Raw genomic sequence first — 144,179 nt, 5'->3', positions numbered from 1 at the left:
CTCCAAGAACTGTGTCAATGCACAGATCTGGAAAAGGGTATAATATACTTGCAATGCATTCAAAGTTCCCCAGGTGCATAGTGGCCTCCATCATTATCAAATGGAAGAAGTTTGTCACTATCAAGACTCTTCGCAGAGCTGGACTTCAGACCAAACTGAATATTTGAGCAGCACTGACATTGGTCAGTGAGCTGACAAAGTACCAAAATAGCCACTATCAGGACAGAGTTCCTGTGTACAGGTAGGAGAACAACCCTCTTTGCAGCACTATCCACCAGCTCTAGTCAGGAGCAGCTAGGCCATGCCAGATGCCACGTACAGGATGCTCAGAGCATTAGAATAGATTATCTGGTCTGATCAGACAAAACTGGCCTCAGTTGCCATGTCTGACAAAAACCAGGTACTTGTTAATACCATCAGTATGGTCAAGCATGGTGGTAGCATTGCTCTAATAGATTCTTCAGTAGCAGGGACTAGAAGACTGTTCTGGATTGAGGAAAAGATTAACAGAGTGAAACACACAGGGATCTGCAGAAAACCTGCTCCAGAGTGCATGTGTACACACACACACACACACACACACACACACACACACACACACACAGGACTTGGGTGAAGAGTCACCGTTCAGGATGAAAATCTAAAGCTAATATCCAAGGCACTGCTGGAGTTGTTTCAGAACAAGTCTCTGAACGTCTTGTAGTGGCCAAGCCAAAAGCCTAGACGGGAATCTCAGAAAATCTGGAGAGACCAGAAGTTTGCAGTGACACTCCCAATCCAATCTGACAACACTTGAGAGGATGAGCAAGAAAGTGTGTAGGGAAAAAACTACTTAAATCCAAGTGTGCAAAGCTGGCAGAAGCTTATCCAGAATAAGCTTACATCTGAAAGTTGCTGTTAAAGGTGGTCCTGAATAAAATGTTTGAATTCTTATGGAAATGGAAGATTTGCATTTTATTTATAATGTTTGCAAGAGTACGGGGTGCGGTGGTGCAGTGGGTTGGACCGCAGTCCTGCTCTCCGGTGGGTCTGGGGTTCGAGTCCCACTTGGGGTACCTTGTGGTGGACTGGCGTCCTGTCCTGGGTGTGTCCCCTTCCCCCTCCGGCCTTACGCCCTGTGTTGCTGGGTAGGCTCTGGTTCCCCGTGACCCCGTAAGGGACAGGCGGTTCTGGAAATGTGTGTGTGTGTTTGCAAGAGTCGTTAAGGATACATGGATAGAACTGTAAGGAGCAAGACTCATCTCCTTCCTGAAAGTGAAGGGTAATGGTGGAAAAAAAGGAGATCAGGAGAGAAGTGGATCTAGAGATGTGTTCTGAGACTTTTCTTAAAGGTTGAGGTTTAGCAGTTCTGAGAGAAGGAGCACATTCCACCACACTGAACGGAACTTTAATCTGGATGAAAAATTACATGAATGTTTAAAAAGGATGAAATGCTGAAAATGTAACCAAAAAGTGTATGCTCTGCTCTTCCGGGGTTCGACAAACTAAGAACTGTTTTCTCTCAGTTTCTTCCACCCAGGTTCTGTCTCGTTTTTGCAACACAATCAAAGGTTACCTGAAGGCTTCAACAAAACTTCATTTCACAACATTAATAGAAAACATCCATAATGCCATTATTTGCAGCTGTGCTCAGATGACAAGTTGACATGAACATTCAATAATGTCTTTTTGAAATGTTAACAGAAAAGGCTCACGTAACCATACTAACTACATCTTTGGTCTCTTGTTCTTCCTGCATTCTAACAATTAAAGTTTCTTAATTTGTCTTTGAAAAGATTAAGGAGTTACAAGTGCATAGAAATTATTCATGTTACATAATTAACGTCACATCTTTTATGCTTTGCAGACAGTTTTCGTATAAAAAAAACAGGCTCATTTTAGTTAGAGGATGTTAAATAACATTTCTCAACACTCATATATGCACTGAAAGCTAAATATGCATTAATGCAAGTTATTAAATATATATTGCATATATCAAAGTGCGGTGAATTTCAAAATATTTACAATTTAGTGCATTTCATCATGGAGCCTTGGGTACTGCTAATGCTATTTGATACATGTCTGCCATCTAGGGTACAAAAAATATGGTGAACAAAATGGACTTTTTCTCTCCGCCACAAAATGACACTACTATCCTGCACATGCATCCGTCATGTAATGAGCAATTCAAACTCCAATATCCAAATTATCTCTTCATACTTCTAATTTGTTACCAATTAAGCACGCAATGAATAGCCAGCATTATTGGGATCTCTTAGAATATTTGTAGCCCCTCTCTGCTCCTCTATTCATAAACTTGTTTGCAACAAATGAATATCAAATGACACAAATTTAATAATTATATCAAGTCTTACATAATATTTACTTAGCTTTTTTTTTTTACTGTTAACACTTTCCTAACCTTTTGGTTTTTACTATACCATTTATCATTGTTATAGGAATTGCCAGGACAACTGAGATAGAGGAGATGTTGCCCCCAATTACACATACTCATTTACCTTGTGCTTTTCTCCAAAGTGACTTACAATGTCAAGCTTACAATTATTTATCCATTTGTGCAGCTGGATAATTTTACTAGAGCTACTTGAGGTAAGTACCTTGCTCAACAGTGCTAGAACCAGAGAAGGGGATCAAAACTGGAAGCTTTGGATCTAAAGGCAGCAATACTAACCTCTACGCTACCAGCTGTCCCCTCCACCACCTTGTACACTAAGTCGCTAGTGTTCATTTTATATTGATATGTCCATTATCATAATATATACTTGACACCTCCTCATATGAATTTTCAAGTAGAAATTCCATCTGTTTGTAGCTCATTGAAGGGTGGCCTGGAAGGGGGCAGAAGCCAGGGACAGCAGGCTTCACCAACAAAAGCACTTTGTTAATAAGTCTCAGCCAAGTCAGAGAGACTGTCCTTTAATGCAAAACAACTAACAAAACAGGCAGTATTGTACAAACCAGTATGCTTACCTCAGGAGGCCCACTGCCACCACACCAATAATATAATAATAATTAAAAAAAAATTAAAATAATAATAAAACAAACCTGTCTCCACACTACAAGGGGGAGGGGGGGGGGGTGCAGTGGGTTTTGCCTGGTCCCACTCCCTGGTGGGTCTGGGGTTCAAGTCTTGCTTGGGGTGCCTTGCAATGGACTGGCACCCCCTCCCAGCCATGTGTGTGTACCACACAGCAAACCCTTCAAACATATTTGGTGATTATCCTCAAGTGGTGGCAGCTGGTCATCAAGGCAGGGCCAGGGAGCTGTTTCTCAGTTCAACTCCACCCTCTGCCATGGTTGCACCCCCATGATCTCACAGAAGCCTTCCCGAGACTGAAACCTATATTTGTGTGAACAGAAAATTCAGAAAGAACAGTAACATTGTGATGCAGTGTCCACTAGTCATTTCAATCCTATTTACACATTATAACATATTTTAAAGAAATAAACAAGAGACAGACTATGTCTATTTATTGTTCAAAAGGTAAATGAAGGAATACACAAGAACATGGTATTCTTTCTATGTAATTAAAGTGGACAGTTGCTTTGAACCTGGGTCCAACAGCTCTCTTCTTGCATGTGTGTTCCAGGCTGTAGCTGCTGCATACAGGAGCCATGCAGTTGTTAAATAAATGTTTAGGGTTCTCCAGTGTCTTCCTAATGAAGCCTCCATGGCTTCTTCATCCGCCCCTTGATAGTCAGCCTCTCTCTCTTTCCACTCTCTGAACAGTTTTTTTTTCTTATATGAGGGCAACCTGCGTTTGGTTGTATGATGGTTCATTTGCATGTGACAGAATCTCAGCATCAGCCCAGGTTACCTTAAGTTCACCGTTAACACCTGTGGTTGAATACTGCACTATTGAGAAAAATAACCTACCAACCAACCAATTTCAATAACCGCTTATCCCAAGCAGGGTTGTGGTGAGCTGGAGCCTATCCCGGAGACACTGGGTGCAAGGCTATGCCCCCCCGCACACCCTGGATGGGATACCAGTCCAGCGCAGGGCTGTTGAGAAAAATAATTAGATTGAAAGTTTGTGCAATATGAATTCATGTAAAGATGAACAGGACCTTGAGAAACTCAGGAAAAAAAAAAACTTTAACAAGATAAGCCTTTATAATTTTCTGTATAAATAAGGCCCATATATTTTTTGACATCCTGCTGTAAGAGAAAGCTGGGGAAAGGAGGCTTTTGACACAAACAACAGAAGCCATCAGTCAAGCATGTAATTTCAATTTCAAGTTCAATTTTCAACTAATTTCGAAACCATTAGGAAAATTTTTAGCAGTTGTTGCAATTGCAGCTCACCTTTACTTCCATCATCCAAGGTGAAAAAAGGGTACATAGTAATATCTGAAATTTGCATTCCTACCAGATACAGTAGAAAAAGTTGTCTCTTCAACATTTGGATAGGCTTGTGTTAAAAAAGGGGCTAAACAGAAATGGAAGTTCAGTTATTTGCTAGGAAGAATACACACACACACACACACATTTTCAGAACCGCTTGTCCCATATGGGGTCACGGGGAACCGGAGCCTCCCCGGCAACACAGGGCGTAAGGCCGGAGGGGAAGGGGACGCACCCAGGACAGGACGCCAGTCCATCACAAGGCACCCCAAGCAGGACTTGAACCCCAGACCCACCGGAGAGCAGGACTATGGTTCAACCCACTGCGCCACCACATCCCCACTAGGAAGAATAATAATAACAAATCCTTATCTGCGGTAATGTTGACAATTTTATTTGAAATCCTCCCTCCTAGAAGTAGCCACTTTGTACCTCTTGATGGCAGTATAATACTACATTTTATAAGTATACATTCTAAACTTTTTTTTTTAAATGTTTTTGCTTACAGTTTACGTTTTTGAGTGGGTCTACACATGGGCTGAGAACTCTGCCTCTTTAACACCATGGAGCCCTGTAATAAAATGTAGTGAAACAATTGCCATGATGCCAAGTCACTGTCCTTCCCTTGGGTGTTTGTTTGAAGGATGGGCATGCACTCCGTTTGCAGGCAGTCAATTCCAGCAGCAGGCCTTACGTAACTGTTTAAGAACAAGAATAAATAGAAGAAACATATATAAGCACAGATAAAGCACCAAAGAATGGGGCAGTGGGTTACAATACAGTAATCTAAAGGATCTTGGTTTCAGTTTCGTTCTTGCTGCAGTACCCTTGATGAAAGTGCTTACTCTTAAATGATATATTAAGAATAAAACACTATATAAAATAAGTAAATTATAGGTAAATGTTGTGGCACGGGGGTGTGTGGTGGCGCAGCAGGCTTGGCTGGGTCCTGTTCTCTGGTGGGTCTGGGGTTTCAGGCCTGCTTGGGGTGCCTTGTGATGGACTAGCGTCCCGTCCTGGGTGTGTCCCCTTTCCCTCCAGTCTTGCGCCCTGTGTTGCTGGCTTAGGCTTGCCGCAACCCTCCTTGGGACAAGCGGCGTGCGTGCGTGCGTGATAGCACAGCGAGTAGTGCTACCATCTCACAGTCCCTGGTTGGTGTGAGTGGATATGGATTTGATCCCTGCACAGTCTGTGTGGAGTTTGCGTCTTCTCCCTCTGTCTGTGTGGGTTTCATGCTACAGTCCAAAGACATGCTGTTCAGGTTCCCCCATAGTGTGTGAGTGTCACAGAGAGAGTGTGTGTTTCACCGATGTATGGATGAGTGACCCATTGTAAGTAGTGTATCTAGCAGTGTAAGTCACCTTGGTGAATAAAGGTGTGTGGGGCTGACAACACTAAGTAAGTCGCTTCAGAGAAAAGTGCCGGCTAAAAATAAATGTAATAATAATGAACTGTATAATGAAATGTAATGCATGGAAAGCCAGTCAGTATCATTATATCACTCAAAATGACAATTTTTTCACCTAAATTACCTGCATTCTATATTTGTGTCGCTCTGTTTGCAGCTCTGAAGGATTACAGTCATCTGAGAAATGATTGCTTTCACAGGAGACAAAGGCAGAGGATCTGCAGTTTGTGAGTGCACATTAGTTTTAACCTGTATTTGTCAAAAATAGTTCAGAAACATGGAGAAGCTTTATTTATTTGGGACAGGGATTTATTATATTTGCTTTAGCTACTTTATGTGGGCCACGCTTGCAAGACGAATGAATTGTTTGATGAACAGTCCTCTTTCCTCTTGGGGTCCATTGGCCCATGGATTTGGGGAGGGGGGATGCCTCGCTGTATTAGACAATTCACCTCTACTATTCACCCAAGGTGACTTACGCTGCTACATACATTACTTACAATAAGTCATTCATCTACACACCAGCGAAGCACACTTTTTGTCTGTCACTTACACACTATGGGTGATTATAGAGTTACCAATCTACCTAAACAGCATTAATAGAGTGTTTTCATCCAAGTAATTTCAGAGGTAACTATTGAAATTTTGAACTTAATTTTGATCAGTCCTTGTTATTTCGAGAATGCTACCCTGTGTGACACTCGATTTCTGGACCACAGTACTTTATCACACACCACAAATAGCAGCTGGCATGGAAATGTTCCTCCAGAGCATGTCTAACTATGAGGAGTGCAGGAGAGATGGAGGTCAAAGGGGAGGATAGTTGGAGCCAATATGGAGTGGTGTCGACAAGGCAAAGCCACCTGAAAGGTAAGTGGGCGGAGCTTGTGATGCCAAAAGATGAAAAATCATGAGTGACTTTAACTTCTCCTTCCCTATTGAGCATATTGGTTATGTTTTATGCATCATGTTTTGTCCCTGCTGAAATCTGTCACAGAGGTTTCTGGAGATGACATCCGCAGTCAAACCAGAGTCGGCAGTTAAGTAGAAAAAAACAGACCAAGTTCATATAAAACTTACAAAAAATGTGAATAATTTATGAGGACGTGGTGAATTTTTAAGAGCCTGCAAAATGCTGCAATTTTTGCACTTTTTTTGTTTGTTTGGTTCATATTCATTAATAATTTAAACATCAGCAGCAGGTAGAAGTAATTTTTACACCTGAGGAATACATAAGGTTTCTTGAAATATGTGCATTAGTTCTAGAATAAGAACGAAAACTAATTACAGTCTCGCTGAAACAAACACATTAGGTTGAGGCAAAGAGAGGATCTGATATAAAATTCTGAGTAAATCAATATGGAATTCTGAAGCAAGGATATCAAACACCTTGTATTAATGTGTTCATGTTCATAATTTTTGAAAGAACAGTTCAGTATAACAAATTAATTTGTGTTCATTTTCCGAATGTAATGTTCAATGGCAAAGGACCTTGCAAAGCTCTGAGAGCTATCTCAGGAAGTTTTGTTCATCCACTCCATTTCTTTTCATTGCCTGATGTCTCTAAGGCTGTGGTGGCATGGAACAGTCCAAAACACTGACCACTTCAAGGCTAATCTTGGCAAAAGAGCTTTAATGTCTAGCAGACTGTCTATGACATGTGTGTTATCCTATTCTTTCACGTAACTTTATTTTGCTTAGTTCCAAAATGGATTAGGTTGCACGTTTGTCTTCATTTTTGCGAGGTCCACACTGGAAGGCACAAACATTACACCAGCAAAACAAATTATATGCGCAAAAGTTATTGCTGATTAATTATTTTAAGCCACCAAGCAAACACAGCACGCCAGCATTTACAACTTTTGACAAAGAACAAATCAGTTTAATTGATGTGGCAACTTGCTCCTGTTGCATTCTAGGAAACCTGATTATCCCCTGCAAAATGAATTCCTGCATTAGGAACATTTTATATAGCAGTATATGAAAATAAGTGGTGTTTTGCTCAGGCAAAGGTAAAATGTATTATCCATATTCATATCCATATTATTCATGTTATCCATATTTTAAAACTCAAATAAGTGGATGCTGTGCTACATATTTCTATGAGCATTTTATTGCTTGATGTGTCTTTATTTTGGTGATTATTAAGCTCAGATTTCATGAATTTGTTAATGGAATTTTTTCCTTCCTACAAGAAATAATACTAGTGACCCTTGTATAACAGTCCCCCGCCTAATGGCCTGATCTCCCACAATGAACTGTGCATGTTAAGCATAGGAACCTTTTTCTTCCAAAACTAAAAAAGTTTTTATAAAGTAACGTAGTATAGCATTATTTTCTTTAACTTTACTATCCAGATTCATGCAAATCATGACCCCGCTTTTGTGATGTTTATCTAAAGAATAAATGGGCAGCACTGTGTGTATTTACAGAAATGAGGAAATAATTACAGCCATTCTGTGCTCTAGCCCAGTATAGTCTGGAGTTCTGCATTGTTTCTTTTATGAGCCAATATCAGCATAATAAGACCTCAGAATAGGAGTCTGCGAAACTGATCTGCCAGGCCAGCCTTCTTCTTTAGGACTCCCTGTAATTTGGAAGACCACAATGCTGCTAACTGTTCTGGGAAAAACTGAGTCTGAACATCAGACCATCTGAACAGAACAAACTGTAAAAACGGAGCTCAAGGCAAAGCTGTGGTTCTTCAGCAGGGCTGTAATTTGCGGACACTTTTTCAACACACCTCATATTGCCAGCTTGTACCACTGTAAAATTGCTTCAGTACCCAGCAAAGTCATGTTCATTTTTTTATAATACACACATAAAATATTGTTTTTTGCACCAAAGAGTGCTGGACGAATCCGTAATTTTCTCTCATTTCTTATTAAAAGCTAGTGTTGCTCATGCCACTGGTCGCATTAGATCTATCCCACCGCTCAGAACATAGGCAAAAAAACCCATCTGCATCTGTGTCACATCACACACACCTGAGATCCAGATCAGCGTCTTCCTGTCTCATGGTTCCCCTGCAGTACATCTATTGCGGACGAGTTGCTCCCGTCCTTCTCTAGGCCCATCTACCTGGACGAATGTGACAGGAGAGTATGAAAGCACACCGAGGATTTCAGACAAATCCTGCTGCTGGGAGATGAGGTTACAGCAGGCCACTGAAGGAATATGAGTAGATGTGGGGAACAAAAAAATGACATATGGGATATGGGCTCTACAGCCCATGCAATAAATAAGATAACAGGGATTCTTTTGCCATAAATCAATATGAGATATGTATTGTGAGATACGTTCATTCTCATATGTTTATCCACTTTTGGTGCTAATGTGTCTATAAATACTCTATTGTAATATGAAACTCCCTTTGTTTATTATATTACATAATACAAATGTAATGATCATAAATGCTACATTAATTCATAATCACAAAATGTTTGAAGATGGGTGGCTGCACTTGGATGGCACTCTTCACCACACAGCTGCACTCAGAAAGCAGAAGCTCCGGGACTCTCCACCGCTGCAGTACAGGGCTACGACCTCCTCCTGGCAGGTTCACCTCTCGCACTGAGCATTTACTAATAAATGCTTTGTCGCTTCAGTTGCGAGGGCGTCTCGGGTTTCTGGCGCCAGGGTCTCACTGCTGCTGCACGTGGTCAACCTTCTGTGTCTATCTGACTGGAATGTGGACAACGCTGACTGCAGAGGTTACCTATGTGATATCCACTGGTGTCTCCTTTTACTGTTTTATTGTTTAAACAATAAGGGTCAGAAAATCATGGTAAATGGAGTATTTGTACATTTTTTATATAGACAATTTCAAGCTAAGTGATAATACCAAAAGAGAAAGTTGATCGCTGGGTGATGACTCACTAGCTGATGCCAACCAATTTTGCAGGAGCACAACAAGTCAATACTGGAAGGATGAGCTTTGGTACACAATGGGGAGTGGGCAGTATGGGCCTCAATCTGTCCATTGATAAAAGGCGGTGCTGAGTCATTCGAGCACAGGGGAGAAACAGCACCCCGGATATTCATGTCAAAGCGAGCAGCCACTGTGGAAGATCATCAAAAGTGTTGATTTTCTCACTTTGCCCCAGACAGACACAATACTTGAGTGCAAACAAGAGCCTGAAAAAACTGCTGAAGTCATCAGCATCTGCCAAGGATAGATGTCTCAGTCAGCAGGAGAAAAGGAACCAGACCAGTTCGAGGAGTGAGGAAGAGGAAGAGGCATGCTGCGCTACAGCTTCATTTGAAACTTGATTCATTTACAGGCCTGAGTAGTGACTAATACATTTTCTGTGTTATTAATAAGACTGTCAACATTTCAATTAAATTGTTCCCCAAAGTAATTTTCATAGATGCCACTGTGCTATTGAAGCGTGTGCAGTGTGTGGTCTGGCCAGCTGCTGCACCGTGAATGATGCTCATGTGGACGGCGCTATCGCGTCGAACAGCTGAATCAACTTGGATAACATCAGCTGGAAAAATACTGATAAAGAACAAAAAAACGAAAAACAGGAAGTTCCTTCAGGAGCAGGCTATATCTGACTAGATAAGGAAAGTGCTTATTTGTTAATGTAGGCAGCATCATAGCTGACACTGTGGCTTTTTTTGGGAGCATGGCCACAAAACATACAATATTTCCTCTGTCCAGTATAAATCACAAAAAAAGTAACACTGTGTATGTTGCACATTTTATTTCAGTGATTGTTGCTTAAGTTATTATTCATAACCTTCCTGAAAAGTGCAAGAATGTTTACAGCTGTTTTAGTGTTCATAGCATTAGAAAGCTTAACTAGAGTTTTTCAGAATAGCTGAAAAGTTTAAATTTGAAAGTGAAGTGAACGCAAACATTTTTCTCACTTAATATGAATTTGGTTTGACCTTCAGCCTAATTTTACACCAACCTAACATGGTCTGTGCAGAAATGCTCATTTTAAAAATGGTCAGCAAATTCACTCTGTAATCAACCTATCAACTGACAAAATGTCAATCTATTACCATATAAATATTTAACTAAAGGACCAGACATCCTTTCAGGATACCTATGTCTTTTTTGCATTCTAGTAACAGCAACTTATTTATCCCATTATGAATACACATTTAGATATGTATATGCAAACCAGATCATAAAAGTACATGTGCTTGCAAAAAATGTCCTAATTTTCTTCATTTGAGCAAGTAGCCAGATATTCTTGTTGCATAAAAAAAATGCAGATATGTTGATAATTAGGGATTTAAACCCTTTGAAAGTACTGATCATGGTGATTCATAATAAATTAGCAGTGGAATTTTCCAAAGTTTTGCTTGAATCACTGGCAATTACAATTGTAATGGTGGGGGTTAGTACAATAATGAAAGGATCTGTGTTTTTATTTTTTTTACATATCATTTGCATGGACTGTAATATGGTCAGAACGAAAGTGATGCACAGACAAAAGTGACATACCCCCTGAGGATGCCCAGGAGAACACTTCTTAAAAGTAGACTGACTAACACTTTCCCTCAGCTGAGCCAGCCTGTGTCCTTAATTAGGAGAAGTAGAGGACTTTATTGTGGTGTTATTTCAATAGCTTATCCTGGTTGTACCATGAGGGCTAAAAGATCTAGAAGTGTGCCATGTTGCATGATGTCATGTAGAGCAGTCCACTGGGAAACGCAGGTCACTTACAGGGAATCCTGTAAGCACAGCATACTCCTAACATTCTTCTGGTAGTTGTGGTGGCACAGCAGCATAGCCTTCCATTTCTTCATGTGAGTCCACAGTTCCTGTGCTTATTGTTCACAGGCACAGCACTTTGGAACACAATCAAATGCAATTACACAGCATGTCCTCCTCCGTAGATGCCTTCTATATTTCAAATCAGAATGCATCACTATCACTGCTGCCTGATCTAATAACACCAAGAAAAAGCCTATGACGTTTTTTAAAAAAATGTGTTACAGGAATTCTTTGCACTGGTTGTTCGAAGAGTCGGCAGTTTTTACTCATACTTGAAACGGCAACGTCTTGCACCAGACGGGGGCATTGCCAATAGAGGAATGGCCTGTGACTGATGCACCCGGCTATTTCTAAAGCATTTTTTAGAAAGAGCGTACCAACTTCAATGCACTAAATCCAACAAGCCAATTCCAAGACCTATTTGTAGAGTCAGAGTGTGTGTAATAAGGTCTTGATACAATCAGTGACACTATGTGGTGCGGACATGTCGACAGGAATGGTGGCTATTTCCCAGTTCTCGAGAGTTGTTCAAGTTAATTTCCTGTTGAAAAATTTGAAATAGGTTTGTAACAGATGTTCTGTTCAAGTATACAATAAACACTTCATCCAGTTCAATTTGGTCTGTACATAATTTTGTAAGTAGATCATTTGAAACCAAATCTGATTAAATGTATCATAAACGTGTATATACGCAGGTAAAGACATTTCTAAAATAAAACACATACAAATGTTTGTTTTTGAACTTCTTAGCAAAAATGACCTAAATTTATGAAAATGCACAAAACCATTTTTGGAACTTGTGTGACACAAATCACTGTCAAAGCAAAATAAATTTAATCATCATGGACTGCTTTTTAAATACTAAGAAATATATAAATAAAGATACAGGCACCCCTTGACTTATGTAAATAGAACGTTCTTCATCCCTTACATAAGTCAAAAGTCATGTATGTCAGATTCCCCCTCCTCCCTCATCATTCAACATCATCGCATGCGATCATCACATGCTACGTTATACATGCAGCATCCTTCACTTTCGTATTCACAGTCAATAGGGCTAAACCCTGTTCCAGTGCTATGGACGATAACCATTGCTTCCTTATTATTTTCAATTTCATATCCAAATTGATTGCTGTATGCTTGCAAGATGGTTCTTGTTTTCCTTCAAGCGCAGGTTTACCAGCAGGCATTGTAAATAATGAAATGGGTTAAAAAATGCGAAAGAAGCAGTACACTCACGAGAGGAGATGCATTCACAGCTCAAAACATGCAGGAACTGGGAAGATGCAGCTTCCTGCGTTGTCTGGCTACGCCAACTTAATATATTTAGATATTTTGCCTAAAATAAAAGTAGTATCAGTAAATAACGTGTATGCCAGGAATTTTTAAGTTAATCTGGATTTACGTAAGTCGAATTTATGTAAGAAGAGGGGTGTCTAATGTATTTATATTTACAGTGGTAGTGTTACTCTAAACAACCTTTTGTGTTGTATTGACTTGTCCATTTCTACTCATCTCAGCAACAAGAACGTTGATAGCTTCTTAAAAACAATTCACTCATTAAATGCAAAAATGGGTGGTGCTACAATTTTTTTAGATAATACTATCGAAAAATTAGACCGAGATGGCTGTTGTCACATGTTGTTCAAGCAACACTGAAGGTTAAGACTTTTTTTAAAATAAAATAACATATTGAGTAGATATATTATTTATGGGTCACTTTATTAAAACATTTGATCCACAAGATCAGTGGTGCTGTACAATAAAGTTAATGGCATACCATGATGGACACCAAGACAAAAACAATGATCAATCTTCTTTCACGGCATGTTCAAAGGGATGGACAAAGGCAAAATCTGTAATGGAATATGTGCAAGAAAAACCAAATTACATCTTACATTTTAGTACATTGTACATTTTAGTACGTGACCAGTGGAACAGCAGCCGAGAATGGTAAAACAGTCACTGACCTTTTCATCCTGCCATAATGTATTTTACAAAAGCTGTGGAAGGAAAGAAGTACAGGGGAGGATTAGTGGAGGAAATCAGTAAGGTTTGGAAATGCTGAATCTGCCTTCTTTCAGCATTAGCATTTTTTACAAACTAAAGAGGGAGCCAGCTGAACTATTCCTCTAAAGTTTGCCTTTCCTAGTTTGCAGGCAGTGGAGTGGTCACAGACACAGAGTAGTAACCTGAAGGCTCTTTGATTGATCATATGAGACCCAACTGTAATACCTTAGCATAAATTGCTGAAGTTGACTTGCTCCAGTAAAATATTTTTACCTTCGTAGTTAATGCAACCGTTGGCGTCCTCCTGCCCAGCCATAAGCTGCTCAACCTCATCCTCCTTCATCTTTTCACCTGTTAAGATTAAGAATGCCAGTTACGTCAGTAGTGTTCTCCACATTTAACTGAGGTCACTGTGAAAGAGTTCATTTTGAGTTCATATTCCCTGTGACAATTAAGAGCTACAGGTCGCTCCCCAGCTACAGTTTTAGCCTTATCTCAAGGGACCCGTCAGCATGGTATCCTAAGTTCAGCATGAAAGCTATCACTCTTTCTGTACCAGATACATGTGATAAAGAAAGAACTTACAGACTCATTTAAGTACAGTAAACAACAAAAAAAAAATAAATAAAATAATAATTTGCATCTTGCTGTTAGGATAAAACAGCAAGATTAACAAGTACAGCATCCTTCAGAGGGCATCAGTAAACCTGAGCGAGAGTCTGAACTTTACTCTGCCGCTTTGCTGATTATTTTTTTGTGAAAATCTCCTGAGACCCAACAATTCTTTTTGTGGACTCCAGAAGAAGCACATTTTTAAATGTGTCTCTCAGCCTGTACAGAATACAATGATGAGACCTAATGCTTGTTATAAAGGAAATCCTACCATTTTAAATGATGCCACACATTTTGGGTTAGGGTTTAAACAACTTCCTAGAAATCCTAGAAAAAAAAATGTTACCCTTTTTTTAAGATCTCATTTTCCTGGGTCTTAGAAACCCTGTGTGCTGGGTCTCAGGAGGATATAGAAAATATAGCAGGTGGGACATAATTAATACTAATCCTGTAAAATACAGAACGTTCTCTTTGATTCATAGTTCTCAGAGATGCTGCTCACCCAGTGTGGCCAGGACGTGTCGAAGCTCAGCACCCATCACTGTGCCGTTCCCTTCCTTGTCAAAGACCCTCAGGCCCTCCACAAAGTCTTCAAAGGTGCCCCGGTCCTTGGCCTTGCAAATGTGTTGGTGCATGGGCAAGAAGGTGTCAAAGTCCATCATCTTTGATTGCATCTCTGTCAAAGGAAGTGGTAATCAAATTCACGATGAATTTAGCTGTTGTATCATTTCATTGGGCTTCCTTGTTCTTTGTGTACCTTTTCCCGCCATTGACCACCAGGAATTCTCAGAATTGCACCTCCTGCCCTAGTCTGCATCACCTGCAGTTGTCCAGCCAAAGAAGCACTTGGCTCTGCATGAAAGCTACCCACTGTTTTCGCCAGCCAGTTGGCCTAGATGGTATTTTTATTATTTATTCATCCCCCGTCCTGCAGGGCTGTTGATTCTTTTTTTGTCTTGTTAACCACCTGATTCGACTTAGCATAATCTTCACTGAACCAGCCTAATTTATCTTTGCATTTGTTGGTATAATAGGTATTTGGAGTGACCACAGCTGTGTGGATCACTGTGGTCAGTGACCAGGGCTTGCCAAGTCCAGACAGCCTTCACTTTAAGTCCATAATGCTGGAATGATGGCAGGAGGATCAACACAGCATCAGTTAGCTGCTGTATCAGGTTCTCGAGTCATTGCGCGAGCAGGTCAGACTGAAATGCCTCATTATCCCTATGTTTTCAAATTTAAGCCAAATGAGTTTAAAGTTGGGAAAATGATGAGCCTTGCAAGGCAAGATCCGTCATGTTTACATTAATAAATTTTGCTACACATGAAAGGCACGGATTCGCATCTAGTCTGGTTTGCTATCAAATACTCCGCCCTTGATGAGGGTTTGGAAACAATAGTGTAGCATTCATCATCAGGAAAGATCATAGATATAATGTTTAGTTAAATGTTCATGAAAGCAGTACAAAAAAATATTATACTTAATAAAATTCAGCAGCTGAATGTTTGCAATCCAGCATTTTGTTTTAGATGACAAAAGTACTTCTGAGTCTGGACGTGTCTCTTAGAGTGATTATACACTGATTTCTCGCTACATGGCATCATGGGAATGACAAAAAGCCCTAGAGGAAGTTAAATGTAACCCTCACTCACCCTCTGCCTTTGGTTTGCCCAGAACATACATAACCTCGGCATTGGTTGGGTTCTGGCCCAGAGCTCGGATAAGGTCACCACACTGGGCATAGGTGATCTTCATCTCGTTTTTGGGAGTCCTATCGAACAGCTGGAAAGCATCCTTGAAGTCTGTCATGAGGAAAAAGCGAAAATTGTAATTTTTTTCTGCTGTGGTCTATGCAATTTTATTCAGAAGTACTGTATGCCTAAAGAGCAAGACCATCGGTACCACACAAGCTAAAGTACCTTCCAAATTGGGTGAACATCTGCAGGAAAAACCAGCCTGTGACCATAAGAGATCTTTCTGTGATATTTTGTAATCGGGTTGACCAACAAAATGATGGGCAATTACAATCCTGATTCACTTCTTTGATGATTATCTTGCCATCTATCAAAGCTATGTGACCTATATGCTAATGCAAAAAAATTACTTGTTTTATCAGGAAATTGATTTGGCAGGCATCTAATTTGCACAAGTATTCATTTCAGCAGGTATGTAGTCTGCAAAATCATAGATATTTGCTGAAATCTATAGACTGTAGAAGGGGGTGTGGTGGTGCAGTGGGTTTGGTTGCTGCCTTGCTGTGTGGCAGGTCTGGGGTTCGAGTCCTGCTTGCAGTGCAGTGGCTCTGTGTTTGTTTTGCCTGCCATGCAGAGGAAGGACCTGGCAACCCACCTCTGTTTCCTCCCTTCACTTGCCATGAAAACCATGCAAATGGTCACTATGGGTCAGCTTCAACTCAACACTTACCATACCATAGACTGTAGAACACCAAAAATGGATTTCTTTGTGGAATCAAATTTAATTACAACATAATCCATTAGACCTGGCGCTACTTCATCTCTGTAAACTAATTTACATACAGATTTTAATGATTTTATGTTTGATTAGATTTGACCCTTTCGTTTTTTCTTTTGCAGCCGTGATTGGTTTCATGCCAAATGGCACTAGATGGAAACCATATACAGTGTGTGTGTGTGTGTGTGTGTGTGTGTGTGTGTGCATGCCTCTGTGGGTGTGAGGATGTCCATTAGTTTTGTTACTTGCCTGAAGGCAGTGGCAACACCCTTTACAACAGTCATCAAATAAACCACTGACACTGACACGTTTAGATGGCATGAATTATGCATGCTACAGGACTCTGCATAAAGATAGCTAAAATGCATACAAGCTCACACATTTGCACAGTGCAGCCCATCCTGCTGCAAACCCCTTGGCTCCTTTCTTAGGCTGTTCCCCTCTGTTGCAGAGATTTAAATTCCCACAGGACCAGAACCACCCAAAAGGGTTCACTAGTGCCCACAAAGACCAGCTATTTTAAAGATTTTTCTTGGCAATTTTACTTATAATTAAAGCCAGGGTTACTACATGGGGGGTCTGTTTTCCACGTGGATGGACACATGTGGGCCTACTGGGACACAGCAGGACACATGCAGATGGGTTTTTGCTGTAGGTGAGCTGCAGATGTTGTGTTACACTCACCAGAGGTCACACATATTGATGCTGAAGCAACGCAACATCAAGACTTCTGGGTGTGCTCTGGGGACCCTAAACTACTGCCAATTTGTGCAGCTTTTTAACCAGGTTTGTTGTGTAGAATTCCCATCTTAACCTTAGACTGATAAACGAGTGTGAACTGAAAAGCCAGTGAAACTAACACAATTATCCGCAATACAGTTTTTTTACAGGGCTATAAACATACCTTCAATTTGTTCGGCTGAAAATTCCACCTGAAAGAGAGACAACAATGGTTAAGTGAACATATGGACATGTCTGAGAGTAATGTTCACATTATGGCCGTAGCCAGTTTTGAAGCCACAGTCTGTTCACATTGATATAAATGAAGATCACACAATGAAACAGCGAGAAGTTTAAAGTCTGGACACAGAACTGAATCACAGCAAGAGAGCCTCTTTTTAAGGTGGAAAATTATTGCCAATCATTATTCTTCATAATATGAATGCAAAAGGTTTTTTTAGATGTTTAATTAATCTTTTGCAATAAAGTAGATATTGACTGAAACTGTCTCAGTTCACACACACACACACGCACACGCACACTGTCTGAAACCGCTTGTCCCAAGCAGGGTCGTGGCAAACCGGAGCCTAACCTGGCAACACAGGGCGCAAGGCTGGAGGAGGAGGGGACACATCCAGGATGGGACGCCAGTCCCTCACAAGGCACCCCGAGCGGGACTCAAACACAGACCCGCTAGAGAGCAGGACCCAGCTGAACCCACTGTGCCACCGTACCCCCCTTAGTCTCAGTTTAATACATTTTAACAAAAATCACTTTAGGCAAATTGCTGAATTTGTTTGTTTAGAGCTTTGTTCTGGTAATACTGCAGTTGGGAAACAAGTCTTCAGTGTTTCGTGTTTTTCTATTCCCCAGTGTTTCATTTTGTATTTTCAAAATTTTTTTGTTGAAATCTAATTCTACTCTTGTCTGTCTTATCTTCAGAGAAGCCCAGATGCCATTGAAACAAGTAGCCCAGGGATATAATTATGTACAGAAATGTTTGGGCGAAGTTTATCCTCTAATTCTGAGATTTTCTTTTGAACTAAAAGGATAAAAGGACAGTATTTGTGGGTAAGATTTTGTGTTCTGTGTTTGTTTTTAAATTACATTCCAGGAAAAAAGATTTTATTTTTTTTTTTAAAATTACCTTTTACAATACAGTAAGGAACATAGTTTTGTAGTTTTTGACTATTTCCTAAATTCAAAAACTTACTTTATTTTTTTGGAAAAAGCAGACTAAGTGGGTTTCCTATAATCACTCATTACAAAGTATAAAAAAATGACAGGTAAGTAATGATTCATCATAAACATTTTATCGGGAATGAGAGTTTTATACTCTCATGGTTAGAGAAGACGAACTGCACATCAAACAGTAAAAAGTCATCTTTTTCTCTGCCATGTTGTTGAACCCTTTAGAAACGGATCCCTGAACTGCTTCACTAAATGTCCAGCTTTATAAAATGTGTGGAATTATATACATTTATTTTATTTGCTCAGAAACTCCAGTAGGAGAAATAATGAGCAGCCATGTGTAAAGCATATAGATTAAAACTGGCTGTCATGCTTCTGACCTTTCAACCTCCACCCCATTGGACACGGTGCAAACGTGTGTGAACGCCTGTCAGCTTGCGCCAGCTTGGGTTACACACAGTTAAAAGACCAAACACGTGCAATCAGTCTCTGTGCAGGGCCACGGCACTCGAGGGCCAAGGTCACAGGGCAGTAATGGATGACCCCAGCAAGGCCTGGCATGCAGCCACCTTGGCTTTTTGCACTTTCTGTGTTTCATAACACACTACTTTGTTTCTTTAACCTGTTTTTATTCTTTGCGGTTATCAGACCTGTTAATAGCTGAATGTTGACCAATAATCTTTACAAGATAGCATATTCCTTCATAACCGTACTACTGTTATGTAGTATTGCATATAGTACTGCGTAAGATTTCAGACAAATATATTAAAAGGAAAACCGAAGAAGACAAAAGGGGAAAGAACCTGAAAAACATATGCAATAAAGTCATAGAAAAACATTCCGAAGAAGAGAAATATTTATAATTTGAAACCTAATTCAAATACTGGTCAGGTCTGTTCTTATTCCCAAAAGTAAAAGGGAAGTCAATACATATGTTCTATTAGAAATGTAAGTATAATTATCCTACAACTGAAACAGAAACTGTCTAAGGCATGTGGTTAAAGGAAGTTCAAACTGTGTGTGGTCTAAAATCAACCAAGATAATGACAATCATATTATATGGTCATACCCTTCAGTATTGTACTGTAAATGAATTTTTCTTCCAACAGTGATGGTTACACATGTGGTGGGAGGGGCTTCCAGATGTCTCACCAGTGTTCTGTCAGATGTGGACTCCTTTAAACATCAACAGTTACGTATTTTCTCAGCTTTACCATAAAAACAGCTCTTCCCTGTATAAACAGTCTTTACACCAAAATAAACCAACATCAGTTGCTATACTGCTGAGTTGTAAAGTTGGCCAAAAAGAATCTGACCAAACTCTTTGGTCTCTTGGTTATTCTGATCATGCTTCTTACATTAAGCATGTGTAAATAAATGGTTCTACGTGAAACTATATATATATATATATATATATATATATATATATATATGACATTTTTGTGGTATTATGTTAAAAAGTTTAGTTAATCAGCAATAAGTAAGCATTCGGTTCCAAGGTGAGTAAACAAAGATTAAAACACAATTTTTTATTCTTTCTTTTGTGTTTTAATGCAACAGCATGTCTTCAGTTGCACAGTATGTTTCTTTAGGAATCTGCTGCATGCAGGTTTCATACAGCGCTTCTAAGAGCTGTACCAAGCAAAGGCTCAGCCAACATCCGCAGTGATGGGGCAAAGGCCAAGAGGACATTAATAGAATAAACGGCATTATAATAGGTCAGCTTTGCCTTCAGGCATTTTCACAAAAAGAGCTGATAATTGAGAATAAATAATAAGAACATTTTCTTCCAACATCAAGCAAACTACCCTTCTCAGCCCAAAAGAGGTTTTAAAATCACCTTGTCACTCTTTTCTCTGGTTGCCCAAAAAAATGTGACCCAGTGTGATGCGATCACCAACAAAGTGGGGACAGAGTTGTAAGTTGCCTGTCTCTTGTTTTATATCCTCATATTATCTCTTTGGAGGCCCTTGTACAGGGGTCCTGGAAATATAGAGATATTTTGGCCAAAGTTTGATGAATGCCTATGGTACAAAAGATCAGTGGACATGGAAGTGGTAGCGTACCTGCACCGTTTTGGGGTCAAACTCAGGCTCCTTAGGGGGCTCGGGCTCTGGGGGCTTGGGGGGAGCTGCTGGCTTGGGCTCCTCCTTCTTCTTGGGTGCCATGGTGGTCCGCGGGTGTGATGGTGGCCGAAGAGGAGATGCAACTCAGCTGAGGGATCGAGAGCTCTGAGGGTAGGGGTGTCCGACAGCTGCAGGGCCTTTATCCGTTGTCCCCCCCACCCTACACACCCAGTGCCATTGATACCCCCCACAATAGGGGCACATCTATAAAAGGATATGGCTTTGTGCTGCTATTTAAGACAACCAAAATTGTTCACAGGCAACACTCAAACATGGCTGGAAATGTTGAACTTTGGCTTGAACTCCAGCCACCCCAACACCTTCATGTTTCACCAGGGTATTTAAACCCCATTGTTTCTTCTGTACTTGTTATTTCACAAAGTACTGCAATAAATCACAATGCAGGAAATGAATAAATCTCCAGTTCTCTGTTGGTAGTCAATCAGCTGATTGTGAGTAATTCCTTCTTTGCACCACACTGCATTGAAAGATGTGGAATAAACAAACATCTAAATACAGGAAAGAATTTCATAAGTTGAAAATCAAGGTTCTGGCCAGTGGTGGGACATGTGAAGCTCGGGGTCAATATTTAGCTCCTCTTTGTCTTCTCATGAAGTTCACTGAAGTTCTGATGTGAACAGTTTGCTTCTGCAAGTTTTAGGACAGCAGAATGAGGAAGTTGGAATAAAATCAAACAGTCTTGTTCCTGAAGTTATTATCTTCAGGCTTGATTTCAAATGGTTTGTTGGGAATATTTTTTATGATGATTTTCAGTGGGATAAGTGATATTTCGCTTTCATCGGTAGTATGAGAGACTAGTTACTGATAGCTTTAGCATTCATTCTAACAATTTGAAGTTTACATCATAAAACCAGAATATGATGTCAAAGCATCAGCTGTCTATCTGAGAAGCTTTATTTCAAATATAAATTTACATTTTACATTTATTTATTTAGCAGGTGCTTTTCTCCAAAGCGACTTCCAATGAAGTCTATGTAGTGTTATCAGCCCACACACCTTATTCACCAAGGTGACTTACACTGCTAGATACACTGCGTCACTCATCCATACATCAGTGAAACACACACTCTCTCTGTGACACTCACACACTATAGAGGAACCTGAACAACATATTTTTGGACTGTAGGAGGAAACCCACACAGACAGAGGGAGAAGATGCAAAGACCACACAGACTGTGCAGGGATCGAACCCACATCCTCTCGCACCACTCAGGTGCTGAGACAACTATACAAGCTCATGATCTATGCACTAAAAGAAAGATGAATGCTCAACCTTGTCATATGAAGGCATACAGAAGAAATCAAATAATCTTCAGCAGTAAATTCACCTTTCAACTTCCCCAATACTCAATGCAATGCTACCACAATGGCTAATATTTTGCAGATAATACCAAATCATCTGAATTATGAATCCTTCTTATTAATAATGGGTTATGATTATGGTTATTGCTGAGTATGGGTTGTACTTTTTTTTATTTCTCTGTAAAGAGCGCAAAAGACAGATCTTCTAGGAAGGTCCCATTGCACAATAGAAAAGGATACTGTAAGAATTGAATGAACAAGTTTATCATCTTTAAATACATCTTATGAAACACAAGACACGTTTGATAGATTTTTCAGATGGTTTAGTTACGGTCTGCACATGTGCTCCTGCACACACTTGTTTTGTACCGTGGCCAGATGAAGCGCCTTTGAGGACAATGATACTTCATTCCCGCCCCTAGATGGACAGCTGGCATGGTTTATTTAAAGAGCTGCCACAGAGGAACCACATAGTCCTCAGAGTCAGCCAAGGCCCCTTTCTAGAACCTTCCACTATTTCTTGAACAGTTTGACAACCTGAAGTGGAGGGACAATAAAACGAGTGCATAAATTTGAGATGCGATAAAGAAGCAGTGCAGAGAAAAAAACAAACAAAAATGCTACAGCAGTTGTAATCCAGAATTTGCCCTTGCCCAGTTGTTATTAATCTATCCATTTATCCCATACATCTTACAGTATTTCACCCATTTATATTTATAGTTGGATATTTTTACTGTGGTAATCAAGGGTATCTTGATCAAGGGTACTACAGCAGGGGGGGGCTTGATCCTATGTAAGGCCCGCTAAATGTGAGTGCCACTTCTTTTACCAGGGACAACAGCATAGTGTATAAAGCTTCATTTTCTGGCTTTCGGTGTTTATTGTTACTTACATATAGGAAAGTATGAATGACCTTCATTGAAAAACTTTCACACAACATGCCCATGGGTAAAAATGCATACAGGATGATGTAAATTGAGCACCACTAGAAATTATGCACAGATATTCAATGTATATATTTATGCAGAAATGTCACACTTTTACTCAAGAAAAAAATCTTGAAAGTACAGAGCATTCAATTAAAACCAAGGCAAGTATAAGGTACTAAGAGTAAGATTAAGGGGAGAGGTTGTTCCCAGGTTGTATCCTGAAGGGTATTGGTTTGAGTCCCCCTCCTGCTGCTATGCCCTTGATCCAGGTTTTTTCTTTGAATGCAGGTGGACAAAGAAAGCCCTGCTTTGTAAATCGGTAAATGGTTGTAAGATACTTTGGATAAACTTGACAGCTCAGTAACAAGAAAATTGCAGAAGAGTTGTGCGGTGTGATGTTTTACGATAAGTGCCCTCGTTTCGCCTGTCAGGTCTATTGAATCCAGAACTGAGGCATATGGAACCTGCAGCACTAGGAGAATAATAAGGACAAATGTGGGACATAAGCAGTCATGACTGCTGGCTGCAATTTGTACATCAGGATCAACAACCATTCCCTTTGAAAGGCTTTATGTGTCGTTAGAACACAAATGCACAAAATGAAACAGGCCACTTAGCGTTCCATAGCAATCGATCGCAGAAACCGGACTGACCTTCTCAGCGATCCTATCTTTCACAATAATGAACACGTGATAAATGTCCTTGAGGTGTGTGATTATCTGGGTGAATTTGTATATCACAATTGAAAAAAAAAAAAAAAAAAGTCCATACTATGGAGGAAAGAAAATACAGCCAGGTATGTAAATACATCGCTTTGTCTGCTAAATGAATAAACGTAAATGTATACCCAAATAGTCTACGTTTTTCTATCTAAAAATCCTCCGTTCACTTTAATGCCACCTGAGTGATTGAAATGGTAAATACTTGCAACATGTTTCTCAATGACAGTGGTTAAGTAAGAAAATGAAGAAGCTTTCATTGATTTTTCATAGTGGTATCCTCAAGGCATGCATGGAAAAAGTCATTGACATGTGCTGATTGTTATATAAATGGCTTCAGCATTTTGCAGACCAGCTTTCATAACACAGCTCTCCAGCCTCACCCATGTCAGGAGCACCAGCGAGGACTTTGCTGCCAAAAACAGGAGGCTCGAGAGGCATGCTGGACCTGTCCAGTTAACTATTTTGGTTTCTGCTTGCTGTTGATGTGGTATGCGTCGCGGGGCAGCTGATTTACCACACCAGTCGCTGTTCCAGCGTCGGCTGCGACCTTCACAGAGACACTCTAATTTTGCACTCATTGTCCACCAAATGCCCAGTGACATACACTGAGACTCCACTTTAAACCCAAATGACTTGCCTGTTGCTATAATACCCATGACAGCAGTTCTACTTGTGTCACGTCAAGGAGGCTCATTCACCACATGTACACAAAAATAAATCTGGGATGCGAGTCAGCAGTGATTTTTGTGTGATGCAGCTATTAAGAAATAATATGTTTAGAACACATTTAGTAAGTCTCCTTGGAGAAAGGCATCTGTAAAAGAAGGGTTAAAAATATAACTTAAGCATATTCTGAAAAAGTTGTATATTGTGATGCAGATGAAATTTTTCAGCCTTTTTTTGTGCTGACTCTTTTTGGGTTGACTAAGAACCTAGCCAACCCTTTCCAGCAGACAGTAAAAGGTGGTATAAAAGATGGCGGCGACTGCATGCAGCACAGATGCACAATGACAATTTCCCATAACGTACATATGATGCTCTTCTGGACTTCTTTGGGGATGATATATCGTGGAAACTTTTACATCACCTCACCACAACACCACCCAGAGCTTTACTACAGTGCATCAGGTAGCAAGGCAGTATCAAGACACCTTATTTCCTCTTTATTGTCACATAAAAATATTTAGTGTGCTAAAAATATTTATAAAATGTGATTGACAGTGTGAGGTTTAGATACTGGCAGTGATTACCATTTATATAGCAGGGTAATTTTTTTGTATCAGTTCATGCTAGTACCTTGACCAAGGGTGCTATAGCAAGAGGTGGGATTCCTCCTGTTGATAAGGCCATGGTCTATCCACCACACCACTTACTGCTCTGTATTAGCCTTCCTTTTTCCAGAGCTTTAGGCCTGCATTTTTAATCAAGAAATAAGGGCATTTGTCAATTAAAAGTGGCTGTAACAAAGAATATGAAAATGTGGCTCCCTGGAAATAATTCCCAGTAGCCTGTGAAACAAAGGTTAAGGAGCTGAAAGTGTGAGCAGCACCATACTCGATAAGGGCCACGGGGGGCACACCTGTTATACAGTTACACAAGATAGTTGTCACATAATTAAATTTAATTTATTTACGTGTAAATTTGTAAGCTACTCTAAATAAATATGAGCCTCTGCAAAGGAGGCTAACCTGCTGAAGATAGACAGACACACACACACACACACACACACACACACACACACACACACACACACACACACACACACACACACCACTACCCCATCTGGAAGCTCAAGGGGATTACGTGAATTTTCAGAGTTCCGTCCGATCTAAAAGGCCGAGCTTCGGAAATCATACGCACAACAATGCCACATGCCAGAGAAAAAGTGCTGTGAAATCAATGGTGTTTCGACAGAAATATTGAGAATTGCCACAGCGTGCAGCAAGGTGATAGACACACAATTAAACATTTTACCTTTAAAAGTCACCTTCTCAGTGTATTACATTTAGCTGATGCTTTTCTCCAAAGCTACTTACACTTACTTATTCAGCTAGGTAATTCTACAAGAGCAATTCAGGGTAAGGACCCTGCTGAAGACAAGAGATGAACCCTTGACCTTTGGGTATAAGTGCAGCACCTCTAACCACTCATCTACCAGCAGTCCTAGTCAATTCTCATATTTTTTTCACACAAACAAGGTATGAAATGAAATTAACTCAAAGACTTTGAAATACAGTTGTCAAAGTGAAAGCTGCCATTAACAGTTTAAATTTACGACTGAATGAAAACTTTATTAATAAATTAAAGGAACCATACAATACACACACACACATTTTCAGAACCACTTATCCCATAAGGGGTCACGGGGGAACCGGAGCCTACCCGGCAACACAGGGCATAGGGCCAGAGAGGGAGGGGACACACCCAGGATGGGACACACCCAGGATGGGATGCCAGTCCGTCACAAGGCACCCCAAGCGGGACTTGAACCCCAGACCCACCAGAGAGCAGGACTGTGGTCCAACCCACTGCGCCCCCGCGCCCCCGCGCCCTCCCCCATACAATACATATGTGCTAAATTCTGCTCAAAGGTAACAAGTCTGTGCAAAAGTTATTTTCTTCATCCCAGTGTATGTGGCTTCGGGTCATTCTTAATACTCTTAATTGAATTTGAAAACTTAAAACCAAAAACCAAAACTGAGGTTTTTTTCCATCCATCCAACTATTTACCAAACTTGGACTGTAGTGATCCAGAGCCTATACTAGGAAAGTATTAATATTAACATTGTTATTATTCTCCAAAATAATGAACACAAGGTTCTACTCCGGAGAAATGCAACATAATGAAATTTTTCATGATAAAAATGCTGATGTATTCATGTGCACAGCCATAACATTGGCTCGAATGTAAAAGACTTATGAAAAACTGTTGGGTTCCATTTAATGGCAAATCCACAAGACATGACAGGAACACGTTCTGGGACACATTTTCCCACGACCTTTGTCTTCATAAAATTTGCACATTTGGAATAATTAGTAGGTGCACTCATCAGATATGGCAGTCAGGTGTCTAATCACTACTGATTACACAGGGGCACTGAAAATTAAGAGCATGGCAAGGAGTAAAAGGACAACAATATGACATTTAGTTGGTCCGCACCTGTGGTGGGACTGCATCGATTCGCCTCTCTGGGTCTGAATCATCTCAGTCATGGCAACTGACATTAACAGACCTTCATGTTTTATAGATTCAAGATTCAAGAGTTTATTATCATATGTACAGTACACAGTCTGTTACACCATACAGCGAAATTCTTACTCTGAGAATTCTACCAGCAGCCTAAATGTTCTGATGATCAGCAGAGCCGGACAATCCCTCATGCTCTGTAGGATGGACAGACGGACAGATGGAAGGATGGAGGGTTTTGAGATGCAACTTTTTCACAAAAGTTCATTAGCTCATGTTTTCAATATCGTGTCATGTTTCACCATCAGATGCTTCACCTGTGCTTGAAAGTGATGACAGATGCAGAAATATGTCTGATCACTGCATTAATGTACATTTATTGAGATTGCTGGAGAGTTCTATCAAGGCAGGATTGGTACTCAATAGTACACTTGAGTTCAATGAAAATTTTAATGGGAGTTTCACACTGGGCAACTCTACAGGGAAAGGTTTAGACAACTTCCACATGACTGATATTTAAAGACTTGTTTAATAGAACTCTTGATGCACTAATAACATGACTGCTGCACTAAGGATGGGACTCAGTCTGACGAGACATGACATACTCCTAAAATCTTTAATAAAAAACCGATGTGAGTGCAAAGAAACAATAACCATGACAACACATTTGCCAGGAATCCGAAGGCTGCCACCGTGGTACGCAACATCAGACTGACCCTACTTTATTATATCATCTATCCTTCTTTTAACAGTTAACAATACCTGCTTGTCCAGTGCAGGGCTGCACTGTTCTGGAGCCTACCCAGGATGCACAAAACATGCAAAATCCACACAGATGGGGCTGGATCCGAACAAACAGCACACCTCAGCTGAGAGGCACCAACTCTACACACTATACCCCAGATAAACCTTCTATTGTTGACAATATCGATGAACTCTCCTACTCTGTGCTGCAGTAGTATTTTTGGCTTTTTAGCTTTTTGGGACACTTATTTTGCAAATAAAATCACTTTAAATTAGCAGGTGTTGCAACATCTGCGATAATATAGTAAATTAGCAGATGATGACAGTAAGAGGATAGACTTTTCCTTCTTGTTTCATATGGACATTCATGCAAATATCACTGGTTAATGGTGCTAAATAAAAATAATAATAATAATCATCCTGACACCCTGCAGTGTCTAATGAAGATAAAACTACCAAGCTATGTAAATGGGTAAATCATTTCATGACCTTAGTGGAGGTGTGACATAAACCGTTTCTTGTAAGTCACTTTGGAGGAAATCATGAGTTGCATTAACAAATTCTACTGCTACTACTACTACTACCACCACTACCACCACTACTACTACTGATACTAGTACTAATACTACTACAAATAATAAAAATAATAATACTAAATAAAGTTTCTACACATGCTTTAAGATACTGTGGCAGGAATTGGAAAATGTAATTGACATCTGGCCACCAAAAAAGGCTGGAATAGAGGAAACAAGCATCAATTTTATAACCGAGTTAAATATTGCTGGGGTGTGTTAATTTCTACATCAGACTTGCTTGGAACACAGATGGCAAACTTGGGAAACTGAGTTGAAAACCAAAATAAAATGAAGCAAAAAAAAAAAAAAAAAACACAACAGAAAACCTTGAAAAGGTAATCATTTGTGTATCACTGTACAAATGTAGAGTTATAACAGTGCTAACAGTAGAAGTATATATATGTCTACTGTATATATGTATATATATATATATATATATATATATATAACATCCAGTTTTGTTCCAATTTTTTGTGTAATGAAAAATATTTTTCTGCAAAAATGTATATGATCATGACAGTGGAATACATTCTATTCTTGTGATGAATATGGAAATAAAAAGCAATGACTCTAAACACTCCATAGATCTAAGTATATAAGAATTTAAACTCTTAAGGGAACTCAGAGTTTATTTTTGGCTGAATGGGTATCTTTTTGGATCAATGAATGAACTCACAGGCACACAGAAAGACAGATTAACAAACAGACAGACATGCAGACAAACGAACTGAGTGTTTAGTGCCAATGTGGAAAGAGAACCATGCTGGCCGATAGTATCTCTTTTTGTCCTTTTTTTTCCATTTGTTTGACAGAGAGCTCAGTACACAGAATTTACTAGAAAAATTTATAAGAATGAAACAAGAGTAAATTGTTCAGAGGTTTAAAAAAAAAAAAAAAAAAGTATATATGGTATACTTATGTATACATATACATAAGTGGCTGGATAGTGTAGTGGTAAGATTGCTGCCTTTCACCTGGGAAACTGGGGTTTGAATCCTGGTCATGGCCTACCTCAAGTAGGGGGGTCCTTAGGCAAGACCTCCTTATGCTTAGCTCTGCCTACCTTGGATAAGAGTGTGAAACAAACAAAGAGTCATGCTGGCTCAGATGTTGCCTGGATTAATAAAGTCTGTGCCAGGTGTTGGTGAACCAAGACATACTAATGATAAGTGGGCTACTAGAACTAGAACAAGGCATGCATGGACAAGAGATGAGAATAGGGAACTGCTGGAATGCTACTACACAAGTAACCGCAGTGAAAGGGGTTACATGAAGAGGATGTGGGACCTATGGATACTTTGAAACCCAACATCAAGACTAATGCCTAAACAACTAGTAGCTCAGTGTTACAACATCTGCAAGAAACAACTAGAGATTGATGAGGTACAACACAAATGTTATGGCAAGGGGGAGCCAAGACAAGAGGTTGGTTGGGGGGGGGATATCATCCCCACACTCTGAGACTGGGTACCAAGCCCCAAGAACAATGAGCCCTTGTAAGCTGAATGCAAGAGCAGCTGAGATAAGATCATGGCTAAGAAGGACACCTGGAACCCCTGTGGCTGATGACCAAGTGAAGTGTCTACTAGAAGATGTGAATGCAGCACTATGCACAATCCCTACTGAGACCAACCAGCTGATATACAACACAGCAACAGTGATGCTTGGATACAAGATGAGTAAGAAGCAGTATCCTCCATAGAAAAAAAGGCTAGAGGCCAAGATCAAGGCAGCACGAAGGGAAGTTAGCCAGCTATCGGAACTGAGGAAAGGTGTGATGAAAACCCTGCCTAAGAAGTACAGCAAGCTGTCTATACCTGAGGCCTTAGAAACTGCAAAGCAAAGACTCACAGCCTTGGCTAACTGCCTGAAGAGGTACACAAGAGAGATAGAGGGCAGAAGGATAAACCAGATGTTCTCCACAGAACCATCCAAAGTGTACTCTCAGTGGCAGGGTAACAAAATGAGAGTGGACCCACCAGGGTTGGAGAATGAGCAATACTGGAAAAACATATGGGAGAAGGAGGCATCACATAACAACAAAGCCCAGTGGCTAGTGGATCTAAGAGCAGACCACAGCAACCTCCCTGAACAGGATCCAGTAACCATCACAATGGCAGACATCCAAGAAAGAGTCTCAAACATGAAGAACTGGGCAGCACCAGGCCCTGACATGATCCATGCCTTCTGGCTAGAGAAGCTAACTGCACTCCATGAGTGCCTGGCAACACAAATGAACCAGCTGCTAATGGATGGGACCCACCCTGAATGGTTGACAGAAGGCTGGACAGTCCTGATCCTGAAGGACCCCCAGAAAGGAGCAGTCCCATCCAGCTATGGTCTGATAACCTGCCTCTGCACAACATGGAAGCTGCTCTGAGGTATCATAGCAGCTAAGATGAATAGGCATATGGCTCAATACATGAGCGGGGCACAGAAAGGAATTGGTAGAAACACCAGAGGAGCAAAACACCAGCTACTGGTAGACAGAACAGTCACTTGAGACTGCAAGACCAGACAGACCAACCTGTGCACCACCTGGATTGACTACAAGAAAGCCTATGACTCAATGCCTCACTCATGGATCCTGGAATGCTTGGAACTATACAAGATCAACAGGACACTAAGAGCCTTCATCAGGAACTCAATGGGGCAGTAGAAAACAACCCTAGAGACCAACTCCAAGCAGATTGCGCAAGTCACCATCAAGTGCGGCATCTACCAAGGAGATGCTTTGTCCCCACTGCTGTTCTGCATAGGCCTGAACCCCCTCAGCCAGATCATTACCAAGACTGGCTACGGATACCGACTACGGAATGGCGTAAACATCAGTCACCTCCTCTACATGGATGACATCAAGGTGTATGCCAAGAGTGAACAAGACATCAATTCCCTGATCCACACCACCAGGATCTACAGCAATGACATCAGAATGTCATTTGGATTGGATAAGTGTAGTCGGATGGTAACAAAGAGAGGGAAGGTAGTCAGAACTGAGGGGATTGTACTACCAGAAGGCAACATAGCAGATGTTGAGGACAGCTACAAATACCTTGGAATCCCACAGGTGCATGGGAATCATGAAGAGGCCGCAAGGAAAGCAGCAACCGCCAAATACCTGCAGAGAGTAAGGCAAGTCCTGAGAAGTCAGCTGAATGGGAAGAACACTATCAACACCTATGCCCTGCCGGTCATCAGATACCCCGCTAGCATAATAAGCTGGCCAAAAGAGGAGATAGAAGCCACTGACATCAATACAAGGAAGCTCCTGACAATGCATGGAGGGTTTTACCCCAAATCCAGCACCCCGAGGCTGTATGCTAAGCGGAAAGAAGGAGGCCGAGGACTAGTGAGAGTCAGAGCCACTATCCAGGATGAAACAACAAAGATCCTTGACTACATCAGGAAGATGGCCCCAACTGATGAGATGCTTAGTGAATACCTCAGGCAGCAGAAACCTGAGAAGGAGGACGAGGAAGAACAGGAACCATCATGGAAGGACAAACCCCTACACGGTATGTACCACTGGCAGATTGAAGAAGTGGCTGATATCGAAAAATCATACCAGTGGCTGGACAAAGCTGGACTGAGAGACAGCACAGAGGCACTAATCATAGCAGCACAGGAACAAGCTCTAAGTACAAGATCAATAGAGGCTGGGGTCTACCACATCAGGCAGGACCCCAGGTGCAGGCTGTGCAAAGATGCCCCTGAGACAGTCCAGCACATAACAGCAGGGTGTAAGATGCTAGCAGGCAAGGCATACATGGAACGCCATAATGTACAGGAAGATCTGTGCCGAGTATAGGCTGGAAGTCGCAGGATCAGGTGGGATACATCCCCAAGGGTGGTAGAGAATGACCAAGCCAAGATCCTGTGGGACTTCCAGATCCAGACTGACAAACTGGTAATGGCTAACCAACCGGACATAGTAGTGGTGGACAAACAGAGGAAGAAAGCCGTAGTGATAGATGTCGCCATCCCAAACGATGGCAACATCAGAAAGAAAGAACATGAGAAACTTGAGAAATACCAAGGATTGAGAGAGGAGCTATAAAAGATGTGGAAGGTGAAGGCAACAGTGGTCCCCGTGGTAATCGGAACACTTGGGGCTGTGACCCCTAAGCTGGGAGAGTGGCTCCAGCAGATCCCGGGAGCAACATCCGAGATCTCTGTCCAGAAGAGCGCGGTCCTAGGAACAGCTAAGATACTGTGCAGAACCCTCAAGCTCCCAGGCCTCTGGTAGAGGACCTGAGCTTGAAGGAGTAAGACTGCCTGCAAAAAGGGGGGGTGAGTGGGGAATATATTTTTTTTTTTATTTTTATACATATATTGCTCCCCTAGGCTCAGATTCTGTCTGTCTCACATTTCTAAGCTGCACATATCATAAGAAAGACAAGTAGCAAGTCCAGCATTCAGATACCCAACACATTCTGGGAAACCTGTCTGCCTATGGTTTGCAGCCTGCAGCCAGATTATTTAAGGGAGTTTCATGATTCTGCATGCTGAACAGACAGATATGTAACTCACTACAGTTCCCCCTGTAGATGAGTGCGGTAATAGATGCATGCAGCAAACAGGCTCAATAATACAGCACAGTACAGTATCTATAGTCATAATGCTTGTAGTCATAGCTTGGTAGCATTAAAGATGCTAGGGTAGTGCATATTATCATCATTATTATTCATCTGTCTCATGTTTTTCAAGGCAACCTAAAATGTTGGATAACTTTGCAATGATTTATCCACTTATATTGCAAAGCAATTTTTACTGTGTCAGCAGAGGGTACTGCAGGAGAAGGATTTGAACCAGGCACCTTCAGGTATAACCATTACAGCACTTGTGGTTATTTACAGTTAAACACAATGGAAAGGTCTTCTCCAGGATGTAGTGTATATCGGTTGTTCTATTTTGTAAGAATATACATGTATGATGTACATTTGTCTGAAGGCTTGGAGTAAAAAACTACATTACACAAGTCCGTTATGTAAAGCAGTTGGGCTTTATTGAATTCTTAAGGCTTTCTGCCTTTTTTCATCTTAAAGCAGATGTGATTGTAGGCAGTCATATTATTGCTTCCTGAATAAATGTTACCAGGGGGATTCTTTTTTTAACATATCAAAACAGCATCTTGTTGAGTTCTGAACCATGAAACGAGCAATATTGTAATTCCAGTCAGATAAGTGTAGTGCAGATTAAGGGGACTTTCACATTTAAAAGTGCTGGAAAGCAGAAAGCACTTGTTAGTAATACCTGATGCTGGAAGAATGAAAAAGAGAGAGGAGTAATCAGTAATCAAGACCCAAAGGACACAACAGTGAACACATTTCATAAAGCTATATGTTATATCCTGTTCTGTTATATGGTTTTTTTCCCCCACAAAATAAGAAGTGCACTTTTTCTATCTACAGAGAACCCCTGTCATGTAGTTTTCATCATTGCTGGGCGAGTGTGTCTGCAGGCGAACAACTGTGTTTAATTGATCTGCACAAGGATCCAAGAGTCTCGCTCAGACTAGGACTTCAGAAAACAGACGACACCATGCATATGTGGTTCTTGTACTGCGACAAAATGTTCTTAGATTGCTGTGGCACACTTTGCTTCACAAACGTCAGTAGCGATTAAAAATGTGAGACACAGACCAGATAAGAGAAGCTATCTACGTACAATTTTGCTGCTTTCTGGCTCTGACTGATGCTACGAAATTTGCTGTCTGCACTGAGCACCACAATGAATGAGTAAATGAATGAATGAATGAATGAATGAAGTGGTGGTTTTCATTTTTGCTCAGTTCCTTCTTCATTTAATTTTTGCGTTCCTAACCCACTTTGATAACAGCTTTGCAGTGAAAGCCTAACTTTCAGTGTTTCCCACATACTAATGTGGAAAACTGAAAAGCGTTGCTCTTTAGTCGCTATGATTTCCAGCAGCTGCAGGATCCAGAGAACCTTGTTTGTCTTTTGAACCTCCTGTAGCTGCGCTTTTATTTATTTATAATCTTTATCCTTTTTCCGACAACTTCAGTCCATGCAGACTTACAATGCTAGATAAGCTAGTTGATTGTCATTTTAAAATGTTTAATGCCTTTATTACAGCTAACTTACCATGTGAGGATTGTACACTGAGCTACTTACAGTGATATACCCATTTATATAGGAAGGTAATTTTTATTGCATCAGTTCAGGGTAATTAACTTGACCATGGTCAAGATTATAAAGTGACAAATACAACCAGGACCCTCCCTGTAGCCTCTTTCCAGAACTGAGGTACTACAGCCCATACAAAAGAGCGCCCCCTACTGACTTACCATTGCCAAGAACAAAGTCCTTTTCTACTGTGAAGAAGGGACCAAAAAAAAAAAAAAAAAAAAAACTATATTCCACTCACTTTCTGCTGATTTTAACACTTACGGCTGAGACCTTAGTTTTAAAAACCTCTGGAGCCTTTCAGTTCTTATGTCAAAGTAATTTTTCCGGTTCATGACAGAAAGGATTTCAGTCCACTAGGAAAGATTGCAATGTAATTTATTTCTATTTGGTAAATGGAAGAATGGCAATGCTCAGTAAAGTATTATCACATAATATTATGGGAACTATAATAAGAGAATAGTAATTAAGAAACATGGGGTGTATGCTCATGAACTCTGTTGTACACACACACATTTTCAGAACCGCTTGTCCCATACGGGGTCGCAGGGAACCACAGCCTACCCGGCAACACAGGGCGTAAGGCCGGAGGGGGAGGGGACACACCCAGGACGGGACACCAGTCCATCGCAAGGCACCCCAAGTGGGACTCAAACCCCAGACCCACCGGAGAGCAGGACTGTGGTCCAACCCACTGCACCACAGCACTCCTTTGCTGTTGTACATCTATTTGCAAATAGACCTGAGGTTACAAAAAAAAAAACTGTTTAATCCGATAAAGACAAATAAGTGCCTCCAAATGTTCCATTCTCCAACAGTTGTACCTTTATGCAGTTATAGTCTTTAACAGATAAAGGAAAGATCTTGTCATAAAACTGTCACTTTGTGCTAAATCTAGGGTTAAATAAGGTGACATTTTTATTTCTTCTAAAAGTGGAACAGAAATATTCTGCACTTTTGAGTTATTCAGCCGTATGGTAAAAGGGTCAATGCAAACGGAAGTGGCCTTCGGCTGGTAGGCACGTCACTAAGCTTTGATGTGTCAACATCCTTTGGACCAATTCAAACAGATTACCATGGTGAGCTGCAATATTCTAAAGCTAAAATCAGTTCTCCACACTTGGGGAGAAATGTTTTCCATTTAATCATGACCTGATGCCACGTTGGACAGAAATAATAGTTATAATAAGAATTATTATTACTCTGAGAACTTGTAGCCAGCCTTGCTTGATTATTCTGGCCTGTTCATTGGATCAATGTGGTAGAAAAGTGAATGCTCAGTGATAAGAAATAATTCCAATTAAAGACACTTTAGGCCAGCTTTTGGGCAGAATACATGAGTTTTACAACTAACAGGCACATACTCTAGTCTTCCTGAACTAGACAGGCACATAGACACATGTTTATGCAACTCTTCATCTCCTTGCTTTACATATTAAAAAATGATTACTCTGTACAGTGCAGTAATGTCAGTCTGAGGCTTCAACATATTAAGTACAAAGAAATGCACATGGCTAATTGACCCAATGTGTTATTTTTATTGTTATTTTTTGCACATGATGAACTCCTTGGCCTTCTTGTAACATATTGATTGTGACCCCACTGTTTTCGCAGAAAGCTAATGCAAGTTAAGTTGTCAAGAAAATCAGTGCTGCCTCCATGTTAAATTGGGGTGAAGCAGGTTGGCTAAAAATAATGTGGTTGCCAGAGTGACGCATTGGCCACCCCTGTGCTCTGGCTCACAGGGACTCTTCATATCGTGCACGCAAACGTGATATAAAGAAAAGCAAGACCTCTATCCATGATGTTGGCATGAAGCTTTCAAAACATACAGCATCATGGCAGTTTAAGTGTGGCCATTTAAGATCAGGCACATAAATGGCTAATGAGATATTAAATCATGAATGTCAGCTAATTTGGAATTGTTTCAAAACATGGTAAAAGACCTTTTCATGAAGAGGGTTTGTTAAAGTTCTAGAAGGGGAAAAGCCCTTGAGAAAAAAGATGCAATTTAAATTGTTCCAGTAAAAAATCAGTGTAAACTCTGAGCCGCTCTGGACAAAAAACAAATATGACAGAGGGAGAAATGTTGTCACATTTCTTTCTTGTTTACCCTTGGCTACTACAATTCTGCGTTTTCTGCCACTTTATTACCTTCCAGGGCCTCTCGTAAAAAGCATGGGAAAGCAGTGCGGGCCAACAGTCAGGCTGAGTGGGAAAGAGCAAAGCCGCTGTGAGGTTCCACACTCATGAAGTATGAGCTTCTTGGCTGGTTAGACCTACTGCTTTCCTTTAAATTCACCTTTAGTATTTTACCACTTTATACAATAGGGTAATTTTCACTGTGTCACTTCAGGGTAAGTACTTTGACCAAGAGTGCTAGAGCAGGAGCAATATTTCAGTCCAGATCTTTCAACAGCATTGTGACACTCGAAGCACTATGGCCCCTGCAGAGTCACTTCCATAGTGTCCTGCCATGGCAAAAAGAACCACTGGGTCTGGTGAGGGGTCCACTAAAGCTGTGGAAGGCCTGTCTTTCAGCAGTCCAGGTAAAATTGTGGAAAAATAGAGAAAATGAAGTGTAAAGGGCTGGTGGTGGGGGGTTGAGAGAATAATCAGGATTTTTCTGGGTTCTTAATGGAGATCTGTCATGAAGACATTCTACATATAAGAACCTGCTATGACAGCTTTCCATACGTGTGTCACTTGTCAAAAGTTAAGGCTGAAGCAGAACAGCGGCTCATGTAAGACAGCACCAGCACTGCATGTGGACTTTGGTTAGGTGCCAACCTCAGTGATCCTGGCCCTTACAGCACCAAGGAGAGTGAGGGAAGGAGCTCCCAGCCATAATTGGCAAGACCTTGTTAAACACCTCCAGGAAATGTATCCAAGCCCCTTAAGTGTAATTAGCTGTTAGCTGAGAAGTTAAAAATGTACCTACTTGAACTACGAAACTATGAGATCTCTCTCATGCTATCCATTTGTGTCAAAAGAGGTGTCACCAGATAACTGCACTCACCCCTTGAGGCGAATATGAACTAAACTTGAGGCATCGCTCGGGTTCAAGTGAACCTGTAGCACTGAAACACATCTAACAGTTTCCCTCCTAATGGGACACATTGGACTGATATATTTAGATTTACACCTTGTCAGTCCAGGCGGCCAGACATCCTCTCGCTTTATTTGCCCTCACAATCGGTCAATATCAATTTGCAAAGGCAAATAATGGCTCCTTCAATTACTTGGTCAAACGAAGAGGGCACCCTGGCTCTTCCTCTTCGACATGCTGTCCCTCGGGGAATGAAAGACAAATGTTGTGTTAGCAGCGGTGTGCTAATGATGATGGCTGCACACATAAGGGCCAGATCCTGCAGGATCACAGTCAGCTGGAGTGAGAAGTGTCATAATACAGAGGAAAAAAAAAAGGCATCACAAAATGCATTTTACCTGAAGTCACAAACAATTTGACAGGTCCCACTCTCTGGCGACTCTGGGGTTTGAGTTCTGCTTGGGGTGCCTTGCGATGGAGTGGTGTCCTGTCCTGGGTGTGTTCCTTGTGCCCTGTCTCTCTAGGTTAGGCTCCGATTCACTGCATCCCTGCTCAGGACAGGCGGTTTCAGACAGTGTGTGTGAAAGATAAATTAGTTGTGTGTCACAAACTCTCATTTTAAAGGACACCATGTCCATGAGCCTCATTGTCTGACAAAAAGAAATCAGACTGATCTTCTAGTCTCCAGCATATGGCTGAAGAGTAGCCTTTCCAGAAGGAACACTAACAGGAGAACTGACCCTCAGTCTGTCTTCACCCAGACAAACAGCATCATATTTTTAAAGTGACATTAATATGAGACCAGTTTCCTGTGCCACATTTGGGGTTTGTTTTTGCCTTTTTTTATTGATGGATAATAAAATCAGATGTACTTTTTTTAAGTTCATACATCTTTCATATATCTGCAGGGACACCTCATCCACATACAAAGTTGATAATACGTCCTGACAACAGAAATTATTTAAAACACAGTTTACCAAATGCCTGCAAATCTATGGCCCAGGGCAATCAAAACTGCATAAAAACTTTAAGCCCACACCTTAAAATGCAGTACAAATATATTAAAACATTAGTACAGAAGATCAAACCTACTACTGAAGTAATCTTGAACAAGGTACTTGTCCTAAATTGCTCCCATAAAAGTTGTCCAGCTGTATTGTAGCATCCCCCCCCCCCCCATAGAGCTACTGCAGACAGGTTCAGGGGAAACACTCTTTACTGAACACCTACATGTCTGTTCAATAGCAGCCTAGACAAGGGTGCCACAGACAGTACAAGACAGTCTACCAAACACTTACGAGTTCCCCCAGGTCACTCTCAGCTCCCCTACTACACACAGTGGTTGGGGGGGGTCACCCCTTGAACCCCCCAGACTTCCCCTGTGGCAGAATGTGCATCAGTAATGTGACAGCCAATCAGAAAGGCAAACAGAGCTATGTACAGGAAAAGACTTTCATACCAACTATTTACATTAATCCCCCTCAGCACCGTTACAGTATAAATGATTAAACAATTGTAGTTTTACTCTGTAAGTTGATTTGGAGAAAAGCTTCAGCTATATGAATGCATGTAAATGTACGCAGCAAGCGGGAGAAGACTAAGGACATCAGAAAGCAGATAAACACACTTGATTGAATTTTGTATGTTTGTAACTGCAGTCTGCATATCACAGGCTTAAAGAAGGCTCCAAAATATGTGGTAAAACCAGTGTGCCATACTCCTTATTCATTGTCATTTACCACCGTGCCACATGACAGCTGTTTAAACCCAAAGCGGAACAAATGTCTTCAGTGTGACAGAACAGAGGTGAGCTGTTCCCAAAGTAGAAGAGCATCCCCATCGGTGAGCACACTGACCTGCCAATTAGCTCCTGATTCACACCTGACACGGCACCTTCAGACAGAAACTTCAGCAAAGCAGCTCATCCTGGAAGTCACACAAGCCTCCTGTATAAACCTGGCTGGAGTTAAAATAGACCACGTGAAATCAGGAAGTGTCTGAGCCTTTCCTGTCTAATGGTTTCACCTGAGGCAGGTCTCACCTGCACAATCGCTCTCAGATGTGTGATTCTTCTGCAGGTCAGTGGGAAGTCTGTGTTATTACATTGCAGCATTGATCATATATCATCATTACTCCAACACTGAACGCCGTACAGCTCAACATTGGGTACGTATTTATAAGTTTAAAAGGAAGCGTTTATTGAAAGACAGAGTCACTGGAGTTTTAAAATACGCACACAGTTTGAGCTCCATGCTAAAACACCAGGGCTGTGTGATACAAGTGCGTATTGTTGTTGTTAGGTGCCGTCGAGTCGGTGTCGGAATGTTCAAAGAGATGATCATGTTTCTGTTTGTTTATTTTCAATGCATTTTCATCGCTTTACCAAGTTAATAAGTATGAGACCACTGTTAACCCTGTGACATCAGTTACTGACACATAAGTGGAAAAATCCTTCATCTTTTCTTAATTGGGTCGATTGAGGGTCATTGACCAACACCATTTACAGACGTCACAGATAATCAAGGAAGTGCACACAGAGCTGGTGTGTCTCAGCTGATGCACCCCTCTGTTTAGCTGACACCTTCAAATGGGCATTAGTTCCATTACAAGGTCCTGGCTCTTACTTTTACTCTCCTCTGAGGCCCAGACAGTACAAATGAAGCCCCCTGTAGCAACATCAGACAGATAGGTAACATTAAATCAGCATTTTGGAAGTGTGACTCTTACAACTAGAAGACCCGTTCTGAAGCCAGATGTCCAGAATCCACAATGTATCCCATAATGCATCAGGGCATGTGATAAAACTGACATTTGGAATGAAAATGGTTTGAGGTCACTTTGTGGTGCAGAAAATAATAAAAAAAGTTCATCTGAGGTCAGACTGAGGCCCAATGCCCAGACGCCAGTGTCAGTGAGTGGGAACTTCACAGCTGAGAAATATAATCGATGTGATTGGAGGTATTAGGGCTGGCTGTGCTATTAGCGCCCCCTAGAGGCACCTTGAGCTCTGGCCTATCTCCTCTCCAGCTGGTGCTAATAGGAAGGCACAGAGCCATGTGGCTCGCAGCGTGAAAATACTGCTTATTTCTGGGGGTCTGCAGACCCAACACCATAAGGGCTTCTTTTTAAATCTGTGATCAAAGTGGTCAGCAAAGTGTTAGCGAAGGAAACTCCCAGAAGGTAAGAAGCCATGTGAACATGATTTACATGTGATCTGAGTGAGAACCAAACGTGGCGATGTTTGCCACCATCCAGGTCAGGGCCTCCAGGTGGGCCAATGGGCCAGCAGACAGCTTGTCATTGCTTTCATACGGACACCAGACAACCCGTTTTCTGGAAGGCGCCTTCCTTTCCAATGTAAACTGCTCCTGGAGGAGGGAATCAGTCAGGCTGCCTGTTCTTTCTGCCCATCTACACACGTGTTTTCAGGAATGTGACAACCCACGTGCTGCGCGCTCATTGCTGTGGTGAAGGACAGGGGGTCTTTTTGCACACCTGAGGGTTCAGGGATGGTTTTAAAAAATCTCAGCACACCATGCCTCTTTCCCATTTGATCCCTCTAATGCAGCACCCCAGCAGCAGGCCAATGATCTGATGTTCCATTTTCTGAGTGAAGCACATTAATCCAAGTCCACTGAGTCCTTCGTAGAGATGACGCCAACAGTCTGCCCCTCTGTGACAGGTCCTTCTGACCCACAGTACGTCTGACAGGTCAGTGTGCCGGGGTCCAGTGCGTCTGAATGCATCAAAGTTTGACAGGCATCACAGTGACAGAAAGCTCCCAAAATCTCCTTAAGGCAGAGATGGATGAACTGCAGCGTATTGTAGTCTGTGCTGCAGCTGAGCTCTTCATTGTGGGGCCTTTAATGTGTTTCTGACTGAATTTGTAGCTTGAAGCCAATCATGTTAAACCAAATTCCTGGTGTGACGATATGCCGCATTTCAAGCAGCAGTCGACGCAACGTCTGTTAGCAGAGACACTACAGTGAGAACATTTTCATTCATGCAAAGTGCCCATTTAATTATTGTGGAATAAACATTTTTTCTGTCACTCAAAGCCTGTCAGCTAAATTCCTGCAGTGTCAGAAATATCGTGTACTGAACGACTGCAGGTGTGAGTAGCCCTGGATGTTTATGTAACCATCATCGCTCTCATTCCATGCTTCACTCATGTTTTGAATTAAACTCAACATCTGTGCGTATGCATCCGCATGATGCTCTTTGGTCTGGTCAAGATGCGAGAGGAAGCAAAAACACAGTAGTATTGTCATTTCTTTGCTTAGTCATTTTTTGGAGCAATGATGGGAGAAAACACTTCAAGTTTACATATGACGCTGAAGAAGGCTTCCTGCAGAAATGCATCCATCCCAACAAATGAAACGTCTTTCGGTAATCTTGAAGTGTGCTCTCCAATCTCCAGAATTCTGCATACAACAGAGGGTTTTGGGGACCCAAGGGCATTATTGCTTTTATTAATACAAGTGATCTCATCCATTGTTTTTTCTGACATGAGCCATTCTTTTTTACTGTTTTTACAGTGGAGGCACTCACTCAAGTTAAACTATTTCTCTGAATGGTCCTACAACAGGTGGGTCCTTTAAGGACTCAAACTTGCAACCTTCAGGGTCCACATTCATGTCCTTTAGCACCGCACTATCTGCTGCCCTTGGCCAAGGAGATAAAGACGTTCATTAAGAGTACAGAAATAGAGAAGAAAGTGACGAAATTAAAACTAAAATATCTGAATGTTATGTTCCTCCTACCTGTGATTACAGTGGAGTAAACTACAGATTTACATGGTGCTAAGTGCTCCACATAAAGTCAATACTTACAGAACATCTCCCGTGGTTGGCAACTCAGGACATCTTCTTCCACTTTAGCGGATGCTAAATGCGTTGCCCTACAGCTATAACATTCCACTCTTCACCTTTGTAATTTTCTCTCTCAAAGAAACTTTTCAAAGTTGGAAAAAGGCTTAACTAGCAGGGCAGGCGACCTACTGCACATCAGCAAGAAATCAGGAGCGGTGTGACTGGTGTCTGGAGCCAGGCACTTACTCAGCCAGCCTTGGAGAGAAAACTCAACAGCGGCCATATTTCCCTAGCGGGCTTTCTCACCCTTCCCCAAGTTCTGAGACGAAGAAAGAAAGAAAGAAAGAAAGAAAGAAAGAACCAGTCAACAACTTGAGTGTCTGGTTCCAGATCAGCAGTGATTCTGTGGAATCCGAGGCAACTCAGCCGAGAGACCACTGAGGGCACACATTTCGCTCTTTTTTGATGAGTATTTAACCCCAAAGATTTCATTACAGGCAAGCACTTGAGAGAAATCAAGAGCTTCAGGTTAAGTCATGTCAACAAAGAAATTCAATGCACCTATGGAGATGTTTTGTGCCTTCAAGACCACAGCTACTAACAGTGTTTGTTTCTTAGATTTTTTTCTGTTTTGAAGTAAGTAAATCTGGGACAATTCATTAGAATGAATTTGTTTTCTTAGAGCTGATTTGACAGCACTGGCGTTGCTGTGATTTTAACTGAATAAACAATCTTTTTACAGCAGTGTTCTAATTCAGGTCACCAGAAGACCAAATTCAGCTCTGAAATTATTATTGTTTTCATTGATATGTTTTCAATGAATGTCTGGAAGGGGACTTTCTCCGTAATCCTAATGCAATTTACAGAAGCACAAAAAGCTTGGAAGCCAAGCAGAGTGGAAGCCGAGCGGAGCTCTTGCAGTCCTCAAGTCAATCAGAACAGCAGGTGCTTAGTGTTATAACCACTGTGCCACCCTGAACTCCTATAGACTGGCAGTTGGCAAAATAATTTCACACTCTTGGGTCCACTCATAGTTAGACAATACTCAGTGAAAATAACTAGTTCTTGAGAACAATTTAGACCTGAGCACTGGACACGAGGCCTCCCCCTCCAGCCTTGCGCCCTGTGTTGCCGGGTTAGGCTCCAATTCACCACGACCCCACTTGCGACGAGTAGTTTCAGACAGTGTGTGTGTGTGTGTGTGTGTGTGTACTTTCGTTCTTTAATGACATACAAAACCCTTTTTGTAATATTGCAACTTTTTGCAAAAGGAATGCTTGGAAATCTAAAATATGCTCTTTCCCATTGACACTACTGCAGAAGACATTAAATAACAGTCTAAAACAAATATTTTACACATCTAAGTGCCTAAGACTTTTGCACAGTACTGTATTTCTCAAAATACTACATCTAAAGTACATAAAAGACTCAGTGACAATGAAGCCCTGCTTCAAAACTCATTTCCTTCATGCTATCATGTTAGGGATGCTCCCTCAGTGTGCAGTCCATTCATAGCATATGCCAGTTAGTGTGCAACACTCGCACAGTGAAGCATGTAAAGACTTCAGAACCATTTTGGATTCCAGTTCAGTGATGTTCTCTGCAGCAGAAACGTGTTTCTCAACCAGGAAAACACAGTTTGCTTTCTCAGAGTCCCACAGCTGCCACCTGTATGAGTGTGAGCATCTGCTCTCAGAACTTGAGAACAATTCAGACCTGAGCACTGGGACACGAGGCTGCGAGAGAGACAGAACCAGTCGTGTCTGATGGTGATATAGAGGGTCTCGCTGTATGATTGCCCTAGTACTCACTGTTTCTCAGATGCATCCCTCCTTACCTTTGACCAGTGTGGCATAATATAACAGGATAGGACAGCATGGGGTAATGATTTATTAATTGCAGCAGGAAAATTCCTGCCTGCAAATATGTTGCTGGACCTGCAAGAGTTACAAGGACAAAAATGCATGCATTTCTATTTAACAGTCATTGTCTTTTATAGTTGTACGAAAATATTTTGTAGCGGTTTTCAAAGTAGCAGCATGAGATTTCTGCCCACTAAGTGAGAGAGAGAGTCTGTCACACACCTTAAAGTACTAGGACACCCTTAAAACTAAAAATATGGAATGAATGAATGAATGAATTTATCCTGCATTTTATGTACCTACTCAAGCGATGAACATCGGTGCCTCAAGTAGAAAGTAACAAACTTGGTTTACTTAAGAATCATGTCTGCAGCCCCATGTCTCTTTCTCCTAACTTAATCATGTAATGTACAAATTGTATTTTTGCTGAGATGCACGTCGCTTTTGGAGAAAAGCGTCTGCTAAATGAATAGATGTAAATTTAAATGTAAATGAATGAATGCCCGGTGCTGACTTTCCAAATATCTGAAAATATGGTTTATTTGACGGTGACCATAAAAACAACTGTGTAAGCTACTTCCACGGACTATTTTGTCAGTTTATTCATCCACAGATCATAAAAATAAGTCCCGCACAACGGGATATTTCATTTTCTAAATATATATTTACATATTTTTATACAGTCCTGCAGCATGGTGAAGTCACCCTTAAGCATATTTATTTATGCAAATAAAGTGGTGTCTCTGCTATAATTTGAGACCATCATGCCTTAAACAAGTTGCATAGTTACAAGTGGTCCACAGTGAAAGACCAGTATTTGTAGTTAAATTCCTAAAAGCACAATTATTAACGATTATTTTCTTCCATAAGATTCTACTGATATAATTTATCATTCGCCTGAAGGATCCTTTTGAACTTCTCAAACGCGAAACGAGTAATTATATTTATTTTTCTCCGCTGCAGTAGGGTGATAGCGAGGAGTTTCCTAATCTGTAGCCGTATAACGGAACGTCTCCGATCGTTCCTGCCGGGATCGGAGAGCGCGCGCCGGCGCGGTGACGCGCAGCCCGGGGGCTCCGCTGGCCGCGGGTGAGGGGATCTGCATGGGCTCTGGACCAATGGGGACCTCCTCCTCCTCCTCCTCCTCCACGAGTCTTCACACACACACACACACACACACGGGCACGCGGGCGCACACACACACGCGCACACGCACATTAGGGAAGTGCGCGGACCTCCAGCCTCTTCAGTCTCTCCAACTCAGTCAGTGATGCGTCTCCAGTTCCTCCAGTATTAACACGTTGTCTCGAACTGTAGGAGCGATGTTTTCTCCTCGATTTCTCTCATTTCTTCTGGGAGGACCGTAGTTCGCTTCGGGAGCGCGCCGCACCTCTCGCTCGCTCTGTCCGCGTCCCCGTGCGCTCGCCGAGGTTTGTGATCCTTATGGCTTTCTGTTCGTATCTTAGGGACTGTACGTAGCATGGTTACATCGGCACCTCATGTGTATGGCAGCTGATCCAAAGTTAAAAGTTGGCTTCGGCCGCCGCTCAGTGATGGACCTTGGTGGACGGAGATGTTTCTCCATCGTGCGTGGAACATGTTGATCCTTTAAAACCCGCCCGGCGCATCTCTGGCGAAAGCGGCCGCTCGCAGTTTGCCGACTAGACTAAATGTAACGGTTTGGGAGACGTTTACCGCCATTTACCTGTAGAAGGGTGAGGAAAATTTGTACGTATGTGAACATAGACACGTGCCTGGGCTCTTTCATAGTGCGCTTTTTCCGGGGATCCACACTCAGAATAAAGGCTACTGCACCGTAACGTACAAAGTGTGTGCGTGTGTGTGTGTGTAATTAACAGCCTACGTCTCCCGACCTAAGCCTTAGCCTGTACTTCTCTATAGCATGTTTCCAATTACTCTGTTTGATATTACTACCTTTTTAAAAGAGAAGCCTACTTTATTACTGCAATTTCAGCTTGCTTTAAAAGAAGAAACTTTGTAAAAAAAGTTGAAGGGGAAAAAAAGGAGAAAACTTTAAATAGTAAGGCTGGGGGAAAATTTAAAAAAAGATCTGAAAAAGAAAAGTGCTGGTTTCTTCTCCACAAAGAATCATTTGAACTTCCCACCGCAGAGAGAGAAGGACATAAATAGTTTTGACATGTGGATGTAATTTCAGAAAAAAAGACAGATGCAGAGAAATGAAAAAGAGAGTGAGCTCAGTTTGAATGGGTTACAGATTTGAGAGAGAGGAGGGAAATCAACAGATTATTATTATTTTTATCGTTTTTACAAGTCCAGATCTGCCGCGTTATGGAGAAACGGATGGATTATGGTGACTTTCCTGCAGTGTTTATCTAAGGGGAGGAAATAAGGCAAAGAAAACGCTCTAAGTAGCCGTCAGAGTGGCCATCTGAAGTGACTGTGTTATAGTGGACCTGAGCTCTCTTGGACCGTGTCGTCATGGGGTCCAGGGTGCTGGTCCACGGCGTTGGCATCATCCTGTGCTGCTCCATCCTGAGCTGCGTCTATGGCCTGGTAAGTGTTCCTTTATGTTACCTTCTAATTATATAAATGTGCTACTTTATGTAGCAGGACAAGTCGGACTGTGGCTCACTTGCCCAGCTCAGGTCCTGGGGATGAGGGCACTTCTCTGAATCACAGTTTCAAAGGATTTCATTTGGTTTGGAAGTCTTCTAATTGATTCTGTAGCTCCACGTAAGCATGCCTTAGCCGTTATTTGCACATACGACTGTTGTACTGCTTACAAATATGTGTCCCTATTGAAACTCATGCAGCAACATACAAATGTTGCAGCACTTATGTGTAACTCTGTTGAAACACTTACACACACATACAAGGACTCTAACACCTGCCTGTGTGTAAGACTTGTAACTTCAGTATGTTTGTAATCGTGTTGTAACACTTGCATAGCAAGAACTCAGCTTTTACGAATTATTGTGTTCAAAGAATTCCTAAGCATAAATGCATATTTTTTTCCTCTTGGGTGGCATCCTTAATTCGTCCCGCTCTTAGTTTAGCTGAAAGTTTTAGCGGCGTTCGATCTCGAATTTAAACAAGTCCTGCTTTTAAAAATCTGTTCTTTTGCGCAACACCCACTTTCTGAGCCATAGAATTTATTCATCTTGCTCTACATATGAACTAAGCTCAGTTCATTTTATGGGTAGCCTATGACACATGGATTTCTTTGTTTAGATGGATCGATTTAGTGGAAATGGTTAACTATGTTTGGATCAGAGTGTTTTTTAAAACACAGTGGCCGACCTCTGCATTTCACAGCCCCATCGCCCTTGAAGCCAGAGGTATAAGAGTCTGTTAGGTCCTGCCATGGAGCCAGACAGTTTCCACAGATAAAGTGTGCAATCGCCAAGCTCTCAATAAAGCTTTTTTTCCATTAACAAAATATTCCAGCACTAAAATATTTTGCATCGATTATGTGGAGGGCAGTCGCTAAATTCTCAACCCACTAGTGAACCTTGCCAAGTTGCACAGAGCTTGTGTTTGTTTGTTTGTGAAATAGTTGAGGTTTCCATACGCGGTCAGTAGGCCAGGCCTGATCGCTGTGCCGATCCGATTACAGCAGCAACACGCACAGCGCCTCCACATTTCCTGGAGAGAGCTCTCATACCTACAGTTACCAGAGAGCTCTTGTCCTGGATGATATCTGTGTCCCTGCACATGTCTGCAAAGGGCTTGGAGCAAAGCTGCAGTATGACCTGTGACTATATCTAAGAGAACAGCGAGAAAAATGTGGAGACCACAGCAGTGGGTCACAGATCACACAGGTCGCATTTCAGTGTCAAGTGTGGTGTCGCACACTTCATGGCACCAGAAGACATAGTGGTTCAGTTCGCTGTATGTTTCAGCAGATTTTCTGAGAGCGTAACTGTGCATTTGATGAGAAGCGCTTAAACCAGGCTGTACGCATTTCTCTTGGCAATCACTTTCTCTTGAAATAGGTCCGGCGAAGACTCACGCGCTGCTCTCCGGGGTCCCAGCACCTTGTGTGCGTCTGAGCAGGGCTACTGTGTGACTGTGTGGTCTCTCCCTGTAATGCAGCTGACTCTCTGTGCAGGTCCAACAGCCCCATCACCGGGGACGAGGACGCAGTTCTGAAGTGTAGCCCCAGCTTAAGCGGCCCTGTCCTCGTATGGAGGGGAGCTACTTGTCTTGAGTCGGAGTCCCGCTCCCCATTTATCTCTGTCGCGATTCGCTGGCCAGTCAGAAGTATTTGTGTTCCAAGTCCTGCGCTGAGAGACTGAGTACACTATTGCACGCAGAACTGTAGCTGGCCACGTACTACTGTCTTCTTTATTTAACTTTATTTTGTATTGAGAGAATATTTTGCATTGCTGTGTGACAGCGCTGCATCGTGGGCTCCATCACTCCATAGGACCCCCCGTTCTCCTGCTTACGGTGATTCTACACCTGTGATGAGATGCATGTTGGAGCTCAGCGCTTGTTGGAAGACCTGCTCAGTCCGTGACCCAGGACAAGGTCCCGGTCGTATCTCCCTCAGGCTGGTGATACTGATGGCCGTCAATACACCACTCCGTCTGGATGCAGTTCAGGTCAATCTGCGGTTCCTGGATGATCTGATACATGTCTGTCTGTTCTACATCCTTTCAACATGTCTGGAAATGGATCTGCTTATTTCATCTGTATGACCCTTCAAGGTAAACAGGGTATGTTTGTCCACCTGACGTGTTCACGAGCCTAAGAGTCAAAGATAGGTGGTGGTATGGCTGATTTCACAATGAGACCAAGATTTTAACAAGTATCTACATCGCGAGGAAACTTTCTATAGCTCAAATGCACACTGCGTGTAGTAGAAGCAGCTCGAGTCCCTCTTGCCTTTGGGCCCTTCTGTGTCTATGACCCTACACCCTACCGGTCCGTGAACCCTTTGCATGCTCAGTCTGGAGATGCTATCTAACCCAGAGTCTTCAGCTCCAGCAACCAAACTGCCTGCAAAAAACCCTTGACTTTAGATTAGTCACACTTATGTCCTAAAATTCAGCTGTTGTTACTTATGTGGGCCCCTCGGAAGACATGGGTTCAAACCAGCTTAGTCTGTGTGCAGTTTATTTAACCCCTTGTTCTTGTGTGTGCCTTCCCACAGTCTGAAATAATGTGTTTCAGGCAGATTGGTGACTCCTAATTTACCCTGCGTGTGTGTGTGTGTGTGTGTGTGTGTGTGTGTGTGTGTGTGTGTGTATGTGTGTGTGTGTGTGTGCATGCACATGTGTGTACTATGCCTAGCCTTCTGCCTTATGCTTCTGGAATGGGCTCCAGGCCACCATGACCCTGCCTTAGAATAAACACTTCTCCATAGTCAGATAGGGACTGTTACATGCAGGAGGACATTATTATTATTTGCTTAGCTGATGCTTTCAGTCCAAACAATTTAACTGTTTATACAGCAGGGTATTCTACTGCAGCAATTCAGGCCTAGAACCTGGATCAAGCGTTAACAGCAGGTCCCGTTGCAGGAGTGGATCCAAGACCCTCCAGGTTTCAGGTGTATTTCTTGTATTTCTCTCAGAGGTACGAATGGAGCTAAATTGGCAGCAACAACAAATTTAATGTTTACAGTAATTTCATACATTGCTTTAGGAGCTGAGCTCATGTTGAGAAGGTGAACCTAATACAGTATCTGCCTTGAGCTTTCATAGAACTGCTTGTGAGGGAACAGTCTCATCTGTAGCTATGGCCACTGCTCAGGACTGCAGCACTCACACCTGAGGCTCCCTGGAGGCATCAAATTAGGCCACAAGTTGACGATCGATTCCCAAGGAGAAATTTTAATGTGTGTGTTGTGGAGGTGCTGAATCCCCCGCTGAACACCTCACGCTTCATGGCTGTTTTAAATGAGGTACCTGCGACCTGGTGTGCCATGCAGCAAAGGGAAAAATGTCTTAAAGGCACAGAAGAAATTAGTTGGACATGAATAATGAATAAATGTAACATAACTGGACAGTCATGTTTGATTTTTTTAAATCCATTAGGCTTAAGGTATAATATATTCATAGCTTTTAGAATGTATGCAGAGAGCTGAACCTTTTCTTACCTCTTACAGGGCCAAGAGATTCTTGTATCGAGTGCTGGGAAACCCTTTTGGTTATTTAAAAAAAAAAAAAAACTTTTTACTGGGGCCGGAAGAGTGATTCGTGTCTGTCACTATGTGAAGTGAAATGGAATCACTTGTGAGCTCCTTTACATCCCACACCTCTGTCATACTGACACATACTCTATCATATTGACATGCGCTCTATCATATTTAGCTAATCCTCCTTATCTGATGAAGAACAGTGACTCTGTTTATAATCACCGTCCTGGAATCATTTCATTTCCTCCGGTTTTGTTTGCTCTCGCCTGGTTCTGTGCTCTCTTTTCGGTAGATTTTTTTCAAGTTCGCTTCGATCCTGATGTGGAAACTATTAAGAATTTTGCTGGAATAATAAGTTCAGAGATGTCCTTCATCCTGCAAAGCTGGTGCTTTAAGAATTCCTCGTCAGTTTGTTTTTCTTGTATTCGGAGACGCTAATGAAAAAGAGAAAGTGCAGTTTAGAGTAAGAGTGAGGAGGGTCTTTGAACCGGTGGAAGCCCTTGCGTTATTCATTAAAAAAAGGGACCAGTAGGGCACGTATAATTGTCTTTATTAATTCACTTAGCCAAAGGTTTTCTCCAAGGTGGCTCACATTTACACTACACACACGCATCATCTGAAGCCGCTTGTCCTATATGGGATTGCGGTGAACCGGAGCCTAACCCAGCAACACGGGACGCAAAGCTGGAGGGGGAGGGGACACACCCAGGATGGGACACCAGTCTGTCACAAGGCACCCCAAGCAGGACTCGAACCCAGACCCACCAGAGAGCAGGACCCGGTCCAACCCACTCCACCACTGCGCCCCCCTACACACACACACATCTTCAGAACCGCTTGTCCCTTACGGGGTCACGGGGAACCGGAGCCTACCCGGCAACACAGGGCGTAAGGCCAGAGGGGGAAGGGGACACACCCAGGACGGGACGCCAGTCCGCCACAAGGCACCCCAAGCGGGACTTGAACCCCAGACCCACCGGAAAGCAGGACTGCGGTCCAACCCACTGCGCCACCGCACCCCATCGCCCCCCTACATTTATACTCAATTTATTCAGTTAGCTGATGCTTTTCTCCAAAGCGACTTGTAATGGTAAGTGTCACAAAAATGGAAAAATGCAATGTACTTGAAGACCTTTACTACTTTGCAAGACCAAATCATGAGCAATGACTTAAGAACAGGAGGTTTGTCTAGAGAAGGCCGATGTGGACATAATGTGCAGGAGCGCTGAAGCGCGAGCTGTCACAATTTGCTTAGAACATTCTCTAATGAAGCTCCACAGACAGTCATGTGGGAACTCCCACTGTCTCTACTAAGGTGTTTGTCTGCGTTAGAGGGAGAGATGGGCTGGAAGGCCAAATTAGATCAGCCAAAGAAAAAAATGTGAGTTTAACACCGAATCACTGAGTCAGGACAGGTTGAGGGCTTGAAAAAAATTTTTTATTTTTTTTTGGAAAATTTATTTTCTTTCATTTTCAAGACAACGTCAGAAAACTGTGCTGCCCTTTGGTCGGAGAGTCTAGATATGTGCTAAATATGCTAGAGAGCAACCCTAAAGGAGCGCTGAAGTTATGTTCTGCAAATGTTTTCTAACCCTCTCTGTGCCTCACTATCCACTGCAGGGGCCATACAGGAGTCCATTGCTTCAGGCTGTTTGCGTTCTGCTACTCCGCTAGCCAATGTCAGCGGGGGGTGTGGGGCATCCCTTGCTATCTGGTCTCCTGCGGCGCTCCTGGTGCTGCTGATGGCATACTGGTTCGGTTAAAAACCAGGGAAGAAGGGAGGCAGTTAATGTGGTCCTCATGACTACCGTTTGCATCCTGCTAATGACTCCCACGTTGCCTGGATTGACAGCGGCTGCGGAGCCCTGTAAGTGCTGGCAACCGACAGACAACTCGAACAATCGCATTTTCGGAAGAACAAAACATTCACCCGATGACTTTATTTCAGAAGAAACAAAATGAGCGTGCCTTGATTCCAGGACAAACCAAATTTACTGCAGTTCATGCTGATTTCTGTGAATTAATGACATTTCTTACATTTGGCCCCTTGGGGCCTGTGTATTTTAACGCATCAAGCTCTCCATTAGCGATGTGGCTGAGAAAGTGAAAGGCTTTTCCATGATGCACTGATGGACAGACAGAAACGAGGGGTGTGTGAGCATCCGTACCGTACTCAATACCATCGATGAGAACAAATCAGGGCAGAAGCTCATTTTCTCATGCAAAACTCCTGTGCTACAATCAACATCCTGTTCTGCCAGACCAAGTGCAAATTAAATGGCAAAGGTATGGACAGAGCATGACTGCAGGGGTCCTCGTCCTCGGCCCAGAGTTTCGAACCTTTGACAATGCCATTGCTTCAGGGGGAGATGCTTGTTTTCAAGGACTTTGGTCTTACTTGACATAAAAGCCAACGTGTCACTTCTCAGTAGGCTAACGAGTACGACAGAGATGGTGAAAGATCAAGGGCCGCTCGGCAAGGGGCCCTGGTGCTCGAGGCTCCTACCTGGCTGAGCTGTTGCAGCTATTTATCTTTGCGGCCACATAGGACAGGGACTCAGGAAAACACAGTGCAGTCTACATCTATGACTTAATGACCCAATAAAAGAGTGAGGTCAGCCCTAAGATGGGAACGCAGATGCGGAGAGTCTGACACCATGTGAAGCCCTCGACTTTGTGCCTAAAGAGGAACGCAAGAAACGTTGTCCTTTTTTCTCAGGTTACATTTGTTCTGAGTTTTAGCAGAGAAAATACGGCAGGAAGAAGTAAAACAGAAGGATAGAATGAGTGCGGAGGAGAAAGTGTCCGTTGATGGAGCACTTCTGAGACTCTGCCCCAGAAGCAGAACTAACCCTGACCGCAGGCATCCGATGCTTGGTCAGAGTGCGGCCTCACTCACGGTCAGCATGGACACGAGGGCTCCGAGAAGATGTGGCCTATCCAGCTTGTCGGCGTTCGTCCCCAGCTTCACAGTCAGCTGCCTTGTCCAGCTGCTGTAGAGGTGTAGGACATAGAGCTAGAAAGTGTCAGACAAAGTGTGCAGAACTGTTGACCTCCTTCATAACCCCTTCCCTATGGTCCTTCTGGCATCCTCAGGAACACGGAGAGGATGATCATCTTTGTTCGTTTCCTGAGTCACTGGACCGAACAGTGCTGAGAGGAACGGTGATGCGGAGACGGCGTCCCTGCTGCCGTGCAGAAGTCTCGAAGGCACTCGGCAGGATAGTCCAGTGTGGGTTCTTAACTCAGGCCTGGGCAGATGAAGAGAAGTTTCCGGAAATATTAACGGTCAGAAGTTGTCACTGTGGAATCACAACATCAGTCACTTGGCCTTCTTGCTTGGGTGTGGGTGTGTGTGTGGGATGGGTCACCTTAAATGGATAGGACCCTTTAACGCTGCTCTTTTCTCTTTAACTGGAACCCGGAGCTCCAAGGGGGCTCTTGCTGAACACCGTTTTGTTCTTCTGTTCAGAAGCGTCATATCAATTTGTTACGCACACGCACATCTCCGTGTTACGACACCGAGGGCTGAACTATGTGCCAGCACAAAATAACAGGGCTTTTTAACACAGGTGTGAACAGTGTAGGAAAAGGTTCACTCTTACTGACTGTTTTTACATAATTAATCATCATTTGACTCTATGCATATTGGTAATGATCATGTGACTTGTACCTGTAATCACTGCACATACTGTTTGTATAAGCTCAGCTCTGCCAGAGAGCACATCATGATGCTTTGTATTTAGCAAACAACATTATAAGTAGCTGTAAATTGACTTAAAAGCCGTTTTAAATCTAGAATGCCCCAGGAGGGGTGGGCAGTCACTGGTGCATGGACCCCCAGAGGGTTTTTTTTCCTTGCCTTTTGCTTTGGAGTTTCTTTGTTCCTTTCCCCCGTGGCCAGTTGGCTTACAGTTTTAATAATTACATAATTTTTGTAGTAATTTAATTTACAGCCGACCTTTTGTTTGTATTCTGCTTTTGACCTTTTGCTCAGTGTCATTTCGTGAGAAGAGTGCTCTTTAAAAAGAAACTGAATTTATTCAAATTGAAAGTGTAACCACGTCTTGACCATGTTGCTCTGACCATGTAGCGCGAGCAGTATGGTGCAGAACACACTAAACTAGTACTGCATAACCACAGCTATGTTTGTCTTATGTGACACAGATGGGTGTAGACAGCACCGTTCTTCTCGCACCAGTCACCTGCGGCAGTAGTTTCACGTCCCACTGTAGCCGTGCTGTGATGGATGTAATGACTGTGTCTGACCATCAGTGGAGGCCCTCAGAGCTGTAGTGCCTACGTTCCCGTGACATTGCAGCACGTGAGGCCCGGAGCTGACTGACCGTGCAGTTGGAGCATAAAGAGAGGCTTGTGCGGGGTGGCACAGCAGGGTTTGCACAAGGCTGCTTTCGCAGCACCAACTCCGCCGACGGCACAGCAACGTGTCCCTGTGCGCGTTCCACGCTGTCGCAGGACATGTGCGGGATGAGTGAGCCGGTGTCACATGCGCTGCTTTCCCCACGCCGGATGGTACACATAAGCGGCGTGTGTCCCACTGTCTCCAGGCCCCAATTAGAAATTCATGTCAAGCTATCAAAGACCTATTAGTTTCATGATGACGGACACATAGTGAGCTTTTGAGAGGGTTCATGACTCAAGGCCTCATAACTCGCATTTTAATAGCGGAGACTTCAGCTTCACTGACGTGCAGAAGTTACACGGCGGCACTGTTTCACTCTGGCAAGCCTTGTTGCCCTGACTCCTCTGACCTCTTCTGTTTTTCTTTCTTCTCCCCCCGCGGCATGGCCAGAATGTGTGAGCGCGAGTAATTCAACGCCACTTTTACACAGAGCCGAACCCGTGACGCTTCCAGCACGGATGGACTGGCGCAACATGTTTTCCGAGCTTTCGGATGGAGTTCAGCTCCTTCCCAGTCTTCTCACTGTGGACACTTAAGAGCAAAATAATTCCTGCCAGGTTGCAGTGCCTTGGGGGGGGAGTCGCAAACAAACAAATACAAAATCAAATAAATAGGTATATATACATTTTCTTAATCCAGTTTAGGAGTGCTGAGAAAGGATATTGTGCTTGAGAAGGTAAACAAAATGAATGAAAATTGGAACAAAGCCACTTGGGAATCACTTTTTATCGACTTTGTATTATTTGTCCTTGAGCACATAATAAAATTACTGCAGGAGTTCTTTAAAACAGTCTATAACTTTGCAGTTTTCGTTCAGTGAGAACAGTCTGAAATGACCACATTCCAGTAATTTCTCGAGTAGTTCAGATTATGTAGCCAGGTCAAGGGTACAATAGCAGAATCCATTGTAAGACAAACCTGCCTTCTTCAGGTTACCGGTCCCTGTCATTGAATGTGCAGTAGTCATACAGGCAAAATTATAGCTTCTGAAAAACTTCACGCAGATCTGTAATGCAGCGTATCCACCTCTTTTCTTCCAGAAAACTGAACCTGGCTTTGTTTAGTTCTCACATAAAAATGACCAGCATCCTCTCAGTGGGAATAATGTGTTAAACAGAAACGCTGCAAGAAAAACCACAGCTGTACAGCCAGACTCAGCATTTAATTTCCAGTTTACTGTGTTTGATCTAAAAAAACACACAAACCAAACTAATTTGAATTCTGTGAAACATCGGTATAGAATATAAGCACAAATGAAGGGGTTTCCATATTTTTTGGAACAGAAAAGCCACAATGGTTTCAGAGAAGAAAGCCAAAAGGATCATGTAGGCATATATTTAGGTTACGCACCAACATCAAAATATGACTTCTGAAAATAATTGCAGAGTCTGTAATGGAACAAAACAAGTTACTGCAATTACAACTCTTAAATTTAATACAGCACTATTAAAATGCAATAGACATCAGTATACCTTCTCCGTTAGCTCTTTTCTCAGGGACTCAAAAGCTTTTGCAAGTCACTCATATTGTCTTTTCTCTGAGTTTGTCTAAATAACAAAAAAAACTAAATCAACAACAATTTTTTGGACAGAATGTACTGGAAATCTATGGACGCGTGACGGTGAATGCAAGCCAAAGATAAGTTTTAGATACTTGATTGGCACAAACAAACGACATGATGAAAATTCATATAGTGTCTGATAAAACAGGCAACTTTAAGAATGTAAAACAAATACTATCTTTTTTTGTATGATAACAAACAAGTGATGAAGAATAATTGAGGGACAATCTGCTGGAGAGCAGTGGGGCAACTGATTGACTTGTGAGAAGCGGTTAAGGGCCTGTTGATTGCAGTGTTCTCCAAAATGGCTATACAACAAACGAAAGAGGTGAAAAATTACACAAATTTAATCATATAAATTGCTTGGTCATTTCTCTAAGTATTGATGCTCTTTTAAATGCTAGGCCCAACAGTGTTTGCTTGGGATAAATGTAGTGAAAAAAGAATGTTAATGGTTTTATGACCCTTTATTTTCACTGGATGGTATTCAGTTAGATGCGTTACAGCTTCTGCAGAGCAGTGGCCAGTAAATAACAAATGGTAATGAGAGGCCTCTGTTAGAAATGTCTAAAGGCATCGTGTTATTATTGCATGGAAATCTTAATCATGCGGTGCTGTACTGAATGGCCAGGTTAGAGACCGTCATGCATGTTTGACTTTGGCCTATGTCGTGTTCCAGCTCGTGATGGGAATGGTTGCATGTTGCTGCATACTGGTTCAGTGCTCAAGCAGGATATTTCCCAGAATTCCTAAAGCTGTTACACTCCAAAACCCCCTGGATGGCGGGGCGGGGTCGGGCGGGGTGGACCTGGGCGAGATGGAGCGGAGAAGCTCCTCGGCCGTGTTCCGTCGTCTCCAGATCAGGCCAGACTGTCAGACAGAGGCTCCCTTTCTGAGGCTCTTTGAAAAGAGCCCAGCTTCCTGCGCTGGCGGAACCCCAGTTATGTGAGCCGAGTTGTTTACGTGATCCGCGGATGCAAGTTTTCTGCTCCCTCCCGCTAGGCCCAAGCGCTCAGCACCACTCGGCTTCTTAAAAAGCCCTTTATTGGTTTTGCTGCAAAACCCCCCGGGGACTCCGGGTTTGTAAGTGTGCCGTTCACAGCGCTAATTTTCCAGTAAGGAGTCGGAGAGCCCCTTGCTGCCATGCCTGCAATATTCTGCACCTTTGAGAACCAAATTAAAGGGGCGAGCCTGCGGGATGTTGTGCGAACTGCATGCACGGCATTTATTGCATGGAGTGACGGGCTGGCAGGGGAAAGAGGGAGAGGACGTTCCCAAAACTCCACAGCTTTGTCTCGAAAAACGGAACACAACCCTTGTCTTTGCTACATCTAGGGCCTCGCAGCTCTCGCCCGCGTGTGAATCAACGGGACTCCGGAAGAGTGGAAAATGGATGAGAGTACCGCGTGCGAGTAGCAAACACTGCGCCGCATTTACTGGGGCACGGCACGGACTCAATCACGCACATACCTCTCCATAATGTATGCGAGGTCCACACGCTGCGCAGTCGACGCATGCCGCCGTCCTCCTGGTGCCCGGCCCGTACATGCGTGCACACTGCGGCCTATTGACGCCGAGCCCTGTTTTGGCTCCAGGTGCCGGCGTCACTGCTGGCCAGACGTAAACACGCAGCCCGTAAAGGTTTCGGGAAGGCCAAGAGTGCGCGTGGTCAGGCTTCTGTGAGTTGAAATACCTTCAGCCACCGATGGTTTCTAAATGCGCCGTGCAGTATGGATGGGGCGGAGCCCTTCAGCGGTGACTGTGCCCAGTGACGGGCCCCGTGCGCGAACAGGAGCCTGACTGTGCACTAGCAGGTCATTAAAGATGGCCTTCAGGCTCAGCCATGTGTATGCGTTGTGAATGGTGTCGCTGCTGCGCTGCCATTGGTGCGAGGGCCATTAAAGATGGTGCCAGGTTTCTGACGCAGGTTGAGGAGCTGAGTCGAGTTCCCAGCCAGGGAGCAGCAGGCGGGTGCGAGGCATTCTTGGCTGAAAGCAAACAGTCTCAGTGCTACTGAAAACGCTTCCAGCAGAAGAACAATAAGGTATCAATACTATAATGCACAACAAACCCAAACAGCAGTGCCCATCCACTCATTTAACCGTGTGAGTTAACCAACTAATTAAACAAAGAGCTTTAGACACAGGCTTATCAACACACAACTTTTCTGTCTGATACCATGTATAGCTGGTTCATATCCCTCAAGTAGCTGCTTATAGGAGTGACATTCAAATAGCAAATACACAGATAATCACAGCAAGTGATGTTGAACTCATTTATGGAGCTCTTATAGCTCAGGGAACTGATAGCTTTGTGCTTAAAATTAACACTACAAACGTTGTTGGTTCGGATCTCACCTGTTGCTGTAGTACCCTTAAGCAAGATACGCTAAATTGCTCCAGTAAACAATTACCCAGCTGTATACATGTGTAATTAGTTGGAGGTAGCTTAACATTGTATTTTGGTTTGGAGAATAGCATCAGCTGAATGAAAAAATGGAAGTATAAGGATAGAAGTGGCTCTGAAAGAGACGTTTGAGATGCTTCTTGAATCCTGAAAGGGATTCGGCCGCTCTGAGAGAAGAGACAGATGGCGCTTATTTGACCGCAGTGGTGTCAGAACCTATGGACTCTCAAGTTTGATCCTTGACGAGTGGGGCCACAAAGCTTCTGTCATGGTCGCGTCTGAGGGAAGCGGCGGACCCAAGTGCAGAGCGGTAATCGTGGTGTCTTTGGGGAAATCCAAGAGAGGAGGTCAGAGGACGGGCAAAGGGTCTTCGAGGTGCGAACGTCGTAACAGGGAGGATCCAAAAGGCGAGGTCAGTGTACAGGCAAGAAGAGGTCGATGATCTGAAGGAGGCAGTAGATCGGGGGAACAAGGGATGGGTTCGGGGAAGGCGTTCGGGAACAGGAAATGGCTGGAGAAGGTCGCTAACGAGGAGGCAGATCAAGGTTCCGCATCAGCTGGTTGTCCGACGCAGCCTTTTATGCTGCGGTCTGCGTTGCGTCACAGGTGTTCCGTGTTGGCCCGGAGGTGTGGGCGTGGCAGCTTCTAAACCGCAATGTACTTGCTCACAGTCCCTGAAAAGAAGCATTGTATGTGTATCTTTTGTATTTACCTTGAAGTGATACAGTAAAATTCCCCGCTGTATAAATGAGAAATCATGGTTAACTAGTTTAGTGTACAAACCTCACACTCTAAGGTACCTGGAACAAAGGTGTCAGCTTAAAAAAAAAAAAAAACCTTTTGAATAATTTTGCATTACACTCAGTATTGATAAATGTGGGGGTTTGGGAAAGAGAAAGGAGGAATAGTGAATGGAGAAGCAAATGAAAATAGTTAAGGAGACAAAAAGTTCTGTTGCAATTTAGATTTTGTCAAGGGGCCAGTTTCAATTGGCCAGAGTCGGAGAGTAATACGGTGTGGAATGTGAGATGGGATGAGGATGGTCAGGATTCTGCCCTGTCACAATGTTATTTACTTCTTTCATTTGTGTCGTCAATTAGAATTTTTTTTTTTTTTTTAAATCTTCAGAAAAGCTCAGATGTGGTCTGGGTTCATTCAGTACAGTTGTTTTATTGAGAAAATGCCCAGCAGTAACCATTGACTTGCAGCTGTGTTTGACCTTCTCCTCAGGGTCATCTCACAATGGCCTTTTAACAAGCTCATCAGAGAGAGGTGCATTTTGATTAATAGGAGGCAAATCCTGAATGAAAATTAAGTAGATTCTGATTAGTCTCTGTCCAGATGAGTTTTTGTGGGTTTCAGAGTTTCAGTCATGGTTACCAAATGTAGCAAGGGTCACCCAAGAGTCTGTAGAGGAAGAGTCGTAGAGTAAGAACCTGTATAGGAAGCGTCCACAGAGTACGAGCCCACAGAGAAAGAGTTGAGGTGGGCCATGCAGAAATAATCTACCTTTATTCAGCTGGACACAGTATGTGGGCTTCTTGTTGCTTTAGTCACATGGGAGTTGACCCCAATCAAGAGAGACACTTAGTATGGTTTAAGGTAATGGTTCACTGATCTTTATTGAGGGAACATCAAGGTCACATTAGTTGAAAGCAGGGAAGAATATACAAACACACCTCTCCGAAATGTAGATTACTAATCTGCTGAAGGGTGCCACATTACCGAGTAATCATTCAGCTGATTGAGGAATCACAGCAGTGGATGAACTGCTTCCAAATGTGTGCGTATGTGTGTATATGAGTCATTATGTATACTACACCAGCCATATCCTTTGCGAATGCAAGTGGCCTTCCTAATCAGCTAACTCGATTAGTTTTTTTCTCATTTTGATCACATATATAGCTGCAGTCACACCAAATTTAACAGAATTTCACTTAAATTTGCTGGGTTATTTTATTCTTTTTATGGCTCCTTAGCAGAGGCCCTTCCAAAAATGCCATAGACCTTAGCTGGTTAGACAGTCCATCAGGCCATACAAGTTACACTTGGTTGGTCTGCTGTGTACCCAGAGCAGGACTTCACCGGTGACATCCCCAAGGACAGCACTGCAGCAGTGTGCAAAGGTCTCCAGTTCCCCATCTGGGATCCATCTGCCCATGCAGGGAACAGCAATCAGTTGTAAACTATGGCGCACCCTCTTGGGACTGAACTGGCCACCTAAGTTTCTTTCCAAAAAAAGCAAAAGCATTTTCTTTTAGTTTGAAAATGTGTTGTTAGCAAATCAAATAGATTTAATAACCTTTAAAGACTGTGCTTTGAGGTAATAGGAGCCTCTCTGTGTCATTTGGAAATGTGTATTTGGGATCATGTGGTGTGTGGTTGATGAAATTGTACTCAGTTCTTACTGTTCCTCACCTTTAAAAGGTCAAGTTGACTTGAAAACCACTCATTTGTGGAGCAACGTGCTGACCTTGTGCTCAGAAAACTCTGCGCTTGCGCTTACGTACTTCTTGAGTTTTTGGCAATGGTTGCTTATTGTAATCTTGGCACCATATAAGGACCCTGCATTATCTCCAGACTGTACACTGATGAGCAGAAGCATCAAATAGGAGAGGATTTTGACAAAAACTGTTGCTTGTATCACCATTTTTTCCCCCATAAATCCTGACAGAAATGTGCGGTGACACAGCGGGTCTGACCGAATCTCGCTTGGGGTGCCTTGTGATGGACTGGTGTCCCGTCCTGGGTGTGTCCCCTCCGGCCTTATGCCCTATGTTGGCAGGTTAGGCTCCGGTTTGCCGCGACCCCACTTGTTTCAGACAATGTGTGTGTGCATGGGTGTGTGTGTGGCTCACTCACCATGCACATCTACAGAGTCTATGAAGGCCTACAAGTCTGTCGCCAAATGACCCCATATGTTACTGGCCTCCACTGTATCTTTGCAGCATCTTCTGTTGCCAAGCAGGCGCAGCTGATTGGCTGTGCAATGACTGTGCTGCACGAGTTGGCTGTAAACATGCAGACTGTTCTGTTTATTGACCTTTTCAAATCGATTCAGCCATTGATAACAGTTCAACAGATCCACCACAGGACACACATCGCTAAACACGTTACTAAACGGTGTTCATGATGCTCATTATGCATCATCTGTTCCTCTCTAGTGCCCATCACACCATTAAAGTTCAACTATGTTCTATTCATAAGTGCTGCTTAAAAAATCCAGTAAGTGATCCTTTAATCAATAGTTGTAAAGCTTGGTGTGAACAGAAAATGTTTCAGTTCAGGACCTTTCCACAGTAAAGCACTCTCCCATACAAATACATACTGCAATGTGACTTTTTACATGAGGGGAAAATTTAATTTTTGACCTTTTGTTCTGAAAGGAGGTTGAAATAGATATACTGTATGTGTAAGAGTCCATAATGAACAGCTGAAAAAAACAATCAATGTGAGAATGCCATAAGAGAATGTCATGTTTGTGCGTGCCTGTGTGTGGGAGAGATGGTAAGAAGTGTGCTATTTATTTACTAGTATAGCAATTTGAGGGGGTGCAGTGGCGCAGTGGGTTGGACAGGGTCCTGCTCTCTGGTGGGTTTGGGGTTCAAGTCCTGCTTGGGGTGCCTTGCGGCGGACTGGCGTCCTGTCCTGGGTGTGTCCCCTCCCCCTCCGGCCTTATGCCCTGTGTTGCCGGGTAGGCTCCGGTTCCCCGCAATCCCCTAGAGGACAAGCGGTTCAGAAAATGTGTGTGTATAGCAACTTGTTTTAAGGTCTGGCTGTGAAAAAAAGACATTAGATGAAAGCCATCAGGCCCGTGAGAACATGAGACTTTTTCATTACTTCAACTGCACAGCCGCCAATGTTAAACTGACCTTTGCATGACCTTGACAGTACTGTAAAATAGTGCATAATCTGCAGGATGTGTTTCTGTAATTGCTCTGTGTCACTATGGTTACCATTTTCTATTAAGATAAGTGATGGAGCTGGTTAGCTCCTGAGAAGGACCTGAAATAGTAAAAGACCTCAGGTCTCAGGTAGAGAAACTCAGAAACTCAGAACTTGGTCTAAATGGACAAAACTGCATTCTGGATGCCTTTGTGCATAACGTTTAAGTTAAGAGTGCATGCAGACTCCTATTGGCCAGAGACAGAAAGAGAGGATGGAGAGGACAGCGTGTGATGTTGTATGTGAGAAGCTGTCTGTGATCCCAGGCTTGTGTCTCAGTTTGCTTTTTTGCTGGTACAAGAAAACACATCCAAGGGGACAAGTGGGACACTGACAGTGAAGTGACAGAGGAGAACAGCAGATCACATACCAAACACAGCGTTCCTGCCATTGGCTCCTTTATCCTTCTGGCTAAAATGACTGATAAAATGTCACGTGTGTCTTCCATGAAGGCCATAAAGGTTTGCGCCACACTTTTGCTACCTATGTATTTAGCGAGTCAGTGGCACAGCAGCGTGCGTGTAATGAGCTGTTTTCTTTCTTTCTTTCTTTCTTTCTTTCTTTCTTTCTTTCTTTCTTTCTTTCCCTTTCACACATACTGAGAGTGCACTGTGAAGACATCCAACCTGCCTCTGCAAAAATGCAAAACTTTAATTGATTTTTTTTTTATACTCACTTAATGAAACTTTACTTAATGGTTAATATCAAACATTTTTGAATTTAGTTTATTTTGTTGCCTTTACTAAATTTATATGTGCATTTATTTTATCCAACACTTTTCTCCATGGGGACTTCCTGTGTGATGCTTGTACACTGATTTACTCAGTTACACAGCTGGGTCATTTTTACTGTATGAGTGCATGGTACTACAGCAGAAAGTGGGTGACAAACCCGGGTCATTTCAGTAGACAGGTGACAGTGCCGACAGTTATGTCCCCTGCTGCTGCCCATGTGAACAGCACTACATAAAGCTTGCGAGAAGCAGACATGAGTTTACCACAGACGCTGCTTGTGGAAAGACATCTTATGATGCCCTGTGGGAACTTCGGAGAGGGACACGTTCCTGTTCTGTGTTTCGAACCCCACAAGTGAATATCTGAATGACAAACATACACGCGTGTCACCGTGCACATCATAATTCTTTGGTTCAGTGCTTGTTGTGCTGTCCCAGTACACAGGTGTGTTGTGTGTCACGTCAAACCGCAAAATTGCAGTCTCTGTGCTTGTCGGGTAACTTCGTGCTTGCAGCCAACTGGTGTTACTGAGATGTTGAACGTTGACACGCTGTACAGATTGGTAGGAATTTCAAACCACAGCTGATTGCCATAAAATGCTTTTGTGTATTAAATGTAATAAAATGTCAAGCAGGAATTTAAAAGACATAAATTATGTATCAGTTTTCATTCCTTCTGCTGTGAATTGTTTTTCTGTGTTAACTGTGGTTATTCAGATAGGGTCATGAGCCAATTTTCAGTAAGTACCTCTCCAGTCACAGTCATTTGACCAGCAGTGATCAGCAGTGACTGTGCTCATAGACAGCCTCATGGGCACCCTCTCTTCTTTAAATTGTGTTTCAGCCATTGATGGAACATGCCCTTTGGTTCACCTGATAGTACCATTCACTTTGGGCTGGACTTGCATCCTTCAGCAAGTCACTGCTGACCCTCAGTGACACAATAAGCCAATAATCATATGCAAACATAGCGAATATAAACCTTGTCTTGCATTAATTATAACTCTGATAGGCTTGCGAGATTATGAAAATATAACCAGTATATTTGAAAAAGAGCGTCTTTGATGAGTCCAAAAGACTGATGTTACTGGACGTATTGGGTATTAATGACCGGCTGCTTACAAAATTCAGAAACTTCAGATTTTTGGATGACGTTTTAATGCTTTAATTTCTAAGCCTTAATGTCCCCTTCAAGTGTAACCAACCTGGGGCAGGACACAGGATCCCACTGCTACATATAGAAAGCTTTTTAGAGAATATAATTTTTGCATATTATATATATTTTTAAGAGGGGGCTGCGGTGGTGCAGTGGGTTGGACTGGGTCCTGCTCTCGGGTGGGTCTAGGGTTCGAGTCCAGCATGGGGTGCCCTGCGATGGACTGGCGTCCTATCCTGGGTTGTGTCCCCTCCCCCTCCAGCCTTGTGCCCTGTGTTGCCAGGTTAGGCTCCAGCTCCCTGCATCCCCATGTGGGACAAGCATTTCAAATGATGTGTGTGTGTATGTGTGTGTGTGTATATATATATATATATATTTTTAATCCCGGATAATCCTAATGTGGGGGGGCGCGGTGATGCAGTGGGTTGGACCGGGTTCTGCTCTCCGGTGGGTCTGGGGTTTGAGTCCAGCTTGGGGTGCCCTGCGATGGACTGGCGTCCTGTCCTGGGTGTGTCCCCTCCCCCTCCAGCCTTGTGCCCTGTGTTGCCAGGTTAGGCTCCAGCTCCCCGCATCCCCATGTGGGACAAGCGTTTCAAATGATGTGTGTGTGTGTGTGTGTGTGTGTAATCCCAATGTGTGTGTAAAGGGGATCATCATCTTTGTAGAATGAATGTAACATAACATATTGCTAAATATACCCTATGGATAAAGCCTTCTGGCTCCTGACACCTGCAGATTCATTCTATATGATTCATTTACATTAGAGACCTATCCATTAGGAAGTTATTAGATGCCTTCAGTCAGCAGCTGTTATGTGGTAATGAGGATGTCCTAAGATTTTTGTGAAGATTGAAATGCACTCCTGGCTAGCAACGCGCTGCTGGTACAAAGCGGAACTGAGTTAAACAGATTTATTTCTTAACTAGGGAGTACAATGCAGAGTGGCCGGGTCCCAGGGTCTCCACCCAAAGAAAGCGCTGTTATTTAGACATACCTAGACAAGGCAGGGTGTCATTAGGTGTTAGATGCAACAATGTAGTTGGCAGGCATTTCCACAAGGACGACCACCCTTGTGGCTTGTGGTTTGTGTCGTCATGCAATATGTGCTCTCAGAAATCATCACTGGCTCTCAGAGTTTATCATATCCAGGAATTACATTTGCATGACAGAAAATGACAAAAGGAACATATCCATGTGTTTTCCATATTGTTCATATGCCATCAAAAACAGGGCTTGGCCTGAACAACAATTTAGAAAAATTCGTAAAAGACAAAAAAAAAAAAAAAAATGAGACAAAGAAAACAAAACCTCTGGGTTCCTGGGATCCTATTTTGACTGCAGGCCAAAAATAAGGAAGGAAACAGTTCCCCAGGTGCAACGAAGGGCAGCTGACCAAAACAAGTATTTCAACAAACACGTACCTGTGCCAGCGAAATACAGACCCTTTACATTCTGCAATGCAAATTCTTTCGGAATATTATTTCTCAGCTACGTGATGAAGTGTGAGCTGTGATGGAAGCCTGTAATTTCTGACCATGTTGGTGAACACCAGAGCTCGATGCTGTTCAAAGCCCGAACACTTGAGTGTACTGTATCGTACACCGTTTCTTGTAGTTCAGCTGAAGTTATTATCTTCAGAATTCATATCATTCATTGTCCCAAGTGTACATGGTCTCTCTAAAATCAGACTATAATAGTGATTCGCTCGAGGAATGGGGTTCAAAACCTTTTCACTTTATTTCTGCAAGAAAGTCCAAGAGATACAACTCAGAGTAACTGGAGCAAATAATTTCAGAGCTTCTAAAAGATTCATGCCCTTCTTGGTATCAACCTTAAGGCCAAACTTGACAAGGCGGGGGGGGGCTATATGTTGGTCTTTACTGTAGAGAAGACTAAAGTACCACACTCAGCTGTCTACTTCCTTATCATGTTAACAATGAAAAGGCTACAGAGCCAGGATACAGCAGTGGACAGATGCTCTTGTGTCACAGAGAGCCCGTAGAGCACGGGGCAAATAGATGAATGATAGGTGGTGTATTTTGTTATATAATTTGTGTTTTTCGCCAGTGACTGGAGGTTCCAGCCTCTAGGGCCTGTGGATCAACAACCTGTGGAAGCACCTTCAAGAGCCTTGAATCTGACAGAAGGCGACGGTTTTCGTGGTTTCCGCAGGGAGCCTTGTACGGCCATAGCTTTTGTGCCTATAAGGGATTATGTGTTTTTGTCCTTCTCAACACAGTTAAATTTTTTATCATAGAAAAAAGGGGCAGAAATGCATAATCCCCTATAGGCACAAAGGCTCCATTTAGCAAGACAGTTATGTAAGTCCCCCCCGTTGGGGTATCACAGATTTTGTATTCAGTTGTGCAATTACACAAAAGCAATCTGCTTGGTGTAAAGACTCGGGTTTTTACTGAAAAGTGATCCCTTTGACAAGCCCTTTATTTCAGCTTATGAACACGAGACTGTTGAGAGAAGTTGTGTTTGGGATAATGAGAATGAAACAGCTGAAAGGCACCAATGTCAAGTGTGAAGTTCAACATCTTTTTATGTAGAGGGTGGCACGGTGGAGCAGCAGGTTGACTGCCTCAGTCTGTGTACAGTTTGCATCATCTCCCTGTGTTGGGGTGGGTTTGCTCTGCATGTGCTGACATAGGTTCAGGTGAACTGGTGTGACTGAATAGCAATTACTGTGTGTATATATATATATATATATATATATATATATATATATATATATATATATGATTGCCCTGTGATAAAGCAGCATAACATCCAAGGTGAACTCTACCTCACACCATGTATTTCTAGAATAGGCTCTGGACCACCACAACCCTGCATTATGACTATCATGGATGGATGTTTGTTTAGAGGTAGATGACCTGATTAAAATAAAGACCTAAAGCCCTCAGTTCAGAAGACAAAAGGTCAAGAAAAATTGATTTTGTGCTGCACGTCCCTGAATGAAGGAGCGATTTCAGTATGTGCTGCAAATTGCATCTTATACTGGCTTTTCTTAGCAAATGAGACAAAGGACGAGTAGTTTTTTTCCAAGGACTACAGCTTGCTGCCTCGGGTCAGTGCAACAGATGGGTAATAGGGTAATATGGCATGGCTAGATCAGCCTGAGCCAGTCAGTACATGCACATATGACAACATGCTCAAGTGGAGAGTTGAGGCAGTGAATTGAAGTCAGACTCAAGGCAGCACCTTTAGTGGTGACACCATGTAGGGTATTTAAGTCTTGACTTGAGACAGTACATTTAAGCAGTAACTTAAAACAGTTGTAATTCCCCAGCTTAACTGGGCTTAAGGCAGCTAATTCAACATGTCAGCTTTACTTTAGCCTGTTCTGTCACATACTGTACATATGCAATTCCTTGCTAGAAGCTACTAGAAGACATTAGTAACTACATGTAACAGAAATTTGTTGATTTTTTGCATTTTCCATTCAGTTTTGTTAGATTAAGCATACTTTTGGCATTAGTTTGTGCAGTCTGTCAGTTTTTAGAAAAATATTCAAAATTCTTGTAGTTGGTGAATTTTGGCACCAGGTTTCAAGCACCAAAGATACCAATACCTTTTCGGATCTGATGCTTTCTAGAATGTTCAGGTGCCTTCTAGAGTCTTCCAATGGTTGTAAGGTACCAAACTATAACTGAAATTCTACAAGAATTAATGGTATTTTTTTGTAATCATTAAACTGTAGTCATAATCAACGCAAAAAAAAGAAAGAACTTCGAAAAATTGTTCCATTGTATACTATGTAGGTGGAACCTTCTTGCTATCTATGTTTTATTACATGTGGTTTCACTCACCATGCATTGTGATTATTAATCTGATATATAGATATTTTAATATGCAGGGTACATATTTTCATATGATTTATTGACACTGAAGGCAATGAACCCATTGTGATATGTTTTGGTTTGGCCTGTGAGATGATAGAGCAGCTCTGTGGAGCATCACAGAATGTTTTCCAATTTCATAATTTCTCACCACTACACAAATAAAACTTGATTTATGAATCAATTAAGCTGTGGCCATAAAATGAAATTCTTTCAGTCTAATTTATTACTCATTAGTATCCCTTGTCTAAGAAGATTTGGAGATCATTACCAAAGTCCTTCGGAAACAGCTTAAACAGGAAATATCTCCTGCAGCTGTATAATATGCACATTATTAAATTTTTGTCTGCGCTTATAATCTACAGAAAAGTTTAATACCAAATTATATATTGCAGATATTCTATGTACCTAGAACAATAAAAGGCTATTTCTATTTGAGGCCACTATGGTTAACGTTCTATACATTTGTCAATGTTACACCCCAAAAAACATTGAAAAGTATCTTTCAGATCATTTGTGACCTGAAAGAATATTTAATTCAATCGCCAGCAAATATTAGGCATTTTGGAATGTAAATCATTTTAATTTCATCCTGTAGTGGCAGCCTTGAGCCAGCAAGCAGGTATGCTTGTTTATTTTTAATTATGCACGTATATTAACCAGAAGCTTGCCTTTATGTGTGTGTGTATATATCTATACACACACACACACACACACACACACAGACATAAAAATAATTCAAAGCAGTCATCCAGTATTTAACAACCTAGGGGAAAAAATGAATATGAAGCACAAGACCATAAAAGAGCCTACAGTACACATGTTGAAAGACATGGAACAGCTGTGGGACGCCTATAAAATGAAGCATGTACTATTGACCGCAAGTCATGACAGCTATTGTCAACTCACTGTGGAGATATTTACAGCATTAGAAGAACTAATAAAGAGATGCCCTGAGCGGAAGTTGGGAGAAAAGGGGGAATGCTATCGGCAGATATGATTAGTCCAAAGTAAGCAAATTCGCTTATTCAAACAAACAGGATATTAGCGTATCTGAGCATATCTTCATTTTCCACAGGCCTGCCAACCCCGTTATCTCTTCCCACTTGACCCATAGCATCACTTACAAAAGACTGCAATAATATTTTGTTGAACTATGCTACTAAAGTGAACAGCATGAACTTAAAACTTGTTTTCAGAACTCCATACATCAAGAGGTAGTGATAATAGCAAAAATGCTTTTTCCTGTCTTGCAAAATGTTTTTTTTTTTTAACTGTTATCAAAGGAGGAAAGAACAACAATCACATATATCAATTTTACTTTATACTTTTTGTGCCAGCTTACAGTTCAGTAGCTGTGGGTGCTTATAATGTGTTTGTTGCTACAGTAACTATGTCCCAAGAGTGACACACTCAGCTCATCCAGTGAAATCATTAAAGCAATAATGATCAAGTATAAGAACAGATTTGACTGGGGTCTTTTTTTGGGTCTCCCAGCTGAACAACCACTATACATGCCCTGAAGTTTCCATGACAAACCACAAACATGATACAATGATCTTGATTTTTGAAGTATTAAACTGAACAGTTACTTGAATATGACATTTAAATCTATTCATTTAGCTGATGCTTTTCTCCAAAGTGACTTGCAATGTTAAAGTTACAATTATTTCCTCATTTATGCAGCTGGGTAACTTTACAGGAACAATTTAGGGTAAGGACCTTGCTCAAGGCTACTACAGTCAGAGGTGTAGAATGAACCTGTGGCCTTTAGAGCCAAAGGCAGCAGCTCTAACCACTACACTACCAGCTGTCCTTATATAATATGAATATCTCATAGATATGTGCATGGAGCTTTTCTCCAAGTCACCCTACCAAAATTTACTTGCACACCAGGGTAATTTTTGCTGTATGAAATCAGGGTAAGCTACCTTGATTGAGGACGCTATAGCAGGAGGTGGGATCTGATTCTGGGTACTGATCTTGAAATTCTGTCATTTCTTCCACTGAATAGCATGCTGGATCCCTCTGCCCATATAGAAATGAAGCAACATTTCCTTTGCTTTATGCTTCCTCATTCACCTGCCTGCCAGGCTCCTGCAACCGTACAAGCTTCTGCCCTGATGCAGCTGCACGAGTGCCTTCCTAAGACATTTGCGTCAAAGCCATGGGTTACCATGTACTTCAGCAGACTTTCTGGCCACGTGTGATAAATAGCACCAGGCCCACATTCATGTCATATCACATCTGCAGAAGCGAACGGGAAACTAGGCCCTGCATTTTTTACCACACGCAGACAGAGGTGTCAGAGAAACCCACTTCACATTAAAGTTACAAAGAATGTCAGACATATTGAACATGTAGAAACATGTATAACCACCAGATCAGTGTACATTTGGGCCCATGTTTCATGTTGGAATCATTGCTATTGTTGCACTTTGGCAGACTTTTCATTTAGGAGCCACAATGTGACATTTCAGACACTTTTTGTATTTCTGAAAAGGCCACACTGTTCACTAAATCTGGCATCTGATCCACCAGCACCACATAAGAAAATATATATATCAGAATTACATTTAGTTACTTTAACTGGTAAGATTTCCTTTTGTTCAGATACTTTTCCAATGGAGATAACCTGTGTTTCAGAGCTGACTCCTTTCTGGCTGTGACAACATAGTTGCTGAAGAATGACTACCTCAGGAACCTTCATTTTCAACATGAATTATTGACAGGGTTTACCAATAATGTGCTGGAACTGTACATTGGGAGCTAAAACATTGAGGCTTAGAAGGCAATGGCTCCGTTTGGATCAATGAGAACTGCCCTTACTCTGAACCAATGCATCTTTTCTTTTTTTTTTTTGTTAAAAAAAAAAAAAGTATCAACATACAAACCTTATCACTTCAGAAAGAGGTCAGATAAGTGACTTGATAATACCACCTGCACTGTAGCTGCACTGTTTTTATATGTATTGTAAGGGACAGAAGTACCTAATGAAGGAATATGAAAGGTAGAACTTAAAACACAGTCCCACTTTCCTCCCAAACTTCATGTAGTAGCAAATTGCTGCTTAATGGTTATCCCAGGGGGGCGCGGTGACGCAGTGGGTTGGACTGGGTCCTGCTCTCCAGTGGGTCTGGGGTTTGAGTCCCGCTTGGGGTGCCTTGCGACGGACTGGCGTCCTGTCCTGGGTGTGTCCCCTCCCCCTCCGGCCTTACGCCCTGTGTTGCCGGGTAGGCTCCGGTCCCCCGCGACCCCGTATGGGACGAGCGGCTCTGAAAGTGTGTGTGTGTGTGTGTGTGTGTGTGTGTGTGTGGTTATCCCAGATAAAACATGCACTATTATCAAACATTGCTTACCGAAGAAAGTAAGTAGTTTTTAAATTAAAGGCTGCAAGAATGGTGGTTGTTCTGTATTTTGAATCAGCACTCTTCCAGATACCAGTTTATCCCTCTGTCTGCTTGGTCCAAACAACATCCTGTTAAAGGATCAGAAAGATGACAGAGGCAAAGACCAGGAATAAACCGCATGTTGATGGAAATTGTCAATTCTTTCCGGAAAAGAGCCATGGACTTTGGACAAAACTGTAAGTGCATCACAGCAGCAAAGAACCTCTGCTTTCTCACCATGCTATAGCCAGAGGTGCAACACTGAAGTCCAGAAGGAGAAAAAGTGTCAGCTGTCAGGACTGCTTAATGGAATATTTCAGATAGTTTACCAGCTTAAGGGAAAGAAACTTAACAGGTAACAAGCTCTCTAACTGCTAGTCAGCTATATATATATATATATATATATATATATATATATATATATATATTTATTTTTTTTTTTAAAATACAAATAAGCACCTTCAGCCTGGACAGTAGACTTCACAAAGAAAAAGGACCTTAATTCAGCAAGGAAACAAAACTAAACCAGAGACAACCAAAGTCAGCAGAAAAATGGATAACATACCTCAGAATACTGAGCTGCTCCCATCCTCAGACCAACTGCTGTAGATGTCGTCAGTCAATAGCAGCTGCTCGTCACCAGTTGGCCCTTGGCAGGGAGTGCAGCGAAGAGCTGTCTGTCACGGTCCACCCCACTCTCTGCCTGTTAGTCACCACCCACCAACAAATACCTATTAATTAATGATTCGCTGTTATTGTTATTCATGGTATTAATAACTATCCATCAATTTTCAGTAATTGCAGGGTCATGGTAGTCCAAAGCTTACCCCAGAATCACCGGGTGCAAGGCTGAAGGGGGTACACCCTGGACAGGACACCAGTCAATCGCAAGGTAGTCACACACTACAGGCAATTTAACATCACCAGATCACCTGAATTCCATGTCTTTGTATTGTGGGAGGAAACGCATACAGATGTGGGGAGAATATGCAAACTCCACACATAACTGCCAGATTTAAACCTACAGGTGGCAGTACTACTTGCTGTGCCACCCTGGTATTAATAACTATATATGATTATACTAATTATAGCCCTGTGCTTTCACATGTATTGGAAAAAGTGGGTCTTATGATACAACAACACTGTATATAGTGTTTTTTCCTAATCTATTCAGTGAACAATAGAAAATGCTGTTTACCAAATAATTATATCATAAAATACTAGGTTTGATATATTCTGACAAAAAACAATAATATTTGCCGATGTATTTCTGAGTCATTAATCTGAGGCATTTGAATTTCCATCTGAGACTGATTTGGTAAAATTGAATAATTGGATTCAAACTTTTTTATTGTAATGATATTTTGTTTTGTTGTTAAGAAAGGGGTTTTCTTAATTAAGGTGAGTACCTCTTTACTAAGGGAACTGCTTTAAAGACCCTCTTTTTGTTAAAATATTCCACATATTATATACAGCCCTCAACGAAAAAATAAAGTAGGCTTTACCTGGCGTCGCTGCCAAGGTCCTTTAATCTGTGTTCATTTCCCTCAGTGTTTCTATTAATGTTTAATTTTAAAAACCATTTAATGCCATTCAGTCAAATAACTTGGGAACATTCATGTTTCAACTGGAAACAAATAAAATATTCTACTACACACACACACACACACACACACACACACACACACTTTCAGAACCGCTTGTCCCATATGGGGTCACAGGGAACCGGAGCCTACTTGGTAACACAGGGCGTAAGGCTGGAGGGGGAGGAGACACACCCAGGACGGGACACCAGTCCATCACAAGGCACCCCAAGCGGGACTCGAACCCCAGACCCACCGGAAAGCAGGACTGTGGTTCAACCCACTGCGCCACCGCACCCCCCAATATTCTACTAATGGATGTTTAATAGTCTGTGATCTTCTTGTTTGAAGGTTCAGCAGTATTTGCAACAGCTTCCTTAGTCTTTTTGACCTCGGGCACCAAAGGCAATTTGATAATAATCAAATTAATTAAAGGGTAATAAGAGCTTTCCTTAAACACCTTGTACCCTTAGAAAATGCCCCCTTTTGTTTTATATTCCAGGGCAGATTCTAGTAGATCTTAAATGTAACTAAGTGACAGCAATGAAAATAATTATTATAAAGCTTCAGGAATACATACAGTTTATGATGAATATTTTAACTAAATGTGTGTTCCCAAAGTCTCCTTTAGATAGTCCCCCAGGGTCCTTTTGAGTTTATCTCTGTGAAAGTATTACTTCATAATATCTATTGGGGGATTTGTTATCTCAGTATCCATGCTAATTAATGTTAATTAGTCGGTTAGTGTTGGTGCAGCACATCTTTTTTCTGTACATTACGCACCCAGCATAAACTACCAAAGCAATGCATCGTGCATGCAGTGAAACGTATGAATTGTACTTGGCAGCATTACATCAACACAGTGGGAAACATACAAGTAACTGAGTAAAATGTACTCCCTTTATGTATCTTATTATTGCTTATGCAAACTGTTACTTTGCTGAGGTGGTACTTTGCTGCACAGAAATGGATTTAACTTTCAGTAGTGAATATTTTGTTCAACAGTCTTATTTGAAAGTGAAAATTATGAATAATAACCCATAACAAATGACCCTGTTGGCATATTTCAGCCCGATATTGCATCAGTTGTTACTGCAGAAGACGGAACGCTCAATACTGTCAATTTGTCTCACCAAATAAATGGATTTTGACTCACGGATTATCAGGAAAAAGGGGATTAAAATGGATTATGAATTCATTTCACTGCTTAGCTGGGGGCAGGGTGTGAAGCTGGAATGGTTAGAAACAGCATATATTTATACAGTTTTTTAAAAATTTTCTTGTTGGCCCTCTGCCATGAGGCTTTAACATAAAGAATACTGTATTTTGAAAGAAATGCTGTAAATAAGAATGTGCATGCTTCCCCCTGTGAGGAGTTCTGTTTACTTTGGTGGCTGGGATTTCGGCCAATGGAGAGGGGAATAGTTTTCAAAAATAATCACGAGGCGCAGACTAATTACCCATGATCCTCCTCAGGGGAAGGCCTGATCCAAAATTACACCTCGGTGCAGATGAAAGGGGCCACTATCATTTTCCTGAGGGCCGTTCGAGTTACAGTGTTTCACTGCCAGTACTACGGTACTCTGATGGCTGCACGTGGCTTTGCACATTACTTTCGGTGCGCTGCCGTCCTGGTCCATGCTCGTTCACGTCCTCTGAATACATGTGCCGCGCACCTTGTCTGCTTCTATTGTCATCTTCCTCCTCGTGTGTGAAGTGTGAGAATGACACAGTGGGGAGACAGGTGTGTTTATGCTATGTGTGTCTAACCTGCGGGCAAGAACACACACCTCCTGGAGATTTCAGAGCTCGAGTGCAAACGCTGAGTACCAGTAGGTCAAAACTCAGGCCAGGTCACGTTAGAACCCACCTGGGTAGTGTAAATCTACACTCTGCTTCCACCTTTATCTTGTTTTGACTGCCCAGTGGGCTGATTCCAGAAGGTGATTCCACACAGAATCTGCACCTCGGTGACACAGTGACACACACCTGGAGCCTACAGCAAGAGAGCAGACTTTAAAAACCCCTTTGAACAAGACATTTCGAGAACAAAAAGCTGTTTAATGTTTGTACTCCGTACAACAAAATGCTAGATGATCAGTCTTTGCAAGGCCTCCAGATGCTTCAGCATCACCAGGAACATCTCTGACATCACATATGGGAATGCAGTTTTTGGAAAGGAGGGCCACAACGGGTCCCCTGTGCTCTCTGATGAAGGCCTGTGTGCATCTCTGTGGCATTCTGCGCTTACTCATCACCGTGAAATTCATCTCAGGTGTCTGCTGAACATCTGTGCAGAAAGGGAACGCTGTGAAAACTTTGGAAAGTGTTTAATCGTTGCACCTTTTAGATAGATGGCTTGGTAGATAAATACTTGATCCCAGGGGGAAATTCAGTTGCGTCCAGGATCCGGTAAAGAGACATACAGCCAATACGCAAACACATAAAACAAAGAACAAAGACTTGCAACAAAGTACACAGACAACAGAAACAGTTACATTATAAGTATAAATAATTCTGCCTTCTCTGAGTCACTTTCACTTTTGTACGTAATGCCTTAGAAAACAGAGTAAACAAGGGCGTGATCAAACTCAAGCAGAAAGAGACCGATAAAGACTCATTATTAGACACAGACATCATACATCATGCAGGTCTCATTTGATTTAATAAATAAAAATAGGGTCTTTTATGGGTAAATCCCAGGCCAAGTTTCTGTCAGTCTGTGTGACAGCCTTTTTCCCCCGTACCCATGGCTGCTATCCATCTTGTCTCTCTCTCACACAAACACACACACACACACATACACACACACACTAAATGACTGTGAGTGGATTTGGCACACAGACGGGGTGCGGCAGGGGCTTGTTGTGCCTGCGATGCGGTCAGCTGTTGATGAAGGTACTGCTGACATGTACAACCCTCAGCGGCCTTGGACAGCTCACCAGTGTAAAAAATAGATCTTAAGGAAAACAACCAAATATAAGTTCATAATAAGTGTTGTGTTCAACCTGCCAAAGCACTCCCATGTATCTCAACTGGCTTCCTGTAGCTGCCTGTGTCAAGTTCAACTTCTCTGGTTAAGGCTTACAAAGAGGTTAAAGGATCTGCACCCCAATACCTACAGGACCTGATTGCTTCCTACAGTTCGGCAAGAGCACTGTGCTCCTCCACCTCTGGCCACTTGGTGGTCCCACTCTCAAGGGTCCAAAATCAAAAGTCAGTTGGTTCTCAGTTCTGTTTCCTAAGAGGCAACATGAACACCCTCTGTCCCTCAGAGCTGCTGAATCCCTGACAGCATTCAAGAAGACACATAAGCCCACCTCTTTCAGAGCCACTTCTCTCCTGACAGCTACATCAATCGCTTGCAAAAACAATGGTACTGGGCAAACTGATTGTACTTGGGAAATTGCTGGTCTATATCTGTAACTCTTCTCCTGTTGTTGATGCATTTTGTTTGCCCTGACCTGTATATCACTTAAAAGAAAAGCACCGGCTAAATTAGTACACATTAAGATTCTACACCATCAAGCATCAGCAAGGTTTACCGGTTCAGGTTTGAATTCGAAAGCCATGAAAGTCTCATCTCACTGACCCAGTGATGAAAATGGTTTCTCTTCAATCCCCTGGAGCTTTTTCACTGAATCCATTTTAGATGACATGATTATTCTCCCGTTTGGTGTGGTATGGCCACATGTATGTGTGTTTGGACTGATAATGGAGACACCTTACAGTATTTATATAGCACCTTTCACAGATAGCTTGTGTATCTAGTGTGCACAGCCACAGCAATGGTTAGAGCTGGAGTCAGATCCCCCCTCCTGCTGTCATACGCTTGATTAAAGTTCTTACCCTGAACTGATGAATTGAAAATTTACCTGCTGTATGAATGGGTAAATCAGTGTAAGTAGCTTAGTCTACAAACCTAATATTTTAAGCCGCTCTGTAGAGGTGTCAGCAAAATTAATAAATAAGTTATCCTGCAGTCATATGGTCAGAGAATTATGTGAATAAAATTAAGGATAAAATAAGTCTGACAAGAAGGCAACAGTAAAAACTGAAAGTATCTGATGGAAAAGAGTTTTGAATATCCACGTGTAAAGAGAAGCACCTTCTGTGCTGCTAACATCCCGGTGCCAGATACCACAGGACACCTTCAGAGGGCTTGTGGAGTCCATACCTTGACGGGTCAGAACTGTTTGGGCGGCGCGAGGGGAGCAATCATGGAAATAAATAATAACAACGGGAAGTGATCGTGTCAAGGAAGATGTCAGCCACTGTGTGTTTTGTTTCCACATCAAACTGTATAAATGACGATTTAAAGTCAGAGACTTCTGCACGCTGGCCTGGAACCTTTTTTGGTTGACTTATTCATTTTACTTGTAAATAGCTGCCGGTACGAGTGGTAACAAACCGGGAGCGAGTTGCGTTTGTCAAAGACGCTCTTGTCGCTCAGCCCGCGCTGCCTGGTGTGGGCGCTGGAACATTGGACATTGGCATCTATCTTGGTCCACCTGTGGAAACTCGTGTTCCATTTGTGGTTGTTTACCATGCAAAACCATGAATGTCTTCCCTCTGTGACTCCATTCAGCGTTCAGAATGAACTTCCTTATTTTGGCCCAAAAAGGTCAAGAAAACACTGGTGGATAAAACCATTTGGTCTCAAAGAGAGCCCTTTATCAAGGGGCCTCGCCGTGGCTGTCGCTGCATACACGTTTACAGCCCCACAGTCAGTCCGCAGCTTGCCTGGGCTGCCCGCACCTTACAGGAGACTCGTTCCACCGGCTACCTCGTTGTTAAAATTCGAACGTGCAAAGCTACTTAACTGGCACTTGTGAAGGAGGTGAGTCCTTGGCCAGACCACCGATGGCAGTGACTACATGCTCAGCATGCACAGTGCGCTTCACATCCCGCAATTTAAAGTTATTTAATGGTGGAGCTAAAAATAGACCTCATTTTCATTCTCCTCTCTAGCAAGTTCTTGGAAAAGTGTAGTTCAAAGGCCAAGGATGTTTCTCCATTGTAACGCTGCCATTTTTGTGTTTTCATTCTTTCACCTAATCTTAAAGAAGATTAAGATAACAAAATGTGTGCTCCTTGGTGTAGTATGCAACGTGCTTTACAGTTCAGGTGGCACTGTTGATAAATCATGTATGATCAACATTACCGAACAATGAATATTGACATCTCTATTTTCGGTGCTTTTATTGGCTTTATAATAATTATTGATGCAACACCAAGTCTGACGCAACTTACATTTACATTTATTCATTTAGCAGATGCTTTTGTCCAAAGCGGCGTCCATCGCAACTTGTAGTATAAGTTTTACAGTGACCTGCCCATTTCTAATGCAGGGTGCAATTTTTACTCTGCGGAGTCAGTACAGGAGCAGGCTTCAAACCAACACTCTTCACTACTGCATCACCTGCTGTCCTGTTTTTGTGTGACTTGAAGCTGCAGGTAGCTGCATCACTGCGGCAGTGAGGAACCCGGATACACCCGGCTCAGAGCCCCATACCCTTTGCCCTGCATCCCTTTCACTTTGTCGCTGCGTGTGTCCTCGACTCACCCGGTGCAGGAAACACTCAATGAATGCGCAACAGGGGTACACAAGGGCACAGTTTGTACAGATTTTACGCAAAAATCCATGTGGCACACAATAAAATTTTCCCCATAATCCAATGAAAGGCGTGCAATGGCCTTGTGATTTAATCCCGGCATCAGCGCCATAGGGCACTCGAGGTGGCGGACATTCGCATCGTGCATCATTCAGCTGGGGCTTGTCGGGGTAACTCCCCCTCGGAAACATTGGTAGTTACGGATTACAAGTTACCTTATGAAACACTTTTCTCATTATCATATATAAACATTATTGGACTGCATGCTCTGCTGGAGAAGCACTCAGGCTTTCAGTACTAAAATCAAAAACAGGCTATTTGAAATATGAATATCTCTCTGTGTGTGTCTGCTTATTTGTGTTTGCCTGTGTGTTTTTTTTTTTTTTTTTTTTTAGCCAACATAGCTTTTCAATACAAAATGAAACCTCGCAGAATTATAAATTTCTTTAACACACAGTGCTGCAGTTACAATCCCTCAAAGAAAGACCACACAGGACATGAATTTACTGACATTTCAGAATACATTAAAGATTGATGGTTAATATTTGTTTAAATAGATATGACATCTAGATTGGCATGTCAAATGTACATTTTTGACTCATTTGACTGAAGACATTTTACTTTTAGCAATCAAATATACATTTTCAGTAAGAGTATGGCATTGTTCCATACTGAACTAATAAAGTCTTTAATTCTGTACACACTAGAGAATTTTTATTAAAGCCTGTCCATTTTTTTAATCATCTCTTGAGTTCTGGACCATTTGTTAACTCCTGCAGCACCAACTGAGGAATCCCAGAGGGGTCAGAGGTGAAGGACCCTGACCTCTAGTCTCAGAGGAGTTGCAGGGCTCCTGTTGCCTTTCACCCCAACATGTCCACCATTTTGTTGTGACCTGTGCATGGGTGTGGGTCATTCTGCAAGCACCTAAGCAATACTCAGTCGCACTCATAGCCCTGTGATACACAGGAGACTGAAGATCAGTCCATCATATTTTTTTTTATAAACATGGAATTTGTGATCCAACAATGGCCAAACCTTTTACATAGACACCTATCACTTTCTGCAGCTATTTAATTATACTGCTTTGATTCATCATTCCAATTTATTTGCAGAGAATTTACCTAAACAGACAATGTGAGACTGCTTTTGATGGAGTATCTGAACACTTTTTAAGTAACATAGTAATAGGTAATGCATGTCCCCATACACACCTGGATGTTTAGCCATTTTCCCACTCCCCGAGACTGCTGTGTGCACTTCCTCCTTTCCCTGCCCCCTGTCTTCATAATCAGACACCTGTTTGTATTTGCTTTAAGATAAGAGAGAATAAAATTGTATCTACCTCTACACTAGTCCCTACTCTTCACCAGTAAGTTAGAGAGCTTTGAGTGCAAGGCGGTACTTTGAACCAATACACATGTGGGGGCAGCAGGTGGAATAGTGTACAGAGTTATCACCTTCCACCTGAATGAGCTGGATCTGAGTTGAACTTTTACCTGCATATCGTTGATTGAGGGCCTTACCCTGGACAGAGACCGTAAAAATGAATGGGTAAATCACTAAGTAGTTTATGTTAGTAACCCCATACTGAAAGTTACTTCGGAAAAAAGGTTCGGCTCAATTGTTCATAATGAGGAAAAAGTTACTGCAGCTGAATGCTGTTTTGAGTCACAGTCTGAATAGCATTGATTCATAAGACAACCATGTTTGGCAGTAACAGTCAAAAACAATATAAAACAACAAGGCAAAACTTTTCAAGCCAACTTTCAGCTCTTAGTCCAGATGTAGTTGCTCTGGAGTTTATCGTCTCATAAGAACTCCAACGGAAATAGATTGCCTATGAAGCCAACAGACCACAATGTCGATCATCACTGTAACGGCAGGCTGCTGGAGCTGGAACTTTTCTACAGGTAATCTAGACCTTCTCTTACAGAAGAAAAGTCACAGTTCCTTGAAAGGGAAAAGGTACAGAATCTCAATCAAATGGGACTGTGGGAAACAACATTTGCGTTGCGCACAATGAGGAAATCCCATCGGAACTTTTACACACTAAAATAAGCGAAAATAGACTTTGATCTCATAATGTCTCCCATGTTTTGTTATTTGCTCTGTGTTTGGACATTTAGATAAATAGTAAAGCAAATGAAGAGTAACTTTTTCCTGGAAAAGCAACACACATGTAAAATGTATTACAAAACTGCATCTGACATATCACAAAAAAAATGCACTTACATTTTTTTTTAGATTTTCTGATGTCATAAATTGCATGAAATTGGTAACATTTTAAACTACCATAATCTACATTTCAGTACTTTAGTGCTTAATTCCACTTACATCATTTATAATTTATGCTTACAGCTGGTTATATCGTTACGCATTTACACTTATTTAGCAGACCTTTTTGTCTAAAGCGACATCTCATGAAAGATACAATGTGTGCATTACATTAGCATAAAGAAACAGATGCAGATGCGTGATTCTTAAGTGAAATTTTTTTTCTACCATATGAACCAATGTTCATCACATGAGTTGCTGCATAAAACTATCTGAATATCCATGATTCCAAATCACCTACATTAGAGCATAGGACACGCACTTTGCGGTCAGAATGTTTCTGGTTTAAATTCCACTCCTGCTGTAGTGCCCTTCAAGGTACCTATCATGAATTAATACAGTAAAAATTACCCTACTGTATAAAAGAATAAATCACAGCAAAGTTACAGTAGCTTTTATAGCAAGATCTGAGAAAGAGGTCCAATGGGTAAACAATTTATACAGTTGTACGCAGCCTCCAGAAAACTGAGCCAACTTACACTGGTATAAGTTAAAGAAGCTTTGAGATTATTTGTGCAGGCTTTTTCTGTCAAGAGCTCCTGCTCAGAAATGTGTTTATAATAAAATGCAATCTTTCCACTTTGTAATAAACAGGTGTTTTATGGGTCACCTGTGGCCTACTGAAGCCCATTAAAGACCTCACTTATTTTCAACAAAACTGTATGCGGGGCTGGCATTTGGGGGAATTTTCCGGGAGCTTTTTGTTTAACTGACCTTTCCACATATCGAATGCATTGTTTGCTAGACGCACATCTGGCTGACGTTTTGGTTCTAGTTATTCCAGCTTTGCATGGTTGCAGAACAGCCGATTTCACAGCAGCTCAGTAAGTGAAACTACAGTAGAAGTTTGGATCTTGACCTGATATAGGAAAGAACAGACTCCAACTGAGAGATACCAGCACGTGCATTAGGCATTTTTCATTTGTTTTTTCACGTTAATTTTTGCCCATTGCAACAGAAGCTGGGGTGGTACAGTGGCACAGCAAGTAGCACTGTCATCTCACAGCAGCTGCGTGGAGCAAGTCTGTGTGCAGTTTACATGTTCTCCCGGTGTCTATGTGGGTTTTGTCTCATGGTCCAAAAATATGCCATTCAAGTGAACCAGTAATTCTCAATTGCCCTTAGTGTATGAATGTGAGTGACTGTATATGGGTGGCTACCCTGTGATGGACTGGTGTCTCATCCAGGTTGTACCTCCCCTCAGCCTTGTGTTCAGCGTTTCCAAGACAGGCTGACTCACCAGGACCCTGCTCAGGACATGCAGTGACTGAAATTGGATGGATGGTAAGAGAAGCTGCAATGAGATTTCATGCCAGTTGATGTCTGCCTGTTCAAACATCATCTATCCAGCCACCCCTTCTTGGTGAAGCACTGGTCCTTCTCAGGACCATCCACCGCACATGGTATGAGCAATTTTGCGTTACCGATCCTCCTGAAACACCTTTGGCTGTAACAGGAAACCCACAAACACAAGTAGAACATGTAAACTCCAGACAGACTGAGGTGGACAAAAGCCCACAGCCCAGCAACTTTAGGGAAAAGACATTTAGCTGTTTTGTCTGTGCTATAACAATAAGCTCTTCTTGTAAGACTGTTTTCACAAGTGTTTGCCACTCAGCACACAGCTCCCTCTGGGGGTTCAGTATACAAGGGGAAGCTTTGTCTCCCGTGTGACCTCTGACCCCTCTGAAGGGATCAGATACAGCATTTGGGTCCCCCAAAAGCACTACTCACCTACTGCCTTCTCTTTTAAAGCCTGTTTATGCAGAGCAACACTACAACGAATCAGCAAATCCATGTGTGCGCGAGGAGACTGCCTCCTCTTGGCAGACTGAGAAGGACTGACACCCTTGTCTTATCACAGAAACCCGCCAGCCATCCCCTTCCCATTTCACTTGTCTGCTGTTGAAATGGGTCTTATGCCTTATTCTTTATTTTAAGGATTTCATCATCCGCATTGACTTCAAGGTAAAAGTGACCATGTCTAATGTAGTCAGAGAGCACTGTAGCAGCGATGAGAGCACATTGGTTACATCTGTATTGGGAGAACTGTGTTGGAAATGCTTTGGCCTTGCAGCACCACTAAGGCCTCCCATTGGGGCAAGGCATCAGTAGCCAGCTTTCCCTCTGACATCCATTATCGGTGTGCGTGCGCACAAGACACAAACGTTAGGGCTGCCATCTTTTACTTGTAATTGTAGGGCCAAGGTTCAAATCCTACCTCCTTCATCGAGGTACTTACTCAAGTGAGACAGTAACAGTTACCCTGGTGTGGAAATGGGTAAAGCGGTGGAAGTAACTCAGCATTTAAAGTTACTCTGGAGAAAAGTGTCAGTTAAACACGTAAATAAAATATACATGTAAATCAAGTAATTCATCTTTATCAGCACAAGCCAACTATTGGAGTCAGGAAAACAGAAGGGGGAAAGTATCGTTCTCCACTGTGAAATATAAACATATCATTTGTCATATTCGGATTTCTAACCTGTTTACACTGTATTTCAATATGTATACAAAACATGAAAAACAAGCAGAAAAGGGTGGAAAAAGTTCATTTATGGTTTAAGGAGTGCAGCCGCCTGCTGGGTTCCTCTGCCTCGCTGAGAAGGAAACGCAGAAACTGCTGTTTTATTAAGAAGGTGAAATTTCCCGATAAGTATTTATATATCATAAATTCTTTCTCACTGTTTACCCACATAAATGGTGTGTTTTAAAGGCAGGGAAAGAAAACACCTTCCCTACTGAAACAAGTCCTCATCCATTTGGACTCCCCATTAAAAGTGCCAAAGTTCTGCTTAGCCAGAAAAGGGGGGTGGGAGGAAATTAAGAAAAGGTTAATGTATTTCCTATCAGAAGTAAAGTTTTAAACAACTTGAAGATGGAACATGTAAAACATTAACAAGGTATATGAATATTACTAGAGTTTGCAGGTTTATTCACAGGCTTATCTGGTTCATAAAAGGTATCCTTGTGATGCCATACTTTGGCAAATGACAAGAGTAAATGTGCAGCTGAGTGTCTATTAGGAAGTTCATGCACTCATGAACACAGGAACACCCCAAGAGCTGCATGCCAGAGCCACACACCTTCACCTGTTTTGCAATTGCACAAAGCAAGAAAGGCTGCCTTTCAAATAAATAAAACAATGAATGCCACAGAGGCTTGGAGCCTGTTCAGAAGTCCTTTAAATCCCATTTATAAAATATATATAAAAACTCATTTCAGAAACACACAAAGGGGATGGGGAGGCTAATTAATAGCATTTGTCTGTCACCAAGTCTTTAAACAGTTTGAATTTATAAAAACACAGATAGAGGAATTTCTGGCTCTGATTGTGGGTGGCTGGCGGTTCCTTTGGCAGAGCATCAGCAATTCAAACAACGGATAGAAGAACCAAGGCCCACATGTCGCTAAAGGGACCGCAGTCCCAGATCCCCTTCTGTTGGAAGAGGAAATGTATCTGCATGGTAAACCATCCATGGGTGACAACACTAAGTGTGAGCATCACACAAGTTGTGCTCCATCTGCAATTCCTGGGGAATTTGCAGTTTGAGGGAGCCATTCTCATTTCCCCTGGTGCCCTGCTGTTGGAAAGCACACAATTTTTTTTTTTTTAAGCAGTGCACCTAAAGGCAAGGATGGACAGAGTGCAAACAAAAGTGCAAATAAAGGGCAGAAATTAGGCTTCTATGCATGCGCACATCCACACTAAAAAGGAGCTGAAAACACAAGGCAGTAACTGCATCTCTTAGCATGTTTGTCATTCTACACCAATCATGGGAGATGATGATGGTCATTATAGTGATGATGTGCTGGCTGCATTCTTCGCCTCATTTAGGCAGGAGGAGGTGGGGTGTGGTGTTGAGACCGTTGCTGCCATTTTACATCCTCTGCCCCACAGGTGGATGCTGATGACGTGCTCACGAAAGAAGAGCAGATCTACCTGCTGTTCAATGCAAAGCGGAAATGCGAGCGAGCCATCAAGTCCAAACACAAGATTCCAGGTAAGTGTAATAACAACGATGGCCAACAAATGTGCTGTATTGCTCCGCACCCAGCATTTACACTGATGCCCACAGCACTGCAAAAATAATCCTATGAATTGTGACAATATGAAGCTTTAGGCTTTAGAGAATTATGGCAGTGCCAAGAACTTAGAGTTAATGGGCTGGTGTTGAACAAGTTGATCTTCAACTGGAGCTCACACACACACACACACACACACACACACACACACACAGTCAGAACCGCTTGTCCCATACGGGGTCGCGGGGAACCGGAGTCTAACCCGGCAACTCAGGGCATAGGGCTGGAGGGGGAGAGGACACACCCAGGACGGGACGCCAGTCCGTCGCAAGGCACCCCAAGCGGGACTCGAACCCCAGACCCACCGGAGAGCAGGACCCAGTTCAACCCACTGCGCCCCCGCGCCCCCCAACTGGAGCTCTTAAAGTGCCATTCAATGCCATTATTTCACTGGCACAAGGTTGGGAGATGTTCAGCTTTTCAGATGTAAAGAACACTGAGCACTGGTCCAGTCCCTTTGCCTTCCCTATTTTGTCAATGTTAAAAACATCCATCCCAATAACTCCTTGCTCAGTGCCAGGTCATTGTGGTCCAGAGTCTACTGTGGAAGGATAGGGTGTGAGACAGGGTACACAGGGCACCTTAGGAACACTGACATAGAATGCTACCCTGTCTTAGAATAAATTTAAATCAGCTGCACTACAATAGAATCCTGAACCATTACCTCTCCCATAAGTTACAATATGCTAATTGTTCATTTTATCACCTTAAGATTGAACTAATTTCTCCTCATCTCTGTACTCCACCCCCATGCTTGTTTTCCCTCAGATTCATACATCCACGAAGCACATGGCTTTTGCAGTGCACAGATGTTTTTCACTCCACAGACTCTGCTTTCTGCTGCAGTGAGCAAACAGCCCATGATAGATGAGGGGTTAGTGGATCTCTTAGGGTGATCTGCACACATGCACAAGTCCATTCCTCAAAAATATAACAGGGAAACACTTGTCATAAACATATGCACTACTGGCACCTTAGGGTCCCAGCAGCTGGTCTGTGTAGCACAATACATTTCCCTAGTGACAGTTCAAACCAGCACCTGTTGTGCAGGCCACAGTCCATCCTTCACAAGACTCTTTCTCCATTTAAAAATGTACTCCTGCACCCCCTGATCAGGCTAGTATCACCCTGCAGACAATTTATACGTTTCCCTCAAGAAGCAGAAAACAATTACATCCTTTGCAAAGACAATTAACATGTTCCCTCAGGAACAATACATATTTACTATGCCTATTACATTTCAATGGATACTCCCTTGTATATGTACCTTTCACCCCTTCCCATCTATCATTATCCAGCTCACTTTTCCAGTGACACTTGAGTAAACCACTGTAAGTAAGTGGGTGTACATTCCATTTCTGCAGCAGGGTAATGTTTACTGTATCAGTTCAGGAGAAGTACCTTGATCAAGAGTACTACAGCAGGGGGGGGGCTCATTTTATTGCAATGAGACAGCACTGATCACTACACCACCTGCTGGCCTCAGGTAGCATATTTGTTGACTTAGTAGCTTTTGCCACTAGATGATTTGAATTGGTTCATATTTTAATCAGATGATGGAAACTGAAATACTGCCACAAACTACCAGCTCATAAATTGAGGTGTTACTGATGCACATTCAAATAAAACCAACAGTCAAAAAACCTAGGTTTCTGAACCAACATAAGCTAATTAATACTGCATCTTCCAGCTGACCTTTGGAGGAGGTTCAAACATTTGCCTGTTGAGCAATAGGCTAATTTTTCTGTGGAAAAAACAGCATTTGGAAGCAGGCAGTTTTCTACACTGCCATTTTCATGAACAAAATATACCTATAAAAGGAGAGAGAGCCATGAGGAGGCTCAAAATGTGTGATTAACATGCAGCCATATTCCCTCCGACTATAGCTCAGTGGGTATGTAGTATACATACTGTGTAGTACACACACACACACACACACACACACACACACACCATAAACAATTGTTTTGGCAGTGCCTCCTCAAGCCACCAAATATTTTCACATGATTAGAATCCAACATAGTCATTACACCTTCATACCTGCTTTATCTTCTAAAATCTACCAACTGTTTGTTCCAAACATACTTGTGTCACTCTTTTCCAGTCCATCATGGCTTTTCACTCCTATAATTTACAGCTGTTCTCATATAGGTCACTTCGGGACACAACGTACCCCGGTACCTGTCCCGCCAGCCAGGTGCTCAGGTGTCTGGACACACACGAGAGCGCGAGAACTGCAAACGAGCGCATTTCGGAGAACGCGGACAAATAAAACTTCGCGAGCGCGAATGAAGAGGGAAGGTAGCGCGCGCGCACGACGGCGGGTAGGAGTGACGAGAAACAGAAAACGAGCGCTCGAGGGCCCCTGTGCGTGCGTGAGCTTAAGCGCACGCGTAGCGATCTACGGAGAACACAACTCGAGCCCTGAGAAACCAGCTCTGCCCCATTAACCAGTTCTGTAAATGGCCTTGCGGTTTAACCCTTTTCCCGTTCATCGCAACTTAAGTTAATGGCAGTAGTTAAACCGATTGCAGCAGCTGCTACTGCTATGGGGTTACATAATCATATTATAATGATAACGTGTTATAAATAACCTGCATTACAACGTTGTACGTGTAATACAAGCGCACGAACAGACAAAACACTCGTACAAGGTCCGACTGCTGCTTCTTCGGCTCAAATAGCCCAAATGCTTGTTAGAGGAACCTTTCCCTGTCCTCTCCAAACTGCCCTTTTCCCGCTTCTTCCTCACTTCCGTTAGAATGGGGGCTTCCGCTCGAGCTCGCGACCCTCCGGCCTTCTATGTGCTGCGACTGCTCGCGCTCAGTTATGACGAATGATGCGTTAATAAGTAAAGTGGCCCGCGGTTCTTTTACTTTTTCCCCTCCCACTCGTTTATTGCAGAGCTGTGTCATTTTAATTCAGTCACCCTTCATTCCTGCGTATTTTAAGTAACTATTTATGTAATGAAGTGCTTTTAATATGTCTTGCTAACGGAGTCCACCCATGTGCTAATTTTGTTCACCAGATTCATTTCCGCTTGTAACTGAACGCTTGATTGCAAATAATTAAAGAAAGATTGCCTGTAATTAATTTCCGTGACAAACAAGATGACTTACACACCTTAAAGGTGAAATCTGAGGAGGGTGACTGAAGGTAATCCCTTCTCAGTGGTGCAATATCAGCAGCAGCAACTGAAAAGCTGCAGCCTCTGTGCTCTTCCACTGACCCTTCACTGCAGAACAAAAATGTTAATTTTTTTTTTTTTAAATACTTACAGAGGGTGTGAGCATTATTCTGCCCACATCTTATTATTGTTACTATTTACCATTTAAACAACACTCACATAGCTGAGCTTGTTACAATAACCTACTTTCACTGATTTACCCTGTCCAGAAATTACACACACACACACATTTTCAGAACCGCTTGTCCCATACGGGGTCACGGGGAACCGGAGCCTACCCGGCAACACAGGGCGTAAGGCCGGAGGGGGAAGGGGACACACCCAGGACGGGACGCCAGTCCGTCACAAGGCACCCCAAGCGGGACTCGAACCCCAGACCCACCGGAGAGTAGGACTGCGGCCCAACCCACTGCGCCACCGCACCCCCTTGTCCAGAAATTATTTTTGTGAAATCTGAGGTATTTTTCTGCTTTTATGTGTTTGCATTTGGATTTACATTTATTCAGTTAGCTGATGCTTTTTGCCAAAGTGGTGTATCGTGTAGAACTACCTGCATTTATTTACTCATATACACAGCTGGGTAGTTTTACTAGAGTTACTCACCCCTTTCAGACTCACTTCTGCCCTGATCTATGACTGTGTAGATGTTAATGTTTTTAATTGTGTAATTAGAAATTACTGAAAATTGATAAACCTTAATGCATCACTCGTGCGATGTGTACTGGTTTATACAGAGGTATGTGACAAATTCACTGTCCTGTAGAATGTTAGCGTAATGCATTTTTCATGTTCTCTGGGATGTATGTCGCTTTGGAGAGAAGTGTCTGCTAAACGAATAAATGTAAATTTCAAGGTAAGAACCTCAATCAAGGATATTACAACAATCAGAAGGATTCAAACCTGTGACTTTTGGGTTCCAAGGCAGTGGCTGTATCCACTGTACTATCAGCTGCTCTCTAGTTCACTTTGACTGATTTCCCTCTGCTGTATTTTTGTGAAGCTGATGGAAGTGTTCAGTAGATCAGAGATAAATGTGCAGCCTTTTTATTAGAATGGGTTTGTTGAACTGCTGCTCGTATCTCTACCTTACAAGTCTCGCCGGCGTTGTTCTCTCAAAGCACAAGTGAAATGGTTTAGATTCTCACACAACCTTGAAGCACGAGAACTAATTGCATTTTGACAGATTGTTTTTCCTTTTTCCCCATTTCCTTCGTTGTGTTTATATTGATTCTGCAGCCTTTTGGATGGAAGGAGTCAAATCGACATTTTCAGGCCTGGTTCTTAAATAAATGTCATTTGTCTGAAGTGCCTTCATTCCAAGTGGTATGAATAAAATGGTCGATGTAGAAGAATCCAGGTTGCTCTGAGGATGGAGCATCTGTGTTGGTAAATCTGCCACGTGGGGGTGTTTGTTTTCACGGTGAAATGTGGCTGCACCTACCCACTTCACTCAGCTTCATTGACAGGGATCCCTGCTGCAAGCCTTTTCTTTTCCCTTTTTATTCAGTGTCTTTCTATCAATGACTGAGAAGTGTGAGTGTTGGCTTGTAGTCACCCACAGTATGACCTCGATGGGCCACAGAGGTGCCAGACAGCATGAAACCTGCGACCCTGGGGTCAGCACCTTTGGAAGGGCCAGTGTGCGTTCCTGGGTGGGCGGTGGGGACCAGAAAAGGTTTCACGTGATATTAAAAAACAAAGGTGAAGGTGTCTGTGCTACTGCCTTAAAAACTAGACATTTTCACAAGAAATATAAAATATAGTACGTGTTTCCACTAAAATAAACAATAATCTATGCACACGTATGCATATACATACACCATAGTACTCCTAAGGCACTGAAAAAATATATTCATGTAGTATGTTCCATTATGCGGTCATTGTATGATCTGCCTTCCTTCCTCCCACTTTCTGGTTTCTGTGGCTTTGTGCTGTTCTGCCCTCTTTTTCTTACATGTGATGTATTTTTAAATTTGCTGTTGCATATTGTTTTTCCTGGCCATAACAGGAAGAACACATTACTTTTTGGTTGAGGTTTGGAGAGGCACCTCAGTACTGTAGCTGCAGCAGTGGTGCAACATGGGGATGGAATGGATCCACAGGATGCTCGTACCCGTAGCTATCGGCAGCTTGGAGGGAGGCAGTGTGCGGTTGCCCCCCTGGGCTGCAAATGTCCTACCTGTCCAATGCATTTCAGATATGAGTCTGCTGCTATGTTGATAACATAGATTCACTGCAGCTGCTTCTTCTTGTTCCCTTATCCTCGCACAGAGAGCCTCATTTCTTTGTCACACCTGAATCTCACCTGTGAGCCCTTCAAAAGCATCTCCTCACAACCTACATCTCACAATGTTTCCCGTCCTGTCACTTCAACAGAGTCGTGATGACAGCAGATGAGGTCTTCCAGAGTGATTATGAACTTGATCTGACAGCCTTTTCCCAAGCTTGTGGCACCCAGAGTATGGCCCCTTATTGCAGCTCTTTGCACTTTGAAGGTGCTGTCATTTGAACCTGGAGCCTGTTGGCACAGTGCAGCTGCAGAGAAATGACTGTGGTCTGGAAAATTGCTGCTTAACAGAATCTGATTTCCTGTGGCTTTCTTGAGTATTTCAAAGACCTTGAGTTAAAAAATTGAGGTTAATATGGACTCTAACGTGTGAATTATTAAACGGGCTGAGATTTCGTATCAGAGTGTAAGCGAGAACCATCTAATCTTACAAACTAACTCAAAAAGGTATTTTGCCCTTGTTGCATTCCAGTGCTGTTGCTGACACATGGGCTTTGTGCAACTTATTCACAGGAAGCCTTCAGGTCAGGGGAGTGCATCAGGACAATTCCCAATGGGATGTTCATGTTGGAATCATTTCAGAACACCGCTCCACCTGTATCTGTCTCACCCTGACCACTCGGTGGCGTTGTATATTGGGTCTTAATCAGACTGTTATTAAGAGCGGCTGGATGGTGATGGATATCCGTCCCTGTGTGACCTGGATCAGCTTGCACCAAACACACTGTGCCGTGTACGATCATTTGTACGTGTTTCTTTGCAAACGGTGTCGGCTACAGGCCAGCAGTGCCAGAGAGGATTTAACGTATTTTGTCTTGTGCCTCTCTGTGCCCTCGGTAAACAGGAGCCTCAATGGCCTTCTTGACATGCGGCTTGAGGGCCTGCAGACCAGACGGGTCTGGGGGGATGTGGGGGATGCTGACATTTCTGCCGTGTGTGAAAATAGCCCGGCATAGAGACCTGCGGTGGGCGGTGCACAATAACAGAGGCAGAAAAAATAAAAAATAAAGAAAATAACTTGGATTCATCATGGGCCGGAGCGATATGGAGAGTGACATGTGCAGCACCAGATCACATGAGCAAAAGGGGCAAAGAATAACATTAATAAAACCTCCAATGACATCAGTAAAGGAGACCCCACCCCCATCCCTGGTTATATTTAAATTGTGGTCATGGAATTTACAGGAAATTATATTTTGGTCCGGTATTTAATTCGAGACTGATGTGTTGGTGGTCCAGGGAGCGAAACGCGAGACGTCGCTGCTTCAGTGACTCTTATGGCTGCGGTCGCTGGGACTTTGCACACGCGAGCAGCTGCTCAAAGCCATTCGCTTTGCTTTCTAATTACACACCATGTGTCATGGGCGGTCCAGCGTGCTCCACTCCCAATCCCTATCAGTGATCACTTCGTCGCTGTCTTCTTATTTTTTTCCTTTGGACGTTTGATTGTAGAAATGGGAAAATAATGAATCTAGAGCACAGAAAGTGCACTTCATTTCCATGCCAACCTAGTTATTAGTGGTTATAGTGGGGGCAGCTGTTTTCAATGATAGGAAATAAAAGCCAAACAGGCCCTGAGCTGAAGCCAGAAAGTTCTCGAAAGAGAGAATTGTTTTCTCTCTCGCCATTTCAGATCTGGGTTTTCTGTGCAGAATGGGATGTCTAATCACCTCTGTGACTGTGTATGAGATGTACGCCAAATGGAGGATTTATTGCCACACACTAGACACAACTGTAGTATCTTCCATTGCAGGATAAATGGGATGTTCACTATACATTTCAGTAAAAAACTGGAAGAACAATATCAGTGTTGCTCCACGTTATCACTTATTCTGAATAAATGTGTGCTGCTGTAACTCAAGGGAATTCATTTTTGTTTATTTTCTTTTAAACCACATCCCACTTTTTTAATGAGGATACAGAAGGTATGCAGATTACTCTTACATCTTAGGCAAGGAAATTTTGTTGTCATAGCATATACTTGACATTGTCTCTATAAATAGTTTGGAGACAACCAAAGCATTTTTTTCAGCAAGAAAAATTATCATTTTATCTGCATGATAATGCAGTCATATTTTCATATGTTTGAACACCTTTTTTGGGGGCTTTGCTACTTGATCACACCTTTGCCACATTTGCGTGTTGTAACCTTGTTTAACGTGCTGATATATTTCTCCGTGTCCGTGTCCTGTTTCTGTTTTTATACAGTTGTGGCCCAGTGCTGTTCAATTAAAAAAAAAAAAACCATGCAATAAAGACTTGTTCTATAAGAAAGCTGGTATTCCAGTGGAAGTGAAAAATTAATAAAAGTGTGTTTTGATTGCATCAGTGAACACATCCACACAGCTTCAGCTGCTGGTCCTTACTTTCACAGGGAGCTGGATGGTAAATCGTTGCACGTCATATAACCAACGTCTCCAAGGACGTTAGTGTAAGAATACAGGCGGTGGGAACCAGCAACGGAAAACACTGCAGCACTTTAATGGAAGCCTGTTGGATTTTTATTGCTCACCCACTTATAATTAAAAATGTTTTTTTCGTGCTGTTTCTCGTGAGGGGGAAAAAGGGGTCCGAGCACACGTTTAGATTTAGTAAAAACAAAAACAGGTCAAGAAGATCATGATTGGCAGCTCGGCCATAAGAAGATAGTAGTCAGTGCATGAGCAGAAAGTGACTTTCTGTCATTTAACAGCAGTTAGAAGGAAAAAACACTGTGACTGAAGGGAAGGGTGTACAGGCACTAAATTTATCTAAAAGTTGTCAAGTGTGTCAGAATATCTGTCATTTGTCATATTGCAAAACAGCATAGGAGTTCCCAAGTTTTCTCTGACTGTTTGGTGGATCAGCAATGATTTATTTTTGGAGTAAATTCCACAGTAAAACACTGTTATTGCTGCCAGCCACTGATGATGTGGTTTTCCATACAGACCCAATGGACTTAAACCTTATCACGGTGTTTACACTCTGTACTCTCATTCAGTTTTTCAAGTAGGAATGAGAAGCTGATTTAATATTCGTTCATTTGTTCTTTTGTTCTTTTGCTCATATGCGTTTGTTCATTCATTTTGTTGTTCAGCTAGCAGCAGGTATGTCACAGGTGTGCCTGTCTGCATCCCAGATGAGGCACGTGTCCGTCATGGAGCGGGTGATTTCCTCTGTTTGAAGGCTTCTGAAGTCTCTCTCAGTTCTGCGATCTGTACAATTTTTCTTATGCTGAGTGTCACTTTTATATCCCAATATAGATTCCTTCAGCCAGACCAAATGTTGTGTATATTGCAAATATTTGAAGATGGAGATAAATATTTACATTACATCTTTAGTGCACCTTAAGCTTTTTGCCATAATAAAGTATAATGTCACTGCCACAGAATTTACTGCCTTGAGGCAAAGGTGCGACCCACTGTGACGCAGAATCACCGCTTATTGCAGTTATGGTTGAAATCAAAAGCAGCTATTAAGTATATTAAATTAATACTTCTGCTGTTTTAATGTGTCAAGAGCTGCTTTTGTGTGCTGACCTTTATTAATTCACACTTTAAGGGAGTTAAATGGTTATGTTGCCCTTCACCGGTGTAAAATCTGCCCTTGTTCGGGTCATGCAGGTTATGAATCAAGTAACAAAATTATGAACTCAGTTTAGAGAAACTGTAGAAAAGTGAAAAGCCATAGGACATAAAGTTACAAAGTCACATTTCCTCCATAATTCATAGACTCCGGGGGCAAATGATTAACACTTCTGGCCTAGTGGGTTCTCACAGTGCCCCATTAGGGGAAAATGTGCACACTGGAAGTTGAGGTCATCCATACTGTCATGACCACACATGGCAGCAGCCACTTGATGTGACAATCAGGACAAGGATCCAGGTTCCTGGCCCTCCTGCCCCCACCCCCTGCCACTCCTAAACCACCCTCAGTCCCCGTCTCTCTGTTCCTCAGACAGCTACTGTCAGCCAGAGTGGGATGGCATCGTGTGCTGGCCAGAGGGGGTCCCCGGGAAGGTGGTGGCCACGGCCTGCCCCGAGTACATCTACGACTTCAACCACAAAGGTAGGCCAGACCCAGAGTCCCCTCTGAAGTCAAGGGTGTGACATAAGATATACCCTGGATGGGGCACTGCTCTGTCACTGGGCAATTAAATTCAGTCACATACTATGACAATATTAAGTCACCAATCCATTTGAAATGGGACTGTGGGAGAAAAAATAGCAACCAAAGGAAACCCAATGTGAACATGAGGAGAACATGTAGACTCCACAATGACTGATACACATTTAATCCAAGATTTGAATACTCAGCCCAGGAGTTGAGTGGCACCAACGCTGCCCACTGGGCCAGCCGCATGTTTACACTTACACTTACACTTGCATTTATTTATTTATTTATTTTTAAATTTACTCCAAAGTGACTTGCAGTGTTTGTACAATGAGATACTTACACTGATTTACCAATTTACAGAGCTGGGTAATTTTGACTGTAACACTTCAGAATAAGTTCCTTGAACAAGGGTAGTACACTTGCAGCTGGTTTTTGAACCCAGGCCCTAGAAGTGCAAGGCAGACAGCATAATAACAGACGATAAATTAGTATTATGCTAATAAGAGAGTCCAGTGTGGTACAATTTTTGTAATAGTGTACCACTAGCTTGACTAGACATTCTAGCATGTTTCTAGTCGCCTCTGCTAAAAAAAAATCAAGTAATAGTTTTCATTTTTCTAATTTTTTCTCCTTAAAAATGAGAAAATGTGCAGTACAGTACAGTATGACCCTGCATACACAGTGATGCAGAACACATTCCCCAGAGTCATCTGCCACACTGAAGGATGCACTGTTTCTCACATCGATATTTTCACTTTCATTTGTATTCTGGCCTTCTTTAAAGCTTCCCTTTTTATTTACAAATCACCTTTCGCAAGCATTTTTCCTTTGAAAAAAGAGATGCTTTTGCTGCAGATACAAGAGGACAGGCAGCCTGCCGTTGAGATGTCACATTTTTGCTAGAATGCTTTCACTAAACAGACATGCAGACCCTCATTTGGACCTCTGAGGATATGTGTGTGACAGCAGCATCAACTGAAGTGTGACCCTCCAGTCTTCAGAAAGATCACTATTCTGTGTTTTATGATTATGTTTTATTCCAGGAATTCACAGTATGATTAAAGCAGAACAAAAATGTTAGATGTTTAACTGTCACAACCTTACCTTTTTGCTGCCCTTTATCCAATTCCCTTGATTTGCACTTTTGAAGCTGTAATGATACTGATATGAACAGAGAACAAAAAAAATTTACATCTATTCTAACTTAGGAAAAAAGTACATACTTTATTTATTAACACTGAATATTAGTATGTATATTCAATATGCAATACATACTGAATTCTGATCAATTCTGATCAATTATTTATCCCACATAATTACACACAGTAAGTTTCCTGGATAATTAGTGCCACCTGCCTTTTTTTAGCTGTTGGTGAAATTATTAACTTTTGTTTGCTTGTTTATTGTTCTGTTTGCTCATTCTGTTGTGTTTTTTGCCGATAGGCCATGCCTACCGCCGCTGCGATGGGAATGGGACATGGGAGCTGGTGAGCAGCAACAACAAAACCTGGGCCAATTACAGCGAATGTGCCAAATTCCTCAGCCATTACAACTACAACCACAAGAAGGTGAGATTTGCACTTATTCACAAACGAGCCGTACATGACATCTGATCATCATCACTTCTGTTGTCTGCAGAAATTAAAGAAATCATCATGTAGTTATAAACAACATGTTGAAGAGCAGCTCTTCTTCAGGTAAACCCAGAAAATACTGTGAGAGGAAATTTCCATGATTGGTACCACATGAGAACAATTTCTATACAGGCTAAAAGGGCATCCGCGATTCTCATATTTGACACCCAGTGGCCTTCTCATATTTCTCATGTGCAGCATGTTACAGGACAGAAGAGTCAGCAAAAACATAATAGCTTTTTGCTAAGTATCGTAGCTCATAATAAATAGCTGGTGTGATTAGATCCTTCCCTGGTATTCTCAGAACAGTCCCACCTAAACCTTCAGCTTTCCTGATGAAATATAGCTTTGAGAATTATCTACAGGAATGATGGGCGCTAACTCATAATGCAGCCTTAAACACTTCCTCTGGTGCTGCGTACAGTACCGGAGTAAAGTGTGAGCCTATGTGGAGGAAACTCATGTTTCCGTTCACATTCGGCATTCGATGGATGAGTATTGTTGGTAGATGAGGCTCTGATTGTTCAGCTCTTCTCCCTCAGTTCGCACACATGTAGAACACCCATGTGTCACTGTATAGTCTCTTTGCTGTCCAGTTCCTCCCATACAGGTGTTGCCCAGGTGTGCTAAAACTTAATACTGGTGTTGTATCATATTGTGTCAACATTAAGAGTTCCTGGGGTGCTGCAATGAATTCCGAGATGTTCACAGAAGCAACAAAAGTAGTTTCCACCATCATACCAGTGTGGTTTTCTAGCTTCTGTTGCCAAAGGACAAAGGCACACATGTAAGGTGCACAGTACTGCGCACAAATGTGAGGTGACAAATTTGTGTGAAGAAGAGCTGCTGCACCATGTGGGCCCTTTTGTAAGGGACACGTTTCACTCTATGAAGGAGCGCACAGCTGCAGACGTCCTGCTTCGTCTGGTGCCTGTTCACCAACTCATCTCCTGGAGGGATCGCTGTGTCACATTGTCGAGTGGCTCTAAGCATCGCACTACATGTGTAGGTGGTGTGCGTCGACATTTTCCACCCTCCGTTCTGTGGGCCAAACTACAGCAGAGGCTCTATGTTTAGACTCTGGTTTTCTTTGAAAGCCCCTTTTCATGTGCATGCGGAACATAGCCAAATGGAACCGGCGCACTCGCTCCCCGAGGAATACTGTTTCAACTGGAAACCATAATGGGCTCACCGCGGCCCTGCTGAACGCGCACTTCTCATTTATTTATTTATTTATTTATTTATTTATTTATTTATTTATTTTCCGCCACTTCATTTTTGCATGTGTGTCGCACACAGACGAGTTCTGCTTAATGAGACAAACATATTAACTGGAAACAGCTTCATCCGTGCAGTTTTTTTCTTTGTAAATCCACACAGAAAGTCACACAAAATAATCCCCTAATTAAGTATTTCAGTTTAAGAAAAGAAGAAGAAGAGGGAAAAAAACAGACAAATATACTCGTTTTTTCCATATGAAACGCTCTTCTCGACTTTGATCTGGTCTGTGAATGCACTGCCAAAAAGCGGTTTGTTGTGCTGTAAACTGTGGGTTTCGCTCTCAGTTCTAGAATGCCGCACAATCCTGCGTTTGCCTTTTTTAATGCAACGCGCTGATGTTCTGCGGCCCCTCCTGGCGTTCTGCAGTCGATGTGTTGAGAGGCCCGAATTTCGGGTGCTACTAAGAATGACTCCTCTGCAACTGTGTGTGGCTCTCTGTTCACATTTAGACAGGTAATGTTCTCTAGCAGTGCCCTGCAGGCATCGTGAGAGTGATAGAGGCGTCCGGATGACATACACGGCAGTCGAGCGGAAGTGAAGTGAAGGAATAGGACTGCACAGCACATGCAGTAGCAACCCAGTCCATATGTTGTGCTGTGTCTTTTCAAGCCCTGCAGTGGGAGTTGGAGTGCCTCGTGTACACATCCGTAAAACTGATCACAGGTTGTAGTGCAATGAGATGTCATCTGTGCCACCCATTATGTCTTTCCAATTACATGATCCTGTACCAGAATTGAATGCAGTTCATTTTTGATGTAGATGAATTATGTTTTCCTATGTTTTTTTTTTCATGTTTTTTCCCCTCATTTTTCTGGAATCAGCAGTGGCTCACTGGGGATGTTTAAGTATCTGCAGTTTGCAGTCTGTTTGCATCGTTGTGTGTCTCAAAGCTGGCACAGCAACAAAGGAAAAAGACACACACAAAGGGCAGCACTTTACACCACAGTCTGGACCAGGGGACTAGCTCCCGGTCTGGATGCTAAATGGTAAAAACAATGGAGGTTCCTGTTATATCAGCTACTGAGATGCCTGATGAAAGTTGCAAGTGATTCTATATCTGGAGTTAGCGGTGGGAAGCCCTATTCGTATGTTAGGGCTAGAGTCAGGGTTAGGGTTAGCCTCATGGGTGTCAGGATCAAGAAACTGCGCCAGTTGGAGGTCCACTGTTAATCACCCCCATTTTCTGTCAAGCAGCGCCGCTCTGCCCCACCATTTTCATTTTGAGACCACTGGTTAAAATCCCGCTGTCTTTGGTAACCCAGCCTGAGCGCCCAGAAAACATAGGAGTCAGATTTCAATTCGAAAACACAAAATGGGCCCCTTTTCTCTGCCACAGTACTTCAAGTTATCAGCTAGAATTCAACTCTACCCTTAACATTTCCTTAAGAGTTCTATAATAGGCAGTTTGAAAAAGAATTACTTTATCTATGTCAAAAACTATATTCTGCTTGCTCACTTACAGTCACACCTAAATAAACACACTTCCAGCCACTTCATCAAGTACACCTTAATAGTACAGAGTACTTTGGGCTGCATATTCACTTGGCTGACATGGTGTTCCTCCTGATCCTAGAGATGTTCTGGTGGGCATTGTGCCAGTCCACTGGAGTGAAGGAAAGGCAATGTCATGTCTGTGAATCTTTAGAGTGCAAATATGCTAGCAGAGTGGCTGGAACCGGTGCAGCTGGCACCACCCATCATGTCACACATGTTCAGCATTACTCAACCTGTCATTCAAACAGTAACTGGACCTTTGGACCCTTGTGTGCATGCTAATACTGAGTCACAGTCATGTGGGGGTCCATCTGTATGTTTAAATGGCCATATGCATGTAATAAAGAGGCCAGTGAGGGCATTTTCAGTGCCACTTACTGTGAGTTGCTCCACAACTGATCACCTCCTAATAAGCTCCCAAACAACCTATTGTATAGCTATACGACATTTCTTAAATAAAACATACAACATTCTGTAGTCGAAAAAATGGTAAAATGTTCATTCATTCATGTTCAGTTCCTGTATATCCCTGCAGGAAGTCTTTGAGCGACTGTACATGATTTATACCGTGGGCTACTCCATCTCCCTGGGATCACTCATGGTCGCCGTCGTCATTCTGGGATATTTCCGGTGAGTACCCGTTGTCCTGGAAAATGTTCATTAGGTGCTGGTTTTACAGTCTCATTAGAGTCCCTGGAAGGATATATGTTCTACCAATGGTAGTGACTGCCTTTATCGTTTCCAAGGAGACTTGTTTTACTGATACTTTCCTGCTGATGGAATACCATTTTTTGTTATGGACGATACCTGAAAGCTTCTGTGCCTAAATTAGTTTTGGCTGTTTGGTCTAGCTTCATGCCTGCAGAATGTATTTCATGATTTAAACATGGGGAAAAGTCTATTGAGTCGTGCATTGTTTTCCTGTAAATCATGAGCAACACAAGGAAAACGTACAGCTTTGTTAGCTGCCACAAACCTTGAAAGAAGCACTTTCAATGTTTACTACTGCATGTTGTTCTTTTTATTTATTTTTTACTGACAATGTGATTCATTTGTCCAAAGATGCATTAGTCCATTGGTCTCTACTGGATGTTGAGGATGTGTAGGGTTTCCCTTTATGCCATAGCCTGGATGCAAGCTTCACTGGACAGAAGAACCCAAGACAGTGCAGACTTAGGGTACACCTATACAAAGTACAATACGTCACATCAGGCCACATCGTTTACTCTTCAGTTTCTTTCTATGAATCAATAATACACAGTACCAACTAACCAAACCTAAAGATGTGCCTTGACCCACCAGTCAAAGGGGCACAGGGAGCACATATATAGGTACATTCAATTAATGTAGCCGAAGCACTTAATGGAAGTAAAATTTCTGAAGGTCGACTTTGCTTCACTGTTAATGGAGAGGTCTCTCAGAGTTGGGTCGATCCAATGACCCACTGTGCTCCAGCCATGGCCATGTGCTTCAGCAAGCCATCCTTTATGCTCTGCTTTATGGATGTTCTGTTCAGTCTGACCTGATTCCCAAATAGTCACTTTTTTAAAAAAATTTCTTTTAATAAAGAGAGCCCTCGACTCAGTTTGCAGGAAATATTTGTGGAAACTAAGTTTAATAAGGCATCCCATGGGGGTTCCGCGGCTATTACGTTGCGGTCTTTTGGAGCCAAGCTTCATGCTGGACTTTGAGAGATCCCCAGTGCACCGGTTCATAAATATTTGCAGGGGAGGAATGGGGGACTGGGAGGGGTGGGGCGGGGTGAGTTAGGGGTAGTGGCAGCAGTCCACATTGTCCAAAGAGTGGGCACTTGTCAGGGGAACAGTTCCGTTCCTCTCCACATCCAAATCAATGATTCCCAAAGGACACCTAGTCAAACATCAGGCTTCTAATGGGCTCAACCAGACAGGTCTGGCACCAGAACCACTATCTTTTAACCACTTAATGATTAATTAGTCACTGACTGATGGAAACAGTCAGTGAAAAGAACTTTTTAAATGGAAGATTTTATAGAGCTGAGATCAATAGGGTCTGAGGTCAGGGCATGACTGCTCTTGTTGAGTTCACGCTCATGTTGCTTTTTTAAAATAGTTAGAGCATCCATGGGGACAATGAGGACAAGACTAGAATAAGGACGAAGCCTTTCAGACAGATAGTGCAGAAGGCTGTGTGCAGGAGGAAGAGGAAACAACTGGCAAGGGAAAAATACTGCCTTGTAAAATGAGTTGTGATGGTTATAAATGAGGGCAAAGAATATGAAGTTCGTTGTTCACTTGAATTTGAAAGTTACATATTTTTTTATCAATAAGTAATATGAAAATTATACACTGAAAGAAATCATTAAGGGGAGGTGTAAAAAAACAAAACAGTTAACTGGAGACATTATTCAAAGCCACTTACTGTACTACTACACAGCAGAGTGATTCTTACAGGACCAGCTGAGGGTAAGTCTCTCGATCAAAGGCGCCACAGCAAAACCAGAAATTTCAGTCTTGGCGCTTTAAAGTAACAGCCCCACCTGCTCTGTCACCACTCCCTCAATTAATAGGTAAATTTAACATTGTTAACAAAAATTGCAACATACATTGTAATTTGGAAAACAACATATATAGATGCACGTATTTTGGAAAAATTAGATTTGTTGTTTTTCTCAATTTCTTTATTATGATCAGTAAACTGCTGTATGTGCAGTGTATTAACATTGTTCATACTTATGGAATTTAAGAGGAAAAAACTGTCACTTTGACCGGTTAAAGAAGAACCTAAAACTGAATATAAAGAACTCATGTGCAATTAAAATTCCTATGAATCACTGAAACATAATCCATTTTTTGAGAGTTATAATAACTCAAAAATATGGCCTTTGGTTTTTGGTCTCAGAAATGCTGTGAATGTTAATGCTGCACTTTGAAGGTTAAACGGATGTAATTATCTAACTACAGTTTGCTGGGACATGGAGGACCAGGCAGTGCTGCTGTCACAGGCATCCAATGCTGTCTGTCTGTCCACTATAGGCAGAAAACAATGAAATATGGTAACTAATCTCTCTGTAGATTTTTTGCCCAGACTTTTTTTAACTGGTTTTATACTACTGGTTAACAAAGTGTTAACCATTGGTATAAAGTGCAGAGGCCCCTTTTCCAATTTCTGGCAGACTTTTAGAAAGCATATCTTCTCACTGCTGATTCTTAAGACTTAGTTGCTTTTTATTATTTTGGTAGTTTGAGCTGAATTTGGTTAGTCAGGATTCATGTGTGATAGAAATATGATAACTATGGATAAGCTTACATTTCTTACTAAAAGCAGCTGTTGAATCATTTAAAAAATTGAATCATAAAACTGTACATATCTTATGGCTAGTCTGATATCATAATGCTTTCCTCTCTTAAGTTATTATAAAGTAAAATGTCACTGTTGAAATGAGCAAAAATTATATACAGTATAAAATATTTACATTTTATCATAAACAAGTAAAATTTTCTGGTAAGGATTTTGTTGCAGAAACGTTGGAACACCTTTACTCTCCATAAGTAGGTAAATGTTGGGCCAATATGGGGCGGCATGGTGACACAGCAAGTAGCACTGCTGTGTCACAGTGCCTGGACGGTGCGAGAGGATGTTGCTTTGATCGCTGCTCAGTCTGTGTGGAGTTTGCATGTTCTCCCTGTGTCTCTGTGGGTTTCTTCCCACAGTACAAAGAATGCTGTTCAGGTTCCCCCATAGTGTGTGTGAGTGACAGAGAGAGCGTGTTCCACTGACGTATGGATGAGTGACCCATTGTAAGTAGTGTATCTAGCAGTGTAAGTCACCACGGTGAATAAGGGGTGTGGGCTGGTAACACTACATAGAGTTCATTGGAAGTCATTTTGGAAAAAAGTGTCTGCTAAGTAAATAAATGGATAGATTAATAAGCAAATGTTGATTAGATCTTCGCAGTGGGTTGGACCGGGTCCTGCTCTCCGGTGGGTCTAGGGTTCGAGTCCCACTTGGGGTGCCTTGCGGCGGACTGGCATCTCGTCCTGGGTGTGTCCCCTCCCCCTCCGGCCTTACGCCCTGTGTTGCCGGGTTCGACTCCGGTTCCCCGCGACCCCATATGGGACAAGCGGTTCAGAAAATGTGTGTGTGTGTGTGTGTGTGTGTGTGTGTGTGTGTGTGTGTGTGTGTGTGTGTGTGTGATTAGACCTTGTTTCTTTGGTGAATTAATTTGCTATGTAAACACCTTTTGCAAGCTGAACTATAACCCAACTCAGAGTCATTGTCTCAACAAGATATTTTCCATGTTGGATGTATAGTGCAATGGTTAGAGGTAGTGGTTCCTGGTTCGAATCCCATTTCCTGTGTAATACCGCCAATAAAGGTACTTACTCTGAACTGATACAATAAATAATACCCAATTGTATGAATGAGTAAATCATTGTAAAGTTGATTATCTAGTATTGTAATTCACCTTGACCAATGATGTCAAATAAAAATAATAAACAAGCAAATGTAAGCATAGCAGAAAATCCGATGTAAATCTTTTTCTTATGGGTCTGCATGAGTTCTGTCAGCAAAATGTCAACGCGTTTCTTTGCATTCTCTTATCTGCTCGGATTCGTATACTACTTTTTTGAGTATGGCTTTCCAAAACCATTTCTTTTTCTCAACAGGGTGGCTGCTTGTGGAGAAAAAAAGTTCATAATCCTTATATTAAGCTTTAATAGAAGTAGGTGAAAGCTAGGAGCAGCTGTCTGTTTTCACATTTCCAAATGCTGCTACAGCCATCATATAGAATTTTCTACTTATTTATTATTCTCTGCTGTACTAATGTTTAACTAATTAATTCTATAAAGATACATTAAACAGAAATAACCTTTTTTGCTGCCATGTGTTGCTTAATAATGTTTCATCATTGAAGTTGCTTTGCAGGCTTATTTAAAACTGGAAATGTTTCTTTCTGCCTGAGCCAAAACATCTGTTAGATGCATTTCCATACCATTGAAAAGTCCAAATAAAACAGGCACGCCCAAAATTAAAAGTGAGATACTTTTTCCTTGACATGTGTTTCTAGTTTGATTCTTGGTGGATTCTGAAGAAAAACGCTGCAACTGACCCTCGTCCGTCAGCTCAGACATGTCACACGTGCTCATTACTTGTGTTTTGTTTCAAACTTCAGCTGTTTGTATTGTCTGCTGACAATAAGTTGGCTTATATGTGATCACATTTGGAAATGACATGTGATCCAGTGTCGGTTTCTCACACTTGGCTAATGGAGTACAATTCATATGGTCATATGGTGCTGATTCACTGTAATACCCGACTCTTTATATTAAAGCCAGGGTAATTTTTCTGCTTCTCCCCAGATTTCATATTTATGAATAGCCACACTACTGAAGACCTAATTAAGACCCTGCTTTTACCGTGTCGGTTTTTGACAAGCGCTTGGAGTGGCATGGCTTTAAGGAGAGGCTTCACTCTCTTGCCCTTGGGAATGAGACAGTCTGACGAGCTTTTGGAGTGATAAGCTGCCATGTCATTAAGTCAAACGCCCTTGTTATCAAATGTGTCCCACATATGCTCACAATTTCTCCTTCCCGTCTCCCATCTACATTTTGAATCTCCCTACTCAATGTTTATGCATTCCGTGGTCCTCCAATTCAAGAATGCATTTTTGAGTCTGTGTGTACAGTAACTCAGTTGTGTTTAAATAAGTGTGTGTGTGTAATGCCACACTCTTACAATATGTAACTGCAGTGAAGTGTGATGCCGTTTCTTGGTTCAGTTTGAGAGGAGTGGAAATACACCACCCCCCACCAGCAATTCCCGTTATACATGTATCTGGTCGTCTGAAAATTTATTTTTGTATCTTGTCTATATCTTGTATATTTACTCTCTCATTAAACAAACTCAGGCAAACCCCCCACAACTTGTGTGTTCAAAAGGGTGGAACCAGAACTCCAAATATTTATTTTTATTCCTAAAATATCCCCCCCCAAACCTCATCCAAGAGACAAACGAGCACACTGACGGGTGGACTGAACTCTCATTACATTCATGCAGTTCCACTGTGTGTGAAGTTATAGGGAGGTTCTGTTTTCATTAACATATGGAATTATAGGCATTGTATGTATGTGGCCATGGTGAGTGAAAATTGCGTTGTTGCACAAGTATAATTACATTAACACAAGCCCTCGTACTCTCGCTCGTTTTGGCGTAGAACTGTGCTGTATTTTCAGCTCACCTCCAATAAACTAATTCAGCTCTTCAAATCATGCTGTACTTTGTTATTAATGCTAATACGTCCTTTACTGCTATTTTTATTGTTTACAATAGTAACAACATCAGTAATAATACACACACGCACACTTTCTAAACCGCTTGTCCCATATGGGGTCCCGGGGAACCGGAGCCTACCCAGCAACACAGGGCGTAAGGCTAGAGGGGGAGGGGACACACCCAGGACAGGACACCAGTCTGTCGCAAGGCACCCCAAGCGGGTGGATTCTCTTTAAAACACAGTGATGGTGGGAAAGTTAGAGGAAAAAGAAGAGAAGAGTACGAACAGCAACCAGATTAATGGACACAGTGACAGTGGACACATCTTTTCAATACTGTGGACGCAACACTCTGGATGAACTCTGTTTACGTGATGACGAAGAGATGACATAGACTCGGCAGCACTTAACGAGAACAGCTATAATAGCAATTATCACAGTCATAAGTCATAGTCAGTGGTAATAAAAAGAGAGTTACTGAGCAGGGCTGTAATTCCAATCAAACTTCTGTTCCATATGACCTAAAACTGAGAGGAACAGAATACCCATGAGATGCTTTTTATGAATAGTTCATGCAAGCTGGTTGTACTTCACCACAAAGGTGTCAGAAAGGAATTCACACAGTTTAATCAAGTGGAATGAGGTGATCCGTGTCAGTGGGCTGACTGAAAACCGCAGACAGCCTCACTGACTCCCTATGTGTCGGGGGTATGTTGTCAAAACACCACTCATGAAATCCTAGAGATGGCAGTGGTGTGAACAGTTGCCAAGCAGATTTTGATAAGAAACTGCAGGAGAGCCCATTTAAATAACCAATGCAGGTGGCACATAAAACCGTAACATAAACCCATTCAGCAGAGACTGTACATAACATTTTTTATGATGATGATTCTGCTGGATGATCATGGTGGTTCCCCCTTCTGGCCCCAGGCGACTCCACTGCACCAGGAACTATATCCACATGCACCTGTTCGTGTCCTTCATGCTGCGTGCCATCAGCATCTTCGTCAAGGATGTAGTGCTGTACTCGGGCTCTGCTCTTGAGGAGGTCGAGCGAGTCAGTGTGGAGGATCTCAAATCCATCACCGAGGCTCCCACTGCTGATAAGACGCAGTTAGTACGTATTGTTTCAATGTGTTCCCACACATGAATATGCACATATACCCAGCTACATGTGCACATTTGTGTTCATATGGACATACAGAATAGAAATATTAGGTCCTCTGTCTCAAAAACAATGAGAACATATGTAAATACAATGTTAGTAATGCAGTTTTTCTATTAGTCCGTAGAAATAGTGGACACATAAAGTATATCATTTATCCATTCCTTGAAGACGTGCCTGACTGCAGTGTCATTTGCTTCTGACTAATGATGCTGTTCTTCTTGCCTTAGATTGGCTGTAAGATTGTTGTGACACTCTTCCTCTACTTCCTGGCCACCAATTATTACTGGATCCTTGTGGAAGGCCTCTACCTTCACAGCCTCATCTTTATGACCTTCTTCTCTGATCGGAAATACCTCTGGGGATTCACTCTCATTGGCTGGGGTGAGCTGAACTCTCATCCTCTTATTGACTGTTACTTTAAAGTGCCGTAAACATGAACAGCGTGAATTTACTTATTTATGCTCCATTTACTGTAATGCTAAAATGCAATGAATTCATTTCTCATGATGATCACTGAAATTATGAATGTTATACAAATAATGCCTGGATGGCTGTTTTAGAAAAGCTCTTATATCAAACAGAGCTTTATAAAGGCCCAGAAATAAAAAGTTGGACAGAACCTGCAGTGTAATAACATTCGACTTATTTGCAGAAATATGACTAACATGCATCACAACAACCCAAGGAGATGCTAAGACAGTGCTGTCCATTTTTTAAAAATTGTTTTTACATAAATAGCACATCTGTATGAAATACATGATTTGAATAAATGTAAAACTTATTTACTGTTGACCACATACAGTATGTTTACATAATGCCCACAATCACAAAGAAACGAATATTTAAAATGTCATAATTAATGGGCTCTTTAGCATTTGCTTGAATCCAAACCAAGCTGCAGTATTTTACGCAGGAATGCGGAGGACGTGTATTCAAGACAGGCCGTACAGCTCCTGCATTGTACACACTGTGTGTATCCCTTCTACATGCACAGCGCATACAATGTGGATGCTGTGTTGCCCAGCAACCACATCGCTATCCCACTGTCACCTGGGAGATGAATATGGCAATGACAGGACTGAACTCCAAATCTGTCCAGTTGTAGTAACAGTGCAGAAAGTCGCACGTGTTGCCTTCACCACACGTTCATCAAAAACCACTTTTCATTATACAACCCATCCTGGAGCTGTCAAATGTTTCGGGACTTTTTATTTCACTGCTTGTAAATGCTCAGTTTAATAGAAGGCATAATAAGAGGAAGACTATTTTTACAGCATTAAGCCAACTCTATAAAAATGTTTAAAAAAAACATATTTCAGCATGGATTTATATTAACATGAATTTAGTGAAAGACTCACAGTGGAAATCTGATTGGAAACCATATTCTTGAGCCTTAGCACTTAATAATAACACAGAGTTAATATGCTGAATGAAATAAAAAGCTTAAGCGCACACCGTACATAACACCATAAAACTCTCCAGTGTCTGATGAAGGGCTATTCATTCGCATGAAAATAAGTGTGTGAGTCTGTAAGACATATAGGCATTAATATCCACTATTGAGGCTATTTTCCTTTTTTCCATAGATGCTGTGCAGAAGGCATGAAATGTATAATCAGTTACCAGTTTTAATCTTAATACACACACACACACACACATTTTCAGAACCGCTTGTCCCATACGGGGTCACGGGGGAACCGGAGCCTACTTAATATACAGAAATATATACAGATTAATATATAGAAAACTTAAGGCATGACAACATCATTATGACATTTTGTGTAAGTGGAGTTTTTTAAAACCAAGTATTTTTAATATACAATTTATAGGATTATTTGAATGCGAGGATTTTCAGTTTTTTCTAACATCAGCGAAACTCGTCTCAAAAGTCAAAATAATTTTTGAAAGGTGTTTGCTCTCTGCTGGAAAGAAAATTTCAAAAAACATTAAATAAATTTAAAAACACAAACACAAAATGACAGTTCTTTGAAAAAATACTTGCAGCTGCAATTTCTTGTAAAATGATAATGATAACTATGGTGGTGAACGTCAGCAAGAGATTTCCTTCAAGCTGACAGGTAGGTTTGATGCTCTTGCAAGTTTAAGGAAAAGTTCAGCAAATTCTAGCAAACTGACATTTACTGCAGAACAGAAAAAAAAAACAAAAAAAAAACCTACAGGGGAGAAGCAGCATCTCAGCAAAACGTTTCTGTGTTTTAGAAACAAATAACCACTCTTTTTGAAAGAATTCAATAAGAGACTGATCTTGAAACATTGCTTAGCCTTAAAATTGTGTCATAAACATCTTATTCCTTAATGCCACTATAATTCATCAGGTTATTAATGCATCCACATTACCAGTTAGATTAATGCAATTTTCATTTTCCAACTGACAATTTCCCCTCAGCATCTGTTGTATTAGAAGCTATTTCCTCACTCTTTAAATGACAGCATCATTGCTGTTATTATTCATTATGTATGAAATATAAATGCATTAGTGTAAATCATGCTTCATATGACTCTTCTGTGATTGGACCATATGTTACCTTTTATAGAATAACCCAATCTTGTTCATATATTCATGTGAGCTGGTCTTATATTTAGTCATTTGTACCTTGATCAGTCAACGTGTTTCAAAGACACGTTGATAGATCCCGGGGCGCTGTTCAAAATAAAATGTTATGGGTTGCTGCGGAGTTAATGGCGCCCTTCCCTTTTAGCATTCATAGGTGAGTCACAGGGACCACAGCTCTGCATGAATTCTTTGAATCTTTCCACCATGATTAATTAATGGTATTCAAGAAGGTACTGTGTACTCTTAGCAGAATGCGAGTAAACCTGCAAACCGTGCTGGTCTTATGGAAACAGATGAGGGTCCATTAAGCAGCGCCTCTCTCCTTCCTCCTTTTGTTACAAAAACAGTTGATGTTGAGTCGAGAAAGGTCGTTTTGGATGAAGGCCTTTTTGATTTGTTCTTAAGTGCTGTCAGGACAGTATCAATTCTTGGTGACCAATAGAACTGATGTGTAAAATTACGACTGTTAAGGTTGGTGGTGGTGTTGTTATTAAGTGCTAATGAGTCCATGTTGACTCTTGTTAACCACATATACAAAGTCCTTCCAGAAAATTCTGTCTTTAGTGTTGAAAGTCCACTGTCACTCTGACTGAATCCATCCATCTAATTGCCTCTTCAACTTTTCCATCATTACCATCTTTAAGAGACCTTTTAGGTTTATGGCCTTAATTATTACAATTAAAGAGAAACCTCTGGCTGGATTCACTGAATTGTTGTTTTTTCTTACTGTGGTTTTGACTGCACTTTGGAGGTCCAGCAGTCATTTGGCACCATCTTAGCAAGCTGTGAGGGTCATTCCATCAAAGAGTGAAAAGAGAGTGGGAAGCTTTGGCTTACTGGCAACATAAAGAGTTAAATTGCACTAAATCGTAGTGATGCATGTGTCCTCCATTATGTGGCCTGTGAGCGCCATCGTTCAGACAGCATTGTTTTACCTTCATTAGGTCTTAAAGATGTGATGTGTTCATCTACAGTAATTTATTGTGTAGTTAATAAAAACAGACTGTGTGAACAAAGTTGGAGAGATGTTCAGAAACAGCTCATTTTAAACATGTGACCAGGTTAAATGACAAACCTACGGTACAGTTTGGGTTTTCTGAACATTTTTCCTGGCCATTGCTCTTGTACATCTTTAATCTCAAGGATATCTTCACTGAGGGGCAGCAGAAGGCAGTATGGATCTCATACTGTGACCTCTTTGCTTTTCTGTGATCCTTTGTCCATGCTGTGATTTCTTCAGTTGTGGCAGTCAACAGTTTATTCATTCATCTTAATATTAATGAATGAAAGTTTGGGAGACCTGGAAATTGCACACAGTTGTGGACCTGGAGATGCAGGTGGTTGGACCCACAATCAGGTCATCTAGGTTATCCAGATCACTGAGCCCTTTTCTCTTGCGGACATGACGCGAGCCTCCATGTCTGTCTCTGATTGGTCATGTTGTTTCAGGGCTTCCTGCTGTGATCGTGACGGCGTGGGCGAGTGTAAGGGCTACGCTGGCCGATACAGAGTGAGTCATACACCTCTCACCTGCCTACCTGCCTCTTACCTGCCCACCTGTCAGTGTCCTGCCTGCCTTCTGTCTTTTACTTGCCCTCCTCTCTCATGTCAGCCTATCACTGTCCTGCCCACCTACTTCTTACTTCCTTTCACCAACTCAAGTCTGCATCTCAAAACACTTAAACAAGTGGATTTAATAGTGCACTTGGGTTAAAACTTTCTGCAAATGCCAGCATCCTTTAAAGGTCACATTAATGTAACAGTCTCGTTCAGTCATCGTAGAAGAGGAATTACAGCTCGGACTGTGGCACATGGCCGTAAATATTAAAAGGAAGGTCAATTCAAAAGCCACAGCATCATAGATTAGAGATCCGCAGGACCATTTTGAAGTCACTTTTGACAGCATACAACAGAACTGTAGGAGTCTGTGTGGGAGCCTGGGAGATGCGTCTCCTTACATTACAGGGCTACGGGACAGCATTGCCATACCAATTTGATGTAACTTCTGGCAACAGATGCTGGGATCTGAGCGCTGGCAACTTGAAGTGGATCTTCCAAGTTCCTATCCTGGCAGCCATAGTGGTGAGTGGACCAACAGTGTGGCATCCTTCCTGAAGCCAGCTGTGCTGTGTGAACAAGTCACTATAAAGGTCTTCACAAAACTGTATAGTGCTGCAATACCCTTGATCAAGGCACTTACCCTGAATTACTCTGCTGTATAAATGGGTTAACCAGGGTAGTAGTTTATTGTATAAAACTAATGCTACACGCTGCTTTTGAGAAAGGCAACAGCTATGCAAATAAAACTATGTATACAGTTATATTTTCAAAGTACATAAAATATGAAGAATTTTTACCCACCTCTCGTCCTGTAGGTAAATTTTTTGTTATTCTTAAATATCATACGAGTTCTGGCCACGAAACTACGAGAGACAAACGCGGGTCGATGTGACACCAGGCAACAATACAGGTAAGAAACCAAGTATCCTAAGATGATAGTTCCTTATGTTACAAATCAAATGGGTATGTTTTTGCCTCAGGGTTCAAGAGTCTGAGTAAGTGAGTTAAATGTAAATGGTTTATGATACATGATATTTTGGATTTTTGCAAACTTACTGCATTTGTAAGCTTATAGTCAGTTTCAAGGTGCTCTGTGTTGAGTAGGTACATCTAAATGTGGATGAAAGACTTCTTCTAGAGCTCAAAGCATGTTTGATGCAACTCAAGGTTTAGAAAAATTAAATCAGAATTATATGTATGTCTCAGAAAGACTCGCATACCACTATGTTTCGTGGGTCAAAGAACTAAATATATGTGAATTTGAAATCAGGCCCGTTTCAAGCCTAAATTACTTTTCAATATTTGTTTCACCTGAAGGAAGTTGCCTTTGCTCCAGTTGTGTTCCACTGTTTGACAGACAAGATTAGGATTCCATCCACAGAGTGCTTCTTCTCTTCCTCACAGGAAGCTTCTGAAGTCTACGTTAGTTCTCATGCCCCTGTTTGGTGTGCACTACATCGTCTTCATGGCCATGCCATATACAGAGATCTCGGAAGTGCCCTGGCAGATCCAAATGCATTATGATATGCTCTTCAATTCATTCCAGGTATGGATGATGCATCTTCACAACCTCCCTGGTTTTTGTTGTTTGTAACCCAGGGTGGTCATGCTTTACACCAGAAGGGAATTTTCTTCCAGCCTAAATCCTCCAGAGAGCCTGCTTGTACATGAAGCCAAACAAAATGAATTTATTAATAAGCTCCACTTTTACAGCCTCAGAGGCTCTCTTGCTCTGGATTTTATTATTTATTATATGTTATTAAAGATTTAAACATAATCCATTTAATACCCCATCCACCATGCACAGTATTGTTGAGGTCACTAAAGAGATTCTTCTTGCATTAGCAGACAAGTACTTCTGTTGGTTTGAAGCTGGATCTTATGAGGCTCATTATTGTTAAGTGCCTTTGAACAAGTTACTTAATCTGACTAACTTCTGTAAGTCAGATGAGTAATGTTTAACTGAGCATCACTCATGTAGGGGGTTATATAGTTAAGTGATTGTGGGTGTTGGGATCTGTAATGTCACAGATGCATTTCCAGGGGGAATTTTCACAAGAATTCATCTTTCTCGCAGGGCTTTTTTGTGGCAATCATATACTGCTTCTGCAACGGAGAGGTGAGTGCATGTTCTGCACTTTGAAAATAAAGGGCAAACAGTAAAAGGATCTGCTTATCTTAGACACACAGCGTAAAATTTTCTTATTTTTTTATCTGCAAAATCAGATATAGAAGTATATCTGACTTCTATGAGTCCTAGATCATGACTTTCCTCTCCAAAGAGAAAATCTAACTGGTTCAGCAAAGAGGGCAATACTTTGAGTAGGGCATGAGAATCCAGTAGGTGGGAAACTCTCCAACGCAGCAGAGAAAGAATGACACAGTTGCTGTGGAAATTAAGGTATAGAAAATGGAAGTGAACTGCAAGAGAAAAGAGAAATTACAATGCATGCCATGAGATTTTATAATGATAATGTTCATGCCCTTGAGATGAAAAGACTTTAGCAGTTTCTTGCCTTTAAAGCTCAGGATTCACCATGTTGACTCTACAGAACAGATATGGTTTTTACATTTATAACAATTACAGCTGTATAATAAACCTCATTGTTTGAACAATATCTCTTTGTCATTGCTATGAATTTCTTTTCCTTGTAAAAATACATAGAAACTGCAAATGTATTTTCCTTGATTTGTGGTGTCCCAAAGCTCATCTTATTATGGACTAAGGAAACCTGACTTTATTTATTATGGTTTTACAGTCACACCTGGAATAATTCTGATACATAAAGAATAACATTGAGACAAGTTTTTTGTTCTCATTCTGAGTAAAAATGAAAGAATCTATACAGTCATAGTTCAGTTGTGCAGAGCTGTTTGAGGGAAGCCTGTGGAGCAGCAAATTTAGAAGAGGTCCGAGCTGCAGTCTCTCTGAATGCCTGGCGGTCCAGTTTCAAATGTAAACACCAGAGTCCACACAGCAGATGACACTTGGTTCCACACGATTAACTGAATTCTCAGCTGTCACAAGCCATTATTTCAGAGAATGCTGAATTATTGTCATTTCTCTGATGCCGCACAGGTCCAGGCAGAGATAAAAAAGTCTTGGAGCAGGAGAACGCTGGCTTTGGACTTTAAGCGGAAAGCAAGAAGCGGCAGCAACACATACAGCTATGGGCCAATGGTCTCCCACACCAGTGTGACCAATGTGACTGCCAGGGGCCCACTGGCTCTCCACCTCACCACCCGGTTGGGACCTGTCTCCACGAATGGGCACCGCAACCTGCCAGGATATGTTAAAAATGGCTCTGTCTCCGAGAACTCCATTCCCTCCTCTGGGCATGAGGTCCATATCCCAGAGGAGGAGCACCCCAATGGCATGGGGCTGTGTGAGGAGATCAAGCCTGTACCGATGGTAGAGGAGGAGAGGGAGACTGTCATGTGACTGAAAACAGACATCCACAGCATCCAGTGCTGGGCTGTTTGCTCAAAACAGCAGAACAAAGAAGGCAAAATGTTTGGTTCATTCTCAGGATGTTTTATTTACAGGGACGGCTGCAACACAATTGAAATTTTTTCTCGGCTGAATCAGGATTTTGCCATTGAAAGAGGTCACTCTTCAGCATCTCCAAGAATGGAATGATTTTGCCTTGTGAGGTTTGCAGATCGTCCTGGCCACTGGAAAGGTTTTCTGGGTCCAGAGCTTTTTCCACCAGCATTGCAGAGTGACCCTTGTAGGTTACAGACATTTACGTTAAAAACCTGTTAGGCCAATGAGAACTCTATCACGGCCACTGTCACACAGCTAGTTGCCTTTTCAACCAAGTCTCTATGACATGTTTCAGCTCATATGGCTTGACCAATTAGTTCATCAGTTTTTGCCACATGAATGTGGTCTTCTCATATAACCTTGATAATTCCCGTCTTTGTAAGGGTTGTGTGTTGGGGCTATGTTGACTGAGTCTCTCAAGTGGCCAGTCAGGTTAGTTAATCTCAGGCCAAAACTCATTGTATTATACATACTGTAAGAGGCATTCTCTCTGTAGCAGATCTTCTTAAAAAAGAAGGAAGAGTCATGTTTCTAGATTACTCCAGAGCGGAGCTGATTGCTTTAGATGGACTAGACATGGAAACCAAAGGAACTCAAACAGGGAAACTCAAATATGAAGGATCTCAGTTGTGTGTTGGGTCAAATGGATTGACGTGTTGAAGGATGTTACTGTGACACAATACAGTGGTTTTGACAGATTTGAGTTTGGAGCTCAAATACCAGCACTGGTAACATGCCTGAGTCAGTTAGTTGGTTTGCTGCTCTTTGCTGTAGGACTGGCTGCCATGGAGTGAAAAGGGAACAAATATCAATTAGCAAGCTTTAGTAAGCATTCTTCAGCAGTATGAAGGCTGGCAATACTGGTCCACTGGATCTAAGCTATTGTAATTATTTCTGAATCCTTTTCTTTACATGCTAGTTCTGTACAGGTTTGGGAAATCACTTCCTGATTGCAGGGATGGGAAATCACTGTAGAACCATTACATCAAATATCAGCTGTGATATTTACACATTAGTATTAACTAAAGATGTAGGATAACCTGCAGTCTATAACAAACCATAAATGATGAGTTTCAGTGTTGGACAGGACTTACTCCTTTGATAATACACATTCCAGTTATTCTCATGAAACTACATCTTTAAAATTTAGCTGAATGTATAATCCATGTGTTTCACGGTCAGTATTGGATTTAGGATGCACTGACATTATCCATACATTTGTGGTGTCAGCCAAGGGTTTGTGAACAGCAAAAAAGAACAAAACGACTGGACTTCTTCAACTAAACAACCAAACCTCCCATGATAAACTTTGGGTCTGAAAACTGGAGTTTGTTTCTTACTCATTTGTTCCACGTGAAGAATGAAGAATGCTTTTGAAATTCTACCCATGTTTATAGACGGATGCATTTTTTCCGTGTTTTTTCTTACCGTGGCACTGAAGTGACATGAGTAATGAAATATAATGATGGCAGAAATAGTCCAAAGCAGGTTTTGTACGGTCCAGTGATTGCTGCTCTTCTTGTATATATGTTAATTACTTACCATTGAAAAGGAGTCACTATGTTTACACACATATCCATCAAGGTGAGAGCTAAACAGACATGAGCTTTTGGAGGGAACTTAATGTTCTAAATGTTCTAAAATGTTGTACATTTAAACACATATAATTTTGCATTTTAAAGACATTTTTCTGTTTCTCACAAAAGATATTTTGCAGTGAGTTAGTGCATAAGTTGTTTTCCACATTTTATTTATTTTAACTTTGTTGTATTATAATGTGAATAAAGAGAAGCAATATTGATATCAAATGGGTTTTTGGTATTTCACAACAGCTAGGGTTTAACTCCTGAATAACTTTATAAACATATAAACATGATTTTAAAAGTTAGGTATACATGAAAAAATATTTATTGAAATTTCATCTTAATTGGAAATTAAGTTCTGGTGAAGTACATGTTGAAAGAATGATGGCTAGTAAATGCTTCAGTAAGTCATGCTTTTATCATTTTCATCAATTCAAGTGCACCGGTGTACTAATAGCTGTCCAAAAGTAAAAATTTTACCAACATTAACCTAATCTGGCAGGAGGTGACATGGTGATTAGGACTGTCACCTTACAATCTAAAGGACCCAAGTTGGAACTCACGCCTGCTGTAGTATATTGATCAAGGTAGTTAGCCTGAACTAATACAATAAAGAAGTACTCAGCTGTATAAACAGGGGGACAAGCGGTTTCAGATGATGATGTGATGATGATGTATAAACAGGTAAGTCGCTCGAAGTTACCCAATTAGTTTTTTCAGAGCCATTTATTATTTACTTTTGTTCGGTTGTTGTTTGCCAAATGCAACTTAAGTTGCATTTTATAGGTCATTCATTATTTTTCAGTATGGAAATATTAAGGTATGGGAGATCCCTTATAGCTGAGTTGATTATGAAGCTCAGATCATAGTGTTATTATTATTATTATTCACATCTGTACCAAAAGCATTGGATAAAACTGTCAAAAGTGTCTTTGGGTTTCAGTACCAGACTCATTGATTTATTAAATAAGTATTTTAAATTATAACCTCCTTAGTGTCTTGTTTTTTGAGCAATTTTTGTAAATTTTCATTTGTGAATTTTCCTGCTTTGCTCATTAATGTTGTGTTTGAGACCCTTTAAAAACTCTACACCACATATTTTATAAGTCATTCATGTAAGACTTTTTTTTAGTTTTCTGCATGAGCAGGTCTTCGGCAGAGGCACAGTATATACTGTGTGACACTAAATCTTCATTCGCGTCACAAAGTCTAAAGTTCGAAAGCCACAGGTAGCTAGAAATGAGAACCCTGCCCCAAACACATGGGCTCCTCAAAATTTCATCTCAGAGGCTCAAGGATTTAAAATTACAAGGCAATAATACAATCAATTTTATTTAATGAAGTCATTTAGAAAAACGCACTTCAAAGAACAGAAAAAAGTCGTTCTAAAAGAGCTTTCATTAAGCCGGAATTGTTGGATCAAATGGGCTCTTCACTGTGCCAGACAGAGATGGAAAGAGAAATGTGTTTCACTCCCTGATGGGCCGGGAGATCTCACACTATCAAACAGGCTATCTGAAGCAAAAATGATTAAGTTAGCACTTGTTAGAGGAAAATAAATTAATCAATAAAGATCTAAACTCCACTGAAACAAATTAAAAATAAAATTCAATTGAGTGAGATTCCTGCTGCAAATTACAACCTGCAATATTTTTCTTCAGCTCTTAGTTTTAATGTGGAAATGAAGGAATTATTACACACACACACACACACACACACACACACACACACACACACACACACACACACACACTGACTGAAACTGCTTGTCCTGAGCAGAAGCCCAACCCGGGGCGCAAGGGACACACGCAAGACAGGACACCAGTCCGTCGCAAGGCACTTGAACCCCAGACCCACCAGAGAGCAGGCACAGGCCAAATCCCCCCATGCCACCGTACCCCCCTTCTTCTTACATACATTAAAAGTGAAATTTACCCATTATCACAAATAAAACAACACCTCACTATAAGATGATGTCTAATCCCTGAAAATCCACAGACAGAATCATTACAGAGAATGCCAGCTTCCCATTCCCACTGTCTACAAAACATATTGTGATGCCTACAACTCACTAAGAATTGAAAAACTCACAGACTATGAAGCAGCACTTTTTTTGTATGGTGAACAGACGTGTGATGGAATATGACTGCAAGAATTCCGGTGAGTTATAAATGAAAGCTATTTTGAACTGGGACAGATGCGTGTGGTGCTATGAAAGTAAAGGCTGTGTCTTTTCCTCTTTAAGTCCAAGAATGCCACATCTAACAGCAGTCTCCAAAAGAAACTGAAAATTGAAAGAACACAATCATCTATGAATGTCTACGCAAAAGATTCTCCGTTTACTGGTCATGTCAAAGCTAATGAAAACAGCAAGATAAACATTCGGCTTGAAAACAAAGTCAGATTGATGTAGATCAGGTTATTTTGCTGGTTACTTTGTCCAAGGTAACTTACAATGTTAGGTATGCCATACCAAGCGACTTACACTAGTTTACCAGTTTTCACAGCTGGGTAATTTTTACTGTATCAATTCAGGGTTAGAATTTTGATAAACACACAAGAAAAATTACAACAAGGAGTTGTAATTCAAATCCAGGTCCTTCACGTGGAAGTAAAGGTATAAAGTAAACACTGAAGGATGCAAATGGTGCCTAGCTGAGACCAAATGACCTTTGGACATTGAACAGTTGCTCAGCTCTGCATCAATGAAGGATGAACAGTCATGGCACCTGATAAGATGAAGAATCATGTCTGTATTGACCTGACAGAGAGATATGGTCCATACATTGTAGATTGAACTTGGACCAAGTCATTAATAAAACCAACTGCATCAGTTCATCCAGTAACATGTATCACAGTCAACCAGACGCAACAATAATACTGGATTTTCTCAGAAACTAAACATATCAAAGGATTACAAGAACAGAACTGTATTGATTACCGTACTTCATAATTACATATTCTGTCATGTTCTGGTTTGACCTACACAAGAAGGATTTATTTTTCATAATCAAAGACAGAATTATAAAACCTGAGACAAAACTATTGGCATAAACAGAAAACAATGTGCTTTTATTTGTGGTTTAGTTTGACTTCGCTCACTTTTCAACCACCCCACCCCCCAGAAATAAATGGTATAACCTGATTATGTAAATTAATTTTAAAATAGTTTCTAACTTCCAATACAGGAAATCTTGGAAACACATCTTTATACAGCCACTGTTTTCAGTTGAGAGAGTGATGACATTTACCCTGTGGTGCAAAGATAAGGAGGTGAAACTTCTCTGAATGAGAAGCAGGTTCACTGCCAGAGGTCTTACAAAGGTGCACTCCCTGGGAGACTCTAAAGGGCAATTTGCTCCTGTTTCAGGGAACTAGCTTAGTTCTACACCTCTACCATTCATCACTCAAGATGCTCAACCATCTGGTGAATGTGCAGCCCTTATTAATCCAGACACGGCAGACATCCAGTCTTAAACTTTCAAAACTTTTGCTAATTTCACTCGTTAGGAACCGCCATGTAACATATGTTTTGTATTTTAATCACTGCGCAAACTCATTTTAAGGAGAACAGCTTCTGTGCTCTTTTGCTATGCAACGCAGCAGCATTTGTTCAAAATTTGTAACGGAGGTAGTGAACCGATGTAGTTCGTATGGAGTTAGATAGTATTTGAAAGGTACATGTCTATATTTGTATCTGCCTGAAAACAGATGATACTAATTTAAGTTAAATGCAGCCTATAATGGAGTGTTTGGACTGTGCCCAGTGCCCACTGGGTGGTGGGTCTGGGGTTTGAGTCCTGCTTGGGGTGCCTTGCAATTGACTGGCATCCCGTCCTGGATGTGTCACCTCCCCCTCCTGCCTTGTGCCCTGTGTTGCCGGGTAAGGCTGTGGTTTGCTGTGACCCCACTTGGGACAAGCAGTTGTAGACGTTGGTTGGTTGGTTGGTTGCAGCCTATGACTTATAAATCAGATAGGTGCTGAACCCAAGTTCATCGTCTGATATTGGTAAAAACTGGCCAGGTTAAATTGCAAGTGGAAACATGTGAAGAGATTCTAGGTCTGCTTTAAATGTGATAACATTTGTGTCCTGCAAAATGTCAGTTGGTCTTTAGTAAGTCCAGCATTGCGCCCCGATGCACTGGATGAACGACTGTAGGACAAACCATTGAGAAACACTGTAAATGGTCCTCAGTGCTCATCATTTGAATGATGCTGAATATTTACCATCTCTTACTTGTGAAAGTCCACAAGGGAGTGTTAAGATAGGCTGCCTGGGCATTACAAAGCATCATCTGTGTGTGTTTTTAAACCAATCTTCACACATATCATTGAAAGAAGCACGGAGACGTGAAGTGCAATCACTAGGTCTGTGAAGAATTCCAGCCTGGAAAGGTGTCCCCCCTTATTTTTGTGAACTGTCTGTTCATACTGAGTACAATGTGTGCAGAATACAGGCACATTTTTATATCGCAACTTTACTTCCACCCTCAGTAGTTTTGAAACTGGTTTTATGGTTTGGTTTAAATGAGATCATTTTTGTAATACTACATTCTCAAATAACAAACATAATTTTATGAATCTTTGATATTAATAACCTGTTGCATTTTCATTTTCATCTCAACCCCTGATATATTTGTGTATAGTCCACAGTAAAATTAAATTTTAGAATTAATTGATGATGTATCTACAAAGCTGAAGACAAAAGCGTTGAGACAGGTATTGCAAATAAACCAGGATACTGCATAATAGCAATACACACACACACACACATTTTCAGAACCGCTTGTCCCATACAGGGTCACGGGGAACCGGAGCCTACCCGGCAACACAGGGCGTAAGGCTGGAGGGGGAAGGGGACACACCCAGGACAGGACGCCAGTCCGCCGCAAGGCACCCCAAGCAGGATTCGAACCCCAGACCCACTGGAGAGCAGGACTGTGGTCCAACCCACTGCGCCACCGCACCCCCACATAATAGCAATACTTTTATTCCAAATTAATTAAGGCAATTTTAACACTTATACATTACAAAGCTGTTTTATAGTTAACTGTATGCATTCCATCTCGAACAGGCAGAAAAAAACCATGTGTTAAATCCAATCAAGACATTTTATCTAACAGAAAGTTGAATATGTGGTCACCAAAATGTGGGAGAAACTTGCAACTGGTGTTGAAAACAACATGCAAAGCTGAAAAGCTGTTGAGGTCGGCACTCACAGTAATAGCTATGCACTGAATAAAGCCCATGGCCAAAACGCATTTGTGTTACAGCGTCAATTTTGTGCTTATACTGAATAAAAAGCATATATAGTTACAAATACACAATTACTACTGCGAGTGCTGTGCTTTATTTCATTTTGTAACACATTTTATCTGAAAATGTAAAAGTCTGAATGAAATTTAAAGATTGAACCTATTTTTCAATGCCTACACTTTTTTCTCCACATTACATTATGCAGCCGCAAGAATCATGAGATGATTCATAGTTTGTGACTGCCTGGTTGCTGTATATTTTGGGAATCTGATTGACAGTCTTAAATTCAGTGGACAAACACGTTTAGGTGTTGTGAATCGTGGTGATGATTATCACAGTTCAATTATTCATGAAGCTTTTACTTTCCGCCCCATTCCCCACAGAGAAAGAAATGGCAATCTTTTATCCCAATTACTGTCTTGCTGCCTGATTTTAGTCTTGCAGCAGAAAAAAAAAACTAATTACTGCTTTTGAAACACACTTATTTAAAAGTAATTTAAAACTATTTCAGAAAGAGTTGAGAAAGCAAATATCTGGTTCAGAATTAGAGCCAATCTAATCAGTTTTTTTTTTTTTTTTTTTCCAGAAACAATATCCTGTGACATTATTAGCTGATTACCTTTGCATCCAATTATGTGGTGACTGGTTTAATAGATGTTTTAAGATGGTGTTAATGATATCTCTCAAGAATGCTTCTCAGCGCATTTCAAATTTCCCTTCTATCCCAAAATTACTAACCTCTGTTTTTATATAATGTCTCTACAAACTGAACAATTCATCACATCTGCTTCTTCAGTCAAGATCCTGAGAATAACAATTGACTCCAGTCTGTTTTTACCAGCACAATAAAACCATAACCTAATTTTGCAGACACCTCCTGCATAACATTCATAGAATTTGCCCATATATCACAACATACTTGTGCTGCCCTACATACCATAATCCTCCACCATCAGCAGACAGGCAAGGGCATGGATCATTTGAGGGCACAGAATCATGTCCATAAGATGCTGAAATGTTGCAGGGACCCTTTCAAGCCAAAACGAAAATGTGATGAGTTGGTGCAAACTAAAAGAAGCTAAGATACCTGAGATTTTCCTGGATTCCAGGGTTAAGCGGCTCTGCAGCAGCCTTTTGTTAGATGTAGCTTTGACTAAAAGCATACTGTTCTTGGATGATCCAAGAGTCCACCCACCTGTAAACCATCAAAAAAGCACAGTTCTGAGCTATCCAATTTAAAAAGAAGAAAAATTGGACCACGCCATTCAATTTTTTATTTTCTGTTACCCCATCTCCAACACTTTGTCTAACTTGTCCTTCACGACCTTTTGCCTGTGGACAGAGAAGTGATAGGGAAGCCCCAGAAGGGCTTGAACACATCTGTGACATTGGCTTGTAACCTACTTACATTGTCCAGCTGAGCTTGGGACAAATATTTGACATCAGGCACTATGGAAGATTTGGACAGAGATTCTGGACAGTTGGAGCTGCCATGGCAGTATCTGCATCCTCCTGCCAGGAGATTGACCTGATATAGGCTTGCGCATCCACTGGCACTTGGATCCCCAGAGGTTTTTTCTCTCTTGCCCTTCAGTTGGGAGTTTTTTTCTTTCTTTCCTCCATGGCCAGTAGGCTTACATACAGCTTTAATAACTGCATGGATACTGTAGTAACTTCATATATAGCCAGTTTTCTATTTGTCTGTTTGTCTTACGGGGGCGCGGCCGCGGGTGCGGTGGCGCAGTGGGTTGGACCGGGTCCTGCTCTTCGGTGGGTCTGGGGTTTGAGTCTTTCTTGGGGTGCCTTGTGACGGACTGGTGTCCCGTCCTGGGTGTGTCCCCTCCCCTTCTGGCCATATGCCCTGTGTTACCGGGTAGGCTCTGGTTCCCTGCGACCCTGTATGGGACAAGTGGTTCCGAAAGTGTGTGTGTTTGTCTTATGCTTTTGTTCAGCGCTCCGTGTCATTGTGTGAGAAGAGCACTGTATAAAAATAAACTGAACTGAATTAAATTGAACATAGCTGACAAGAGCTGCCTCTGTCAGAGCAAATCCTTTCATAGTCAACACACCCATGTAATTACAATGGGTGCTTACTACTTACTACTGGGATCTTAAGAATAGAGCAAGCATTTTCTCCGGGCTCTAAGTGTCTCAACTGGATGTTAATGTTATAGCAAGGGGCTTGTTTCTCCTGAGCTTGAAATAATGGTCTCTTGCAGTTTGTCTGGGCATGTGTAGCTTCACTCGCATTTCCATAATATATTTGTACTTGTACTTATAATATGTACTTCATTTTTACAAGCATGAGAACTTTCCTCCCAATCGTCCCTAATGACATCTAGAATTCTTTTAGGTTGGCACCCATAAGAAGATCACGTGGAGGCTTGTGGCACCTCCCAAATAGTAAAAAGTAGCGGTTCTATCATCTTAGCTGGTTTCATGTGCAGTCAACAACCTTACAAATCATGTTCTACAATGTTATATTAATGCATTCACCAACCTTGTTCTAACGTGTTTGACCTTTGATAACTTCTAAAGATTCTTTAATGTATGTAACATCAAGAATATCCCTTAGTCAATGAGGATTTCCTTGGGAATCCCCATGCTGCAAAAAATGTGAACGAGAGAATCCATGATAGTCTTTGCTCCAATGCTGAGCAGTGGCAATATTTAGTGTATGTCCCACTTCACTTCCCTCTAGCAGCATTGAGGTCAATCTCCATGTACTTAAAGGAAGCCTCCATCAATGAAAGAAGCTATGGCAGAGCCCAAGGAATGGTCGGAAGGTTTACCCTGAAACAGCTAAGGCATTTTGTGCACCAGCAGAAGACATTTCCGCAGACACTCCAGAAAACAGACTTGCAAATAATATGTTTTATCTTGGCTGAGGTGTCTCACCATCAGGTTACTATGTTCTGCTTAAAAAGGGATTTCCACCATCTCTATAGTACTAGTAATCAGTGGTACCAGTAATGTTACTTCTTCATTGGTGTTCATGTTACAGTTTATCATGTAAGGTCCATTATTTAACATGTAGAAATACAGGTAAGTTTCCAGTTGGCTGGGATCTAACAAAATGCCATTATTCTTTACAATATGGCTGCAAACATTGCAAAGAATTTCATCACAAGATTCAGAGAGAAACTATTTACCTCCTAGAACTGGTAGTGTGTACTTGGGCATGCCCACAGACTATCTGTGATTATGACATCCTCAGTGGGATCCATTAGTCTATAGTGCTTCAACATCATCCACATGACTTGGTGAAATCCTATCACTTCACAATACATTTACATTTACTCATTTAATGATGACTGTTTCTCAAGTTTTAAGATCTGCCCCTAAAAATAACATGCATCTTGGCCTCCATTAGGCGGGTGACATCTTTCCATTGGATAGGTAACAGGTAAAATGTTAAATAATAGCATAAAACTATCTTCAAATTCTTACAAAGAGCGTCATTTTAAAACATAAGCCATATACCAAAATGTGATGGTAAATAATATTACTTTGCTTGTTTTTGAAAAATTTCTCCACAGAGACTGGGGCTCAATTATGTATTTCTTCAGAAAGACAAGGGAAATGGCACAGAGATCTGTTGTACAAACATGCAAAATTATAGGTTATTGGACAGAAAATGAAGACAAAATTTGTAGCTAACTTCATAACAACTTAATCTATATTCCATTTACTGGAAAATGTCACATTTGGATCATTTTGAAAATGCATGATGTACTTTGAATTTTAGGAGATTTGTTTTAATTAAAGAACCAAAAGTTTTAATAGGAAAACTATTCTTTGCTGATGGTTACAATGCCTGTGTTGATTGTATCTATAATGATGTTCTCAGGAAAGGAAGTATCTGAAATTTGAAAATGCATAGAACTGTTTATGAACTGATTTTTAGAGATGGGAAGGAAGAATGATGTCACCAGAGAAGCAACACTTTTCACAACCAGGGAGTTAATCACTTCTACCCAGGACGCTTAGACCCCATGGCAGCTGGTGTAACTAGGGTTGACATCCTAAAGGTTACAGGTTCAAGTATCTGGGGGGAACACTGCTGTGGGACAGTTACTGCCTTGAGCAAGACATGTGGCCTGAATTGCTTCAGTAAACATCTTACTCACACAATTATGGAGCTGCTTTCTCTAAAAACATTTCACAATAAGAAATATCCAGTAGTTATAAGTATTAGACTGTAGTTGTGTATTCTAGCAAATGCTTAGTGTACTCTTGGCTTTGAGCGCACTGACGGATTCACACCTCCTGTCAAGCGAAGTTGTTGAGCCTCCTTTGGGATAGGGTGGCAGTGGGATTGAGGAAACTGTGCATGTGGGAGTGTGATGGTTAGTGGGTGTTGATATATATTGTACATGAGCGACAGCAGGGTATTTTCAAAATTGCATTTTAAAAAATAATAGTGGTTCCCAACACCAAGCCACACCATGTTTAAGGAATGACTCACCATTATTTTTCACCTCTTGACACTCTCTCACTTGTGTTGGATTTGCCATCCTAGTGCTAGCATTCACAACCCATTGGGATTCAAAATCACCAACCTATTTTTACAGCACCTTGAATAAAGCTATCTGAGGTTACCTGGTATGGAAGAGGGGCCATGTCCTTCCATATGACTGCCTCCTCGCCTCTTGAAACAGCAGTGATCTGCCACCCTGTGCAGATTTGAGGTTGGGAGTGTGGTTTAGGAAATTTGCCACTTCTTCATCTCTCCCGCTCTAAATCTGCACCATCTGTCCACCCTTGGCCCTCCATCAGTTAATTCTGTGGTTTCCACTGCTTGCTGTAGTTTGGCCTCCTACAGGTCTGGAGTATCTCAGGCCTTAGAGCACATCTGCTGGGAAACCAGAGTTGGCTGCTTGCTGTACTACATGCACTTCCCTAGTTCCTCCTTATGTGTTTCAGAAGCCCTGAAATGGGTAGTAGTTGTGACTTGTACGCTGCTATTTGCCCCGTTATTCCACATCCCCAGAGGCCATGTGGTTACACCTGTATGCTGTAGGCTCTGTCTCAGTGCTGCTGTGAAATCTCTCCATATTAGTTGTTTCTGTCTCCATGATTGGTACACACCCTTTATCGATGTGGTGATATGACAACTGTCAATATGATCTCATTATAAGTGTAACAAAGTGGGGTCATGGGGTGTGAACCACCTTCAATATTCAAGCAAGCCTAATGTGACCCACTCAGTATTTGTGTATAATGCAACTGAGTCTTCCAGCTAATATTTTAATCAACCCCAGTACATGAAAAGTCGTTACAGCATTGGATCGAAACAGCGTCCATTGTTGATGCAATTAATTTTTCTACTTTGGTCACATAGACCATTTTAGAGAGAGCATCTGCTGAATCAGTGAAGTCAAAATGTATATGGACATTGGGACTCTAAGCCAGGGTATGGAAATGGGACACAGGGATATCTCGCCTTGGCCCAATCCTGCATAATCCAGTACCAGAAGGATGTTGGCTCTCCAGGTGAATTCTAGGTACAGTACCAAACTTTCTAAAGGTCCCATGCATGCACATTTCACACAGTGCGTTAATTTTGACATCTGAGTTGCTGCTTTACCTAGATCCAAGATCGCCCTTGGAAGTTCAGTGAGACCGACAGATTTTCCGTTGGCCTCCAGTCACCATATGGCGCTCGGCTGCGATGTTGCACTTGGGTGCCATAAACAGCTTCAGTGAGTCTCTGGGGACACGTAAGGGGCCGGAGCAGAGGTTTTACTGACAGAGAGCTGGCAGCATTTCCCTGAGTCCCTAACGCTAACTGTACCTCAAGGTTCTAGTTCCCAAATAGAGGCAATTTCTTTTCCACCAGGTGAATTCAAAATTACAGCTTGTGCTGAAATGCCCTTAATGAATATAACTCTTATTTCAAAGGACCCCTGTTTCCACAGCACTGTTTTTAGAACAAATTCATTGTCTAAGTGACTAGACAATGAGGAAATATCAATTTTTAAATGTGCTAGTGCAAAATAATGATATTGACATATTCTAAAGATCACATAGCCCCAGAATTTTGTCTCTATCTTTTCTCCCTGTTCAGTCCCATCCATGCCACTATGTGTTCATTTCTTACCTAAGGCCACACAAGTGAACCCAAAATGTTGCTTTCAGTCCCTAGAAAAAGCAATAGTATCCCAATAATACCCCCCAATCATCTCATGGACATTTCTATACAGACTATTCATAGAAGGCTCACATAACATAATCTTACAAAAACTCATTTTTCAACCTACACAAAAACCAAAAAAGTAAAGCAGTAGATTTCAATGAAACCAGTCATTCAGAATGAACTTGAACTCAGTCCACTCAGAGAAAACCTTTTTAGTCAGTCAGCCAGCATTGCAGATCTGCAGAAAGTAATGAATATCATTGCTGCATTATTGTTACATTGTAACTCATACAAATACAGACTTTGAAATAGAGATTATTTAAAAATCACCTGAAGAGTAATAACACTACCCATCAGGATGAATTACATTCAAAATACTTTAGTTTCTTCAAATTTTGTTAGTCAAAAAACTACTTTGTAAAGTTTGCAAAATGCCATAATAAAAGAAGCGAACTTTTATCTGACAATCAACAGTTTGATACTATATTATCATGCAGTGAGGCAATAGCATTCATCAGAAGGCACCTTAAATCTCCAAATGATTATTACAACAGATATAAAAGTGAATCATCCATCTTCTTTAAAAATGACCTGATTATTTTTAAATTCAAGCCGTAAAAATGGTTCAACAACAAAAAGTCCATTACTGTGCTGAAAGTGCCAAATATACATTCATTTACAACAAAGGTTACATAAATGTTGTAGTAGTTCAAGTTAGGTGATCATTTAAAAGGGAATAGAAAGTACGTTTAAAAAAAAAAAACTGTTTTTATAACAAAGTAGTCATTGTGACTGTAACTGTGGTCTCATGATGCAATACCATCACTGAAAGTGGCGAATTCCTAAAAGACCATAATTAGGCCTCTGTCAGTGTCATCCCTTAAATGTGGATTATTTTTTTGCTGGTGGTTTCTTGGCCCCTCCTTTGGTCCCACCCTTGGTACTGGCTCCTCCTTTTTCAGCTCCTCCTTTCTCACCCGCCTTTTTGCCTTTCCCTCCAGTGTCAGCATTCTTCTCGCTACCCTTGTCCCTTTTCTTCTTGGTGGAGCCCTCCTTCTCCTTGCCCGTGCCCTCCTTGCCAGTGCCCTCCTTGCCACCTTTACCCTCCTTGCCTCCTTTTCCCTCCTTCTTATTGGCATCCTTTGCACCCTTCTTCTCTCCCTTTTCTCCATCCACCTTTCCGGAGACAGTGGACACCTCGGCTTTCTCCTCAGTCATTGCAGCTGAGTGGACAAAAAGTAAAAGCAAAATTTCTTCAATGTGTGTACAGCAATCTGTGCCACGCTGTAAAACCATGACATTTATAGGATGACATCAGTCTGAATAAGACAAGCATAATGTACATAGACGTACCCATACTAATACAACTTTGAAGCCTTCGGAAATTCAATTCAATTTCAGTTCAGTTTATTTTTGTACAGTGCTCTTCTCACACAGTGACACAGAATGCTGACCAAAGGCATAAGACAAAGAAACAAATAAGGCAGCTGGCTATATACTAAATCTTGAGGCAGATCATCCAGCCTGGGGCAAACTCAAAGATGCTACAGGGCTCTGCTAAGAATCTTCAGGCTGAGATGAAATGGTTTGCCTAGGGCACATGTGTCTTTGTGTGTGACTTTACTGAGCAACTGCAAGCTTCATTGCAAGCTTCAGTGTGGCTTAATGGAAGTGACATCATGTTACATTTACATTTGTTCATTTAGTAAATGTTTTTCTCAAATGCAACGTACATCTCAGAAAACAATACAAGTCAGTTTGTCTTATACTACTGTATAAACTAGTACACATTACATGAATAAGTGCATGTAGTTTTTCTTGTAGTTTACAATTCTTATTTCATGATTAAGATCACACACACACACATTTTCAGAACCGCTTGTCCCATATGGGGTTGCAGGGAGCCGGAGCCTAACCCGGCAACACAGAGTGTAAGGCCGGAGGGGGAGGGGACACACCCAGGACGGGACGCCAGTCCGTCGCAAGGCACCCCAAGCGGGACTCGAACCCCAGACCCACTGGAGAGCAGGACCTGGTCCAACCCACTGCACCACTGCACCCCCCACTGATTAAGATCAGTGCTTCAAAATTATATGCTGAAAAGTGTAAGGGTTCAGGAAAAATAAACTTGTATTTACCTTTTTAATAGAATTTTGCTCCTGTATGTATACAAGCACGATAAAAATGTTTGTTGTGCAGATGTTCAACCCTCTTCTCTGGAATCTACATCTAACTGATGGCACCAGTGCAAAATTGGGACAGCCATGTTATAGATAGTTGAGTCACAAAAACATTTCCACTGCTTCTTATTTTGTTTTTTTACTTGCATGTCACACAGACAAATGCTTGATGCTTTTAGTAACTTATTCAGCTGACTTACGATGGGGGTTTGCTGCATAGCCAAGTAACTATGCATGGAGCCTTTTACTGTCACAGTCTGCTACTGGAGTCTTAAATTTAACTGCGTACCAACATGTGTCCTGAGGTGTCAGGAAGCTCCAAATACTGCATTTTGTATCACTACCTGTCCATTAATTCTGCATGACTCTTGCTCAGATCTTCTAATCCACATCAATCTACACAGAAGTTTGTTAGAAATTTTTCATGACACCTTGGATGAAGGCAACTTACAAATGCTAAGATTCTATACTAAGCCACTTAAAATGGTTTATCAATTTATATATCAATATAAATTAAGGGAAAGTACCTTGATCAGGGGTACTACAGTGGGAGCAGGAAATAGAACGCTGGACCTCCAGTTACACTACCTACAACATTCTGTCATACAACTTTTTTTAACCTTTTGTGCTGAGCAGATGCTACATGTAAAATTAAGTTCTCTCCAGAATTTGTTTCACTTCTTCTCAACCATTTCCAGATTAACTGTTTGTTAGTGCAGAGGACAGTAGATGGGTGATATTTTCTTTCTCAAAACTTCAGAGGTAATATGTTGTTCTACTCCTTGATTACCCTCTCCCTGCTGAAATGTTTTGATTTGTGCTGTTTAACATTTTCAGTACTTCTAATGTCCATAGCTGTCCATACAGAGAATGTATCTAATTTTTTTCATTACAAACTCATGATACTGAGAAGTGTGGGACAAAAAAGACTGAGAAATACAGAGAAGTTTGTGTTGTTCCACTAAGTAAGATATACTCACGCAAAAATCCTTTACCACTGGAGGTAAACATGACAGAAAAACCCCATGGCATGATCCATGAGATTTGTGCTGTACTGTAACCATCAAGAAACAACCAAATGTGGGAACATAATGACTAAAAGGATAAGTGGTACTCTTCCATGGCTGGACCATGACTTCATGAAGCAGCTGTGGTTTTAAGGGTCACCAGTTTCCTGCATCCTGAAGAATTCAAAATGTACATTTGGACATCAGAAACAAGCTGTGCCAGCAAGGCTCTTCCTCGTACTGAGAAACACAGTCCCTCTGACAAAGGGAGCAAATCCCAGCATATTCAAAGTGATGTACAAAGTGGTTGTGTTTGAACATATGCACAGGTGCTGTTGTATGGTGGCTTTTCAGAGTTCTCCCTTAAAACAGAGATATCATTCAAGTGAGATACAGACCAATGTTCTTTACTGTGTTGCTGAGGCTTTGTAGTTCATCTTGACCACTTTGAACTTTTTTCTCCAAAGATGAAGAGTGACACTCATATAAAAAGGTCAGATATTCTCAGAAGTTGTAACTCAAGGTATGGATATTAAATCCTGAAAACTTTGCCAGTTTTCTTCTGACAAAACTACTTTGGATCCCACAGTTTTGTGAGGGTCTATTTACACACCTGGAAACTCTCAAAGTCACCTTTCCAACATTTGCAGGTAAAAAGTCCCAAGACAATCTGTCTTAAACAAATCAGTAATGCCGACTGAACAAATAATGAGTTTTTTTATTGTCTTTGTGCACAATAACCACAAAGCATTTATTGATTTTTAATCAATAGAACAGAATTGATTGTTGTGCTGTCTTTAGGAGGGATGTACTGATGGGACTTGACCGGGGCAATAAATTCTTTTATTATTCTTTTAGTACTTTCTTTTAATATTAAAGGACAAAGTAAGACGTGTTCTGAAAGTTTTAAACAGGTGCCAATCTGGCAAAGCTTTCACCCAGATTCAGAAAGAAAGTGAGTATTGTGAGTTAGCTCTATAGAGTACTGAATTTCAGGAGGTGTGGTGGTGCAAAGGGTTTAGCTGGGTCCTGCTCTCTAGTGGGTCTGGGGTTCAAGTCCCACTTAGAGTGTGTTGTGAGGGACTGGTATCCCATCCTGGGTGTGTCACCTCCCCCCTCTGCCCTTGTACCCTGTAATCCTGGGTTAGGCTCTGGCTCACTGCAACCCCACTGGGAACAAGCAGCTTCAAACTGTGTGAGTAATGAATTTATATAGTACTGAAATATGTTTCAGAAGGTAGATTGACTAAAAAAACAGCTAATTTTGGTGACTATTTTCAATTCAGCTCATAAAAACCATTTAGGCTTAATATTTATCCATTCATTTGTCAGAAATTAATGTAGCAATTTCTACACACACACACACATTTGCTGAGGCTGCTTGTCCCAAGTGGGGTCGTGGCGAACTGCAGCCTAACCCAGCAACACAGGGCACAAGGCTGAAGGGGGAGGGGACACTCCCAGGATGGGACGCCAGTCCATCACAAGGCATCCCAAGCAGGACTCAAACCTAGACCCACCGGAGAGCAGGCACAGGCCACACCTGCTGGCCAACGCACCCCACTAGCAATTTCTAGTTTTGCTTTTATAGACATAATTATATAATCTAGTTTCTCTGTCACAAGAAATAGTATAGGTGGTTAACAGAATGCCTGTGCCTTACTGTCTTAATGTGTTATGTTTTAATGTGCTTCAATGGAAAGGATTTAATCTTAAGGGCAACTAGGCCACCATAAATTTCAGGTAAAGCAGAACAGGGATATGAAAATTTAGGAAAAAACACAGACCTAAAATCCTGCCATCAGGCCAAACCCAACAAAACTGGTATTTCAATTTACACTGTCTTGTCCAACAGTGACCCTCAAAGGTCTGGTATGTCCAGTTATAGAGTGCAGCATTCCTTTCTGTTAGTTGTGTCATTGCTTTGTTGGCGCCTATTTTCATGTTGCAGCAGACATGAAATCCACTGTAAATTGCTTAAATATGTGCTCTGTAATGCCTGAAAAATTAGCAAACCCTCATTGGTTTTGGTACCCACACAATTGTGAGATCGGAGGTTACAGATACAAAGGCGGGTGTTTGAGGCTAACACTTCAGATGAGCAGCTGTAGATGCAATCCTTCATGCATGTGAATGGTTTCCACACGAACCCTGCTGTATCCTTACGGTGGCCATTTAAGAGCCAGATGCAGTCACATGGGTGGGACAACAGCAAGCTCAACCCACAACCAAACTCTTCAGTGAATCAGAGTAAAGCAACACAAGCCTGTACATGAAACCAAAGTAACTGAACCATGACCTAGTGTGCACCAGCACTAGGTCCACTTGAAACAGTCCAGTCCTCTTCTGAGTCCTCAGACTAGTGGCCTTTAAAGTCCTTGTTTAAAGTTCCTGAAGTGGCAGCAGCTGGTCCTCATTATGCCCTTGAGGCAAGGCAGGGGTGGGCAGTGGGGAGCTCTCCTCAGTTCAACCCCACCCCTGCCGCAGCAGTATTGCCACCAGCTCACATTACTATTCTACATACGTGGTGGAGTCTTCCATCATTGCTTGACACCCCTGAAGGTGCTGCATATTTCCTTAAAAAGCTCACCATCTGAACATATGTGCTTGTAACAAAAAAATGAAACAAATTGCAAAGGTAAATAATAAGCTCCTATGTGGTTTTCAGCAGATACTGCATGAGGTTTTCAATGAAGAAACTCATGGGAACACATGGAGAGCCTCCCCTCCTGCAGGGGCAACTGCTTGCAGCTAGGAATAGAAATGGAGGCCAATTGCAGCCACACAACTGGATCTAAGAGGAAGAATTGTATCCCAGTAATTGTAATCTTCACACACCTTTATGACACCACCCTCTCAGAGGAATGTGAAGAAAAAGACAAAATATTGTGCTTGACCTGCCCCTTGGATACAGGTCCTGTATTACAAATGCTAGAGTCTGTTCAGAGCCCTTTCACCCACTGCACTGAAATTAAACCAAACCCATGACCGGAACTGTCAGTTTGTATGTTCACTAACTGAATTTATGAGCCTTTCTACTTTACCAATGATGACCTGATAGCACAGTGGTTATAGCTACTGCTTCGAGATCTGAAGGTTGCTGGTTTCAATCTCACCTCCTGTTTTAATACCCTTGGGCAAAACACCCACACACACATACACATACACACACACACACACACACACACACACACACAAAACTGCTTGTCCCAAGCAAGGTTGCAGTGAACCGGAGCCTAACACAGGGCACAAGGCTAAGGGGGGGAGAGACACCCAGGATGGACACTAGCCCACTGCAAGGCACCCCAAGCAGAATTTGAACCCCAGGCCCACCACACAGCAGGCCCTGGCCAAACTTGCTGTGCCACCACATCGCCCTTAGGGGCCATACTTACCCTGAATTGCCTCAGTATAATTATCCACATGTATAAATAGCTAAATAATTGTATGTCTATTAACATTATAAGTTGCTTTGGAGAAAGCATCAGCTAATTGAATAAATGAACTTACCTTCCCTCACTGCTTTCCACATTGTTCATAACTTCCATTCTGTTCCAATTACACATCATTGTAAGATACTGGGTAGGGGGCGCGGTGGCGCAGTGGGTTGGCCCACAGTCCTGCTCTCCGGTGGGTCTGGGGTTCAAGTCCCGCTTGGGGTGCCTTGTGACGGACTGGCGTCCCGTCCTGGGTGTGTCCCCCTCCCCCTTCGGCCTTACGCCCTGTGTTACCGGGTAGGCTCCGGTTCCCTGTGACCCCGTATGGGACAAGCGGTTCTGAAAATGTGTGTGTGTGTGTGTAAGATACTGATAAATAAAGTAATATCTGCAGAGAACCTGTTAAAAGTTTGAGTACACCTTCTTGAAACCAAACATTCCAGGGCCAAAAAATTTGATGGGATAGATAGATACTGTAGATACATCATAGACTGTAGCTACAGCTAGAGTTCAGACATAAGAGACCCAAATCACACATCATAGATGTACAAGGACAATGTGGAGAAGAATTACAGTGAAGGAAAACTCAAACTCATGACATAGACATGGACATAGAAGGCTGGCAATAAAAAGGAAAAAAATAGTTTCCAGCAAGTGTATTTAAACTTTTGTCTGCTGCTGCATGTCATATTTGTGAATACTGCTTTATGTGAGTATTTTTGTGTTTTTTTATTTGGAAGGAGAAAACAAACAATCTTAGAGGAAGAAGATAAAAGGGGACATATTGGTGGAAAAGGACACTGCAGGTGGGACAAAGAAGACTGTGAGAAATACAAACAAGTTTCTGTTGTTCTTTATTAGCTCTAAAGCACAAAATAATGTCTCTTCATTCCACCTAGGTTTCTCTTTTTCATGTATTATTATTTTACGCCTTTGTTGCTTACCAAAACCTGCTACAGTTTACCTTGTTTGATACTAAAGCAGCAAGGTTCAGGAGATGAATCAGCACCCTACATGTTACAAGTTCTGGGGGCCTTGACTGACTCATTTCTGCAGCTCTTTCGGAACTGTCCAATGCACAAATAGACAAGCAATGTTTATTTTCTCCTATCAGGTTTGCCAACTTTTTGAGCTTCATAGGAGGCACACACAACCTCCTGAGCTTGAGATGGAAACTGAGACCTGTCCCTCTCTTCTGAAGTCCTGTGGCAAACAGCTGGAGGCTCGGACAGAGGAGAAAGAGGAAAGGAGAAGAAGGAAGCCTTGCCCCAGTGTGCCTACAGGAGGCAATCCGCTTGTCTTCCTCTCCCCAAGCATGGAGAAGGTTCCCGTCGAAAGCCTGCCCTAATCCAGGGGCTGTCCATGGGGGCTGGGGGACAGTAGAGAGGTGGAAAAATAAAGGACAAAATGGAGGCCAAGAAAGGCATCAATAGGTCAGGTTGAGGCACAAAGCACAGGATAGATGGAAGAATGACGCTTCCCTAAAATGTGACCCTGGACTGTACTGCATTAAGTTGCATTGTATCACCCTGTAGTCCTCTGTGTTACGTTTGTGATGACTGATGGCTTTTGCTTCAAAATCCTGATTTATTTTTTTCTGCTCTACCATGGAACAGCAGAATTTGCACTTGTAAGTTCAAAACTTGGAACCCCTGTTGAGTTCCTGGATCTGTGTAATTGCACATTCACAGTGAAAATGTATTTCCCACTATACAGTAATGGGAATGAAGTACTGCATCAGTTCCATATAAGTATAGAATATAAATTATACAAAAGCCTAAGTCGATGTTGTATTTATTATGCAGAGTAATAGGACAGTTTCCCCAAACGCCCAACCAGGTTTTTCATCACAGGCCATTTCTTACAATTATACTGGCAGTTACGCATTACTGTGCCATGTAGCTAATGTGTGTTTATAGTAATGTACTTACAGTTGTCACTATGGGAAACAGGGGTGTTGATTTATTCCTGTTAAACATAATCATTCTTTCTGTGGAAGATCAGTCTGACAAATGACGAGATGTTTGGATTCAACAAAATATTAATAGTGTGGACATTCCCTTGCCATCAGGACTGGGCAGTAACACATTTGCTTGGATTATTTGAAAGTATTTCAGTTCTGTAGTTAAATAACGACACAGCCTGAGCTTTGAGGATTAAACACCTAACTGAAAAACTGTTGCTTTTAAAAGATCCCCAGGCTTTGCTAAACATGAAACATGCATATAAATTTGGATAATTGTTTATATGTTGGGAGGGTGCGGTGGCGCAGTGGGTTGGACCGCAGTCCTGCTCTCCGGTGGGTCTGGGGTTCATGTCCCGCTTGGGGTGCCTTGCGGCGGACTGGCGTCCCGTCCTGGGTGTGTCCCCTTCCCCCTCTGGCCTTACGCCCTGTGTTGCCGGGTAGGCTCCGGTTCCCCGTGACCCCATAAGGGATGAGCGGTTCTGAAAATGTGTGTGTGTGTGTGTTTATATGTTACACATGCAAGCCAAAGGAGGAATTTATGGATTGATAACTCAATATACATGTGAAGGTCCATCATCAGCTGTAGAAAAATACATTTATTCCAGGTAGAAGAAGATCCTCAAATGGGATGAGAGAAATTCAATTCAATTCAATTCAATTTATTTTTACAGAGCGCTCTTCTCACACAGTGACACAGATCATTTTAACACAAAACGTGTGTAATATCCCAGAAGGTTGTAATAAACAGAAAATGGATTATTAAAAACAAACTAATTAAAGTACAGTAATTATGTTTATGTTGCTGAAACTCAAAGCGGATGCTGTTACTGCCATTATGAAGTGAATGACTCACATCTTTTCCATGAAATTAATATTTCTCAAGTCAGAGTTAAACTTCATCGTATCATTTTGAAAATGGAAGAAATTTCCCTTGAGATCCAGAGATGTACACCTGGACTACCTGAAAAGTGGTATTTATGGTGAAAAATTACAGCTTTATGGATGACAGAAAAAAAGCCAAGTAGGAAGTGACACATGGAGATGGGCCTGCTGACAATTTACTTCCAGCCGCAGCTAATCAGGGTGCCACACATCCTTTTTTACACCTATCATGTCAGCTTCACTCCATTTGTTATGCTGAGAACAAAAAAAAAACTTTTGGAACCTGACAAACCATAGTCATGCGGCATTTGACCTGGAAAATGGGCAAAATTACACCAAAGAGTGTTTGTCTTAAATGTCTTGCTGAGAAACAGAACTAATTAAACAGTTGCTGTGGATGTTGTATTAACAGAAAGAAACACGGGGTCTCTAAAGTACAACAACTACGAGCAAGCGACCGAACTGCCAGAACATTTTTAGTATCTGTCAGAGACCGGACTGCCTCATTAACGGTACAAGTTAGAAAACACTTGTGCTCTTATCGGCCAACCGCCAGATGCCTGTACCCCACTAACTTGGAGCTGGTTGAACACACATTCGATATAATCAGTATGCTGGAGAAGGAAGCAACACACCCAAACTACAAATGCAAGTGTGAGAACTTGAGTGAGATGTTCCAGGTGGAAACCCTTACCTCCGGGCATCTCGGTGAGCTCGTTCAGCGGGGGTACGGTCTCCAGGGTGTTGGCGTACTTCTTGGCTGCCTGCCTCTGAGCATGCCTTGCCTCAATCTCTTTCTTGGTCCTGGGAATCCGACACTTGAAGATGCAGCACAGAGTTATCACTGGGAAGACAAATTAGAGGGTCTTACCAGCAGTTTTTGTCATGAGCATCATTTCTGAGTTAGCAGTAAAAAGGTATACATTTTTATTTCCCTGTAAATAATGTAGTGTTCATGATCACTACTTAAGTCTCTATATGTACAGTATTTTACTCTACTGGTCTAATTCACTTAAACTGAATGCTGTCCGCTGGCAGAATAACTCCAAGCTCTGATGGCTGTTGTGCTGTAAATTGTTGTTTAATTAAATATTGTCTTTGGCTACCTTACAAAGGTAATTTGTTCATGAAAATGCCTTTGTATGAAAATTTCTCATCAAAGTGGTAATTAACATTCATTTCAATGGTAAATATTTGTATGCATTCCTGAGCCCCAAAACTCACACCCATTTATGCTAAAGCATTACCAAATCCCATTAAAATGAACATAATTACTTCAATAGTACTAACAGTAGTTGTTATATTAGAACATAACAAGGCAGTTTATTTTCATTACAAAAAAGAACAATAAAGACAAAGCAAATCAATGAAAACAATGCAAATGAATTCCGAGTATCTAAACAAGTTGACATGGTTTGGACAGTGCAAATGGGGCTGTGATTACTGAGATTATAACAGGAGGAGATAACAAATAAGCGGTAAAGGACGTTGAGAACAATACAGCACAAACTAATGTACATCTGAGAACATGACCACATGGTGTCTGTCATCTTGCATTGCTCAGATGCTACAAATTTGGTCCTCATAAATACGAATAAATGCCTCATACATCAAAGCAGGGGTATTAAATAAAACTCCTTGTAAAGTCAAATTCTCGTGACCCAAATAAACGTGTCTTTGAGTATGACTGTAGGGAGAGCATGCATGCTTTTGCATTTTTGGTTTTCCCCCATTTTTTAAAAATTTTTGATTACTCACCTACTGCTAGACCAAACATGGAAAAGACCCCAATGACCTGCCACAGTCTCAGACCCCAGAAGACAACTGTCTCTGACGTGATGGGATCTGGCTTTTTTGGAGGCGCTGTGGTGAAGAGCTGAGGGACACAGAGAGAACGCCTGGTCATCATCTCCACTTTGTGTTTTGTTTGCTATTCATGTGGTGGGGTGTAGAAGAGAATTAAAGTGAAGAGTGGAATTTGCAAACTCCACACAGAGCCCTGGCTGGAAGTTACAATCTCATGGATGTCAGGCGGTGGCACTGGCCACTGAGCTGCCATTCAAACCTTTGAAACAATGTCTGGAGAGAAGCTTCAACTACAAAAGAAGATGGTCTGAACTCTATCACCAGAATCATCTGTCATGTGCCAGCTGCATTAGTTGTCACTTCTGTGAGGTGAACGTGTTGATTGGCACTGGATCAGATTCAAAGCAGTGAAATATGGTGTGAAGCGACAGAATATAGAACACCGATCCACTGTACACGCGTTTCCTTTGATAAGGTGGACCTGGAAGAAGTAAATCCCCTCTCGCTGAATCAAATAAATGACGATCGGTCAGGCTTCAGAGATGCGCTTCCAATCTATTCTGGCTGACCTGCTCGGGGTTATTTTTAACAGCCTCATGAACAGAGGCTGAATTATCCTTGTATAAAGTAGAATTTGCAATGCGCTTTGATTTTTTTTCCATGCCGGACAGTTTTATCATATTGACCATGGAGAAAAAATGGAGAAGTATTTATAGTAATGATACAAAAAAAGAAAATTCTAATTAGACGTGAACTTTAATTCTTTAACATAATCTATAGTAATTTACATAATGAATTTTTGAATACACAGTAATATAATAATATCACTCACACATACACACAGAAGAATATAACTGTTACCAGAATTTTTAACGTAAGCAAAGTCTAACATAGTAAGGGATCATTTGGAAAATGTGTTCACACAGGGTGAAATAGTAAAAGAATCTGTTCTGCTGATCAATCTAATCCATGAAATTTCGTGAAAGTACAAATTTCTTAGCATTTGTGTTGTGGAAAGACTCCAGACAGCCTCCCTGCCAAACTGTGCAGTTAATCTGATGGAAACACCATTTTCCTAGTTTTCCCATTTGCATCTTAATTGGAAAACCTTGTTGGGTTTTAAAAGATGCAGTGTGGGGACAATCAGATGGCTTATTCTTTTATAGAACAATGTGTGTGTGAGAGATTGTTATGTGGCTACCTAGTGTGCACTCTGCCTCACACCTTGTGCTTCCAGTATAGGCTCTAGACCACTGCAAACCTGCAGTGGATACGCAGTTGTTGAAAGTGGGTGGCTGGATGGGTTTTTGAAAGCGACTGACTTATGCATGAAAAATAGTGGCATCTTCATGACTAGAATGATAGCAAAAATTGGGGCTGGCCCTCAGAACTATATCTCATCTGTCTGGATCCTTGGACTTAAAATATCACATAGCAAACATCTTGACATTTATTAAATAAAATCTCTGGAGGAGTCTAGTTTAATTAACTTACTTCCCATTTCCTCTTAGTCTGGGCAAGTCTCAGATCAGCATTACTGAGTGAAAAAATCTTCTTGCCCACTCAGCGCAATGAACAACTTGGCCATCTCCAGGGAAGGACCTTGGTGACTTGAACTTTTTAAAACTCAAATTCTCAATTAATGAGCAACATAATTAGCTTTTGTTTTCATGGCTCTCAGAAAATGGAAGTAGGTATTTTTTTTCCACCCTCATCAATTTCTTAAACATACCTATGTTCTTGTTTTGCATCTGCTAGCAATTCACAGGTCTTCAGACAGTCTCAGTTACACATCTTGGGAATTATTATTTTTAATCAAACTCTCCACAACTACTTTCCTGAGGAAGATAGACTGTTGAGAGGAATATAATTAAAGGTTTTCCGCAATGACTGTGCAGATAAGCCTGAATGAGAGCATCGAAAAGTGAACAAAATACTCCTACTACACACTGACCTTCAGGCTCTTGATGGGACCCTTTTCTTTTGTCATCTAATAATAATTTTAGCTTTGGTTTAATAACTAATCATTTTAGATGACAAAAGGAATGAGACCTTCAGACACTTGATGTTCTCTCATCGAGAGTCTGAAGGTCAGTGCGTAGTAGGACTAGGAGTATTTTGTAACTTGGAGTAACAAGGAGTAACTTGTGTTCGCTGCCTACCCATAATCATGGCATCAGAATCGCTGAGCAGCTACAGCACTTTTGACAGCGTATGGGAAGTGATGATAAAGCTGTTATTCCATACTCATACTTACCGTTTTATGTTTTTTTCCCACTATTTCCCCATCATGCATGTTGAATTCCAGTAGGAAAAAACAGATGAAAGACTGCTGCTGTGAGATTCTAATTAGGAACATACCACCAGATATTACACTGCATTGATAATGTCTGACTCGACCAAGCAAAAACTCCATTTCCACTTGACAGAGCTGGAGGAACTATAATTTCCACACATTTCATCTACTAATGTATCTGATCAGACATATTGGGGCCAAAGCATCTTAGGAAGAAATGCTAATGAGAACATCACTTTAGGTGCACTAAGAATATAATGATGTCACAGGTCAAAATCTTAATATGATTAGTAAAATGTACATACAAATAAACAGTAAAAGAGAACATGACCCGGATGTTCACCCATGGTGCTGATTTCTTCCCCACCACGTCTGATATTTATTCTTAATTTGATAATGCAGGGCTTGCTTACATCTCCATAACACATTTACCTGAAACAAACACCAAGCATTTCCTGTCAGCCAAAACAAATTAACATTGACTTTTCAGTTGTATTGAACAACAGGAGGATACAAAGAGACACAATCCATTGTTTTTCCATGACAACAAGAATCAAGTCAGGGAAATATTATACAGATATGCTGCAGTTTTGGTATTTGTACTTTGTAATATGTTTACTGTGATTTCAGGCATTGGCAAGAAGAAAGTTAAACTTTAAAGTTGTTCTCTGAAATTTTTCCTGCATAAATAAGTGCTGTATAACATAAAAATGATCCAAATACAAATTTTACTCTTTCTTGTAGATGCAATGTATTTTATAAAATACATAATTTGCAAAAAAAAATCTAACTAGTTAATTACTGAATGAAAAATTAATTTTAACAAGATTACAAGATTGTATGTTATCACTTGCTCTGGAAATTTCTGTGAGAAGACATAGACACCACAGAGTATTCTGCACCAAACTGGAACAGAAGCTAGCAAACCACAGAAAGTGCCACTTGAAAATTCATCATTCTGTGCTTTTTTTTTTTATTTTAGGAAACACAAGCTGAAGCAACATGACTTAGACACTTTCTAAGTTTTTGGTACCATGGGCAGAATGGCAATACCAGCTAGAAATGGAACATTGTGGAATTCTGGCTAAAATTAAATATTTCATTGCTTTCATACACCAGCTTGTAGAGCAAAAGTGTAACCGCTCTTTTTATGAACCCAAAGCATTCCCATGGATCTCTCTCCTTGTCTCTTGTTCTCACCTACAAAACCATCAACGAATCTGCTCCCTGATACCTACAAGAAGTGACCAGTTGTACCCCAACCAGACTGCTATGCTGCCACACCTCTGCCTGTTTGGTGGTCCCACACATGGTCCAAAATCAAAAGCGCAAAGGTTTTTGGTTCTGACTCCGATGTGGTAGAATGACCCCTCCTTTTCACTCAGAACTGCTGAATCTCTCTCAGCATTTAATGAAGGTATCAAAACTTACCTGTTTCAGACTCACTTCTCCCCTGATCTCCTATGTGCTACATAGAAATGTGCTATGTTATCCATTTGACAAATTTAAAAAAACCCTGTATGTGCTTACAGGTGCCATGTATTCTGGTTTATATGGTGGTGTGTGACAAATTGACTGTACTCAGGAATCATGTGTCTCTATCCAAATCTCTCCTTGTGTTGCAAAAATGCACTATTTCTATTGTTCTCGAGGATGTAAGTTTCTTCAGTGAAAAGCGTTTGATAAATTAATAAATGTAAATGTAAATGTGAAAACTGACAGCTTTACAGAGCCACTAGCTGGACAGATCATTAGTAAATGTGGTTATTTGCCTGTTAAAAGTAGTTACAGCAACATAACTCACATTATTCATATATCATTCATATTCCTCCAGGACAGCCAGGCACAAGAAAAGTTTCTTTCCTCAGGCCATCTACCTCATGAACACCTAAATCTCTCCCCTAGAGAGTAAACCGTGCAATACATAATGCTATTTATATTTATATTTATAACTATTTATCACATATCTCTTACTCACACTCCCTTGCATTTGTATCTAGTGACTATTTTTGTATATTGGGTACTTTATATTTTTAAATATTTTTTTATCCCTTGCTCACATACTCTATCTTCTCACCTGTCTTGTCACTGTCATTCTGTCTGTGCTGTGGTAGTTCCTGTCACCAAGACAAATTCCTTGTATGTGCGAACATACCTGGCAATAAAGCTCGTTCTGATTCTGATTCTGATTTTTTATTGATCGTAAACGAAACTGCCCAAAAAAAGAGCAGTTATATTAATGCAAACCTTAAGTAAACAGCCTTACAAGACTATTCGCTTCCAGAATTCATTTTATTTCTTGTGTTCAAACCTAAAATATAGAGTTTCCTGCTTACGCAACCTCTGGGAAGTCTGGTGATCAGTAACCTGTTTGCACGTGTTGAGGTGGGAAGCCGGCAGCCATTCGCACATCACACGGGTCTTACACATACACCTCACAGGATAAATACAGCATCAGCCCCATGCAGTGGAAACAGACTAGAAAAAAGCACACAATTCAGAGTGAAGAACAACGCTGCCCCTGGCAGGTGTCACCTAAGACAGGTAGAGCACCCGGCTGCTTGTAACCTGAAGATACGTTGGCGGGACACTGAGCTTGTTCTTACCTCGGGGTCGGGCACCTGGGGCAGCACGGCAGACATGCAGAGGCACAGGAGCCCAGCCAGCAAGGCGAGGTGTGCCGGGGCCCAGGACCGGCCCCCTGCCATCTTCCCACTGTCCGCCCTCGGCCCCCAGCGGGTCAGCTTCCATCTGGCGATGTGCTGCCTAGGCAGCCGCACCACAGAGCCTGGAGCCGCCCTCCCCCCCAGGGGCCATCAATTAATCAGGAGTAGCGGTGTCACTTTCAGCCCCGCCCACAACCAGGATGTGGCCTGTGGGTTGGAGGAAGGCACTGAACCAATGCACCTTTTTTCCAAGAGAGCGCCTCCTTCAGGTTTGCTGCCCTACATCAAGATGACACTACTTGTTCTGCATCACCGTATCACTGCATCACGGCGTCCTTCCGATCAACAGCAAACGTTACCACAGTGTTACCAGGGGAAACACTGCAAGGGTTACACTATGGCTCGTGATGTTAGCACCATAAAGAATGTGTAACACATACCTAGTGATCACTTGGCCTCACTAAGGTGGGCCTGATGTCTCGGGCTCTGGGGGGGCGGAGCCTTCAGTAGTGACCTCAAGGCTGAATGGAGGACTGGGTGCCACACAGTCATTCAAAACACTCAACTAATCACCCGTGTTGGCCAGTAGGTGGCATGGTGGTTAGGGCTGCCAGCTTGCACAAAAAGGTACAGGGTTTGAATTGCACTCCTGCTGTAGGTCCCTTGATCAAGGTATTTAGCGTGAACTGATACAGTGAG

The 144,179-nt window shown here is 41.8% G+C and overlaps 3 protein-coding genes across 3 annotated transcripts; 1 reads left to right on the top strand and 2 right to left on the bottom strand.

Moving 5' to 3' along the window:
* Positions 1 to 13,464: 13,464 nt before the first annotated feature.
* On the bottom strand, positions 13,465 to 20,664 carry myl13 (myosin, light chain 13). Its single transcript, XM_018747643.1, has 6 exons — positions 20,563 to 20,664; positions 17,490 to 17,517; positions 15,766 to 15,915; positions 14,615 to 14,788; positions 13,774 to 13,851; positions 13,465 to 13,493 (listed from the first exon to the last, which is right to left on the bottom strand). Exons 1-6 carry the CDS (start codon positions 20,662 to 20,664, stop codon positions 13,465 to 13,467), a joined length of 561 nt encoding a protein of 186 aa, XP_018603159.1.
* A 25,714-nt stretch (positions 20,665 to 46,378) lies between these two features.
* Positions 46,379 to 114,253, top strand: pth1r (parathyroid hormone 1 receptor). Its single transcript, XM_018747639.2, has 13 exons — positions 46,379 to 46,505; positions 84,995 to 85,097; positions 94,590 to 94,700; positions 96,192 to 96,316; positions 99,693 to 99,787; positions 106,342 to 106,528; positions 106,807 to 106,960; positions 110,604 to 110,664; positions 111,170 to 111,236; positions 111,530 to 111,624; positions 112,119 to 112,260; positions 112,792 to 112,833; positions 113,794 to 114,253. The coding sequence occupies exons 1-13, from the start codon at positions 46,431 to 46,433 to the stop codon at positions 114,154 to 114,156; spliced, it is 1,620 nt and encodes a 539-aa protein (XP_018603155.1). The 5' UTR covers positions 46,379 to 46,430; the 3' UTR covers positions 114,157 to 114,253.
* Positions 114,254 to 128,131: 13,878 nt separating this feature from the next.
* Positions 128,132 to 143,522, bottom strand: LOC108931677 (transmembrane inner ear expressed protein-like). The gene is made up of 4 exons (XM_018747638.1): positions 143,421 to 143,522; positions 138,471 to 138,588; positions 137,407 to 137,556; positions 128,132 to 128,463 (listed from the first exon to the last, which is right to left on the bottom strand). The coding sequence occupies exons 1-4, from the start codon at positions 143,520 to 143,522 to the stop codon at positions 128,132 to 128,134; spliced, it is 702 nt and encodes a 233-aa protein (XP_018603154.1).
* Positions 143,523 to 144,179: the final 657 nt, after the last annotated feature.

The sequence above is a fragment of the Scleropages formosus genome, chromosome 7, assembly GCF_900964775.1.
Source record: "Scleropages formosus chromosome 7, fSclFor1.1, whole genome shotgun sequence".
Classification (NCBI taxonomy): domain Eukaryota; kingdom Metazoa; phylum Chordata; class Actinopteri; order Osteoglossiformes; family Osteoglossidae; genus Scleropages; species Scleropages formosus.
Note: the sequence above shows the minus strand (reverse complement) of the source record. Positions and strands in the feature narration are given on the sequence as shown.

Bases quoted from the DNA above. Each gene is read 5' to 3' on its own strand.
- myl13 (XM_018747643.1), bottom strand. From the start codon at position 20,664: ATGGCACCCAAGAAGAAGGAGGAGCCCAAGCCAGCAGCTCCCCCCAAG. The intron at 17,518-20,562 runs GTACGCTACCAC...TCTCTCTTTCAG, and splicing joins TTGACCCCAAAACGGTGCAG to GTGGAATTTTCAGCCGAACA. The intron at 13,494-13,773 runs GTAAAAATATTT...TTCCTTCCACAG, and splicing joins CGGTTGCATTAACTACGAAG to CTTTTGTAAAATACATTATG.
- pth1r (XM_018747639.2), top strand. From the start codon at position 46,431: ATGGGGTCCAGGGTGCTGGTCCACGGCGTTGGCATCATCCTGTGCTGC. The intron at 110,665-111,169 runs GTGAGTCATACA...TTCTGGCAACAG, and splicing joins GCTACGCTGGCCGATACAGA to ATGCTGGGATCTGAGCGCTG. The intron at 111,237-111,529 runs GTGAGTGGACCA...CTCGTCCTGTAG, and splicing joins CTATCCTGGCAGCCATAGTG to GTAAATTTTTTGTTATTCTT.
- LOC108931677 (XM_018747638.1), bottom strand. From the start codon at position 143,522: ATGGCAGGGGGCCGGTCCTGGGCCCCGGCACACCTCGCCTTGCTGGCT. The intron at 137,557-138,470 runs GTGAGTAATCAA...TTGTCTTCCCAG, and splicing joins CATGTTTGGTCTAGCAGTAG to TGATAACTCTGTGCTGCATC. The intron at 128,464-137,406 runs GTAAGGGTTTCC...TTGTCCACTCAG, and splicing joins GCTCACCGAGATGCCCGGAG to CTGCAATGACTGAGGAGAAA.